General features: G+C 48.4%; 6 protein-coding genes across 9 annotated transcripts in view; 2 read left to right on the forward strand and 4 right to left on the reverse strand.

Annotated features, from left to right (window-relative positions):
- P2rx6 (purinergic receptor P2X 6) overlaps positions 1–4,585 on the reverse strand; it is a 9,878-nt gene extending 5,293 nt beyond the window's left edge. The window contains exons 1-3 of the mRNA XM_052158430.1: positions 4,416–4,585; positions 3,706–3,856; positions 1,486–1,557 (exon numbers count right to left, since the gene is read on the reverse strand). Of these exons, the coding sequence (XP_052014390.1) occupies positions 1,486–1,557; positions 3,706–3,856; positions 4,416–4,585 (393 nt within the window). The remainder of the gene's footprint in view (positions 1–1,485; positions 1,558–3,705; positions 3,857–4,415) is intronic.
- Positions 4,586–5,371: 786 nt separating this feature from the next.
- Lrrc74b (leucine rich repeat containing 74B) lies at positions 5,372–20,260 on the forward strand. The gene is made up of 9 exons (XM_052158910.1): positions 5,372–5,520; positions 6,255–6,397; positions 6,742–6,874; positions 7,627–7,833; positions 10,839–10,948; positions 11,685–11,800; positions 14,460–14,538; positions 15,489–15,584; positions 18,820–20,260. The coding sequence occupies exons 1-9, from the start codon at positions 5,385–5,387 to the stop codon at positions 18,994–18,996; spliced, it is 1,197 nt and encodes a 398-aa protein (XP_052014870.1). The 5' UTR covers positions 5,372–5,384; the 3' UTR covers positions 18,997–20,260.
- A 17,282-nt stretch (positions 20,261–37,542) lies between these two features.
- On the forward strand, positions 37,543–40,566 carry Thap7 (THAP domain containing 7). 4 transcript variants are annotated; one of them, XM_052158838.1, is made up of 5 exons: positions 37,543–37,639; positions 37,806–37,885; positions 38,280–38,495; positions 39,571–39,711; positions 39,909–40,566. In XM_052158838.1, exons 2-5 carry the CDS (start codon positions 37,806–37,808, stop codon positions 40,459–40,461), a joined length of 990 nt encoding a protein of 329 aa, XP_052014798.1. In that variant the 5' UTR covers positions 37,543–37,639; the 3' UTR covers positions 40,462–40,566. The 4 variants fall into 4 exon arrangements, with proteins under 4 accessions (XP_052014798.1, XP_052014799.1, XP_052014801.1 ...); XM_052158839.1 differs by having other exon boundaries at positions 38,280–38,435; XM_052158841.1 differs by lacking the exon at positions 39,571–39,711 and having other exon boundaries at positions 38,280–38,435.
- A 2,403-nt stretch (positions 40,567–42,969) lies between these two features.
- Lztr1 (leucine zipper like transcription regulator 1) lies at positions 42,970–60,105 on the reverse strand. The gene is made up of 21 exons (XM_052158317.1): positions 59,578–60,105; positions 59,131–59,193; positions 56,454–56,510; positions 53,257–53,336; positions 52,786–52,894; positions 51,226–51,309; positions 50,334–50,391; positions 49,420–49,559; positions 48,331–48,532; positions 47,945–48,097; positions 47,449–47,559; positions 46,757–46,849; positions 46,534–46,629; positions 46,288–46,453; positions 45,876–46,045; positions 45,596–45,752; positions 44,832–44,958; positions 44,581–44,730; positions 43,931–44,036; positions 43,772–43,852; positions 42,970–43,589 (listed from the first exon to the last, which is right to left on the reverse strand). The coding sequence occupies exons 1-21, from the start codon at positions 59,775–59,777 to the stop codon at positions 43,473–43,475; spliced, it is 2,520 nt and encodes an 839-aa protein (XP_052014277.1). The 5' UTR covers positions 59,778–60,105; the 3' UTR covers positions 42,970–43,472.
- A 1,028-nt stretch (positions 60,106–61,133) lies between these two features.
- Positions 61,134–80,513, reverse strand: Aifm3 (apoptosis inducing factor mitochondria associated 3). Its single transcript, XM_052158163.1, has 22 exons — positions 79,933–80,513; positions 77,812–77,985; positions 72,776–72,854; positions 70,727–70,829; positions 68,766–68,979; positions 68,400–68,509; positions 68,087–68,196; positions 67,952–67,996; positions 67,522–67,618; positions 67,331–67,443; positions 66,746–66,832; positions 66,298–66,389; positions 66,077–66,207; positions 65,866–65,981; positions 65,693–65,764; positions 65,526–65,589; positions 64,946–65,022; positions 64,727–64,844; positions 63,532–63,630; positions 62,760–62,835; positions 62,214–62,318; positions 61,134–61,464 (listed from the first exon to the last, which is right to left on the reverse strand). The coding sequence occupies exons 1-22, from the start codon at positions 80,511–80,513 to the stop codon at positions 61,425–61,427; spliced, it is 2,703 nt and encodes a 900-aa protein (XP_052014123.1). The 3' UTR covers positions 61,134–61,424.
- A 5,010-nt stretch (positions 80,514–85,523) lies between these two features.
- Positions 85,524–121,426, reverse strand: Crkl (CRK like proto-oncogene, adaptor protein). The gene is made up of 3 exons (XM_052158067.1): positions 120,617–121,426; positions 101,698–102,163; positions 85,524–89,482 (listed from the first exon to the last, which is right to left on the reverse strand). Exons 1-3 carry the CDS (start codon positions 120,925–120,927, stop codon positions 89,348–89,350), a joined length of 912 nt encoding a protein of 303 aa, XP_052014027.1. The 5' UTR covers positions 120,928–121,426; the 3' UTR covers positions 85,524–89,347.
- Positions 121,427–121,896: the final 470 nt, after the last annotated feature.

Below are 121,896 nucleotides of genomic sequence, written 5' to 3' on the forward strand. Positions count from 1 at the left end.
CTTTCTGTAACCTATGCTCCAGACACACTGAGCAGCAGGAGTGTATCCTGAGACACCTCATCCCCTTAAACATGGCTCTGCCCATGATGGTCCTGCCTTGGCATCCTGCTGCAGCCACACTGATCCATACACCAGCTCCTGCAAGACTTAGTCCATGTACTCCCCTGAGTCTCTGCACTGCGGCCTCTACCCTGTGTAAGCATGGAACCTCCTGCCTTGGCTGGACAGTCACTGCAACTTGAGGTACATGGGTTGGAGTTCTGCCTGTCCTAGATACCATGCCAGGGAAAGGGAGCGCCAAGAAAGGTTTGCAGAGGGTATGACACTTGGGGTTATTGAGCATGTGCTTGGAGAAGCCAGGTCACTAATCTCCCAAGAAGATATGGCAAGAATTCTGTTTATTCTCAGGAAACCTGGCCATCCAGTCTGGTGAGCAACTATCCAGTTACTGGAAGTTCACAAGAAGAATCAAAAATCTCAGACGGGGGAAAGAGGAAAGATCATGCGCTTTCTAAGAACCTGACAGGTAGGTTGGTGACATGTTAGAGCTGTCTACATGCTGAACCTGGAATCGATGTCTTTCAAACATCTAGAGGTGTGAATGTTGTCTAGGTTCTCTGAGGGAGAATCATCCTTTGTACACATAAGTCACCTCCCTTGTGGATAGGTGTCAACCATGGACATGTGACAGCCCCTGAAGCTGTAATGTGACCAAATACCAGACCTGGAGTCCTGCTGAGCAGAGGTTGGTCTTGAATATGGTACACATATATGGGATGGATCCTAAGTGTTCCCACAGAAGCCTTGCTTGGTGAGAGCTAGTGTGCTCTTTGAAAGATTGTCTGGAATATTCCCAGACTAGGGGAAAAGGTGAGATTGGGAGTGGGTGTGTGACTGCGTCAGAATCTAAGAATGGAGGAGAAGACTCAAACAGGAACAGTTGGCTGGAAAACACCCAGAGATCATATATTACTGGAAGGCAAAAGCAGAGTGTGCTGGCTTGTCTCCCAGATGACACTGGACTCTGGATACCCTAATAAAAGCTGGCAAAGAGGAGAGGTGATCACCCTGCCTCTTGCCATTAATGCTCAGGTGAATGTGTGTCTGGCTGTAACCCAGAGGCAGGACAAGCATGGAAAGGACACTGGACATCTCAATGAGACTCCCCCATCAGAGGTCTGGTGTTGTGAAGGTTGGAGACCCCAGGTGGTGTCCTCAGATACTGTGCCTATGACCCACACTTGGGGTACCCTTGGACAGGTGATCGTACACGTGGAGCCCTAATCACCTGTTTAATGGGAACTAGAGTATTCCTGCTGGAGAGTGGATGTGAAGACTCGGTGAAATGACTTCTAGAAAAATGTAGCCCTTTGTCTGGGATAGACATACCAAGCTGGGACTGAGCTTTGAACCATGTGTGAAGGAAAAGGGGGGCAGGGCTGATGAAAGAAATAGGAGTGTGTTAGAGGCTCTGGACAAGCTTACCTCGGGGCATCTGCCCTGGACTTGAGCCGGTGTCACGAGGAAGTTGGTCACCAGGAAGAACACGTTCTCTCCCTAAAAGGCAAGGCTGGAGGTTGGTCTCAGCTGAGGGCTGCTGCTGACAGCCTGATTTGTTTGCTTTTTGTTGCTCGGTGCTGGGAATGGAGTGCAGGCTCTCAGACATGCTAGGCAGCACCCTCTGAGGTGGGACTAGGTTTTGGCCCCATCTAGTTGCCAACTTTGTCCAGCGAGGCTGGTGAAGCTGAAGGTTTATGGCCTCTCCTGAGCTCAGAGCATGCCATGCGTCTATCCATAGCTTCCATACGAGTTTCATTTCAAATTCTCATGCACTCAACCCAAACTCGGGGCAGAGGGAGCCTGATAATCACAGGCAGAACAGCACTCGTGTGTGTGTGTGTGTGTGTGTGTGTGTGTGTAAGAGAGAGAGAGAGACAGACAGACAGACAGAGAGACAGAGACAGACAGAGACAGACAGAGAGAGAGCAGGAACACATGAGAGCAACTGCCACCTGGAGCCAACTGTTCTGTGACAGTGCCTGAGTCGCCGACACTTCTCTAAGCACCCCTCACTTATACCCACAGGGTAGGTACCACAATTAGTCACTGGTTCATAGATTTGGAATGGAATTGGTTCATTGTTGGTGCCCTCTCTGGGATAGATAGACATTTGTTTATGTCACAGGACAGCTGGTACCTGGGGCTAAATCATCTCGGTGGAGGGAGAAGACATTCCCTAAGGGGGACAAGGAGGGGCTCGTGGGTACCACGGGTGAAAGGGATCAGATTGCAGCGTGACAGGCAAAGACAGGGAAAGGGGCGGTGTGTAAACCATAGGTTGGCCAACTCCCAGACTCTTCTCCACCACCTCTTTCCAAGACAAAGGCTTGATGAATTTTTTTTTCCTGCCAGAAGGAATCCCTCTCTGGAGGACTGGTCCCTCTCTGGAGGACTGGTCTAGACCAGTTCAGCCATGTTCAAGGCTGGTCCTGAGCTTGTCTCAGCATGGACCTCTGGGCCTGTCAGCTTCTTCTGTTAAGCTGATAATCCAAAATTCAGGGACAGAGGCACCCATCCTGTCCTGCCACAGATATTTAAAGCCACCGGCCTTCCAAGGGAGAACGGATTTTGTTCCTAATGCCTGCTCTGCCAGTAAGCCTGTCTCTTTGTGCGTGGGACATGTGCACTCTCACTTTTAATGAGACGTGTATTTGCTGTGACTGTGACGTATTTCTCGCCTTTCAATCTATTTTTGAGCAGAATTTTTAAATTTATTTATTTATGTATTTATTTGGGCTTTGTTTTGTTTTGAGACAGGTTTTCTCTGTGTCGCCCAGGCTGTCCTGGAGCTTGCTGTGTAGACCAGGCTGGCCTTGAAACTCAGAGCTCTACCTGCATCTGCCTCTGGAGGTCTGGGATTACAGGCATGTGCTGCCACCATCGGGCTGAGCAGTCTTATTTAATGATTTAATGTGTGTGTGGGTGTATGTATGTGTGTGTGTGTGTGTGTGTGCTGTGTGTGTGTGCCTGGGACCCTCAGAGGCCAGAAAGCATAGAATCCCCCGGAACTGGAGTGACAGAAAGCTGTGAGATGCCATGTGGGTTCTAGGAACAGGACCTGTATTTCTGCAAGACTGTATTTCTGCAAGAGCAGCCCATGTTCTCAACAACTGAGCCATCTCTCCAGCCTTTTAACTCTTCCATCAATGGAAAAAATGAACTTGACCCAAGATCCCTAAATGATCACAAGGGGACTTCAGAAAGCCAAGCCCTGAGCTCCCAGCCCCTACCTTTCACTTCCAAGCATAAATCGTGAACCTAAGATACGTCATTTCTTCTCAGATATGTCTGTGTGGGTGGTGAGAGGGGTGGGGCGGGTGGTGTTTTTGTATTTGTTTGTTTGTTTTGTGGTACTAGCATTGAAGCTAGGAAGCTACGCATGCCGGGCAAGCTCTCTGCCACTGAGGTGCATCCTACCCTTCCTCTTAAAGGAAATCCCTCAGGCTCTGGCTTCTTGATCTGGGAAGCTTGGGAAGTGATACATCCCTGAAAGCGGTTTTCTCAGATGACTCAGGACCTTCTGAGGCCTTCCCAGGCTCTTCGCCCACCCTCTAGCATCCCATGTCTGTCATGCACAGCGGCTGTGCTGCTACTGTTGGTGGCTGAAGGACTGGCCTCCTGCAGCAGCGCCGGCCGGGGACCTACCTGTGATGGCTTCACAAAGTCAGCCACATCCCACAGCCGGTTATCCAGCTCCTTAAGCTGGGTTACAGAAACTCCCTTCAGTTTGGTGATGACAGAAATCTGAGGGTCCAAGTCACGTTCCTGGTAGCCTTTTTTGGCCAAGAGGGCCCACCTAGGGAGAGGATGATGGATAGTGTAATGTCCAGATGAGGAGGAGTAGCTGTGCCCACACACTAGGCTCCCAGACCAGCTCGGAGGCCTCCACCCTCTCTCTGTCCAGCTGCGCCTCTTGCTCTGACTTGTCCTTAAGCCCTGAGCAGGCGGAGCTCTCCGATGCACCTGTCCACCATGGCCGCTTGTCACAACCAATGCCTTCAGACACACTCAGCAAACCCAGCTCCCTTCTCAAAGACTTTTCAGACATCCGGCTGGTGCTCTCTCTGAGAGGCTTAGTGCTGTGTCGCTCAGAGAATTACTGCCTCCTGCCCCCCCAGGGTACCGCAGGGCAGGAGACCTGCAAGCGCTGGCTCACAGAGATCGGGATGAAGCTGGAGACAAAGCCCCTTACGTGAGCTAATTTCTGCTGCTGCTGCTCCTCTCTGGATAGACTAACACCCCCATTCCCACTTTCCCACCAGCTTGGGGTTCTAAAAGCCAACGTTTAGCCCTCAGCCAGCAAGCCCCCCCCCCCCCATGCCAGGCTCTGCAGCCTGGCCAGGAGCGCTTCTTACCCTATGACGTAGGCTACCACTCCCAGCTGCAGCAGCCTCTGAGAGACGCCCACCCGACAGTTCCTGGTCATCACATATTTCTCTGTCTTGTAATCCAGAAACCCCCAGCTCACGAGTGCTGCTGCGGCTGCAGAAGCCATGTTCCCAGTTCCTGCTAGTTGCAACTGCATGAGTCAGCAGGCAACTTCAGCCGCAGCTGAACTGGAGGCCAAGCAGCGATGCATGGGATCCAGGCCAGTGTTATTAAAGGGACATCTCGAATTCAGCAGGATCTGGCTCCTGCCTCAGTCCCAAGCCCCAGCTGATGTGCACTCCCCCCTGCCCCCATCTCCTGTCCAGAGTCCCTGGGTTGGACCCTACGCATACAGAGAGGAATAGACCTGTCCCTACACACCCACTCTGCTTTCTTAAACAGTGGGCTGTCAACACAGGGTGACAGAAGCCCAGAGAAGGGGCTTTGAACTCAAACTTGCAGATTCCAAAGAGTGAAAGTTGGGTTTGAGATACCCCTGCTGGCACAGCAGCATAGCAAGAGCTAGATCTTGAGAGAAAGCTGATACCCTCAGGCAGTGACCACATAGCTGTGGCCCCAGAGAAAAACTAGCGTTAGGCTACAGGTCTTCCATCGAGCGCCTCCTGCATAGTAACTAAAACACTAGTTCTGGGGTCGGACTGGAAAAGTCTGCGAAGGAATGTGAAGGAGGCGACTCCCCGTGCGCGGCCGCGGCCGTAGTCAGCACTGGGAAAGAGCGTGCCAAGGTTGTGTTTCTTCTGCAAACAAGACCCGGTTCCCAGGACGACCGCGGGGTGGGAGGGGGGCACCATGACTGGCCCCAGAGACCACCTGTTGTCCGTAGATCAGATTCGATTGGTCAGGGGGCCAGAGGGCCCGCCCACATCCCTGGGAAGCTTTCGAGTGGAGAGCTGTGTGCTCTGGCGGCTTTGTCCCGACTGGACAGTGAGGGAAGCATGAAGGCTCCCTGCGAGGAGGTTCAGAAGAAGGAAGATCGAGAGGGAGAAGCTGCGGCCCCTGGGCCTCGGGCAGAGACCCTGGAGGCCAAGAGGTCCTGGACTACAGATTCACACTCTGCCTCGGGAACAGAAGGTGCCTCATCCTCTGCATGGGGTCCTGTTGGACTCCTCACTTGAGGATATTCCTGCAAAAGTGGTGGGAGGGCCGCGGAACCAAACTGCACCCTTCTGTGGGGGCGCATTCCCCTCCAGCCTTTCCCCTCCTGGAGGAGGAAGGAGGCCCAACATTTAGAACTTCTGGGAAAACTGTAAATGAAACTCCCTGACAGGCAGTTGTGTCCAAAACTGGAAGAGTTCGGGGCTGGGTGTTCCAACATACAGAAAAAGCTAATGGATATATTGAATTTAGATTGTTTCCCGCCCTCTGCCCCCAAGGTGTTTATACAGACCTTCTGACCTGTGGGCTGAGAGTGCAGCTCAGCTGGTAGAGTGCTCACCTAGTGTGCTTAAAGCCCTGAGTACAAGGCTGTCCTTAACTAGAAAGCTGGAGTGGAAGCCAACTTTGGTGGTGGTGGTGGTGGTGGTGGTGGTGGTGGTAGTGGTGTGTGTGTGTGTGTTTCGGGAGGTGATCTGTGACACATGGACGCAGCGGGGCAAGGCCAGCAAACATTTCAGCATTAGGCAAATGTTCCCTTGGTTCTGACTAGCTTGGTGGCTTTGAGAAAAGACTTAGTTTATTTTTAGCCTGGAGGTCCCCATCTGGAATATGGGCACAGTAGCCACAGAGCAGGAAGAACTGGCGAGGGCAGCAAAGGGTCCAGGCTATGCCAGTGATTAGTTCCTTCTTTGTCTCACATCTACTGCTAGGCACCCACGGGTTTGGAGAACCGGTCATGGCTACCCTCTATCTGGAGTCTTGCCAGGCCAATAATGTTGTGCCGGTTTCTTGTCTTCTGCGCCAAGGGAGCGCCTCTGAATTGAACCTTCGGCACCGTGGCCTGGGGCCCCAGGTATCTGTTGAGGGACACTGGAACCACACTCGGCAGGAAGGATATAGGAGATAGTGGCCTCTTGTCCTTGATTCTCACTCATAGCCATCTGTGCCACACAAGTCCCATGGCCCATGCCTGTGAGACAGGGTGGAGGCTGTGACGGAGACGAGGGTGGAATTCTAGGAAGTGAGATTACATGGCACCTAGAGGGAGACATGTTCCCTGGAGGAGGCAGGAGCTCTGGGGAATAAAACTGAAATTATGGCCAGCTGATTCGCACGCAGTCCAGGGAAGGGCCAGGCCCCTCACGCCACTGTGCCACTGTGTTCCTCTGCCCCTCGTGCTGTGCTGCTCTGTTCCAGGGCGTCCGGGCTTTGGCTTCCGTGTTGACCTCTAATCTCTACATCAAGCATCTGGACCTTCGGGACAATGGGCTCTGTGATGCTGGGGCAGAGGCTCTGGCTGATGTCCTGTATAAGAACAACATTATCTCTGGTAGGTAGTGCTGAGCTCCCAGGCTGGGAAGCAGGCAGGGGCGGGGGTGAGGGGGCTCTTCCCCACGTTGGGGCTCCCTCCATAGGCCTTCTTTCTTGAGATGTTGCTAGCCGAGGATGGTTCTCATCACAGAAGGGGAAGTGTGGGCTGAGGCTGAGGTCAGCCAATGCTGAGCTGCTCTTCGCCTGACTGTCCCCACTGCTCTCACTGTCCCCTCCCCTGGGGAGCACCCTCCCCTCCAGGTGTGTTGTAGACTCCCAGGGCCTGAGTGCAGGGCAGGAGAGCACAGAGAAGCAGGAGCTGCAGGAGGGAGAACTGGAAGGGCAAGGTGGGGGCGGGGTGAGGCTGCTTCCAGCTCTGCCAGGGAAGCGCAAGCTCTGGCAGGCAGCCAGTCTCTGGGCTGTGGCGAACCCAGGAAAGGAAAAGAAAGGAAAGGAAAAGACAGAAGTGGGCCCCGGTGGACATCGGAGCTTACACCGCCAGTCCCCAGCAATAGGGCAGGGAGGTCATGCTGTTAGATCAACCATCACAGGGTAGCTGACCTGCTACCATAGCATTCTTCGCAGACAGTCATGGGGTGCGGAGACCATAGACCCAAGGTGAGCCAGCCGATGGGTGGCAAAGCTGTCACCATGCTGCCCCCAGATAAATCAGATTGCAAAGTCCTTCCTTTCCCTCAGGCCTGGAGGTTTGTGAGAGAGGGTGGCACCTGGCTGAGGGTCCCACTGACCAGGCAGTGCTGCTGTCCTCAGATGTGGACCTGTCGGAGAATCAGATTGGAGCTGCGGGGCTCCAGGCGATTTGCACTGCCCTCGCCTTAAACCCAACTGTGCAGAAGATGCAGCTGCAAGGGAACAGGCTGGAGGATCAGGCAGCCCAGCACCTGGCTGCTCTTCTGCCTCGTCACACGGGCCTGAAATCCCTAGACCTCAGCTATAATCAGCTCAGCGACCTGGCAGGTAACTTATCGCCCCCTGGTGGCAGGGGAGGGGAATGGGCGGGACCGCACCCAGCTTCTGCCTGAGAATATCTGAGTGCTCACCATACTTCTGGGTATTCCACTCCAGCCACGGAATTCAATTAATAGCTCACTGCCCTGTGCTGTGAGGAATCTATCTATGAACTAAACAAAGTTCCTGACTTCAAGAAACATACACTAACAAGACCATTCTCAGTAATTAGTGACCTTCATAAAGAAACAATGTATGATTCTAGAAAATAAAGGGTCCACCTTCTATTGAGGGCAGAAGTTTAAGCAGAAACTTGTGCCTTGGGTAGAAAGGAGTCAGCCATGGCAAGATCATGAAGCTAATGAACTCTTATGCAGGCCTCTTTCCTAGACTGGTTGGGCTTGTGGTGTAGGGGAGAATGACTAGGCAATGCGTTGCAAAGGAAGCAGAGACTGTATACCTACAGATCATGGCAGAAGGTATGGCGGTTTCATCCCAAGTGCTTTTGCGAAAGGGCTTGTAGTATATCTCAGCGGTAAGGTACTTGTCCTGTGTGCGTGAGATCCTGGGCTCAGTCACCAGGACTGGGTGGGGAGGAGCTAAGCGATAGGGAAGCCATGGGAAGGCTACCTTGATCTAGTCATCGTCTCCCCAGTGCCTCTGCAGGCGCTGGATGCTGTGCTAAAAATATGAATAGCCACCTATGTCATGCACGTCTAAATGTGTCAATCAGCTATACAAATCGGAGCTAGGCACACCTGTAAGCTCAACTACATGGATGATCAGTTGAGCCCAGAGACTTGGAGGCAGCCTGGTATCATAGCAGGGCTTGTGGAGGCTAGGACATCTCCTCTTATGCACTAGGTGCAGCAGGTGATCATGAGGCAGCAAAGGTGGGTGCCGGGAACTGAACTCAGGTCTTCCTGAGGAGCAGCTGGTGCTCCCAGCTGCACAGACACTTCTGCAGCACCTGAAAGGAATTCTTAGACCATTGCAGTGGATATGTCAGAACAACTGTCTAACAGGAGTTTGGGAATTTCTGCTCTGTCCCAAGCTGCTTAGACAGTCGAGGGGAGCGGCACTAACCTTGACTCTGGTGTTTACCTGCAAAAGCCAGTGGTCTTCTAAGAAAATCATTGTGGGGAGTCGTGGAAGTAGAGGAGGGGCTCGTGTCCATTCTTATGAACCATGGCTATGCCTCTGGGACGTGAGAACTAAGCAGCCATCTTGCTGCTACTTTAATGAATGCCGCAGGCAACCATCTTATAAAGGGAATAATGCATCTGTGGCTCATACTTTCAGAGTTCAGCTTTTGGTGGTTTGGCCTGTGCCTGAGCCGACATTAGAGAAGAACCACTCAGCTGGCAGAAGGGAAGAGAATGGGGGCCGCACAGTCTCCTGAGGGGACCCCAGAGCCCCAAGACTTTAGATCTTCTCACCGGCTCCATCCCAATATTGAGGACCAAGCTTTTAGAAAAGACTTTATTTTATCCCATGCATATGAGTGTTTGCTTGCATGTATGTCTGTGCGCTACATGTGTCAGTTCACGTGGAGGCCAGAAGAGGGCATCCCATCCCCTGAAACTGAAGTCTGTCAGCCGTGGGTGCTGGGAACGCAGCCTGGATCCTCTGCAAGGGTGGCCAGTGCTGGGTGACCTGCGCATGCGTCATCTCTGCAGCCACAAGGGAGCAAGCCTTTACAGCACTGGAGGACCTTTGGGGTGAGCAGGCAAGTGACACAGAGGCGGTGGGAATAGAGGGCTGGGGTCTGAAGTCCTGTGATGTGAGCAGGGGAGGAAGCACAGACTATTTTGTTTCTCAGACTGGGGATCTGAGGCTGTAACTGTGCAGAGAAGGGACTTGAGCCTCGATCACCCACAACCTGTGCCGTGGAGAACCTGCCTCACATGTGGGCGTCAGGACGGCTGACGGGTGGGTCACAGGGGTCAGTCACTCTTCTTCTTACAGACCAGTAGAAGAGTGAGCCTCAGTAGAAGATGGGCGAGAGCACCCCAGCTTTAGCAGTGTCCAGGAAATATGGGGCTCCTGTGTCTGAGAACCTAGAGGTGGCAGCTGAGGTGCTGACATGTCTGCTGCTGTGTATGCTAGCCAAGCAGGTGGCTGGACACACTCTCAACACACAGGGGCACATGTGTGTGTCCTTAGTTTGATCTAGTTCAATATAGTTTAGATTTTGAAGGCAGGTCTCACTATGCAGCCCAGGAAAGCTTGGAATTCACTATAGCATTCAGATTGGCCTTGAACTAAGGATCCTCCTGCCTTGGCCTTCTATATGCTCGGATAACAGGAGTGGACCACCACGTCCAGCCTCTCTGAGCACTTCAGAACAGCTTTTCTTCTCTAGCAGCCAAGATAATGAGAAGAGACTCCAGTCTGGCCACAGAGATCAGGCAGGCAGAGTGTGTTCAGAGTTGGGGGGCCTAAGGGGTCACAAGGCCAGATTAGTATGGGAAGGTGGAACAGCAGTAAAGACGGCTTCTGAAGAGGCCCACCCAGCTGGGCAAAGTCTGCACACCCAGGTTATGAGGCTGGGACATGGCTGGCCAGGTGGAGAACAGGGTACCAACATGGAGAATCAGATCTGGACATGGCTGGAACTGTGGCTGTGGACAACAGACACCCACCAGTGCTAACAGAATGGAAAGCTGCTGGCGGTACGTGCCTCTTGTGTGTGTTGTCAGCACAACAGAGGTAACAATCAGACAAGTTCAAGGCCAGTCTGGGTACAGAGTGAGTTCTAGACATGTCTGTGTTGTAGGACAAGACCCTAAACACACACACACATGCATGCATACACGTGAGTGCGCACGCACACACATACACACACACATTCCTTGAAGGTAATCCAGATACACGCTAGATTTTGTGATCTGCCTACACAACTGAAGTTCTGGCACATAGTGAGTGAGCATCAGGTCACTTTTTGAACTTGTGATGGTGGTCGGTGTTTTGTTTGTTTGTGCGTTGCTAGAAAATCTCTTGGTGCTCCTCAGGAGAGGCACTTGGACCTGCTGTGGCAGAAAACACAGGACTCACGGAGCTTAACCTGAGTTGGAATCACCTTCGAGGCCTGGGAGCCATTGCGTTTGCCAGAGGCCTGGAGGTAGGAGCCGCCCACCCGGTCAGCCCTGCCTGTCCTCTGGGAAGTTTTCCCTGAGCCGGGCCTTGATGAAGTTCAGCCCCTCTCAGCACGGCACACTGTGTGTCTTTGGTGCACTGTTTTCCTGCCGCCATTTAATGATCACTGCGCTGACTCTCATCTCATTCCCTAAGGGGTTCACAGATAATGTCAGCCGCCTCCTCCAGAAGTCACATTCAGCTGCACCGTCTGGTCACGTGACTGTTTGCACATGCGGATGCTTTCTCACACCCCTCTCATTGCTTCCCTCAAGTTTACAGACCCTGAAAATGTACTGACCAAGCCCTGCCGGGGTTCATAAGGCATCTTCACTCCCCAGTGACAAGGCCTTAGGAAATGACAGTCACCACCTTCCCCTGTTACAGGGCCTGACCGCTGGGCTTCCTGCCCCATAAGGTGACAGGTCAGAGCACTCACTCTTGACCCCATCACAGGCTTCATATAGCACCCTGCCACCAAGTCCAGGCCCAGGACGCCCACCCGGGCATGTTCCCATAGGTGAGGCTCTGGTCACTGCACCTCGTCTCTGAGAAGTATCCACAGCCGGCCTGTCATCCTCTGTTGATCTCTGTTGGCCTAACTAATAGAGTTCTTACTAACTCTGTTTCAGGACCTCTGCTCTCTGTCCTTAGTCACTGCTCAGACTCTCCTGGGCTCTGACGCTGTGGCCCTGGCCCTGACTTTGCTATTTGTGTTCTAGGCAAATATATTCTTGAAGGTCCTAGACATCTCTCATAACGGCTTTGGAGACTCTGGCGCCTGTGCGATAGGTGAGGCCCTCAGGATCAACAATGTCTTAGAAGAGCTAAATATGAGGTGAGAAACTGTGTTCTGCAGTGCACACTCAGTGCACAGGGGCCCTGAGGGCCACGTGCAGTGATCGGCTGCTGTGCACAGCCACCGCGTGGCTGGAGCCCCGAGTACAGCACTCAGCCCTCCCTCTCTTTCAAGGTTGTTGCTTGGGGGCGTGGGGTGCAGCTCAGCTGGCTGAGTCTCGTCTGGCATGAATGAAGGCTGTGGGTTCATGGCCCAGCATCATACGGATTAGGACTGGTCTCTCACTCCTGGTTTCATCTCTGTTGCTGTGGCGAAACAATCTGATCAAAAGCAGCCGGTTTATTCAGCTTGCAACGCAGGTTATGGTTGGTGTCTGAGAATCTCATCACATACTTAAACACTCGTATTCCAAGTGGGAAGAGCTGGGGAATTAAAAACAGTGCCAGCTAAGCAAAAGTAAGGCCAGTGGTTAAAGGCAGCCCTGTGGCCACAGCCAGCATCTGAGACACGTAACCTACCAGACTCCAGAAAGCCTAGGCAGCCCCGTTGTCGCTGCAGCACACACAGCTCTTCCCAGGCTGGCTCCACACAATACCCGCATCTCTCCTGGTAGACATGGCAGTCCAGACATTTCAAATATGCCTAGGTCTCCATTGCACCTGAGGCCCCGCCTTCATCAGTGGTCCCCGTGGGCCTCACCGCAGGGGCTCTGAACACCAGGCGTGAAAGCCTTGGCCGCTCTGCAGGAGCTTTTCAATAAAGCATCTACCATGCCTTCAAACCCCGTACTGCGTGGACTCCACTTGTGATACTGCCAGGTTCTGCCACTTGAGGTGTAGCCTAGCCTACTTAGATCAGCTTCTGGTACTGACCTGAGAGAGTATTTCCCTGTTGTCTCTGAAGCACAGAGATCTTACCTCAGCCATGCTAATCTTTTTGTTTGCTTGCTTATTTACTTATTTGTTTTTGTTTTGTTTGATGGCTGGTTGGGTTTTTGGGGGGAGAGGGGCAGGACATTTGTGTAGTCTTGGCTGTCCTGGAACTTGCTGTCTAAACCAGGCTAGCCTTGAACTCACAGAGATCCTCTTGCCTCTGCTTCCCAAGTGCTGGGATTAGAAACAAACACTACTATGCCCAGGTGATCTATGATTACAGCTGATTCTTCATCCCAGGGATCAGCACCCTATTGTCCCAATGAGCACAGATTTCACTGCAGTGCCCCATCCTCTTTGACAACCATGGCCGATTCTTCAGTCCCAACTGATACACAGATTCTTAGCCAAGATATTCCAAGTAGTGAGGAAGTCTTTGCTCCTTTCTGAAATGTGATCTGGGACGTCATTGCTGCTGGTGTTACAGCATTGCTGTTTTCTAAGCCCCTTAAGAGCTATCTGTTAATCTGTGCAAACAGCACTCAGTGGCGTTTCCAGTCTCAAATCCAGTGTCTTCCACACACGCAAACCCGGCACTTATGACGTAGAAGCAGGAAAAATCAAAAGTTCAAGGTCCTCAGTTATATAGGGAGTGAGAGATTAACCTGGAATTCATAAGACTGGAGAGACAGAGAGAGAGAGAGAGACAAAGAGAGACAGAGAGAGAGAGACAGAGACAGAGAGAGACACAAAGAGACAAAGAGACAGAGAGAGACAGAGACAAAGAGAGACAGACAGAGAGAGACACAGAGAGAGAGACAGACAGAGACAAAGAGATACAGAGAGGGAGACAGACAGAGACAGAGAGGAGAGAAGGCAGAGTCAGCACTGTAGGTATGTTAGGTACGTAGGCCTTTCTGTCTAAAGACAGAATTTTGGAGGGGAGCAGCAGGATCGAGAGCGTGCACTCTTGTGGTGATGCGTGTGTGGCCAGCTGGCACAGAAGGCACAGGAGCATCTTCTGAGCTCAAACAGCGGGAGCAACCCCTCCTCTCCACTCCACGTGGGGCAGCACACACGGCTTTCACATGTTGACTGGGGCCTGGGCAGGAGTGGAACATTGTGCTCAGAAGCCCAGGCTACCAGTGCAATAGCAACGCGGGCAGGGGCTCTGAGGCACTGAGCTTGTGGACTGTAATGTGGACGTGTTTTCCTTTCCAACACTGTTAATAGGGTTAGATGTGGTAGCTCCACAGATGCCTGCAGAGCACACTGACCCCGTCCAGCCTCCACTGATGGATTGATTGATTGATTTTTACTTTTCTCCTCTTTGTGTCCTTTCCAAGCTCTAAGAAGTGCTAGAGTGCATCCACCCCCCAGGCTGTTGTTGTGTTTGTGTTTGTGTTTGTGTATGAGAGAAAACTTGACTTGTTCTCCCCATTCTCTGTCTGGTTTATTTCACTTAACACAATGCCTCCCTGTTCCTTTTGTTTGCTTCAAATGTTCTCTCGTTCATGGCTGAATAGACTCTGTTGAGTGTATACAACATATTGATTCATCCATCCGTCTATCACTGGGCACCTAGGCTGGCCTCATGGATTTTCTTTTAAAAGATTTACTTATTATATATAAGTACATTATAGCTGTCTTCAGACACCAGAAGAGGGCATCAGATCTCATTACAGATGGTTGTGAGCCACCATGTGGTTGCTGGGATTTGAACTCAGGAACTCTGGAAGAGCAGTCATTGTTCTTAACTGCTGAGCCATCTCTCCAGCCTGTGGCCTTATGTTTTAGCTATAATACACCTGTCTCCCTTGTTGCAGAAACAACCGAATCTCCATGTCAGGAGCCCTGAAGTTGGGGCTGGGTCTGCAAGTCAACCAGACACTGCGGATTCTTATCGTAAGTTCAGGCTGGTAGGGGAGGCTGCAGGACAGAGTGGCCCTGTCTCGTTATCCAGTCCTCTTCCCACAGATGGGCTCCTGAGTCAAGATGAGGCTCTCAGGGGGCCTCCTGGCTTCTTGTGACCACTTCCCACCTCCAACTGCTCTCTTCCACTCTTTTCCAGCCGTTGTACCAGCTCCTTGTGCTCCTTACTCTGACCCACAGAAATTCCACTGTGGGGAAGGCAGCCAGCACAGTCCCTGGGTTAACTTTCATCTTCTTCCCTGTAACATTCCTGTCCTTGCTAGAACTCAACATCAGCTGGGCAAGTGGGAGTGGGCACTGACTGGCCACAGTTCAGACATGAACCGTGTATCCAGAGGTTCCTTTCTTCAGATTTTCTGGTGGTGAGAGGGGACCCAAGACACAGTAATAAAGAGACAGAAGGGAAGGAGCCAAGTGAGTCTGAGCAGGTCTCAGCATGTGTGGGGCAGGGGGCTGAGAAGTACCTCCAACATGGCGGATGGATGCACCTGGCTCTGCATGGCCCTTGGCTTCCCACCCCTAGCTTCACCCGTTAGCAATTTCACCTCCCATAGCGACACACTGGAACCAAGGTCTATTTTTAACTTGGGTCCACATTTTTCAGCCACCTGCTAGACAACCACCAAGTCACACTGAGTCCCAGAATCCTACATGGATTGCTTATAGGTATGCCTGGGGACCCTGGGGGCAAGAAGAAGGTATCAGATCCTCTAAGACTAGTGTTACAGACAGTTGAAAGCCATTATGTAGATGCTGGGAACTGAACTCAGGTCCTCTGGAAGAGAAGCCAGTATTCTTAGCCACTAAGCCATCTCTCCAGCCCCTAGACTGGCCTCTAATCTTCCTGTTCCTACCTCCTGAGTTCTAGGACTATGGATGCTGTCATAAAAGGTCTAATGTTATATTGTATGCATCTTCCTTAGATTTCCAAGAATCCTATTCGCAGTGATGGCTGTGCTGGCCTCCTTAAGTCTATCCGGAACAACAAATCATCTGCCCTAGAACTACTGGATGTGTCTGTAAGAGCTTCTTGTTAGCCTCACCCAGGAGCTGCCAGAGGCTCTATGGGCTACTGACATGTCCGCATTAGACGGATGAAGTGGGTGTTGGTTACAGTACCCTCCCAGATGCACCTCATTCCAACCCTGGCATGTGTGCCAGAAGGCCACTCCAACTCTGTGTCATTTTATGTTAGAAATTTATTTAACTTTTAAAATTTATTTAACTATTTAAAATTTATTTTACAGGGTGTTACAAGTAAGAGATTGCCTTGAGTCTCTGAAAGACCAGATTTTGATAGTGTGTTTTGTTTTATATTATTTTGAGATACAATCTCTCTATGAAGTCACTGTATACCAGGCTAGCCTTATATACTTTTTTGTATACTCATATAGATCTGCCTGCCTCTGTCTCCCAGTTCTGGGATTAAAGGCAGACTACCACACCTGGCTTTTAAACAGTCTTAAGACTGAAAGATTATGGGAACTTTTGAAGTTGGACCAGACACATTTTGTTATGATATGGCCAAAAGCCTATGGTTCCAGGGAGTGGAATGTGGTGCTTTGAAGGAGAATGGTCTCGTATGTTCAAATGCTTTGTCTCCAGCTGGTGGAACTGTTTGGGAAGGGTTAGGAAGTGTGGCTGAGATGTGTCACTGGGGCTGGGCTTTGGGATTTCAAAAACCCACACTATTCCCAGTTAGCATGTTCTCTCTCTCCCTCTCCCTTCTCCCCCTCCCTCTCCCTTCTCCCCCTCCCTCTCCCTCTCCCCCTCTCCCCTCTCCCTCTCCCCCCTTGCCCTTCTCCCTCTCCCCCTCCCCCTATCTCCTTCCCTCTCCCCCCTCCCTGTCCCTATCTCCCTCCCCCTCTCCCCTCCCCTTCTCCCTCTCCTCTTCCCCCTCTCCCTCTCCCCCTCCCTCTATCGCCCTCTTCCTCTCCCTCCCCCTCTACCCTCTCCCTCTCCCCCTATCTCCCTCTCCCCCTCCCTCTCCCCCTCCCCCCTCTCCCTCCCCCCCTCTTCCCTCTCCATCCCCACCCCTTCCTGCCGCCCCTTCCCTCCCACCCCATGCTTGTGGTGCTCAGCCCCACCCCTGCCTGTTTGCTGCTACGATCTCCACCTGATGGTCATGAACTCTAAGTCTCCAGAACTGTGAGTTCCAATTAAATGTTTTCTTTATAAGTTGCGGTGGTCATGGTGCTTATTCACAGCAATAGAGAAGTAACTAAGACACCTAGATCCTCTAGAAAAGCTCACAAAGGCTACATGCCAAGGTCACAGTGCAAGAGACATTATGACGACATGGACTCTTTAAGATAGGAACTCTTTGTTGGTGCACATATGGGGGAACAGTCCCTGACACCTGCAGTTCTGCTGTAGTAGAGACATCCTAACTGTATCTGTCAGGAGGTTAAAGCATAAAGAACATTTTGATTGGCAGGAGACATAGCTACCAAGTTGCAGCTGCATTCCCCCCCACCCCCCGGGTGTCCTCATACTTAACTCTTTGTCTGCTGTCAGTCTGACTAGCCTAGATTCTATCTTCAGCTTTGAGGAATATGCTTACAGATAAAGTCAAAGTTTGATCATTACATGAAGTGGGACAAATGCCATCTTCCCTTACCATGAACATGAGATAAAGCTGCCTGTGGTGAAGTGTGCCTTTAATCTTGCCTGCTGAATGAGGCAGGGGATTGCTCCAGAGAGGTCTTGGCAACATAGTGATGTCCTATAGTCATTAATAATTGCACAATTTTTAGGTTTATCTGTTTTTACTATGAGTGTTTTTTCCACTGGGCAGTGGTGGCGCATGCCTGTAATCCCAGCACTTGGGAGGCAGAGGCAGGTGGATTTCTGAGTTCAAGGCCAGTCTGGTCTACAGAGTGAGTTCCAAGACAGCCAGGCCTACACAGAGAAACCCTGTCTCAAAAAAACAAAAACAAACAAACAAACAAACAAAAAAGAATGAGTGTTTTTCCTGTGTATGGATGTAGGTTTGCTGGCTGCGTGCCTGGTGTCCAAAGGCCAGAAGAGGGCACCAGATCTAGAGCTGGAGTTACCAACTATTGTAAGTTGCCATGTGGTGCTGAGAATCAAATTTATGTCCTCTGCAAAAGCAGCGAGCACTCTCACCTGCTCAGCCATCCCTAGTCTTGCCTTATTTTATACTTTAAAAGATTTTAAACCTTGTCTCAAGAAACATATAAACAAAACCACTTAAAATTTGAAATATAGGATGAATGATAAGACTGTAGAAAGGGCTCACCTGAGAGCTGGAGAGATAGTTCAGCAGATAAGAGTACTTGCTGGTCTTACAGAGGACCCAAGTTCAATTCCTAGAACCCACACCCATAACTCTAATGCCAGGGTATCCAATGCCATCTTCCAGACATGGATGTGGTGAACAGACATGCCTGCAGTGAAAAAACTCACACACATAATAATAATAAATAAGAAAGAGGAACATGCGTACGTGAGAAGACTGTATCAGCACTGTCTCTTTGGTGCATTGGTTTAATATTGTGTGGTTCAATTCCAGCACCGGGAGGCAGGCGTAAAACTCACAGCTCAGCATAAATTCAAGGCTGAGACCTGACTACACTATTTGAAACCTTGTTTCCAAACACAAACAAACAAACACAAACAACAAAAATGAATCAAAAGCTACACATCAATTAAATATAGTTACCAAATAGCATACCCTCATGTAAGGAAGCCAGATCAAGAAATTGAACACACCTATCTTAATTACTTTTGTATTTCTTACAAAACACCATGACCAAGACAACTTGTAAAAAGCAAACATTTAATTTTGGACTCATGACTTCAGACAGTGATGAACAATGAGTCCATGACCACCATGGCAGGGAGTATGGCGGGCAGCAGGCCGGCAGGCATGAGGCTGGAGCAGTTGCCGAGAGCTCACATCGTTGTCCGTAAGTGTGAAGCACAGAGAGAGCTATCTGGTTATGGTGTGGGAATTTGAAAACCCAAGTCCCCATCCCCTAGTGACACAACTCCTCCAAAAAAAGCTAGACCTCCTAATCCTTTACCAAACAACTAGGGATCAAATCTGCAAGTTTATGAGCCTCCGAGGGTCACTCTTTCCTTTCCTATCTTAATAGTTGGGGAAGGGGGTCTTGAGATTGCCACCCACAGAGAGAAAATAGCTGAAAGAGGCTCGCTGAGACCTGGGAAAGCAAATGAGAACAATCAAACCCTCAAAAAGGCAATAACCATATCCCAATGGTCTCTTAGGATATCCAAGTAAGCAGAGAGTGTGACGACCTCGCTAGCTCCATGAACAAAATTCTTCCAGGACTCTGTATACAGCGTAACACTTACAGAAGAAAAGAGTGGCCACAAGCCTCTACGCCATCCCAGCCAGCATCTGCACCAAGTGACTCTGGTCTCGTCTCTAATATGCCACATTAACAGTCACATTGCTGGCCATTTAATACACAACATTTGTATCTTCCTTTCTGTTCTCTTGCATCTTCCATGATCTGACTTCATTTGCTCTGGTTCATTCATTCAACCAAAACTCTGCCCATGAACAACACTGAACACAAGGTCCATGACATTTGTGTCACCCAGATGTTCATGCTTTAGTGACCCTGTTCAACAAAACGTAAAGGAGATATGCAAGTGGAATTCTCAAGCTCCCTTGCAAGAAGACAAACGGTCACAACCCATTGGAAGGCAACTGATCATTCCATTACGAATTATAAAATCACCCATGTGTTTCCGGTTTCCATCTGCACCCCAGAGCTGACCCTGTGCCACAGCTCTCCATACCCAAATTCCACCTGGAGAAATTTCTTCCAGGAGTGCTGACACATAGGCTTACAGGAAGGACTAGCCACAGTCAGAGACAGCAAAACCAGCTAACACTACAGATAACCAGATGGTGAGAAACAAGGGCAAGACCTTAAGCAATAGAAACCATGGTTACTTGCCATCATCAGAACCCTGTTTTCCCACCACAGTGAGCTGTGAATACCCCAACACACCAGAAAAGAAAGACTCTAATTTAAAATCACATCTCATAATGATGATAGAGGACTTTAAGAAGGACATAAATAACTCCCTTAAAGAAATACAGGAGAACACAGGTAAACAGATGGAAGCCCTTAAAGAGGAAACACAAAATTCCCTTAAAGAATTACAGGAAAACACAATCAAACAGGCAAAGGGAATAAACAAAACCATGGCTACATGTGTGTCATTGGAGGGGGATTTTGGTATATGTTAAGGAAAGCCTTAATTAGAAAGAATGAAAATAGTTTAAATTTATTCGTTGAAGATTTATATAAAAAAATCAGGCATTAGATGTTAAATAATAATTAACCATATGGGGCTGGAAAGTTAGTTCAGCGGTTAAGAGCACTGACCATAAAGATTTATTAACCTATTCTAGCCTTGGACGACTGCCCTATTGAATACATTCTTTTAGAATTGTTATATTTTCATGATTTATATAGTTATTAATGATGTTACCTGTTCTGTTTGTGATTCACTGAACATGTAGTTTTAGAGTTGTGATGCTTGGATGATTTTTGTATTTTACTGTGCCAAGTGATTTTTGTCGGTATTCATGATTGTTTTGCTGGATACAATTTGTAAGAGTTGTTATGTTTGGTTTTGATGTATAAAATCCCCTGCTTGAGAACTGAAAAATACATTTAGATTCAAACTGCCTCTGTGTTTGTTTCTGTTTGTCACCACCGAATCCCTACCCACCTGGTCTCTAAGGATCCTTATCCCAGGGACCCCCCCTCCATACTTGGCTGTGGTGGTTTGTGGCATAAAATCACTTCTCATGATGATGATAGAGGACTTTAAGAAAGACATAAATAATTCCCCTAAAGAAATACAAGAGAACACAGGTAAACAGATGGAAGCCCTTAAAGAGGAAACACAAAATTCCCTTAAAGAATTACAGGAAAATATGAACAGGCAAAGGGAATAAACAAAAACATCCAGGATCTAAAAATGGAAATAGAAACAATAAAGAAATCACAAATGGAGACAACCGTGGTGATAGAGAACCTAGGAAAGAAACCAAGAGTCACAGATGCAAGCATCAGCAACAGAATACAAGAGATAGAAGAGAGGATCTCAGGTACAGAAGATACCATAGAAAACATTGACAACAGTCAAAGAAAATGCAAAAGGCAAAAAGCTCTTAACCCAAAACATCCAGGAAACCCAGGACACAATGAGAAGACCAAACCTAAGGATAATAGGTATAGAAGAGAACAAAGATTCCCAACTTAAAGGGCCAGTAAATATCTTCAACAAAATTATAGAAGAAAACTTCCCTAACCTAAAGAAAGAGATGCCCATGAACATACAAGAAGCCTACAGAAATCCAAATAGACTGGATCAGAAAAGAAATTCCTCCCATCACATAATAATCAAAACACCAAATGCACTAAACAAAGACAGAATATTAAAAGCAGTAAGGGGAAAAGGTCAAGTAACATATAAAGACAGGCTTATCAGAATTACACGAGACTTCTCAATAGAGACTCTGAAAGCTAGAAGATCCTGGGCAGATCTCATATAGACCCTAAGAGAACACAAGTGCCAGCCCAGGCTGCTATACCCAGCAAAACTCTGAATTACCATAGACGGAGAAAACAAGATATTCTAATGACAAAACCAAAGTTACGCAATATCTCTCCATAAATCCAGCCCTACAAAGGATAATAGATGGAAAACACCAACACAAAGAGGGAAACTACACCCTAGAAAAAGCAAGAAATTAATCTTTCAACAAACCCACACAAACATAATTCTACTTCTAACAGCAAAAATAACAGGAAGTAACAATCACTTTTACTTAATATCTCTTTTTTTATTAATTTTTTATTTTTGATTTTTTGAGACAGGGTTTCTCTGTATAGCCCTGGCTGTCCTGGAACTCACTCTGTAGACCAGGCTGTCCTTGAACTCAGAAATCTGCCTGCCTCTGCCTCACAAATGCTGGGATTAAAGGCATGCACCACCACTGGCCGGCTTAATATCTCTTAATATGAAAATTAATATTACCAACATATCCTAATTGATTGAAATTCAAAAATATGAGGGATTAGATTTTATTGTACAATCCACATACACTTTCTGCTTGTTTGTATGTGACAGTGTCTTGCTGTGTACCACATAATGATCTTGAAATCACACTTCTCCTATCTCAGCCTCTCTATTAGTAGGATTGTTTATTTGATGTTTTTACACTATACTATAGTTTTCAGAACAGCTTACATATTTCAAAAATATTTATACAGCCAAAAGAAATGTAAACAATTAATTTGGGAGGTGGCTTGTATGAGAACAATAAAGAATGAGACTAAATGTTTTGTTTGATATTTATAATTATTGTATCAATTTTGAAGAAGATTACCTTATAAGTTACTCTTTTTCTGAGATGAATGCTTTTCAAAATCATCACAGCCAATGACCCAGACTCTTACCTTACCTAATGCCTGTGCCACCCTCCAGTGCCATTGTTCACTGAAACAGCTGATGAATGACTTCATGGATAGACCATCTTAACACACACACCATTTCTTAAATGATGTAACCTGTTTCCTGTGCACTGAGAATGATGACAATCACTCAAGTCAAATAGCTTTGACCATAGCAGGGAAATCTGTATCCAAATAATTGTGCCTACATTCATCGTCAACTCTCAGCTTAGCTACTATGGAGGTAAATCCTTTGGTGATGTGAGGGATATTGAAGTACAGCCTTATTACAATGAACTCCAATGTCTAAAAATTGTTCTTATTTTGGGTTTGTACCACAGTAAGAGGCAAGATTTTTTGTTTTATTTTGTTTTTGTTTTTTGAGACAGGGTTTCTCTGTATAGCCCTAGCTGTCCTGGAACTCACTCTGTAGAGCAGGCTGGCCTCAAACTCAGAAATCCGCCTGCCTCTGCCTCCCAAGTGCTGGGATTAAAGGCGTGCACCACCACAACCCCACCATCAAGAGGCAAGATTTTAAGCTCTACTAAAAATAAAACAAACAAACAAACAAAAGACTTTATCTTTTGATGTTCATTTAATAACATGCCCATTATTTTTATGATTGATATAAAAATAAATACTGTGTTGACTATAATAAAAAATTTAAATTTAAATTTAAATTTAAAAAAAATTATTTTTTTAAAAAAGTCTCTAAACCAAAAAAAAAAAAAAAAAAAAAAAAGCCCAGGACCAGATGAGTTTAATGCAGAATTCGGTCAGACCTTCAAAGAAGACCTAACACTAATACTCTTCAAACTATTCCACAAAATAGAAGTAGAACGAACACTACCCAATTTGTTCTATGAAGCCATAGTTACACTGATACCAAAATCATACAAATATCCAACAAAGAAAGAGAACTTCACACCAATTTCCCTTATGAATATTTGTGCAAAGATACTCAATAAAAACTCTCACAAACTGAATCCAAGAACACATCAAAACAATTATTCACCATAATCAAGTAGGCTTCATCCCAGGGATGCAGGATGGTTCGATATACAGAAATCCATAAACTCAAAGAAAAAAAAAACACATGATCATTTCATTAGATGGAGAAAAATCATTTGACAAAATTCAACATCCCTTCATGTTAAAGATTAGGAATTCAAGGCCCATACCTAAACATAGTAAAAGCAATATATAGCAAACCAGTAGCCAACATCAAACTAAATGGAGAGAAACTTGAAGCAATACCACTAAAATCAGGGACTAGACAAGGCTGCTCACTCTCTATCTATTCAATATAGTACTTGAAGTTCAAGCTAGAGCAATTAGACAACAAAAGGTCAAAGCCATACAAATTAGAATGTAAGAAGTCAAAATATCACTTATTGCAGATGATATGATAGTACACTTAAGTGACCCCAAAAATTCTACCAGAGAACTCCTAAACCTGATAAACAACTTCAGCAAAGTAGCTGGATATAAAATCAACTCAAAGAAATCAGTAGCTTTCCTTTATACAAATCATAAACAGGCTGAGAAAGAAATGAGGGAAATGAAACCCTTCACAATAGTCATATATAATAAAAAATATCTTGGTGTGACTTTAACCAAACAAATGAAATATCTTTACAACAAGAACTTCAATTCTCTGAAGTATGAAATCAAAGAGTCCTCAGAAGATGGAAAGATCTCCCATGCTCATGGATTGGCAGGATTAATATTGTAAAAATGGCCATCTTGCTGAAAGCAATATACAAATTCAATGCAATCTCCATCAAAATTCCAACTTAACTCTTCATAGAGTTAGAAAGAGCAATTCTCAAATTCATTTGGAATAACAACAACAACAACAAAAAAAAACCCTCTTAAGAATAAAAGAACTTCTGGGGGAATCAGCAACCCTGACCTCAAGCTGTACTACAGAGCAATAGTGATATATTGATACAGAGATAGACAGGTAGATCAATGGAATAGAATTGAAGACCCAGAAATGAAACCACACACCTATGGTCACTTGATCTTTGACAAAGAAGCTAAAAACACCCAGTGGAAAAAAAGACAGCATTTTCAACAAATTGTGCTGGTTCAACTGGCAGTTAGCATGTAGAAGAATGCAAATTAATTCATTCTTATCTCCCTGTACATAGCTCAAGTCCAAGTGTATCAAGGACCTCCACATAAAACCAGATACACTGAATATAACAGAAGAGAAAGTGGGGAAAAGCCTTGAACACATGGGCATAGGAGGAAATTTTCCCGAAAAGAACACCAATGGTGTATGCTCTAAGATCAACAATAGACAAATGGGACTTTATAATATTGCAAAGATTCTGTAAGGCAAAGGACACTATCAATAGGACAAAATGGCAATGAACAGATTGGGAGAAGATCTTTACCAATCCTCTGATAGAGGTCTAATATCCAATGTATACAAAGAACTCAAGAAGTTAGACTCCAGAGAACCAAATAACCCTCTCAAAAAAATGGGAAACAGAGCTAAACAGAGAATTCTCAAGTGAGGAAACTCGAATGGCTGAGAAGCACCTAAAGAAATGTTCAGCATCCTTAGTCATAATCAGGGAAATGCAAATCAAAACGACCCTGAGATTCCACCTCACACCAGTCAGAATGGCTAAGATCAAAAACTCAGGTGACAGCAGATGCTGATGAGGATATGGAGAAAGAGGACCACTCCTCCATTGTTGGTGGGATTGCAAGCTCTGGAAATCATTCTGAAGGTTCTTCAGAAAATTAAAAGTACTACATCTCAAATAACCCAATCCAGAAAAAAAAAAAAAACCCTCACTGATCAGGATGTAGAGCAAATAAATTAGTTAATGGGGAAAAACCCAACAAGTAGATAGTGGGACAAAAACATACTGAATAAAATTGTGCACTACCTGTTTAAAAAGAAAGAAAAGTTCTCCACAGTTATGCCCAGCTGCCTAGGGTTTAGCTAATTCTGAGCCTATAGGGCTCATTCTCCTTCACACCGACACCTTTCATTTCCTGGCCTCCGTAGGCTCATGACCTCATCATAACACAAAATGCAGTTGATCCACCTTCAAAAGTCCCCATGGTCTTTCGCAATCTCGACATAGTTAAAAAACCCAAAAGTCCCTTCTGAGACTCAAGGCAATGAGTCTCTGTATCAAAGAAAGACAAATAAGTAAATTAATTAATTATTTATTGGGGTGTACCCTCTCAAGGCTAAAGGGAGGGGGACAGGGTGAAGAACTCTAAGAGGGAGGACCATGAAGGGAGACAGCATTTGGAATGTAAATGAATAAATTAATTAATTTTAAAAAAAAAGAAACTGCTAGGGCCAGTCATACAGGATCCAATGTCACTTTTGAGGTTGTTGCTGTTGTTGCAACTGAGCTGTCTCCAGATTTTCACAATTATTTGAGGTTTTATTTTGAATGTAGGAGTGCTTTCTTGCATGCATGTGTGTGCACTGTGTGTACCGGGTGCTCAGAGAGGCCAGAAGAGGGTGTTGGATTCCATGGAATTGGAGTTACAGACAGGTGGGAGTTGCTATGTGAGGCCAGTCCTCTGCAAGAGTGATTACACAGTGGTATGTATGTATGTATGTATGTATGTATGTATGTATGATGTATGAGTCCCTCTCTTATCTACCACGCTGCAGTGCCCTCAGTGAGTATGCCAGAGATGTTAACAGTAGACAAAGAAAATTACCTTAACCACTTTCACTACTTCGTATAAGTTTCTTGATTTCGTTGACTCTTTTTTGTTGTTGCCTTTTAAAGATTTATTTATTTTTATGTTTCTTGGTGTTCTGTGCCGGGCCCACCCATGGGGTCTTCCTTCTTGTCAGTTCTCCTTGAGGCAGTGGAGAGGAGGGAAGAGCATTAGCAGAGTTCTTTTGTCTTACAAGATACAGGGGAAGACTTTGTCTTATAAGATATTTGGGTTTGATGTATAATAATAAAAGGTTACTTATCTAAGTTGCTTTGCTACTGTAGCTGACCTGCCTTCTGTGTTCCTATTTAGCGCCTCATCCTAAAACAGCAGGAGATTAAGGATTGGTTGCTAGAGCCTCTTGCTTGTCGGGCTAGGGGGAAGTTTGGAGCAGTAACTTCTACTGAACCGGGAGAAGAGAATCACACTCACAGAAGAAAAACTTTTACATAAGCGAATATGCACAGATTCATATAAATTCATACACAGCTTCATGCATGCAGAGTTCTCATACATTTCCAATCAAACCAGTCGGGTCCAGCTTGCATGCATTCTCACAATTACATACTTACACACACATCCATATTTACATATGCATATGGAGCAAAAGACCAAATGCCAGAAAGGACTCACTCATTCTGGATGAAGAATGCTCTCCAATCTTTATTGCATAAAGAAAGAAAAGCTTCTGCCCTTTTAATGCTAAATGAATTAAGCCCAAGTCTGTAAGAAGAAAGCTTTGTTCCTTTAATAAGACCAAGCCTGCCTTGTCATTAAGAAAGGACCTGTTCTGCCTTCTGAGAAGCCGGCCTGCGCCTTCTGCTCTCTGCAGCTTCTGCTCTCTGCAGCTTCTCCTGTGTCCTATTTCCCTCTGCACGCTGCATATTGCTCTCTTAGTTTTGTATGCTACCTCATAGTTTCTAACTTGTTCCACTCTGCATTGTCCTTCAATCTAGCTCTCTCCACCTGCTCTGATGTCACAGCAGTGCTCTTACTCTCAATGCCTTCTGTCCCAATGCTACGCCCTTACATCTAAGTTCTTCTTGAGTTCTGTCTAAAAAGTTCTCTTGTGTCCTGACTAAAAAATTTATCCTCAGTTCTGCTCTAAAAAGTTCTGTTCAGATCTGACTAAAAAGTGTTCTGTCTAAAAAGTTCTCCACAGCCCAGTTCTGTCTCTTCTCTTTGTCCTCAGCACTTATTCATCTTTCAGAATACATGATCACATGGTAAAAAGTTCATCACAAGTTTACACAATTCAAATCATAAATATAGTAAGTTTACAATAGTGAATGTTTACATACTTATCATTTGAAGTAATTATCTGGCTAAACATTTACCACCAGTCCTGCTCCACAGGTTCATGGAGAGTTGAACCATGACTAAGTGATTAGTGAAGTGTTGTACAGATAACCCAGTCAGCATTTTATCTTCTAATAAATCATAGTTCCCTTTTTATGACCTTTGGTTAATGGTTTTATAACCCTTTGGGATGTGCTGAGTAGTAGAAGCAATTTATTGGTGACACATGGGCGACTGGCAGAGTTCTCACTGAAGTTTTGACTATCAGAAAAGGACTTAATAGCAGTCCCACTATAAAAGTGCTTAATAAATACTGATATAATTTTAGGAATTCTTATAGGATCATCATTAAGAATTAGGAAGTCATCTATTTGTCTATATAGCATCACCACAGGACAGTACATCTTTGTAGATCTACTCAAAAGGGTGGGCTAATGCCTAGTGATTGTTGTATATGTTTAATAATAATAGGAAAAGCATATTAATAGCAGTGATCTTTCCTAAAATGATTTTTCTCCTGGGCCTTGTCTATGAGAGTAAATCTGTTATGGATTATTTTAATCTGAGGCAGACCATCTCAGGAAGATCACCTGCTAGTTATTAGCCTGTACTATGTTGGCTCCAGACAGTTTTGCCTGCATGTATGACTGTGTGAGGGTGCTGAATCCCTTGTATCTGCAGTTACAGACAGTTGCAAGCTGCCGTATGGTGCTGGGAATTGAATCCAGGTCCTCTGGGAGAGCAGCCAGTGCTCTTAACTGCTGAGTCATCTCTCCAGCCCTCAGTGGTATCTTTTTTTTATTTGTTTGTGTTTGTTGTTGTTTTTCAAGACGGTTTCTCTGTGTAGCCCTGGCTGTCCTGGAACTCACTCTGTAGACCAAGCTGGCCTCAAACTCAGAATTCTGCCTGCCTCTGCCTCCCAGAGTGTTGGGATCAAAGGTGTGTGCCACCACTTCCGGCTCAGTTGTATCTTTTAATGACACAAAAGAGGCCCTATCTTCAATGACCTTCTATTCATCATCATTACCACTAATAAGAAGACAAGTTGAGCCAAATTTGCAACATCAGTGCTGGCATCTGTCACAAAGAGTAGCATTTTAAAGTAATGGATCAACCAGGTGTCATGGTGCCCACCTTTAACGCTAGCAGTCTGGGAGGCATAGGCAGGTAGTTCTCTGTGTATGCCTGGTCTACATATCCAAACTTCAAGCTACCCTTGGCTATGCAGTGAGACCCTAAGTCAAAAATAAGAAAAAGAAGAAAAGAAAAGAAAAAGTTCTCTGCCCCAGTCTTCTCTGGCTGTAGTCTAATGAACTGGCTTTAGAAACACCACATCCAGGGAACTGTCTGTTTTCCATGTTCCTTATACATTGCTTAACGTATTCACCATCAGTAAGTACTAACCATTTGCTATTAGACATGCTATAGTATAGCTTTTGCCAGAAACTTTATCTGAGCTTTAATCTTTAAAGACATTTTTATTGAGAAGTCATATTTTTCAGTTCTGTTATTCTATCTTTACAATACATAATTTATGCAATAAATTTGCTGCATATTTTCACATATGAGGGCTTTTCAAATTATAATATTTGAAAAGGTAAGAGAATTTTCCTAAGAATTAATCAGAATGCCTGACAACCAAAAAGCCATTGTTCGTCTTTTGCCCTAGAAATTTCCTTCATCTGTAAGTTTTAGGGGGAGGTGTTCCGTGTTGAGGCATTGTGGGAGCCATGCTGCAATTTAAAAAAAGAAAAGAAAAGAATGAGGCTGCGTTTGTTTTTATTTTTGAAAGTTAATTCACAGAAAAATGGAAAGCAAGCTTTGGGGCCCTCCATGTCTCAGCTGCCAATCACTGGTGATGTGTTGGGCACATGTAGGGCGCAGTGACCCTGGAACATCAAGTAGCACTCGCAGCGGTAGATTAACACAACACTGGTTCTCGCTGCACCACACTTGTCAAGTCACAGGTAACAAGCTCATGCGACATCTGATGGGGCCACGTGGTGGCACCAAGGAGAGCCACTCACAGACAGAAAAGGGCAAATGTGTGCAAACAGCACGTGCACTCCAGAGCTGTGTGAGTAGCAGGGCGCTCACAAACTGCCCTGCCTGAGAGCATTCACTCTTCTGTATTAGACTACAGTTGAGCTGCCCGGGGCTGCCTGGGCAGATGGCGCCTGGCTGGAGACCACAGTGTAGCATATGTAAAGTCCTACAGACTTCATGTTATCTCCTCTACCTGTTTGTGAGGATGACTTGTTTAAACATAAACAAGTGACTAGTGAGTGTGCAGCTAGGTTCCCAACAGACTAGGTGCCTTGAGGAGACTCTACAAAGGGCCTGTTTACAGAGTAGCCATGCTGCTGCAGATAGATAACTCCACACATCCCGGGGTGAGGCTGGGGTTCCACAGTTCAAGGCCATCCTGTTATAAATGTAAGTGTTGCAGCTCTGAAGGAAAAGGCTTCCCCTATAGAAGTTCTGCACACGTGGGGGAAAGTTTCTCCAGTAAAAGTATCACAGCTCTGCTCTGAAAGGTGTCCTGGCAGTCAGGAGCCAAGGGATATCACAAAGTCAGTCACACTGTACGTAAGGCTTTGAGAGGGAAAGACCCAAGGGCGGCTGTCTCTGCTCAGGTAAGAAACAGCAAAGAACTAGGCAGAAGGCAGCCTTTATGTGGGGGTGGGCGTTGTAGAGCTTCCAGTGGCCTGGGATTGGAAGACTTCTGTGGCCTAATGTTTGAGGCAAGCTCAGGGATTGGTGCAATTTTGTTTCTTGTAGGGTTTGGCTACTGGAGCTCCTCAGGCTGGGCCTGGCCACTCTGGTACACTGAGGGTTTACAAGGTTTATAAAGAGAGAGTCCATGGCAGGGAAAGCCTTCCCTAATGCTGGAATTGGCATGAATAGCAGACAATAAAACCTTTAAAGGTGAACTTAAAGAGACCATAACATAGCTGGGCATTGTATCACAGGCCTTTAATCCCAGATGCAGAGGCAGGCAGATCTGTGAGTCTGAGGCTAGCCTGGTCTACAGAGTGAGTTCCAGGACAGCCAGGGCTACACAGAGAAACAGTCTTTTGAAAAAAAAAAAAAAACCAGAGAGAGTGTGAGAGAGATAGAGAGAAAGAGAGTCTTCAGAGATGGAGCTGCAGAAGTATGCCATGTTCCTGTAATTAACTCCTCACTTATGCTCAACTGTGTGTTGGGAAGCCGTGTGAGAGTCACAGAGCCTCACCATACCCTTGACATCTGTCTGAGAGCACAGCAGGAAGGGTCGCTCCCTACCCAATTCCGGACTGGGCCTGTTCAAATCCATGAAGGTAAAGGCCACACACAATAAGGCCAGTTAGGCTTCTTTTTCCCTACAGGAGAACTGTGATCTCCAAACTCAGGTGACTGGTATTGCAGGCTTGTCTTAGACACACCAGGCACCAAATAAACACACACAAAGACGTGTTAATAGTTACAAACGCTTAGACACGATAGCAGGCTACCTCGCAGCTAGTCGATGAATTTATCGCCTATTATAGTCATGTATGCCACGCGTCCTGCTACCTGGTTCTCACTCGGTATGTCCGAGGTATTCCGTCTCGCTTGACTCTTCCTATAGAGCCTATTTCTGCCCAGAAGTCCCGCCTTTCCTCTCCTGCCTCAGCTACTGGCAGTCAGATCTTTGTTAAACCAATCAAAAGGTGAAGGAGGTGTATGCTTACAAAATACTGAAGCAGGTGATGATCCATTAAAATAACCAATACCCAAAGTCTGGCCAGTACTCAACTCTTCACTGGTACAGAAATCCACATTTGAATAATACAAAGACAACCTTTACACAGTGGGGGGGGGGGAGGGGTTTACCCCGGCAGACCTCGGTCTGCCAATCAACCGCTACATTGGAAGGCCCCGCCCCTGCTGCAACACTTCCTCCCTGGTCCTTTTCCTCCCCCACCCCCACTAGAGCTACTTAAGTTAGCCCCTCTGTTTCAACTAAGTACTCACACTGCCCGAGATCCTGCTCCCTGGCTGCTCTGCATCCTGAGACCACCAGTGCCAGTCGGGAGCAAAGGCCCCACATCTGGGGCCCAAGGTCATCAGCGTCTCAGCCCAAAGACCGACTTGTTCTTCCTTTCTCCTTTGCCTTCCTGATTTGAGGCATCGCAAGGGACCCACCATGGCCAAGGAGCACCGTCTTTTGGTTGGGGCTATTCCTTGGCATTGGCTGAAGGTCCTTAGTCCTGCGGTCCCACTCCGACGACCCTTGGGGCAAAAATCACCCCTCTAAATCTCTTTGAAAGAACCTGGTGACGAAATGACCAGTTAAAAGCTCTTAGGGCGGTCACCAGTTTTCTTAAAATTGCAGGCAGGCTTGCATCCTAGTCTCATGGAATCCCTCGGAACGCCTGGAGTCCAAGAACGTTCCCCTTTGATTTAGTGCTTCCATCCTTTTCTGTCATAGGAAATTCTGCCTCTCACCAGGAGTCCCAAATTTGAGTCCTTTGTGCCCTCCACAAGGTGTGGGAGAAACTCTTCCAGAAGGAAACTCTTCCAAAAGGGCAGCTTGGAAGCCACCCCTCCCGAACCATCTGACCATCTGTCCCCTGGGCTGTAAGGATTCCATTAGAAAAGGGGTTGTTGTTCTACATTTGATAAAGACGGCAAGTCTCAGCCCTGACCATCAGAGGGGAAACCCACAAAATCTCGTGGGTCACTAATGTATTAGAAAGTTCACACCCAGCCGGGCAGTGGTGGCGCACACCTGTAATCCCAGCACTCTGGGAGGCAGAGGCAGGCGGATTTCTGAGGTCGAGGCCAGCCTGGTCTACAGAGAGAGTTCCAGGACAGCCAGGGCTACACAGAGAAACCCTGCCTCGGAAAAAAAAAAAAAACCCAAATCCAAAAAAAAAAAAGAAAAGAAAAGAAAGTTCACACCCCAAACTCAATATAAAAGTTGGAAGAAAAACATTTAAATGTCTAATTGCCACTGGAACAGGACTATTTTTTAAAAATGATCTGACATCCCACAACATCAGGAACTCTTTTTAGGCCATAACTGATGAGCATAGGAGGCTCCTCCCAGTGTATACCACAAAAGAGGCCTTCAAAAGGGAGGATCCAGATGTTGCTGTAGGCCTTATCAGAACTCTTATCTCAGATGTGGCCACTAACCTGCTGTCTAGAAAGCCCTAGATTCATCTTCACCAGTATCATTGAAAGTGACCAATCCAGACAGAGGAGGATGACGGACCCCGCCCAGGGTCCTCCCAATTCTAAGCGCCACTGCCAGGTATGGTATATCCTACCTCAACTGGGTCTCAGGAAAAGCTGAGGGCTTTTCCAGGGAGAAATTAGAAGCTCTTACATAGCTTTTTAAAGAACAACTCCAATTTCAACATATCTGCCTCTCCCACAGCTCTTGAAATACTCCCATCTTTGCAATTAAAAATAATCCTGGGGACCTCAGCTATTATAAGACCTCTGGGCCATCAACAAGACCCTGTGGAAATGGGCATTCCCCCACCCTTCCCAGGGAGGACTTCCCCTTGTCTCCGAGAGCCTGGCCAGTACTCCACTATTGGCTATAGATATTAAAGATTGTCTTTTTTCTCTATACCCCCTACACCCCAAATATTGTTAACAGTTCACCTTTTCAGTCCTCACAACTCTGGACCAGCATCCTGATAAAAATGGAGAGTTCTCCCCCAAAATATAGCCAACGCTGCCATCCTAAAACCATATTTAAAAAAGAGAATACATATTTATTATAATATGGACACTATCTTGGCCTAGGGAGATCAAAAAACTTCACCCCATGACCTCAAAGATTTACTGGCCCCCACGCTAACAAAAATAGGATTCAAAATAACCCAGAATAAGGTACAACTCACCAACCTCCCCCACCCATCACCTTCTTGGGGACAGAATTTTTTCAACCTCAATCCTACCTCATGAGCTTCCTCTAACATTCTGCCACAAGCTTAATCTTAATACCTTCCAGAGTTATGGTTTTTATGGAAACCACAACTGGCTCTGGCCATGGCCACCTATACTTACAAAAACCCTACAGCTTCTTTTCCTAAAAGGACATTTAAATTCTTCCCTTTCTCCCTGCCCCCAACACTCACCTACCAGGCCAAACAAGCCCTTTGGAAGATTAGTGAGTCGCTCCAGGGCATGTCTCTGGTCTGATAAACATCAGACAAACCTGTCCAGCTCATCATCTTCAACCCTTCCCCTCCCCTAGTGAGGATGCTGTGTCAGCCTCTGGGAGTTTTGGAATGGCTCCACACTCCTAATGGCGGTGCTGCTAGACTTCTAAAAGAGTTTGATGCCCTGTCTTCTATGATAAAGCTAGGAACAGTCAGGGCCTTAACAAACACTGAGCAAAGTGTTTTGGTCCCCTTCTCTCTTTCAGATGTCCTGTAGATGTCCTAGCCACTAGGCAAGGATTACCTCTTTTCATCTACAGACAAAATACTGTCCAAAGAAAGGACACAATTGCAGATTTAGGACAGCCTGATTCTGCTGAAACACAGTAGGCTAGTCCTTAATATCCTGTTTCTCTAGGTCTGTCAGATGATCCTGGGCCGGAAGGCTGAAGACTGATGCTCCATCTTCCTTACTTACTGGGGCTGTATAGGTAGGCAGCTGTCTCTACAGTTTGTCTCAGTTCTGGAAGCTGTGTTAGGCTTCCTATATATTTTCAGTTAATGTTGGTCATTCTTGCATCTCTGACAGGGTTGAAAAACTACTTACAGTCTCATAGCCAGCCCAAGCTATTTACTTTGAGAGAACAGATTTGAGAGGATGACTTTTCAGATGGCATACTATCTAAAGCCAAGACACAAGTCAAGGTAGAATCATAAGTCTTTGAGTTAAGTCAGATGACAATGTTCTAGGGTGTTAGGTTTATCTTATACTTTATAGGTTACAAAATGGTAATCGTTGTGATCTATTTATATTTGAGAGAAAGGTTTGGTTTTTTATTAGAACAGAAAGGGGGAAGTATTGTGGATGGGCCTGGTGCTGTTCTTGTGAACCAATCCCCTAATGAATAAAGGAGCCAATCACTGGGTGAGTAGGCGGGACTTCCAGGTTGGATGGAAGAAGAGAGGAAGCGGGAGAGACTTAGGTCTCTTTGGAACCAGGACAGTAGAGAGTAAGATGTACAGGGGAAGCTACTAGAGTTTCCCCAGTATCATGGCAGATCCGCAACAGTTTGCCACCAGAGGGATCAGATTTTAATAAGGCTTACAAAATTAGGTTTTAGTTGTTGTGTCCAGAGATTGATTTACCATTGTTTCTGAACTAAGTCTGTGTTGTGTTTCCTTCACGCAGTGGCTTGCCTGGGTTTAAGAGAGAAAGGTGCTGTGGCCAAGTGTGGGTTTACCTGATGTGCTCCACAAAGGCTGTGGGGGATTTGAAACATGGACATGCCAGTGGGAACCTAGCACTCTGTGTGGTGAGACTGTGTCGTCAGAATCTCCACAAGATAAACACAGGTTGGTCATCGTTCACCAGTGCGTGACTGGCCAGACCTCAGGAATGTGCCGGCTCGGTTATTTTTAGTATTTCCCTCAACGATCCTTGAACAAGCAAAATTTTCACACTCACACACCCACCCATGTTAACCTTAAAGGATTACAACTCCAATTTCTGATTATTCCACTGGATTGTAAAAACTTGCAGTTTATGGGCCTCGCTAATTACCACCCCTGAAATACAGCAAATGGGAGTTAACTCCAGAAGCCTCAAGGCCACTGCCTTCTGGCAGATTGACGCTACCCATGGATTCCAATTTGGGCAATAAACATGTTTTTGTTGCAATAAACACACACTCCCACTTCATATGGGCCTCTGCCTAAAGGGGAGAAAGCTCTAAAAAATCATACCACACCAGCTCCTCCTTCACCGTATGGGCCTGCCAGAGCAAATCAAGACTAATAGCGGCCCCGCCTTCACCAGCATTCACTTTAAGACCTTCTACTCGTGCTCGATTCAGCAGCACATATACTAAAACCTTCTGCTCTACATGAGAAGTTACTCAGCATACAGGAATCCCTTATAATCTGAAAGGACAAGGTCTACTTGAAAGGGTATACCAGACCCTCAAAACCCAGCTCAAAAGTCAAGACTCAACCTCTTTCCCCTTTAATGTTGTTGGCAATGGCCCTAACAATATTAAACTCTCAATATATGTAAAAATACAAACTATCTCCCATAATCCTTCATTGGCATATACCACGATGCCCCGCCTCTGTGAGATGTTGGGATCACCTAGATAGGATCTAGAAGGTACCAGACCCCTCTTCATGATGGGAAGGGGTTTACCTACAGGATCAGTCTCAGCCTATCTGGATATCAGCATAAAATGTCTGACCTCCCCACCCACTAAGAAGATGGCTTGCCTATTGCTGACAGGAAAGAGGAGGAGGAGACCCAGAAAACACCCTTGACCAAGGAACCAGATCACCTGGAACGACATTCTTGACCTAGCAAGCACACAACGTATATTCTCCAGCCCCTCTCTCTGTTACCTTAGTATCAGTCTTTGCTGTGTTGCAGGCCTGTCATGCCACCACTTAACCTTCAAATTCTGTTCCCAACACCTAATCAGGCATGCTGACTGTACCAACCAAGGCTGCCAACTCTCTGTCTCTATTCCTGTCTATCCTAACTCCAAATAGGCATACCATAAGCTCTCAGAGGCCGAGATCACCATTTCCTGCTTTGAATGTGACCCTAACAACGGTGGGTTCATGTCCTGCTGCATGTTGTACAGAAGAGATGTGGTCGTAGCCATTGTCACCATCAGAACCATCCAGATTGCAAATCGGCACCCAGTTAGAATTAATGTAGGACTGGGTGCTTGACACATTGTACCTGTGACCAAACAGCTGCCCTAGGCCTTGAGGAAGAATGCCATCTTTATGTTAGGCCGCAGGATGCTCACCTAGATCACAAGTTCAACCTCATGTATGCCACAGTGCCCTTTATGCGCTGGTACATGAGAGACAGTATGGGGGGGGGGGGGTTCTCTTGGGTCCTGGGAGGGCCTAGCAGCACTGGAGAAGGTTTAGGAAGACTGGCTATGGATTTCACAGACTCAGAGGCTAAAGAAGGGGAGGAAGAATACCTAAGGAAGCCATGTGACTGACAGTCACGCCTTTGTCTCTCCCTCTGTTAACACTATATGATGCTTTTACTTAGTACTGCACCTTTACTGTGCAGTGTACTTTTTTAAAACAACAACAACGAGCCGGGTGTGGTGGCTCACGCCTATAATCCCAGCACTTGGAAGGCAGAGGCAAGCGGATTTCTGAGGTCGAGGCCAGCCTGGTCTACAGAGTGAGTTCCAGGACAGCCAGGACTACACAGAGAAACCCTGTCTTGAAAAAAACAAAAACAAAAACAAAACAAAAAAAAAACAAACAAAAAACCCCACAACAACAACAACAAAGTTTCCTGTCTTTCTTGGAAAGAGGGCTAGTTAACCAATTCGTGAATTCTTGTGGGAGAAATACATGTGTTTTCTCTAAGACATTACTAAGTATGTCTGTATGCTCAGTTAAAAGCTTCTAACTAGATAAGGGAATTAGGGCAACATGTTACTGTCCCTCTCACCTCACATAAAGTGCACGGAAGTGGCTTTTCACACTGTCCTGAGAGAGGGCTGAGGATAGTGTGCAGCTGATGCTCCATCCAAGGGCTGTAAAACCCAGTTCCTGATAGGCCATTTCTTCATTAGTTTTCCTCCACTGCTGGCAAACGTAAGCTCATACTCATTGTATGTCCCCAGACTGTACTTGGGGCACTCACTACCTCCTTCCTGTTAGGGGAGTAAATTTTGAGCGCTGGTCTTGATTTTAAGAACTTGATCTAAAATGAACCCTCCAAGATTGCCAGATACCACAATAAAGTAGATGCTAGAAAGAGATGCTGCTGCCTGGCCCAGCTGTAAATTCTAGGTTTCTTCTGAGACAGTGGCAAAAAAAATCTCTGCGGGATCACACCTGGCATCACACCTTTGTGGTGGGAAGGCCAAAGACCCTTGTTTGTAGCGCCTCTGCCAGTGCAGTTAATACCGTTACCCTAAGAGTTTTTATGTGTCGTTACATTTTATTTTGTGCATATATATGGGGATCACAGGACAATTACTGGACGTTGGTTCTCTCCTTCCACCAGGTGGGTCCCGGGGATCAAATTCAATCTTCAGGGATGGTGGCAAGTGCTGAGCCATCACACCAGCCAGTGACCGGGTTCTGTCAAACAAAGAGCCTAGGTTTTTCTTGGTGGTGGATCTTTTTCAACCGGAGTGTCCGCGTTCAGGGAGCACTAAAGACCGCACCGAGCCGCTTCTCCAAACAGCGGGCGCTCAGCAGCGTCCTTGGACACACAAACAAAACAAGGAGACCAGAAACCTCAACTCGGCAGTAACGATCGCCATCCCTCACTCCCAACATCCGGTGACCCGCCCCGCCAGGATCTCTTCCGGTCCCGCCCCTTGGGGGCCGGGCGCCACGGGCGACGGAGTGTCTGCTACCAACTTCCGCATTGACCCACCCATCGCGAGATTTTGGCGGCGCAGCAATGGCCAGACCGTGAGTACCGCTGACGGGAGTCTATAGAAGGAGTGAGGACAGGACTGGCTGGGGTCGGGCCGCGGGGAGCCGACAGGCTCGGGCCCTCTGGAGGGAGTGACAGCAGGGCGTGAAGACAGTCCTCCCCCGACTGCCACCCGCCACCCAGATCCCGCCCCCTCCCCAGATGCCGCGACACTGCTCCGCCGCCGGCTGCTGCACACGGGATACGCGCGAGACTCGCAACCGCGGCATCTCCTTCCACAGGTCAGCGCGCGTGCGTAGTGGCACGCGAGGGCTCACATGCGCAGGCGCCGGTGTGGCTGCACCTTAGGCCCGCGCAGGAGACGGCGCTGTCCTGAGGTCGAAGTGAGGCTTGAACTTGTGAGCGGGAGGGTGGAAGGGGAGGTCGCGTAGTCTCTAATCCAGCCGAAAAAGGACTGGACGCTTACCTGGCTTGGATTTACAGCTCTTGACTCCACCCTGCTAGACGATGCTGAGCAGGCCCCTTTCCTTCTCTCGTCCTCAGTTTCTCCTTTTCGCGTGCGGGTGGTAATCTGAAAGGGTCGCGGGGAGGTCTGCTGTTCTTGCTTGGGGAGCTTGGGCATCCCGAACGCAGGGCTGTAGACAGTCTGGTGCTCACGGTTTTGTGGCTCTGCAGACTTCCCAAGAAAGACAACCCCAGGCGCGGCTTGTGGCTGGCCAACTGTCAGCGGCTGGACGCCAGCGGCCAGGGCCTGTGGGATCCGACCTCTGAGTACATCTACTTCTGCTCCAAACACTTCGAGGAAAACTGCTTTGAGCTGGTGGGAATCAGGTGGGTCTTTCTGCCAGCCAACACCAGGACAGGTTGTGAGGCGTCAGAGCAGTGGATCAGGTGAGGCAGCTCTGTGCCCCGGTGAAGTTCATGAACATCCGCTGGCATGCTCGCAGACAGGAGAGCAGTTGTCAAGGGTGCAGTCGCCCCTTGCCAGTTCTGTACAGTTAAAGCATGGTCCCAGGATCACCTTGCCAGTGACATTAGAGAAAAGCAGCCTTTCCAGACTAGGGAAAAAGCCCACTTTGCTAAAGACTTGCTATGCGGACATGAGGACCCGCTCTCAGATTCTAGTACCCAAATAAAAAGCCACATGTGATTGCTTGTTCCTTTAACCTCAGACCTGGAGAAGACAAAACAAAAGGATCCCAGGGACTTTCGGCAAAGCTAGTCTAGATGAGTTGTTGAGCCCGGTGTTGAATGAGAGACTGTCTTTAAAACATAAGGTGGAAGGGCTGGAGAGATGGCGTAACCATTTTAGAGCACTATTACTCTTACAGAAGACTGGGGTTTAATCTACCTCTGGGCACCGGTACACACACGTACATGCAGGCAAAACATTCATACACATAGATAGGGCTAGCTCAGGGTTTACAAGCACTCTCTGACAGCTCTTCCAGAAGACCTTTGTTCATCTCCCACCACTCACATGCTGACTTACAGCAGTCTGGAACTGGCTTACTCCAGTTCCAAGTGATCCAGTATCCTTCTCTGACCTCTGTAGGTAATAGGCATGCATGTGGTGAACAGTCATAGGCAAAACACCCATACACAAAAATAAAAAATGTTTTTAAGGAAAAAAAATCTTTAAAAACTAAGGTGGAGAATGATTAGGGAAGGCACCTGAGGTCTGCTGCTCCACGCTAAAGAAAAGCAGCTTTACCACAGGTTGTGCAGCGCCTCGTCGGTCCAGCTGGTCCACCCATCCCTGCTGGTGGCTTTTCCCTTCGCCCTAACCCCGGAAGCTCATTCACAGGGAAGATGAGTTTGATTTTAGCACACGGGGCATTCTTGAGATTCGCTGCTGGCAGTGTGCCTTGGAGCCTCTCGTCCCTAGTGCTGCAGGACCTACGCTGGGAATCCAGGGAAGCGGCACCATTTTTCTCCAGCTCACCTGGGCTGCTTTTCCCCACAGTGGGTATCACAGGCTGAAGGAAGGGGCAGTCCCCACCATATTTGAGTCTTTCTCCAAGTTGCGTCGAACAGCCAAGACCAAGGGGCATGGTTATCCACCTGGCCTGCCTGATGTCAGCCGGCTCCGGCGATGCAGGAAGCGGTATGTGCTGCAGGACTGGGGGTGCCCCACCCTCACCCCAGGGCTGAGGGACTGGACCCTAGGGTGAATGCCAGCATCTTGGCTCAACAGGGTTCTTGCTATCTAGACCCAGTGAAGGGGGCTCAGCTGTTAGGGAGACTACACGGGCTAATGAGAGGAGCCTGGCGTGCCTTAGTTTCTTTCTGTCTCCCTTCCAGTTGCTCCGAAAGACAAGGACCCACAACTCCATTTTCTCCACCTCCTCGTGCTGATATCATCTGTTTTCCTGTGGAAGAAGCCTCAGCGCCTGCCACTCTGCCTGCATCCCCAGCTGTGAGGCTGGACCCAGGCCTTAACAGCACCTTCTCAGATCTCCTGGGCCCTCTAGGTGCTCAAGCCGATGAAGCAGGCTGTAGCGCACAGCCTCCACCTGAGCAGCACCCCTCCCCTCTAGAGCCACAGCCCGTCTCCCCGTCTTCGTACATGTTGCGGCTGCCGCCACCTGCTGGAGCCTACATCCAGAACGAACACAGCTACCAAGTGGGGAGCGCCCTGCTCTGGAAGAGGAGAGCTGAAGCAGCTCTTGACGCTCTGGACAAGACCCAGCGCCAACTGCAGGCCTGCAAGCGGCGGGAGCAGCGACTTAGGCTGCGACTGACTAAGCTGCAGCAGGAACGGGCACGGGAGAAGCGAGCACAGGCCGATGCCCGCCAGACTCTGAAGGACCATGTACAGGACTTTGCTATGCAGCTGAGCAGCAGCATGGCCTGAGGGGGCCAACACCCAGGCTCTGGCCTCTTTTCCTCAGAGACACTAGACTGGAACTGCATCCACCAATGTGGCCAGATGTCACAATAAAGTGGATGCTAGAAAGAGGCTGCTGTTTGGCTCTGCTGGAGGTGTGTGCCTGGCTCCCCCACCCCTACCCCACCCCTCAGACCATGACCAAAGCCCTAGAGAGTTCAGATCCTGGCATGCCACCTCTTGGTCCTGGAGAAATCTTTGTTTGCACTCCCTCTGCCTGTTTAGTTATTCATGTAAGAAAGTTAGCCCCTCTGAGATGAACTCTGCCCCCTTCCCCTCTTTGAAACAGGGTTTCATGAGTCCAGGCTGGTGTGTTTGTAGCCGTACAGGTATTGCCGTCATGCCCAGTATCAGACGTGGAATGTATGTAGAGGCACAAGCTTCCTTATGTTTGGCCAATCCCTCACACAGAGCACACTCCTAGCCCCTTTGCCCTCAACCAACATAAGGCACCCTCCACTCGTCAGGCCATAAGGCCATACGTAGAGAAATCGGTCTTGGATCTAGTGTTGAGGTCTGGCCTAGGTACTGTCGACCTTGGGGACCTGGGTTTCTCACTACAGTTTTGTCCATGGTAAACATCAAGTGCATGCCCTCTCCCCACTGTTCCTTAGCCACACAGCTCAAGCACAGTGAGTTGATGGCTGTAGTTGATACACAAGGTTCTCAGTTTGATTTTTCAAGCTCTGGGTGTGTATTTGTATCCCGTGTAGACGAGATGGTTGAAGGGCCAACTACGGCAGTTGGAAGCTTTCACACGGTGGTTTTACAGGAAATATTAAATAGGTCAACCCGCCAACTCTCTGCAGCGGTGTCGGACCACGCTCTCGCTCTCTTCACCACTGCCAACTCTCCTGACCCCACCATGCCTCAGCACCATGTGTCTGCAGGGTCCGCTCAGCTTTCCTCTCCCAGCCAGCTCCACAGCACCTCGTCTGTGTTTCCTCTCTGCCATCGGCAGACCCACACTCTAGTAACCAAGTAAATCAAAACTCTTAAAGCCTAATTAGCCAATCAGATTTATGCATAAATATCACAATTTATACGATGCCAATACAATAATTTAAGAGACAATTGATAATGATAAAAGCATTATCCCAATATTTCTAACCTTACAAGAACTTAGCTATTTGTGGCTAGTAAATACCACATAGGTCCATAACTGAAGCCATCTCAGTTCACCCTCTCTTCCCTCCTGCAACCTCTTGTCTGTCTCCCCAACTCCTAGCTCCACCTCCTCTTCCCTGTCCAATCACAGGCCTTCTACTGCCCCAGTGTGCTTGGACAGGAAATACCCTGCAACAACATGGTCCTTCAGAACAGGCTTGGATGAGGCCATCTTTGGGAATGGCTCTGATACAGCACAACTGACTGATGCCAAGCCTGCCTGCCTGCCTGCCTGCCTGCCTGCCTGCCTGCCTGCCTGCTGCCTGCCTGCCTGCCTGCCTGCTGCCTGCCTGCCTGCCTGCCTGCCGCCTGCCTGCCTGCCTGCTGCCTGCCTGCCTGGCTGCCTGCCTGCCTGCCTGGCACCGTCCGTAGCTTAGCTGCTGCTTGAGTCAGCCTCAGCCTCAGCTTGTGCCTCCCTCTCTTCCCAGCACATCTTGTAACCAGACCACTCCCTGTTTGTCAGTATGGGTGCCTTTCTACCCAGAGCCCCACCGCATGGGGTAAATGAAGCACAGAAGGGAAATGTGTTCTACGGCCAGGAAGAGACAGCAGAAAAAGAGTTCTGGTTTCCTAGGAAATAAGACAGTAGGTTCATGGACTCAGGTGCACTGTGCAGTTCTGGGATATAGGCTTTCATGGCCTGCTTCAGGTAACAAGGTTGGATGCCTTGGACAGTCTAGGGCTCTGAGGAAATACCTCAGGGATGCAGTTTTCTCTCCCTTGTGACTGACACAGTGTATTGACATGGGCAAAACAGGGAAAATATACTAAACCCACATCTCGGGAATCTAAGCGTAGAACTGTCATGTGCTACTGGAGGGCAGGCCAGTGGTGGCAGCATTGCCACGGCTGTAATAGCATGTCTATGACAGAATACAGACATAGGAACATCTCCACTTTTTCTCTAGCCCAAATATGCACACTGGGTGGGTCAGAACATGCAGCCTCTCTGGGAGGATGAGCTATGCTTACTGCCTTGTGTGCTGGGAGCAAAACCTTCCAAAGTTCATGTCTAAGGTCTGACCAGCGTTAATAATTCCCATTCATAACTTCTGGGTAAGGAGTGGGGTATTGCTATTATAAGCTGCCAAGCCCTCGTCCCCTGACAGTAGGATTCTATGCTGGATCCACAACACACCAGCTGGCACCACTAAGCCACACTCCCGCCATCTTTCTACTGCCAGGTGCTGTCCCTGAGCCCTGGTCTTGGGAGAGGTGCACCTGTCCCGCTGGTACAAAGTCCAGCAATCCTCTGAGGGGAGAGTGAGGATGATTATAGGAAAGACGGAAAAGACTCCGAGACAAAGGTTAGAAATTGAGAGGGCTGTCCAGTTAGTACTGCAGCAGCTCCAAGTTTAATAATAATTCTCATAGGCTTTATATACTTTACAGTATCTTGGGAAACAAAGTCACAAGCCAGCAGAGACAATGACTGACACACATTGGATATCTGTACCTATCTGGAGGCCTCTCTGTTCCTTCCTCCAAGATTAACAGAACATTAAGCCCTTTACCTAGAGCTTCAAGTATCCCCTTACTGTTTCGTGAGTCAGCAGGCCAGAGCATCTGCCCGCAGAGCCTGGCCTGACAGGCAGGCTTTCACAGAGGCAAGCAGAATGGCTCCTGACAGGTGCCAGCTGGGAAGGGAGTTCGCTTCGTTTGCCATTCCCTGTGGGGCCCGTGTCCCCGATGAAGTGCAGGCTTTGGGGGTTCCTGCACACCTCAGCCTCCTGTAGAAGCTGAGGACCCTTGACCCCACAGGTGTGATCACTCTGCAGGTGGCTGGGTGTCGTCACTCTCCAAACAGATCCTCAGATGTCAGCGCCCAGCTCTGCACACTGCTTGTCAGAGATGTGGGAGGCCAGGGAGTCTATGATGTCCAGCAGCAGCTGCTGGCTTAGCAACCGCAACGTGGGCAGCTTAGAGACCTGCACAGATGACCAAAACCACATGAAGCCAGACTCCCAAGAGGATCAGGGTGGGCAGAGGAGTCCTCTAGGGCCCCTGCCTGCTCAGGCCTAGGCTGTCTGAGGACAGTGGGCAATGGCCAAGAGGTGCCCAGGCCTGCTGAGGAGAGCTGGGACCTAGAACACTGGGGCCAGAGCCTGACCTTGGTGAATTGGTGAACAATGATGTGCAAGCAGTGCCGCTTCATGTCCAGTGCCTGTGTCTTGTCAGCAGCCTCCAGAATCTGTAATGGTAAGAAGCATGAGGCCCTGCCCCAGCTCACCCACGAAGGAAGGCGTGGGCTGAGGGTACTAAGCATTACCTGCAGCACGTTTTGCACTGTTACATTCATCTCTAGGTTCTGCTTGCAGTATGCCTGCAGCCGGTTGTTATAGAAGCCATAATAGTAGGGGGCTGCGAACAGGTAGCTGGGTAAAAGTCAAGGAGCTGCCAGGTCAAAGGACATGTATTCGCCCGCACCCACCTGACCTGCCACACCCCTTGTCCTCCTGGGAACGACACAAACCCCAGAATCCAGAGCTCCGGCTAGGGCCCCAGCTAGCTTCTCTCTAAACAGGTTCTGAACCATTTCAGGTTCAAAGTCCCCATCCACGATCCAAACAACTCCTGAGTCCTCTCACTGCATGTGCACGGTCCCAGAATCTTTCCGAGCCCTCCGGTCCCATCAGGTATCCTTGCACCTCAGAAAGCACCGGAATCACTTTGTCCACCTCCTGCCTGTTAAACAGCAGTAACTAGCCCACTTGTCCCCTGCACTTGTAAAGGTTAAGACTCAACTAAGTTAACCAGAAAGTGGTTTGTCCTGCTGCCTGCCTGCCCGGAGCCTTTGGAAACCAGTAGGCCCAGTACCAGCATTTGGCACTGTTCTAAAATTAGGTACCAAGCCAAGATCAGCCAGCCAACTACAATTCCCCAGAGGTGACCCAGGAGCGCCGACATGTAAACGGATGCAGTGAGTCCTCGGGGGGCATGTTGACCTCGCCATAGTAGATGTAGCGTAGCATGGACTCAAAGGCCTGTCTGCTGGGAACCATCTCCCCAATGGAGATGTTCACCTGCCCATCCTCCGGCATGAACGACCGAAACATGGCCTCAAAGTAGCTGCAAACAGGGAGGTAGATCCCAGCTCTCAGGAGAAGTCAACATCAAGGCCCCGCCCCGCCCCGCCCACCCCGCCCCACCCTCATAGGCCTGCAGCATACCTAGAGCGGGCAGCTAGGATGGCTTTGTGGGCTGGCCGTGGGTGGCCATCTAGCAGTAGTGTGATATCACAGAACTCAGAGCCTGCTCCCTCCAGGTAAGCCTTCATGTCTTGGATCAAAGATGTGCCTGGGGGGGAGGGGTAGAAGGGCCTTGAGAAGACTCCCACCCTGACCCTGAATCAAGAGGCGAACTTTGTTTTCTGGCCCAAGAGGAACCGCCTCTCCAGTGCTCAAAGTTTCCCCAAACCAGAAGTGCCAGTCATTCCTTCCCTCAGCTTTCCAGTTCACCCGGAAGCAGTCCTTGTTCTGGCCTCACGGATGCCGTACCAGCACCTCATCTCCTCCCGTGTCCCTGTGCAGCTCCAGGCTCGTGCTGCACAGCCCTCCAGGCCTGCCTTTTGGACTATCATGCCACTGACACGCCCCAAAGTGAGCCAGGCCAGTGGAGACGTTAGCACTCTCCAGTGGCTACAATGACAAGGACTGGGCCACACACAGCTGCGGCTGCCTCACTCACCTGACCACAAGACAGGAGGTCTGACCAGCCAACCAGAGAAGGTACAGGTCACCCTGAAGAGTGGGTTTCGTGGGTACCCAGGCTCACTGGCACATCGCTTACTATTAAGCCCCTGTGCCTCCCAGTCCCTGTGCCAGGGAGCACCCGAGTGGGTCAGAGTTGCCCTTACCCCAAGGTCCTGGCAGGTAAGTGGATCTAAGTCTCTCACCACTTCCCTACACTCAGGACATGAAGAGAGGCTCCCTACCAATGTCCACAGGCTGGTCGGAGGGCGCACGAGGGGGCGGCTGCTGCTTCCGACGGACAATCTCCACAATCAGTGGGGATGAGAGGCGCTCAAACTCCCTCATCATGATCACCTGATTGAAGTGGGACTCCTTGACTATGAAGTTCAGGCAATGCTCCTGGGACAGACAGACACAACAGGAAAACAGAGTCAGGCCCAGGCCCAGGCTGGTGACAGAGCCTGTAGAGAGGAACAAGGGCACCCAGGACGGCCTGCGCTGGCAGGCATTGCCAGCTTATACCTTGAGCTGGCCCAGCTGTAGCTTGGCGGCACTCTCACACACAACCAGCACATTCTGCAGATCCACAGACGCTTCGATGTACTGCCGACACAGCTGCTCAAGGCGACACAGCTGGAAGCTCAGGGCCAACTTGTATACGTCCATGATGAGCAGCACGTCTTCTACATGGCCTGCACCAAAACGTCCCTGAGCCTAGGGGCCCCGGGAGAGGAGGGCCTAGAAGAGTGCCCAGGGCTCCATCCATGACCAAGAGGGCCAGGGCTGCAAGATGGCAGCTAGACTGCAGGTCAACTGCTATCACCAGGTGGCCAGCTTGTGCCTCAGGCACACCTGGGACACACCTAGCAGCACCACCTCGGGCTCTGCTGCCCCGCCCCCACCGTGGTGCACATCACCCATATCCCAGGCAGACCTTTCCGTGGGTACTTGATCTTGTCTGTGTAGAGAAACTGCATGAGCACCTCAAATGGCCGGGCCTCAGCCTCACGGATGGCCACGCGTAACAGAGGTGGCCGTGCCCTGCCCACAGCTGAGCCAGGGGCCTCCTTGGCAGCTAGAGCCCCATCTTCATCTAGCTTCTGTGGGGAAAAGGGAACTCAGGGCACCCCTGTAGACAGCAGGCAAATCTTCCCAGGCATGGGGCCAAAGGAGACCTGACCTGGGCCAGCCACTCCCGAGCCTGTATGATCTTCCTACGAAGCCACCGGCTCCTTGCAGTGACAATGGCAACGTGGCCCTGCACACACTCTTCCTTCTGCATGAAAAACGAATGATACATGGGGAAAGCACAGGACCCGCTGCAGGGGACAGAGGCCAGCAGGCCGGAGCAAAGCCCCACTCACACACGCAGCAGGTGAAGCTGGTATAGGTCAGTCGCCTACCTCACCAAGCACAAACTCCACATCACAGAACTGGCGGCCCTCCCATAGGCGCCCATAATCTTCGTGCAGTGTGCACTTCGGGTAGCAAGAGAACTGCAGAGAGAGAACCAGCGATCAAGCAACAAAAAAAAAAGCTGGCTATGACCAGGCAGCCCCGGGGCCCTCAGGCCAGGGGCCAGTGAGCCCAGCTGAGGACTGTCCTGCTGTGGCCCTGACCGAGAGGGGCTCCCATGGCACAGTCTTGCACTGGCAGGGGCTCCCAGGCCTTAGGCAGGCTGTACTCTTTCTGATAAACACGGACCCAGGAATTCAAGCACCCCTCCCACCCCTCCCACCACTGAAATACATCTATTCATGCCTCTACTATGGCACAGGCCCCGTCCTAAGCACCAAATCCTCCGGGTTTGGGAACCGGCTGCTACGATCCTCTGGAGTCCCCAGCATGGAGCCCGACTGGCCACTGCTTTGCTGGCCCCGCGAGCTGACCCGCCATTTGTCTCTGCCTGCCTCACTGTAGTAAGGCTCCCTTCTTTCTCCCTGTGTTCCCTCTGCTACCCGGACCTACGGCATCTCTAACTCTCTCCACCCTGGCTGCTCAGGCCCAGGCATCACTGTGCACCTTTACACATCCCTGTCCCCACCCACTGGGCCCACCTGCCCCGGCAGGCCTTGCAGAACCACTAGCTACCCACCTGGAACCTGTACATTTCCCCACTACGAATGTTGTTGTCCACAGTGCCCCCAAAGATGTACATGGCATCAGAGATGACAGCAGCGGCGTGGAAGAGCCTCCCGCTGGGCAGCTGAGAAAGTCAAGAAAAGCAATGGGATGGACCGAGGCTCCGACACTGCATCCAGATGTGGCCAGCTGTGGACAGGGCTCCTTGTGGCCATGAAAGAAGAAAGGCCAAAGATCCCAGCCCCATGGACAGAGGTGTCCTGGGTGCTGCTGCAGGTCATGGGTGGGGGGCGGGGGGCAGAGGGCAGGGCAAGCTGGGCATCAACTCCAGGTTAGTGGAGTACTTAATCCAGAGCACCTCACTGAATGCAGAGGATAAAGCCTGCGACCCCAGAGCCATGTGTTGCTGTGTGACCTGAGTAAGCTCTTCCAGGAGTCTAAGCTACCCATCCATGAAAGTCCCTGCTTCCGAAAGTAATGGGATTTTAATAAGGGTCCTTGGTGCTCACCTCTGATGCCAGGTGGACAGGCTGCTTGGCTGAAGTGGTGCCAAAGTCTAAGCCAAACACATCTCTGGACTTCTTGAAGCTGCTCCGCTCTTCAGAGGTTAGAAGAGGCTCCTCAGAGGAGGAAGCTCGCTCAGGCACCTCAGCCCCACCAACCTTGCAGAAAACAGATGTAAGAAGGGAATAAGCCATCATCCCTCCCAGAGCTCGCTATGGCTTCCAGAGGAGGGACAACACATTGCACAAGGCTGTGAGGGCGGTCAGAATGCTTCCCGGGGCTCCTCAGGGTAGCAGCCCAGTGCCACAGATGGAAGGCAGGCAGGAAAACTGAAGGCTCTCGAGTTGTTCTTCTCGGCTGTGTGAAACCCCGGGACCCAGGCAGGACTCACCTCACTGTCAGAGCTGGGCTGGACCACCTCCCAGGTCTGGAAGTCCACATCATAGCAGTGCAGCTCATTGGGCAGTGTATTGTCTGCTGCACCCCCAAACACATAGAGGTGGCGGTCAAAGGCCACCATGGTGTGTCCGTAGCGCCGCTGTGGTGGTGGTGGGGAGCCCCGAAGCAGGTGCTCAGTAGGGATGCGTGTCCACCTGGGGCCATGGCCATGAACCAACAGTGGGGTGGGAGCTCTGCTCTCTCACACACTCCCCACTAAAGGTCCTCCTATGAAGTCCCCCTAAAGTGTTTGACATACCAGCCCATGGTCTAAAGGGAAGAAGATTCAGGCCTCTGTGTCCAGCATCTCTTGACCTGTTTTAGCCACGGCCTATCCAGCTCCGTGCAACCTACCCTGGGGCTCCACCCACCCCTCCTCCCACCACCATATCGAGGGCAGCAGTGACAGGGCAGAGTCTGCTGCCTCAGCTCTGTGCTGCTCACTACCCAAACAGCAGAGTCGCTGCCTGGGAGATGCCTGCCCAGGGCTTTGAACAGATCCCTTTTCTGCTAAGTTAGCAGAAGAACTGAAACAGATACAGGCTGTTCCACCTGGATCCACGCTGCCCCAAAACGTTATTCCTTCTACCCAGAATTCCTGGTACTTCTTTCTACCCTGACCTGTGGAGTAACTTTGGAGTTCCCTCCCAAGCCTTATTCCTTTTCCTCTGTTAGTTCCAGAGCCAAAGGTTAACCCTATCATAAGGTCCAAGAATAGACAGCAATCAAGGGAAGCAGAGAGCCTGTGTTACCCTGCCTGTCCTCTGCTATCACATGATATCGGCACTGGCCGCATTGTTCGCAGGGGCCATGAGTACGCCATCCACAGTATAGGGCTATTACCCTTCACACTCAGGATAGCCATGGGCGCTGATCTAGGCCATGTCTTACTGAGCTACAGCCACAACCCAAAGGCCTTTTAAGGTCAAATAACCATACTCCAGGCTGCATGTTTCTGCTATATGTGGAAACTAGGAGATGACAACAGTTACCAGACATAGGCATGAACACATTAGGGTCCCCCAAGACCCAGAGAACTCACATCTTCTCTTTGAATTCAAACTGGAAGAGGTTGTTAGTTATCTTGGCTCCACTCTGTCCTGAGAACACGAACATCTTATCCCGGCACACAGCCACAGGGAAGTTGCAACAGGATGGGGGAATCTCACCACTCTGGGCCACCTGGGGGATTGGCACAGCTCAGCCAGGGCTACATTATCCTAAACTTTGAATAAACATAAAGAGCGTACATCCTCCTCACAGCGACCCACACATCCTGTTCTCATCAGCCAAGGCTAAAAGCATGAGCTTCATTTGGAGTTTAAAATACAATGTCTACAAGAGAAACAAAACTCCGGGGGAAAATGTGGCTGTTGCCGTGTTCACAAATCACACCTGTGCCGTGCATGCCCTTCCAGGACTCAGAGCTTTGTTCTTCCTCTGACTCTACTGTCATTGCCAGGGGACTTCAGCCTGGACGACAGCCGTAGTTCCAAAGCCTTTGATATTTACTCACACATTTGTTTTGGAGGCAGGGTTGGTCTCACTGTACAGATGTGGCTAGTCTAAAACTATGTAGTCGAAGTTGACCTCAAACTCACTCTGTAGCTAAGGATTACCTCAAATTTCTGACGCACCTCCCAAGTGCTGGGATTACAGGCATGCCTCCACACACAGATTATGTAGGTCTGGGGGTGAGATGGGGGGGGGGGCTCAAAGCATGCTACATTACCAGCTAGCACCCCCCCATTGGAATTTCTAGTCAATAATGGAATTGGGCTGAGGGAAGGCCAAGGAGGAAAAGAGGCTAGGCCTTGGTAAGGGAAGAAGACAGCTTCCGTTTCACCTTCTCCAGCACCTCCCCACACACCAGCTTCAGCCACCCCGCACCTTTTACTACTGCAGCCCAGCCCCAGTGCCTGCCTCCCACCTGCAGTACGCCCCCAGTGCCCTCACCTCCTCCCAGCATGTGAGCTCTCGGTCCTGGAGGCCAACTGTCCACATGTCGTTCAACCTGCATCAGGACAGAGGAGTCAGGATCCTTTGGTCCTAAGCTCTGGGAAAGAACCACTTGCCATGTGTGTCGGGGGACAACTATGCCAGATTTCTTAAAAAAACAACAAAAACCACAAACAAAACAGGCATTCCTGGGAAGAAGGTGCAACCTCAGATCCCTGCACTTGGCCCCCAGCCGCTCTCACTTCCTGCTGACCAGCTGAGACAGAACAGCTTCACACATAACATCTGGGATCCTGAGACACCTGAGACAGGGAAGTGACGACACGCAGAGCCTACCGCCCCACTGTACCATTCTCAGTTTCTGCAATGTTCAAGTTTAGAATGAGCACATGCTGCTTTGGTTATTAAACATACACAGCAAAACTACTTTTCTAAAATAAGAAGGAAGTCTGGTGTGGAGGCTCACACCTTTAATCCCAGCACTCAGGAAGCAGAGGAAGGAGGATCTCTGAATTAGAAGCCAGTCTCTACATAGAGGGTTCCAGGACAGCCAGGGCTATATACACAGCAACCTTGTCTTAAGACAAAAGTAAAACATAAAACAACAAATAGAGAAAACTGCAACACCGGAGCTCAGAGCTGCGTTTGAGCTGAGTGCTTCCTGCTTCCAGCCTCCTCCTGTAAATCCCACATAACCTCGTCTGAGAAAATCAAGAGGTCACAGACGTGGCTGGGAGCACCATTCAGAAGTCTTACCTCCACACCCATCTCCTCAGAAACTCAAAACCTACCAGAGTAGCTTAGCCCAGCCAGAGAACTTAGGTGCCAAGAGAGCTTATTCTGCCCTTGAGGGCATGCAGAGTTAGGAGACGTGGCCAGTTATGCCTACCTGGCATTGCCATCATAACCAGCAAAGATCCAGAGCTTGTCACTGTACACTGTAGCCCCATGGGCTGACCTGGCAACAGGCAATCTAGAACAAAAAGAAAAAAATGAGAACTGCCCAGAAAGGCTCAGTTCTGAAGAGCCCTGGTTGTTCTTCAGAAGGCCATGTTCAATTCCAAGGCAGCTCACAAGCATCTCTGTAACTCCAATCCCAGAGAATCTGATGCTCTCTTCAGGTCTCCTCAGGTACCAGGCATACACATTATGCAGACATATATGCCGGCAAAATACCCAAACAATGAAAAAAAGTTTTACATGTATACATACATACACACTAGTATATATGTGTGAATATAATGTATATACATATAATTACATGTTTAAATGACATGTAATATTTATATATAATATATAATGGTATATATTTTATTTATCTATCTATTTATAACTGAGGAAAGCGGTCATCAGGGCAGGCTGCAATGCTGGGCTGCATGTGTCATGTGTTGAGCAGCTAGGCCCATGTCCGCCTACACTGGGACTAAAAGGCAGAGCTAGGGCTATAAGCAAACAACAGCACAAGATGCGTAAGAAATCCAGATGTTGAAACTGTGCATGGCAGCATGTCGGTAAATGCTGACCCTGGGGAATGAAAGGAGACTCAGGAGTTCAAGACCAGCTTCAGCTACACAGCAAGCCAGTGGTCAGGCAGCCTTTGTGAAACCCTGACAAAGACCAACCAGACCAAACCACACCCTGTAAGGGGCGGGGGCATGTCTCCCGTTTGTAGGCTGCTTTCAGGAAGCTCTGGGTTTGAGTCCCAGCACTACAAAAAACAGACATGGTGCAATACACCTGTAACCCAGAGGGTCAGATGTTCAAGGTCATCCTCAACTACACCCAGCAGGCCCAAAGCTAGCCTAGCATACATGAGATCCTACTGCAAAGATAGGGAGAAAAAAGTATCAGATATAGGGAGTATATCTTAACGACAGAGAGCTAGCCTCGTACCAACAAGGCCTTGGATTCCATCCCCAGTGATGGGAAACAAAACAAAGTACAACGAAAAGAAATCTGGGCCCAGCCGGGTGGCGGTGGTGGCGCACACCTGTAATCCCAGCACAGGGAGGCAGAGGCAGGCAGATTTCTGAGTTCGAGGCCAGCCTGGTCTACAGAGTGAGTTCCAGGACAGGCAGGACTATACAGAGAAACCTTGCCTCGAAAAAAACAAAGCCAAAAAGCCCCCCCCCCCCAAAAAAAAGAAAAGAAAAAAAAAAAGAAATCTGGGCCCATTGAGGCCCAGCACCCGCCCAGCTGCTAGGAGAGCACTGTTCTGACAAAGTAGGAGTCTCCACTCCTTAGGAAAGGAGACAGAGCACCAGTTCCTGGCTGCCTGCAATGCACACCCCCTGCCCAGCCAAGCCCTCAGCGGACTCAGCAGGAAAATTAAGCAATTAATCAACACCTGCCAGACACGGGCTCCATGTGTGGACTGTGGCAGGAGGCACATGGGCCCGAGTACAAGTAGGCCTCGATTACTATAAAAGTTCTCAGCAGAATCTCTTACCTCCCTTCAATCTTCCACTCTGTCCACTGGCCAGTTGCAAATTTGTATTCAAAGAGGTCATTTTTATTCTTCAAGTTAGAATTGGAATAAATATCTCCAGTGTAGCCCCCTGGGTGAGAAGAACAAACGTGAAGGGGTATCTAGGGTATCTATCTAGGGGGAGGGTAGAACTGTGGAGGCCCTGGTTAACGTGTACAAACCTTCAGGTACCAACTGCCCACCCAAGTGAACCCTGGGCTCTGGAGATGCAGAGATGGGCAGACTGGTGTTTCTTGCCCTAGCCATCAGAGAGGACACAGCTGGCCCCAAAAGCTCAGGACATTAGGGAAAATCAGTCCCCTCAAGCAGAGGTTCAGAGCGCTGCAGTGGACAAAGTTAGTGGGGAGAGAACCCAGGCGCTCAGAGAGGTTCGGAGGCTAGAGGTAGGGAGGCAAGAAGTCTGCGGGCTCAGGAGAGGAGGCCGCTGCTCACCGAAGACGAACATGCTGCTCCCGTAGACAACAGCGGAGTGGTGGTAACGGGGGGCTGGAGGGGTGCCGGTGGTGAAGGCTCTGGAGGGGCACACGGTGAGGTAGGTTACCAGGAAGCCAAGGCCCAGAGCCTTTGATTCCGAGGTGCTCTCTCTTTCTTCCCCGCTCTCGTTGACCTACCCTCCCTCTCCTCTGCTTTTCAAGTGTTGGTGTTGCTGCAGATAGCCTCGGCTGCTGTGTACTTCACAAGGCTATGTAGTCCAGGTTGGCCTCAAGCTTACCATCCTCCTATCCCAGTCTCCTCAGTACTGGGATTCAAGGGCACCGCCCCCATGGCTGCAGTAATTTGCTATTTCTTTCAGACAGGTTATCTATCACTATGGTCCAAGCTGGCCTCATTATGGTTCAAGCCATCTTTTACCTCAGCCAGCCAACAAGAGGGGAGGAGAGCTGTATGCCAGGGAGTCAGTTTTGGTTTGCTTCTGTATTTCAACGTTGTTATTTCTCTCACTGAGCCTTTAAAACATCACTAATCAGGAGAAAAACCAAAGTAACAGGCATGAAAATTCCTACTTACCTGCCTGGAGCAGGTGCCCACTCTGAACCCTTCTACTGAGCGACTCTGAGAGGCCTCTCAGGAATTTTTCTGAGACAGGGTCTCTGGCTGTTCTGAAACTAGGTAGACCAGGCTGGCCTTAAACTCAGAGAGCCACCTACTTTTTCCTCCCCAGTGCTAAGATTAAAAAGCCTCCATGCCTGACTTTCCCACGCCCCCTTTAAACAGGGTCTTACTATGTAGCCTTGGCTGGCCTAGAAGTCACTATGTAGACCAGACTGGCCTCAACTCACAGAGCTCTGCCTGACTGTTGGGATTAAATGTGTGAGCCACTGGTGATGCCTGGCTGGAACTTTTTTTTGTTTGTTTTTTTGTTTTTTTAATCATTTGAAAGGTATTTTATAATTTGTTTTTTCAAGTAGGCAACAGAAATTGGCTTGGCCCTGGTCTCAGGACGCTGGGATTATGGGATTCCAGGACCTCTGTGCTCAACGTAAGCAACTTAGTTTTGCTTGGTTTTTGAGGTCTTGCTATGTAACCAGGCTGCTCTCAGATTTGCAAAGCTCCTGCTTGCCTCTCAAAACTTAACACTAATTGTCTACCCCCACGTGTCTGACTGTATGTGAATTTTCTGCAGTACTGGGTAATGAACCCAGGACCTTAGGCATGCTAAGCAAGCACGACTACCATTACGGTACAGCCTTAGAACTGGGGGAGGGAGTGTCTTGAACTCAGGTTGGTCCTTGAACGTATGATCCTTTTGTCTTAGCTTCCTGAGTGCTAGTATTATAGGTGTATGCCACCTTGTCTGCCTTTCTTAAGGAACTTTTGACTAAGAGTCACAAAGTCTTCAAGGTGATTTTCATTTTTGTGTGGTACTGTGTGTGTACACGAATGAGAAGCACGTGTGCCTCGGTACACATGTGGAGGAGAGAGAGCAGCTGTGTGTGGAGAGATAGTTCTCTCTTTCCACCTTCTCTCCAGCTCTGCGGGTGGAACTCCGGTCACCAGACTAGCACAGCAAGCGCCTCTACCTGCCAAGCCATCTCGCTGGCCAGTCAAAGTAATCATTAAAATTAACTGAGGACTGGACCTGGGAATGGAGCTCGTATTAGCAAAGTGTTTGCTTAGCCTGCCTAGCCAAAGCCCTATGTTAGCTGCCCAGTACTCCATAACCGGCAAGGCCAGAAGCACCTGTCGTCCCAGCTCTCAGGTGCTAGATGCAGGGCAAGAGGTCATGGTCATCCTTACCTACACAGCAAGTCTGAAGCCAGTCTGGGGTACACATGAGATCCTGTCTCAAAAAACAAACAAACCAAAGGAAGGCTGGGGAGACGGCTCAGAGGCAGAGTGCTTGCCTGGCGTGCACCAATCCCTGGGTTTTGTATCCAGCAAAGGAAAAAGAGATAAAAGAATCCGTAGCAGGTATGTGAAGATGAACGTGCCAGAGAAACGCTTGCAGTGCTATGCAGGTGCTACAGGCAGACCAAGCAGAGGTCTGGTTGTTAGTTGAGGGGTTTTGTTGCTTTTACTTGTTTGTTTTTGTCAACTTGACACAAGCTACAGTTATCTGAAAACAGGAAACACACTAGAGAAGATGATTCCATAATATTGGGCTGTGGCAAGCCTGTAGGCGTTTCTTTGTTGGTGACTGGTGCGGGAGGCCTCAGCCCACTGTAGGTGGAGCCATCTCTGGCCAGGTGGTCCTGAGTGCTATAAGAAAGCAGGCTGAGCAGGCCGCCAGAAGCAAGCCAGTAAGTAGCTTGCCTCCACGTCCCCAGATTCCTGCCTTGGGTCCCTGCCCTGACTTCCTTCAGTGATAGATTATGACATAGAACAGCTGAGGTAAACTTTCCTGCCCACGTTACTTTTGTCATGGTGTTTCAGGACATCAACAGAAACCTAACATGAAGCCAAGCAGAGCTACCCAGCCCGGCTGAATGCGCAGCGCAGCCACACAATCTCAGAGCCCTGAACTCTCCTCTGTTAAGAGACCACTCCAGAAGGGGGCTGGGAACCAAGGGCCATGTACAGAGCACGGAGCAGAAGGGGCTGAGTGGCGCTGTGCTCCTGTGAGCAGATGATGGCGCTAGCAAGCCTAGCACATCCCGACCCTCAGGATGGTGTCTCCCATCAGCTCCTGTGAGCTGCTGCCAGATCGGGTCTGCTGCAGAGACCGTGACGATGCTGCACCCACACAGTCGAGGTTGTCATTCATGGGATTTGCTGCTCAACAACTGTGTGGGCTCTACTGGCACGGAACTAGCCCTATGCGACAAAGGTGGGACAAGGGGCTCTGCTGCCAGCCTTGAGGTGGAACTCTGGGAAAACTGCCCAAGCTGAGGCCTGCCCATGCCCTGAGGCCCCACCGCTGTTCCTGGCTCAGGACAAATTTTGGTGACTGCAGATCCCTCCCAAGTCAGAATCTACTTACCACCAACTAGACCAAATGCAGCCTGCAGCTCACAGGATTTGGGATAATTTAGGATAATCATTCTTACGGAAAGCCATGAGAAGAGAAGCCGCCCACGGCTCTCATCTATTATCCTCTCCCAGCCCTCCATGAGGAGCTGACTCTATCAGCCCAGTGCTGCTGCTCTCCAGGAAGACAGGCAGAGTCCTGGAGCCCAGGGGCCACGCACCTGCACCAGGAGCAGTCCTTCACATCGAAACGCAGGAGGTCGTTGAGCATCGTCTTTCTGAAAGGCATCCAGGATAGTGCAAGGGGTTACCTCACCAGGATCTTCAAGATGGGAGAGGGCATGCATCTACAGTTGGAGGCGGTAACAAGGGCCTGGTTCACTGACCTGTCAGACAACTCATCAATGTCCAAAGCTCAAAACTAGTGACTAGGTGATATGGGCAACTAGGAGTCCCACACAGGCAAGGCCAGCCTGATCGCACCACGCAAGGGCCCAGAGCTGGGGCCCTCATTCATACTTCACCCAGCCTCCAGAAGTCCTATCCTGCACTGAACCCTTCCAAGGCTGCACCACAATGACAATACTCTGGCTCAAACATCAGTGGAGACCTGCATGTTTTTCCATCTGTCACCATCTGACGTAACAACTGCACCAAAGGTAACTCTGCCGCTCACTGGGCCAGCTTGCATTTAATAAGCAAGTTGTTACTGTGGAGGAAAGGAGGGCCAACAGGAATCTGCAGCTCTCCCGGGCCAGGCTTTCCGAGGCATGGCTCCCTGCCTGCTCAGTCTATGCTGGTGGGTACCCTTCCTAACGTCATCGTACGGGAGAGGAAGCATGGAGCAATGGCCAAGAAGTCAGAGCTGAGATGCTGATGTCGCGTCTAGTTCCTGCCCTTCCTCCTTTAACCCCCTACTTAAACTTAGTGGCACTTGTTAAACAAAATTATGGGACACTACTGCTTTAAACTAATTTTCTATACTTGCCCCCCAAAGACCTGGGCAAACCAGAACAGTTACCAAGGTCAAATGCCTCATAAACTCAGGCATGAAAGCCACGGATCCCAAAACCTAACAGTTTCTCCTAAAACCAGGAGACTGTAGACAGCCTGAGCAAGTGTGCTGAGGAAGCCTCTACCGTACACTGAAGAGTCTGATTTGACTGACCAGGCCTCACCCCACTGCCAGGTTTCCTTGCTCCTATCTTCCAATCCCAAAGTTGCTACTGCCCAGAGGAGCTCTTCTTTCCCCTCTGTTAATTGGGGGCACCCTGACTTATGGTAGGTCACAGCCAAATAGACGTGTGGCTGGCCTTCTCTAACTTTTATTTTGAAACTGCATACTGGAACCATTTCTGCTTATTACCACAGAGGCGTCCACCTGCTCCAGAAGATGCTGAGGACAGCAGTCCTAGTGTCCTAGCCACCCTATGCTAGACAGCAGTCTTTTTGTGTGTGTGTGTGAAAATCTTTTTTTTTTGGGGGGGGGGGGGTTCGAGACGGGGTTTCTCTGTGTAGCCCTGGCTGTCCTGGAACTCACTCTGTAGACCGGGCTGGCCTCGAACTCAGAAATCTGCCTGCCTCTGCCTCCCAAGTGCTGGAATTAAAGGCGTGCGCCACCACCGCCCGGCTGGTATAGAAATTCTTACTACGGCTCGTCCTTTTCTTTTACTCAGTAAATGGGTTCATCTGGACACTACTGTAGGGAACTGAGTAAGGAAATAGATCATGGCTCTCATCTATTATCCTCTCCCAGCCCTCCAGGGGAGGTGGCACTAGAAAGAGGTAAGGAGCACAAGGCCTTGTCCATAAGAACATTAGAAAGGAACAGAAGTGTGCAAGGGAAGGAACAACACCGCGAATGGCTGAGCAGCAACGGATGGGGACAATCCAAATGCAAGGTCACCACAGAGACAGGACAGCACTAACAAGTAGGCCATACCCTCCTTAGGGCGGGTCTTTGCACAAAAAAGATGGAGACATTACAGGGCTGTGAACTCTGATGTGCAGTTGTACATGAATCCCCAACTACTCTTGGAGAAAGAGACTGTGGAGAAAGCTAAAATCCTTGATGATCATGGCCAAGTTTTCATAATCCTGAAAATCTCATTCACTCTATGTCAACCTCGTGTAGTCTACAGGGCCAAGGAGCCTGCCCTGGGCTTTAGGCCAGGCTCTATGCCTGAGAGGAGGGAGTCATATGTAAACACATGACCTCAGCTTGACTGGTGGACATCTGTGTGCACGGAGCCGTGCTTACTAGGTTATTTCCAGGAATATTATCTTCCAGGAGGTTAAAGCAACACAGGGAAATCTGCATCAAACGCAAGGCGTGTACAGCATCACTAAAACTGTTTTAGAGGTAGTGAGATCGCTCAGCAGTTGAAGGTCCTTGCCATCAAGTCTTGCAACCTGAGTTCAAGTCCTGGTACCCATACTAGGAGAAAGATGATTCCTGCTAATCTCCACATTAGCTACACTCACTCCCAACCCCCTACCCCCACCACACACACACACACACACACACACACACACACACACACACACACGAGATGTTACAAAACAAGTATGTGGGAAAAGCCTAAAGAGAAGTGTGTCGGGAAAGGAGAAAAGTGCCAACAAGGCTAGCAAGAGTACACACGTTTCTTCCAAAGCCGTGTCTCCTCATTCAAACAAGGATATGTCCATATACTTAGCATGTGCTGCCATTTGAGTGCTGGGTAAAAGGGCTTTAAGGGTAGGATCTTCCTCACCATCACATGGGAATCAAGTGCAAAGCACCACACAGATGGGTAAACAGAGCTCACAGGGCATGGCTAATGAATCCCACTCTCAGACAACAGTCTGTCTCTCTGTCATCATCCCCTGCCACCACTCCATCAAAACAGGCAAACTCACCCGTTGTCTCCGCCAAACACATAGATGGCATCCTTATATGCCACGACTGTGTGTTTGCTGCGCCTAGAAAGAAAGAAGGGGTGAAGGGTGGTGAGACTGGGACTCTCCTGGCTGGCACCCACGAAATGGGACTACACATGGTTGCTGCCACATAAGTTTGGATAAAGCCTCTCAACTGCTAAGATCTAGAGAGATCCTTCGGTTTCTTCAGACAGCAAGGTTACCTGACACACCAGGGGCGCTTCAGACTTCCCACTCAAACCTCACAGCTCAGGGACCCGAACAGGATCCTCAGAAACAGGTCTGGTACCCTGCCTAGAGTCACTGTGGTGCTACTCCTGGGTACTCCAGGACATCACACTGGACCTCGTCCCTAGAGCCCGTCCTGAGAATTCAGCTCTCGTCCCCACTACCAGTGCCATCAGGATCCCCTGCACACTGTCGTACCGGGCGCCCACGAATTCGTCGCAGGGCGGGAGGCGCCGCCAGCGATGCACTGTTTCGAAGGGTCCAAAGTTGAGCGTCAGGTACTCGACACTGTCTGAGCAGCTGTGGTCAAAGTCCACGCTCGGAGCCACCTTGGAGCGCACCCCTCCGGTCAAGGCCCCGGACCCCATGGGGCCTCCGGAGCCTCCGGAGCCAGCCATCCCTGGTTTAGACTGGATAGGCCGCCAGGTTGCAGGACTCACGGCCACCGCCCGGGCCGAGCCAAAGGACCACACTTCCCAGAGAGCCCTGCGCCCCTGGTGGAGCACTTCCGGCCAGCTGGTGGATCCTCCCGACAAACCTCGCGCTCCCCGCGACGCGTCTGGCTGTCGAGGGACCTGGCGGCTGAGCACCTCGCATTATCATATATCGAGCACGTCACGTTCTGGAAAAGTATTTCTGGCCAAGTCTCCGCTTGGGTTTCCCCTTTCAGGAAACGCAGTCCGACCATAGTAAGCCACTGACATTCTCAAGGCTGCGGCGAGCTACACGCTCCCGGCATGCCTTGTAGTGGGGCTTTGCCTTCTCCCGGAAGGCCCCCCTCCCGCCTCCAGGATGAGGTTTCCGACTTGCAAGTGAGCAGCTCAACTATCCGTCCACCTTCTGTTTGTGCCTCCCAAACCTGATCTTCACTGCTCCCCCTCTGCTCTATCTTGGCATTCTTATTGTCTGGGACTCTTGATGGCGGGGCACCTCTGGGTTCTCTGTTCAGAGTAGAATCTTTATTTTTCCTCTCTCCCTCCCCCTCCCTCCTCTCCCTCCCTCTCCCTCTGCCACTAGGCTACACCACAATCCGTGTTTTTTAAAATTGTAGTCTGTTGCCAGCTGAATCGTCTGTGAAATGAAGATTCAGGAAGTTCAAACAAAAGGGACACATGTAGTTATGAAATGGATATAAAGTTAATTGGTCTAGTTTCAATTTTTTTTTGTGAGATCTTATAAATGTAAAATTGTAAAAGTCAAGAGCAGCTTCACAATGGCTATCCTAACTCTACCAAAAAAAAAAAAAAAATTGAGATAGAGAGTGGGACTGGATAGGTTTTGAGTGACCACTGTAATCCAACAGAGTGTATTTGTGAGTTTTGTTTTATTCCAGAGTTTCTTTGTGTAGCTCAGGCTGTCCTAGAACTAGCTCTGTAGATTAGGCTGGCCTTGAATTCAGAGACCTGCTTGCCTCTGCCTCCTGGGCACTGGGATTAAAGGCGTGTGACACCCACCTCCTGGCTGTGATTAATCATCATCATCATCATTATTATACCAGCTCAGGTTACTGTAGGCAGCATGGAGTCTGCAGGACCCAGCTCCCATCTCTCTTAAGTGGACAAATACAAAGGCTGCCTCTGGCTTCTGAAGCATTTTAAAACCAAAAGATCTCATGTAGTCCAGGATGGACTGAAACCTCTAACCCTCCTGCCTCTGCCTTGAGTGCTGCTATTACAGATATGTTACATCAGGCCTGGCTCTAAGTGTTGGCCCAATTACACTGAGACACAGATCTACTGATACATGTGTTTTAATTTTAAGGTAATGTTGAAGGGGCTTGCTGGGAAAACAGTCCTAATAGAGGAAACAGAGGCAGAGCCTGTTCTGCCTCTACAACCAGCTGTCAGTGGCAGCTGAGGCCTTGGGAATGAACCATCTTCTGGAGGCAGCAGTAGCCTCTCTGGAGACGAGGCGACAGTTGAAGGCAAGCCTTGGAGGACTCAGGTTCCACCTTGAGGGATCCTGGGAAACTGGAGATTGGCACTTGCCCCAGGACGTGGTCTCTGACCTTGGTGCCTGAGGCCTGCCCAAGTCCACCAGGGAGCTCAGCACCCTTTCCCTGTGAGCCACGACATGTCTCCGGTTCTGCAGGAGTGAGGGGGGAGGGTCAGGGCAGAGAGGAGAGGTTCCCCACATTAGGCATGAGCAAATGACTTGAATACAGCAGCAGGGACTAATCTGTGTCAAAGCTTTGTGCCCCGTAGGTAATGGGCATGGGCAAGGCAGGGGTAAGTTACTGGGCTGGGGAAGAAAGGCTCAGAACAGTCAACAAGGAAGAGTGCACGTACTTGCTATGCAGCATAAACAACCTTTCCGAAGGCAAGAGGGAAAAACAGAAGGCCAAAGAAAGCATGTCATTTATCAGATCCACCCTTGAGTCTGCCACTCTAGGGTTTACCCTGACACAGAGCCATCAGCCCCTCAGTCCCTCTGGCCTGTCCCTAGGCCTGGGAAGTTCTCTGTACATGTTAAGCTACCCGGGATGAAGGTCACAGCTCAGTCCACTGCTTCCGATGTCATGTAACCACCCCACCTCTCTGCGTGGCGTATCTGAGAGCATCACCTGCTGTGTCTCTCCACCTAGCTTCTGCAAAGCTTAGCACAAACCACATTGCCTCCAACCCCAACACTGACTTCTCTGGGCCACACACCTGGTCCTTTGCAATCATATCCTGTCAACTTCTAAACCAAATTCCTCCCCATCTCACCCAGGCAGCATGGGAACTGAAAGCGAGAAGAGCTCTATAGGACTGGGCGGGCAACAGGCTGCGACGGTAGCTTTAATAGATCCAGGACACCCACACACACCCTAATCCTCCCACACCCGCACTCACTCCACCTCCCGCTTCCGGATGGCTCGGCCCGAGGCCAGCACCTCGGCCACCTTGGATACGATGGGATCGTAGTTCATGCTGGCCACAGCAATCACTTCGTCACCTCTATAGAGAGAAGGAGCCCCAGCCTCAGGATCACTAGTAGCAGTGGTCTTTCTTGAGACCTAACACCTTTTGGTCCATCTGGGATGCCGGGAAGGCTCTTGTCCAAGGAAACAAGACGTCCTGAGCACCCAGCCCTCCATTTGGTTCCAGCACTGTCAGCTGCCCAAGGAAACCCTTGACACAGCTCAGGGATAGGCCCAGCCTTAGCTTCAGCTTTTCTACACCAGTCTGTCTTTCCTTAGTGGCAATACTTACCTCAAATATCTGAAAGACACTATTGTCTGATGCCTGAGAGCACTGTTGCTACTCCTCCTCATCTCCTGCCCACCACCCACCCCGCCATTCACTTGCCTTTTAGCCGAGCCTGCCGCGCTGCTAACACTATCCATTCCCAACAGCACTCCCACTGCTCCATGCTCCCATCACCCCCATTGCTCTCACTTGGTATAAAAAGCCACAAACTTCAGCTCCTCCAGATCCCCCTGAATGATGACATCATCGAAGCCTTCTCCGTAGCCTGTGGGAGGGTGCCCGTGTGAATGGGGAAGGGGACAGTCTTCACAGGCTCCCTAGCCTGCTCTTCTAACTCCTGTCTCAACAGCCAACCTCCCTCCTCACCTTTCCCTTTCTCTCCCTCTTGTTTGTTTAAGGTTTCTCTGTATAGCCCTGGCTGTCCTAAAACTCACTCTGTTGACCAGGCTGGTCTTGAACTCAGAGATCCATTTTGCTCTCAAGTACTGGGACTAAATTCATGTGCCACCATGCCTGGATCCTACTCCAACTTTTTTTTTGGGGGGGGGGGTTTGAACTACTCCAACTTTTTTTAAAAATTACATTTATTTATTTCATGTGTATGCACACATGCATGTATGGAGGTCAGAGGACAACTTGCAGGGGGTGATTTTTCTCCTTCCACTATGTGGGTTCTAGGAATCAAACTCAGATCCTCAGCTTGTCAGCAAGAACATTTCCCCTCTGAGCTATCACATCAACCCTCTATTCCTAAGCAGTTCCTAGCTCCACCACCTAAGATGCACATTAGTCTCCAATCCCTGGTCTTCCCATTTTAGCCTCCGGACTGCTGGGATAACAGTACGCACCTGAGCCAAGCCCGGTCTTATGTGTCAGTTCTTAGTTCTTACTGGACCCAACCCCCACACTTAACCCTGAAGTGCCTTCAGACCCCATCCCCACGAGACAAGCTTTTAGTTACCAGCGTAGCGCAGGCTCCTGCCAAACATGGCAGTCCACAGATAGGGTACCGTGTTGATCTCGGCCTCCTGTGCCAGCATGTTCTGAGCTGCTACCCGCCCTGAAAGACCCAGGGTGGTAAGTGCTCAATCCTTCCTCTCAGCGCCCAGCACTGCCTGCCCTCAGCCCCCTCCAGGGACCGTTGACAGGTATGGTTGTTGCCTAGGCCTCCCAAAAAAGGGATCACACTCTGCCCACAGCCCACCTTTGGATGCAGTTAATGCAGAGGGGAAACGCTTGGCCCCCAGAGATCCACTTACACTCCTCCTCCTTGAATGATGTGTTGTACATCTGAAAGGTCTCCTGGGGTTGTGAGCTACTTCACAAGTGTGTACACAGACAACTGAGCAGATACAGCAGGTGTAAGGAGGGGAGACAATGGGGCAGACAGGAGAGATGGCAGGCACGTGTGGGGCCCGAAGAGTTAGCACAGGTGGCTTCTCACTGCTTCTGAAGCTACAGTTGAATACATCAAAGAATCTCCAGAGAGCCCTAAGTCCTAATTATATTTGGCCAAGGAGTGGATCTTATTCTCTAGTAGCAGCTTTAAAGCTTGAATTTGAATAGATTCTGGAATCGGGAGATATCACCACCATCAGCCCTTCAGATAATGGCGAAGGAAGAAGAAAGGGTAGGTAAGACGTGGGAGAAATCCCTGTCCAAGACTAGAGATACGGAGGTCCTTTATAAGGTCTTGAGGAGGTTAGCACACTGGCGCCTGCATCTTAGGGATTGAGAGCATAGTCCACAACCTCAGGAGACCTGGTGGCTTCCAAATGTTGGGGGAGGTAATGCCACAAAAGCCACAGTAACCCAACCGAGTCACAGAGGTAGTTAGCCGTTGAGAGTGACAGGCCCTGAGTAAGAAGCTAGCATACTAAATAAACCCTTCCTCCCTCTCAGAGGCGGCTGCTGGCCAATAACCTCTTACCAATCACATAGACTGCAGAACAAAACAGGAGAGGGGGTAGCAAAGAGCCGATCGGAGGGACTCAGGAGAGAGGCCGCTCTGTACACCGACTGAACCCTGGAGAAGGCTCGCTGAATCACCAACCCTTACACTTAAGAACCCAGATCAATAACTGGGGAATGGACCTAAAGGTGGCTAAGACCCTGGGATAGTCTTCAGCCCATAGCTCGCCTCGGGCTGGCCATACCCTGGGCGTGAGCCATCTGCCAGTGTGGGATGTTCACTTTCCGATTGTTCCTCCAGGCAAGAGGAAAGGTGACAGCATCCCCTGCGGCAAACACTCCTGGGACGTTGGTCTGCATCATCTGTGGAGAGAGGTGCAGGGCTCTGTGGATGGTCCAGAAGAGCTGATGTGGTCGGCTAGCCATGCCCTCCCATCCCCCCCCCCCACTTCTTCCAGCCCCACCTTGTTGACTGGGATGAAACCTCGGGAATCCAGACCAATGCCACTCTGCCTCAGGAAGCCTGTGGCAGGCACCGCACCTAACAGGACAGAAGCCATGCATCCACACCCTGGTCCCGCCATTCTCCTGCCTCATCTCTCTCCATTCCTGCTGCACCTGCCTGCTCCAGATTAATCACCCGTAGGATGCCCATCTGGAGACTTCCTGCATCCTGCCCCCGTAAGCCCATCCGTAGGCTCTGTGATCCCCATTTAGCCCCAGGAACTGTCTCCCCAATAAGTGCTATAGAACTCTCCTGATGGGCATCCACAGCCCCGCTTCTCCAACCCTGTGCTGCCACCTTCCAGCTTGGCTCCTCCCCAAACTAGTATGTCAGTTGGCCTAGGAGCCAATCAGAAACTTGTCTGTGTCCTATGTATCAGCTGGTATCATGGAGGGCATCAGCTGCTCCATGAGAGGCCTGGATTAAGCCCAGTATACAATGGTCCTGTGAAGTGGGTACCACTCGAGTCCCATTGTACAAATGTGGAAACTGAGGCTCACATACCAGTTCTGTTCCCTAATGCTTGCCCACCTACTCACCGATGCCCACCACGCAGACATCTGCCCGCAGAACTTTGCTGCTCTTCAGCACTACCTCCTGCAACTGGAGGGAGGGAGTGGGTGAGCGAGTGGGCACAGTTTCCAAGCACAGGGAAAGACAGACAGACAGACAGACAGACAGACAGCAGCAGCAGAGAAAAGCCTACCTTGCCCTCTTGAGCCCGCAGCTCTGACACCTCTGTCTGCATATAGAACTTCACCCGGTTGTTTTCAAACATCTGTACAAGCAAGGAGGAATGTGGAAAGGGGGTAAGACTCTGGCCTGGGGCCAGGCAAGTCAACCAGGGCATCTAGAGGCCAAGCATCGAAACAGACTCACCTTCATAAGTGCACGACCAACACGCTCCCCCAGGAACCTCCGGAAGGGTGTCTCCTCCAGCTCTACCACAGATACTGAGTGAGCCTTCTCAGTCAGATAAGCGGCGACCTCCATCCCTGGGTGGTTGGGGGAGTGGCAAGGCTGGCACTCTGACTCACGCCCTAGGACTGGCCATGGTAGCTAAGCACTACCCACCTCTGCAGCTACTCACCCAGAAAGCCTGCCCCCACAACAACGGCATTGCGGCCCCGGGCCAGCCGCAGCACGCGGTTGGCATCCTCAGGCGTGCGGATGGTGAACACGTTCTCTACGTCTTTCCCTTTGCAGGTCAGGGTCTTGGGGCTAAGATCCGGTGGGATGGGTGAGGCTCTCCCACCCTGGCTGAGGCCCAGCGGCCTGACGCCCGCCCGGCACAGGCAAACCTTTACCCACCTACTTCCTGGTGCCAGCAGCAGCCTGCTGTACTCTAGCTTGAAGCCGTCCTTGAACACAACCTTCTTATTTCTCACATCCACTGTGACCACCTGCAAGCCCCCGTGGGCAGCAGGAGACCTCAGCACAGGCTTGGGCCTGTGGCTTACTTTAGAGTTCCACAGACCCCCAGAACCCGATCTTAGGGCTCTTGGGTGCAGCTTCAGAGTAGTCCCAACCCTTCAAAGCTGTCTTTATATACTTTCAAGCCCCACAAGGCTCCCTTGTCTTAGCTGGATCAGACTGTCCCCCTTATCCCTCTGCCAGGAAGAAGGCTCAGTGCTGGGCCCCAGGCCTACACAGAGGGCCAAGCACCCATTCTGCCTCCAGGGCACCCATGGCTTGTCGTTTCCTTAGACTTTCTCACTGACTGTATCCCCTGTCTCCCCCCTCCTCCCTTTCCTCATACCTGAGCCTCAGTAAGCATCTCGATGCCATAGGCCCGGAAGAATTCCTTGGGTCTCAGGGCCAGCTGTTCAGGTTGTGCATCTAAGGACTGAGGAACATGGTCATGAATCAGGGCCAGATGGTGAGATGGTGGCTATTTCATTTTATTTATTTATGTATTTATTTATGTATTTATTTATGTATTTATTTATGTATTTATTTATTTATTTATTTATTTATTTATTTGAGACAGGGTCTCTGTTTATAGCTCTGGCTGGCCTGGAACTAGCTATTGTATACCAAACTCACAGAGATCTACCTGCCTCTACCCCAAGTGCTAAGATGAAAGGCATGTGTATTACACTCCTGACATTTCATTGTTCTATAGAGGATGCAGACCCCAAGGAAGGTGAGGACCCTGCATCACACTGAATCTGAAATCAACAAACCCACATCTCTTCAGAGCACCATAGACAGGCCTGCGAGACTGGAGAGCACGTCAGGTGGAGCCTCCAGCACTGCCAGGCAAGGCTCTACATGGATGTGACGGGGCCTGGGGACAGGGACCTGGGGGAATAAGGATGCAGGGAGTCTGTTCCATTCCTACCTTGCTGAGCTTGGCCCGGTCATAGGGCAGATGTCGATCCAGTGTGCAAAGGACGATCCGGTCCGAGAAGCCCTCCTGCCTCAGTGTCTCTGCGCACACTAGCCCAGCAGCACCTGAGGGACAGGACTGTCCAAGGCCAAGGCCTCTCCCACCCTCCCAGCCTCCCTTTCCTCCATGATCCCAACACCAACCTGCACCCACTATGAGCACATTGGTGCTGCTGCTGTGGCCAGCACTCGGGGAGATACACTTGGCCATCATCTTTGTCCTCCGCTGCAGCTGCAGGGCCTGAGAGTGCGGAAGGGCAGCTGGGGCGTGGATCCTGAGGCTCCGGCACAGCTTCATCGCCACCCTACAGTCCCCCACGCCCCTCCACAGTCCCTCACGCCCCTCCCACAGTCCCTCACACCCCTCCCACAGTCCCTCACGCTCCTCCCACAGTCCCTCACGCTCCTCCCACAGTCCCTCACGCCCCTCCCACAGTCCCTCACGCCCCTCCCACGCCAGGCTCCCTTTCACCACAGGGCTTCTCTACATGCTCTTCTCCAGCCCAGATACCCTCCCGGCCTGTTCAACACCCTTCCTCTTAAAGCTGGGACTTGGTGACCGAGTGCCCCGTACCTGCTTGCTTGCTCGAATGGTCACCTTCTCCTTCTCAATCTTCACCTGAGAGGGCAGCATCAGCATCAAACTTTGAGACGCTTCAGTCTCTGACTCCACAACACAGGCCCCACCATGCCACTTCCCCAGGCCTACCTGGAACTTGTGCAGACTGTCCAGGCCTGGGAAGTCCTCTAGGTCCCCAGTACTAATGTTGAAGCAGGCACCATGCCAGGGGCAGCGCACGCGTCCCCGGGACAGTACACCTAGGAGAGATGAATGAGTGCTAGGCTAGAGCCATGCCCAGAGACTGCACTCTAGGGCGCCTGGCACTGCACCCTGCTGGACCGCTCTCCAACCCAGGTGCCATCACAGAAGGCTGAAAGCCCCGGCCTTCCGGAAGGAATCCCTATAAAGGCACGGCTGGCATACCCCACCTCCCGTGCATACCTCCCGCTGCCTTCCTTACCTTTCACCAGGGGCGCGCCATAGTGAGGACACTTGTGGCCCAGGGCGTGGAGCTCCCCGTTGTCCTTCACCAGCAGCGCCTTACCCCAGCCCAGCTCCACCTCCCGCATCCTGGGGAGGGGCAGGGCTCAGAGACCAAGCAGAAGCTGGCCCGGTCCTCTGGCAAGCACCGCCTCCCAGGGCCCAATATTTGGGAAGGCCAGAGCAGCTGAAACACGAAGCTTAGCACTCAGGGAAGCTTAGCACTCAGGGAGCCGAGAGCTGCCGGCCATTCCACACCACTGCCTCAGCCCAGCCCCTCACCCTCACGTGGCCTCTCCCGTGCCCCCCACCTCAGGTCCTGCCACCACTGCAGCCCAGCACCCACTGGCCATTCTCGAGGTCCTTGACATGACAGACGGTAGCCTCCACACAGTCCTGAGGGCTGGGATAGGGTTGTGGGGTGGGCAGCCGCTCCTCAGCGTGGAAGTGGCGCGCTGTACCGTTGCCCTGGTAACCCCGGGGGCTGCCCTTTCCGCTGGCTGACAGCTCCTCCTTGCCCCGCTCTTTCTCAGGCAGCACCACTTCGATCTTGAGCTCCACTGTGGACAGAGCAGCCGTGAGCCCCTAGCTAAACCGGCCCTGTTCCCACCCCACAGGCCAAGCAGAGACCAGTAACAGGTGCTTGATTTCAATTCATTCTCGCGTGTTTTCTTCTTGTTGAAGAACCCAGGGCCTCCCTCAGGCCAGGCTAGTACTCCACCACCAAACTACAGCCAGACCAGAAACTTGTATTTTTTTCCAATGATAAAGTTAGTAAGGGAGTCACAGAGCACAGCTCTTCCAGTCTGGAGGAAAGAACGCCAGCCCAGCTCATCTGGCTAATGACAGAAGGTGACGTCCTTGCTTGGAAACGCATTTACACCCCGGTTGACAGCCAGTGAATCTGGGCAACGGAAGGGTGTTCACGGTTCTATTGGGCCAGTGGCTCACACCTATAATCTCAGTACTCCAGAGGCTGAACAGGACTCCCAGGAGTCCTAGACTGACGTAAAATATAAAGTGACACCCACATCAAAAACCAAACAGGGTCGGGTGGGATGTCCTTGCAACTTTCCCATTTGCTTTAAATGTTTTTGTTGTTGTTTGAGGGTTTTGTGTGTTTTTAAACAGTCTCTTGTAGTCGAACTATTATAGCCTCAAAGTCAATATAGAACTGATGACATCTTTGCCCTCCTGACCCTCCTGCCCTGCTTTCCAGGCGGTGTGATCTCAGGTAGGCACCGCTTGCATCACTGGTATTCATTCCAGTGTGAACAGGTTGTTGTTGTTTTTCAAAATTAAAAATTAAAAACAAAACAAAAAACGACTGTTTGTTGCTCAGTGGTCCAGTGCTGAGGTGAGTACAGGCTAGCCCATCCTCAGAACTGCAGCAAGAGCAATAGCAGCAAACAAATCAAATTTTTAAAAAACCACAAAAGGCACAGTAGTAGTGTGCACCCGTGATCCTGACTCGGGAGGCGAGGCAGTAGGATCAGGAATGTAAGGTCCTCCTCAGGGACGGAAGAGTGTGCAGCCAACCTGAGGGGGAAATGTACTCAGGCCGGGGCATGTCATAGTGGCAGAACGGCCTAGCATGGGCGACCCTGGGACCAGTGTCCCAGTACCACAAGAAGGAAGGCAAAGCACAGGACAAAGTTTCAACGTTTTCTTTATCTACACAATTTTTAAATAATAATTTGGCTTTTTGGTTTTGGTTTTGGTTTTTCGAGACAGGGTTTCTCTGTGTAGCCCTGGCTGTCCTAGAACTCACTCTGTAGACCAGGCTGGTCTTGAACTCAGAAATCCGCCTGCCTCTGCCTCCCAAGTGCTGGGATTAAAGGTGTGCGCCACCACTGCCCAGCTCTAAATAGTAATTACTTAGCAGCCATCTTCCAGTAACTCGCCAAAATGACGAACACAAGGGAAAGAGGATAGGCACCCGGTACATGTTCTCTAGGCCTTTTAGGAAACGTGGAGTTGTTCCTGTGACCACATACATGCAAATTTGCAAGAAGGGTGATATCATAGACATCAAGGGAAGGGGCACTGTTCAAAAGGGAATGCCCCGTAAGTGTTACCACGGCAAACCGGAAGTCTACGATGTCACCCAGCATGACGTGGGCATCACTGTAAACAAGCGAGTTTAGGGCAGATTCTGGCCAAGAGGATCCGTGTGCAGACCGAGCACATCAAGCACTCAGCAGAGACAGCTTCCTGGAGCGGGAGGGGGGCGAGAGGGAAGGGGGGCGAGAGGGAAGGGGGGCTGGGGGGGAGAGGGGAGCGGAAGGAGGCCAAAGCGGAGGGCACCTGGGCTCAGCAGGAGCGCCAGCCTGCGTCGCCCACAGAGCACACGGTGCGAACTACAGAAAGGAGCCTGAGCTGCTGGAGCCATGCCGGGCCAATTCACGGCCTAATGGACAAACCAGAAATAGAGGACCCGGACTGCAAAGTGTTTTCCTAAAAAAAAATTACTTATTTATGCACGTGCATATTTTGTCTATATGTAAATCAGTGTACCAGAAGAGGGTATCAGATCCCATGGAACTATAGTTATAGACAGTTGTGATCTGCTATGTGGGTACAGGGAATTAAACTCAGGACCTCTGGAAGAGCAACCAGTGCTCTTAACTGCTGGGTCATCTCTCCAGCCCTTTATATATAAATTTTTAAGAATTACTTTAGGAGCCGGGCGTGGTGGCGCACGCCTGTAATTCCAGCACTTGGGAGGCAGAGGCCGGTGGATTTCTGAGTTCGAGGCCAGCCTGGTCTACAGAGTGAGTTCCAGGACAGCCAGGGCTACACAGAGAAACCCTGTTTCGAAAAACCAAAACAAAACAAACAAAAAAATTACAAAAAAAGAATTACTTTATGTATGTAAATGTTTTGCCTGATGCATATCTGGGTACTGTGTGTGCCTGGTGTCCACAGAAACCAGAAGAGAACAATAGATTTCCTAGACATGGAGTTATAAACAGTTACCAGCTGCCATGTGGGTCCTGGGAATCGAACCTGGTTCCTCTAGAAGAGCAGCCATCATTCCAACCCCTAATTTCAACAACTTCTTTTTATCTATCTATCTATCTATCTATCTATCTATCTATCTATCTATTGGTTTATTGAAACAGGGTTTCTCTGTGTAGCCCCTGGCTGCCCTCCAACTTGTGTGTACACCAGGCCGGCCTTGAACTTAGAGATCAACCTGCATCTCCCTTCCAAGTGCTAGGATTAAAAGCATGCACTACCACCTCTCAGCTTTCAAGTTCTTAACATAGCTACATCCATCAGCTTGGGATTCCTTCAGCATTTACCAAGCCCGGTGTGCACCTCTCTGTGCACGGGGTCTGCACCCTGACAGTGAGAACGCGAAGGATTTGTGCTTATGCGCAGCACAGAGGAGCAGAGCCATGGCTGCACACAGAGGCTGGGCACTGAGCCTGGGGCTGCTCCAGGACAGCAGGAGTAGGTAGCTAGAGACCCGCGTTTCCTTCCTTGAACTTTTCTGCATTTCCCCAAATCCCCAAAACATTCCTGGTTTCTTTTTTCTTTTCTTTTTTAATTAGAAGGGAACAATAAACAGAATTCTGAGCAGCTGTAATCCAGTCTCCTGGGCTGCTACAGTAGGGAGGAGACCAGGAGGAGGAAACTAGGCTCTGGCACAGCATGGGCTACCCTGGGAGCAGGTGGCTCTCTCCATGACCCCAGGCATCAAAGCCTCTCTCCTGCTTTTACCTCTGAACCCCTTCACCTCAGACCTGACACCCCAGAAACAAAGAATAAAAGGGTTAACCTGGCTGCTGGGTTGCTGCCCTGACTCCCATCCCCCCCACAGTGGGAGCCCACCAGCTCAGGTCCAGTTCCCATGGTGGTGCCCTCTGACTTTGTGGGACCAGCATGGGTTCTTGATCCTTGCATGCTGGGCCAAGTTCCCCTCCTTATGCCGGCATCCCAGCCTTCTCCTCAGGCCTAGGCACTGCGGGGGAGAAAGGCAAAGGGCAGCCCCTTGACTGGGCCTGGTGACCAGGACATAAGAGCATGCAGCCGCAAGTGGAGGCCGCACTGTGGGGGCCGCCATGTGGGGGTAGGGACTCCAACTAACACACCTTATGTAATGGTGTTAGAATGTGTTTGGAAGAATTAAGAAGAAAAATATGTCCGGCTCAGCTGCTCTCGCGGTGAGAGCTGTGCGGTGAGAGCTGTGGGAGTCCGAGGAACAGCCTGGCAGGGAGCCAGGGAGCCTCCAGTCAGGCTGCTGTTCTCTGCACACTTGCAGAAGGCTCCAGGCGAGCTCACTGGTGTTCTCCTGCACAGCCATTAAGTCAGGAGCAGAAGGATGGCTTGGAGGAGGACCCTGCTTACCCACAGAGCCAGGTCAACCCAGTTCCATGGTCCCGTCAGCCGCACAGTCACTGTCGCTGCCTCTTGGGCCTCAAGATGCCTTAGTCACAAAATAAGAACAGGCTATGGTAGAGACAACTGACGGGTCACACTTAGTACCGCAGGGTCCTGGGTTCCATCCTCAGCTTCAAAGGCAAGGACCACACTGTCCGGAGTAGTGACTGACCCCTGTAACTGTAGCACTAGGGGGACTGAGGTAGAGAACTGCCATGGACTCAGGGTTAGCCTGGGCTTCATTGTGAATCCCATGCCAGCCTGGGTTATCATGTGAGACCCTGCCTCAAAAAGGGGACAGGCATCTGCCTATTTGCTGATCATGCATGTAACTGGAGCAAAAGCTCTATTGTGGAAACTACAATAGAGGTTTGGGATTGTGTGTGTGTGTGTGTGTGTGTGTGTGTGTGTGGTTTGGTTTTGGTGCTAGGGATTAAACAGAGTAACTCTGCCATCTTCAGTGGTCATTCTAACTGCTGAGCATATCTTAGCCCTGGTAAGGCATTTATCAGCTAGCTCTGAACTTACTGGCAGACATGGTAAAGAGCAAACGCCTAATACAAGGCAGACAAATGGCCAGATCAAGAGAATTATACTTTCTATTAGGTTGTTTGTTGTTTTTTAATAGTATGTGGCTGGGCATTTAAGATGGGGGTAGGAATGTCTGTGTGTGTGTATGTGTGTATGTGTGTGTGTGTGTGTGTCTGTGCGTGTGTGAACGCACATGTTTTGGAGGGGTATACACACATATCTGTAAGTGCACGTGAATACCCAGTAGTTGGTGTCAGAAGCCTTCATCACTTTCCACCTCTCCCCCCCAACTCTGTTTTATAGACAGGAACTCTCCCAGGGGATCTAGACCTCAGTGATTGGCTACTTGGCTACACTACGTCTCTCTTCCCACCCCAGTACTGGGTTACAGGTGCACACCAGCACACCTGACTTTTCATGTGGGTTCTGGGTATCCTGAGGTTTTTGTGGTGGGTGCCATATTTACTGAGCCATTTTCTCAGTTACTTCTACCAGTTCTGACACAAGTAAGCAACTGGCTGAAAGTCTTAGGGAAAAAAAGAACTGTCAGGAATGATGGTGCATGCCTTTAATCCCAGCAATCAGTGACAGAGGCTGGCAGGTCTGCGACTTCAAAGCCAGCCTGGTCTACAAAACAAGTTCCAGGCCAGCCAGAACTAGACAGCAAACCCTGTCTCAAGAACAAGACAGCAGGGACTTGGGAGGCAAATGCTGATATCACTAAGACACAACCACGAAGAGCAGCAGAGATAGGGGAGGGTTTCCGCACAGGTCTCTGTTTGCTCTGCTCTCTTCATGGGCCCTGCTGACCTCTGCTCAGGGCTCATGCCTCACTCTTCTACCTACATCCTGGACTTCCGGAGCGTCGCTCCCCACTGGAGCCTGAGCCTGGGCTGCAACACAGAACACACCTCAGAAAGGAAGAAAGAAACCACAGCTGCAAGTGCTCCTGCATGCCAGGGTCAGAGGCAGGCTAGCCACCCCACACTCCGCGAGGACACGGAGGACCAGAGCGAGGACATCCGCCCCGGCCACACCACTAAGAGGTTAAAGAGCCGCCCAATGCTGAACGTCTCTGAACAGTAAAATAGCCAGCCACACTGAGGCCAACCAGAGCAGAACCGTAAGTTCCTGGAGTGTGAGGAAGGGAGAAGCAAGCAGCTGTTGAATGTTCTCACCACCAGAAAGCTGTCGCGGCCAGGCCGTCACCATGACAGAATGTGTCCCCTCAAATTGTAAGCCAAAACAAACCTCTCATCCCTTAAACCACAAACTTTTAAAAACATAAACTGGCCACAATGGCTCAGGCCTGTAATCCCAGCACATGGGAGGCTCACGGCACATTCAAGACCAGCCTTGTCTATGGAGTGAGTTCTAGGTCATTTAGGGCTATGCAGTAAACTCTCTTTTGATGAAAGGGGTGGGGTGAGGACAGCACAGAGGTCACAGGTATTTGTTGCTTTTTCAGGGATCCCAGTTTGGTTCCCAGCACCCACTCCGTGGCTTACATTACATTAGCCATCTGTAACTGCAGGCTCAGGAGCTCAGATGAGTTCTTCTGGCCTCTCCAGTCACTGCACAGATGCTATGCATTTACATACATGAAGGCGAAATGCTCATTTTTATAAAATAAAAATAAAAAACAAGCAAACAAACAAAAAACAAAACCAAGCCAGTGCTGGAGCACATGCTGCTTTTCCAGGGGACCCAAGTTTGAGTTCCAGCACCCAGGTGGCTCACAAGAGCCCGCAACCTTAGTCCAAAGGCGTCTGTCCCTACTGACCTCCATGTGCACCTGCATTCACACACACACACACACACACACACACACACACCACACACACACACGCACACGTGCACACACACACACCAGCCTGTAACCTTAGTCCAAAGGTGTCTGTTTCTACTGACCTCTATGTGTACCTGCATTCACACACACACACACACACACACACACACACACACACCAGCCTGCAACCTTAGTCCAAAGGCATCTGTCTCTACTGACCTCTATGTGTACCTGCATTCACACACACACACACACACACACACCAGCCTGTAACCTTAGTCCAAAGGCGTCTGTCCCTACTGACCTCCATGTGTACCTGCATTCACACACACACACACACACACACACACACACACACACACACCAGCCTGTAACCTTAGTCCAAAGGCGTCTGTCCCTACTGACCTCCATGTGTACCTGCATTCACACACACACACACACACACACACACACACACCAGCCTGTAACCTTAGTCCAAAGGCATCTGTCTTTACTGACCTCCACGTGCACCTGCATTCACACACACACACACACACACACACACACACACCAGCCCGCAACCTTAGTCCAAAGGCATCTGTCTCTACTGACCTCTATGTGTACCTGCATTCACACACACACACACGCACACGCACACGCGCGTGCGCGCGCGCGCACGCGCACACACACACACACACACACGCACACACACACACAACTTAAATAATAAAAATAAAATGTAAAAACCAGGGCTTGAGAGATGGCTCAGCAGTTAAGAGCACTGACTACTCTTCCAAAAGTTCTGAGTTCAATTCCCAGCAACCACATGGCGTCTCACACCCATCTGTAATGGGGTCTGATGCCCTCTTCTGGTGTGTCCAAGGAGAGCAACGATGTACTCACATACATTAAAAAAATCCTTAAACAAATTTTTAAAAATAAACATCAGCCAGGCGGTGGTGGCGCATGCCTGTAATCCCAGCACTCTGGGAGGCAGAGGCAGGCGGATTTCTGAGTTCGAGGCCAGCCTGGTCTACAGAGTGAGTTCCAGGACAGCCAGGGCTACACAGAGAAACCCTGTCTCGGAAAAGCCAAATAAAATAAAATAAAATAAAATAAAATAAAATAAAATAAAATAAAATAAACATCATAACTGGAAGAATGTTTGCCTGGCATTCCCAAAGCTTTGGGTTCTATTCCCAACACTAAGTAAAGTAATCATAATCATACACTTCTGTAGTTCCAGAATTAATGAAGTGGGGTAGGAGGATGGTATGTTCAAGATCATCCTCAACTCCATAACGAGTTTGAGGCTAGCCTGGGCTAGAAGAGATCTTATCTTTAAAAAAATTACAAATGCAAACAAACAGACAAGGCTGGGTCGGGGGTAATGGCTAGCTCCACATTTGAAGTGCTGGAGTCAGGGGTTCCTGGTTAGGGCAGCTCGCTGAGGTTATTTAAAAGAAACTGTAAATGGCATCTTGTTCTCATGGCGTCCTGCCAGCCAAGTAGTCCCACAGGTGCCCAGTACGGGACTCCCGTTCAGTCTTGCAGGCACATCCCTGTCCACTCCATGGACAGACTGAGACAAAGACAGTAGGCTCCTTTGGCAGAGGCTGTAGGACCGGGCACAGACTCAGGCGAGGAAGGGCAATCCCCACCAGTACTGCCCATGGGTCATCGCTCTGCTTCCTCCCCGGAGTCCGACCTCAGACCCAAGGAAGAAAGAAAAGTCTTCTGAGTCCCGGGGTAACTGAGCTGAAGGTATCAGGTAAGGAGAGCTGAGCTAGCTGGCCGGGCGAGCCAGCCAGGGCAGGCGGGGTTGGGCGAGCACTCACTGAGCTCTGAGGTCCTAGTTTCTGCATCCCTGGCATGGCTACAGCTTCCTGGGTGTTGACTACTACGGTAGAAGGAATGTGTAGACTTGGGGAGAAACCCAACGGCATGAGTCCCACAGCAGGGCAGACCCCAAGTACTGCAGCGCCTGGGAGTGACCCTACCCCGTGGGGTTTCTAGGATAGGAAGGCCCAGGATTTCCTATATAAGTGGAGAAGACAGAAGGGCAGTGCATGCCTTTAATCCTAGCACTCGCAAGGCACGGGCAGGAAGATCTTTGTGAGCATGAGCCCAGTCCGGTCTATATAGTGAAACCCGGTCTCAAAAAACAAAAACCCAAACAAACACAAACCAGGAGATGAGGTCTAGAGAAGCCAAGATGACTCCTGTTATAACACAGGATGAGAAGAGTAGGAACCTGCCCACCAAACCCTGCAGCTACCCTAAGAGAGCAGCTCCATTCTATAGAGAGGGAAACTGAGACTCAAGGAGGTTACACTGTGACTAAGAAGGTGCCCGAAGCCTCTCTTCTCCAGAATGGAGGAAGTAGCCCCTAGCCCAACGCAACATAGGAGGAACCTTCCAGACTCAACTTTCTAAGCAGAATCGGCTGCTATCCCCACCACTAACACCCAAAGTCCCAAATAGAGAGGGGCTGCTACAGGAAGGGCTGCTACAAGGGGGGCTGCTACAGGGGGGCTGCTACGGGGCGGGGGCTGCCACAGGAAGGGAGGCCAGGAGAGCCATCCTAGGTTCTCACCCCTCCTGCCTGCAGTGCATTAACATTCTGGGCTCTGCCTAGCCTGACCTACTTTGGAGGTTGGTGAAGTGCAGAGGGAGGGGGAGGCTGTCAGAGGAGGGGAGGTACCTGGCTTGGGCTTGGAGAAGCAGCCTCCCATGGTGAGTGGCGGCCTGGGATCTGGCTTGGCTGGTGGGAGCGGATGGCAGGCTGTCCAGCTGTCCGAGGTCTAGGATGTGCCCTTCAGGACTGGAGCCCTCGTGGCCCTCAGAGATGCCGGAGCTGCCATGCCGGCTGTAGGACCTGCAGGGCGGACAGGATGTTGGGTCCTAGCACTGATGCAGGGGACCCTGGAAGAGTCTTACATGGCGCTCAGAACTTGTCGGGTACTCTCGATAGCATCTGTCGCTCTCTGAGGCTTCCAGGTACAGGAACCTCACGCTCCCCTTACTGCATGCATTGCTGGAGACCCTCTGTGCTCTAGTGTCTGCCACTGCCCATGAGCCTGCGACTGCAGAGACCTGGCCCCAGATCTCCCCTTTCTAAAACCCACAAGTCTGGGGACCCTGGGACTCTCCATTTCCCTAGGTAAGACCACTAAGTCTACAGCAAACCCTGACAACCAGAGTCCCCAGAATCCACTGAGAGTGACAGGGGTCCCAGCCCAGCCTTGGCCACCACCCTGACTAGCAAGCTCTAGTCACCTACCTCCCTCCGTGGGAGTCACTGCTCCTTGCTCCCAGCCCAGCAATGAAGAGAGACTACTGGGCCTTGGTCAGCAGGGCAGGGAGGGCCAGGGCCCAGGAGGGTCCAGCCCTCCTTCTAGCATGAGTTGTGGCCAGGAGGGGGCTGTGGGTGTGGGGCTAGGCCAAGCCACTGGTCCCCAGGGAAACCTAGCTCTGTGGGGAAAAGATCGGGCAGCCAGCCCAGGACTGATGGGGTTGGGGGAAGAGGGAAACCAACCACACAGCTCTGCCTCTGCCCCATGCCCAGCAGCCATAAGTTCTCCCATCGCTTCGGCTGGCTGTGCAGAGCCAAGGTCATGCCCCACAGAAGATAGAAAGGCTGGGGCCCAAGGTCTCCTCAAGGTCAAGCAGCAGTGAGGGACATCTGTGTGGTCTCCCCTGCTCCTCACCCTAATAAATCCAAAGATGAGCAAGGCCTTGGGAGGTCCCCAGATCACTCTAAGGCTCCAAACTGGAGAGCAAGACTGCCTGATAAACAGATCACTGCAGCCCTGTGTCCTCGGGGCCATCGGTGGGCCTTCTAGAAGGTGTGGACTTTGGAAGGCTCAGGACAAAGGTGTAACTACCCTGTTTACAGCTGATCTGTCTGAATTCTACCCAACAGTCGGCTCTGGTTCACCTGGAAGTTCTTCCCAAAGCCCACTGCTGGCGCTGGGAATCACTAGGTTAGTCCAGACCCCAGGAAAGGGCCAGATGCCAAGAAGGAAGGACAGAGTGGGAAAGGGCCAGCCACTGCTAGCTCCTGACCTTCGCTGAAAATTCCAGGTGAGGAGGAACCGAGCTGTGGGTGTGCGTTTCTCCCCTTGTCTCCAGGGCACGTCTACAAAACTCGGTTGCTAACTGCCCGTCTAGCCCCTAGCCCGTTCCAGGGAATAGAGAACCCTTTCGGGGTTCCCGGTTTCGCCCACCTCTCGGCCTTGCCCACCTCCTTCCGGCCTGGTTTCAGCCCTTACCTGTTAGGGCCGAGATCCTACAGACAGACTGGCTTTTGGATCTGGGGTCCATCCCTTCCCGGGAGTTTATTCTTGGGGCCTGGGACTTAGTGGGAGTTTTGGTGGAGACCATGCCTTCCACCTATGATGTGCTAGGCCAGCTTAGAGCCAGTGATTCCAACTCAAAGAACAAAGTTTCTTGGGCCTGTGTGCAGAGACCTCTCTGTCTTTTGTTGCCCAGAAAAGTTCTAACACTGCCCCGCTGCACACTCCACTTTAGGAGTTTGTATCCGTGTCCCAGGAACTCCAGCAAGCTGAAGCAGGTTCTGAGTTACCCCCACCTCACAGAGGTTCCGCGGGGTCCCGCATGGCTCCGGGACCCCCCTGGGTGCAGGCCAGCAAGAAGCTTGTTTCTTTTTCCATGCTTCTGGTGAGTGTTGAGTGAGAGGTCTTCCCCACAACCCCCAACCCCCAACTTATCCTAGGCCTCAGTGGCGTGGGGGGGGGGGTATAGCCTGCTGCCTCGGGGCGCCTCAGCCTGTGATTCACCTGTCGATGGCCCTACTGCCAACCTCCGGTCCACTCTCCCTGCTTTGGCACGTGCAATTTCCTCGGGCTGGGAAACCTTCTCCAGCATCCTTACCGGCTTCTTTGCGGCTCTCTCGTAGCAGCCAACCGAATGACCAGCCCAGGGTAGGGAGGGCTCCAGGGAGCTGAAAGGGGTGCTGGGGAGCAGTAGCAAGGACTGGGATCGCTGCAGCCTCCTGAGTGCCTCACTCGGCCACCAGGGTAGAGATCCGCGAGCACGCTGGCCTGGGGCGCAGGGCGCGTGCGGGACAGGGCCTGGCGCTCTCACCTGGCTCCGCGGCCGCGGGCGGGCGAGCGGGCGAGCGAGCGGGCCGGCGGGATCGGCGCTGGGCTGCGGCCGGCCTGCAGGGCGGAGAGGGCGGGGGCGGGGCCGGCGCTGCGGCTGCACTGCGGGCCTCCAGCCCGAGCCCGAGGAGTTCGCCCCGCCCCGCCCCGCAGCAAAAGTCAGGTCAACCGAGGCTTCAGCCCCCTGCCTGTGGTGAAGCAAGGGAGGCAGGGGAGCTGCAGCTGTCACCTCGAGACCCCCACCCCCCAGGCATTCGTTCCGGGTGAGTCGCCAAACCATCGGTACTGGAGGAGGCCTGGAGGTTGAATCTATGGATGAGGTGTCTCGGAAGAAGAAAACCCAAATCATGCCCCTCCTAGGTCTCCATCTCACCCCACTTCCACACGTCACGGTTTATCACACTTTCTTTTCCTACCCTGTTAGTATTTGAGAATTTCCCAGGACTCATTATGGTGCTCTCCTTCCCTGAAGTCCTCTGTGGCTAGCCTGCCCAAGCGGGATTATCACTTTTACTGGATGTTTCCACCATATTGCTTTAGCCATCTCATTCCATCTCTGAGCCACTGTGGTCAACTGGAGGTTGTCCCTCAAGTGCTAGAACCAGAGACAGTATTACAAGGGAGTGTTTCGTTATTGCTAACCACGCGGAGCCCACAGGTCTGTTGGGAGTGAACAAGCAGTGCTTACCTGCTCTGTCCCAACCCATTTTACAGATGGAAAGATGGCCCTGGGAGCTGAATCTTGCCTAGGACACCGAAGCAGAAGCCTTATTGGTGGCCTCTCCCAGGATGCAGGACAGTCTTCCCTGTGTGCCAGGGAGTGTGGTTTCTACCATGGCTTCTGCCCCTCCATTGAAGAGGCCATCACTGGAGGTACGCTTGTGCTGGGGGCATGGTGCCCTTGATCTCAAACCTGCTACACACACACACAAACACACATACACACACACACACACAGAGAGAGAGAGAGAAAGACAGAGAGAGAGAGAGAGAGACTGATGATTTGTACCCCTAGCCTCATCCTAGCAAGAAAAACAACCAAGGCTGTGACTTCACTTAAAAAGTGACAAGCTGACAAGCTAGCCGGGCGTGGTGGCGCACGCCTGTAATCCTAGCACTTGGGAGGCAGAGGCAGGGGAATTTCTGAATTCGAGGCCAGCCTGGTCTACAGAGTGAGTTCCAGGACAGCCAGGGCTATAGAGAGAAACCCTGTCTCGAAAAAAACCAAATCCAAAAAAAAAAAAAAACCAACAACAACAAAAAAAAAAACCCCAAAAAACAAAACAAAAACAAAAACAAAAAACAAACAAACAAAACCCTCCATTGCTGAGGAAACCACACACCGCCATTGCAGAACACAGAGAAATCAGGCTGGAGCTGAGCCGAAAGCTTCCTTCCCCAGGCTGCAGGGGAAGAACAGCCACCAGTGGTCTTGCCCAGTGCTGGACACACACCATGTGTCACAGTACCATGGCCGACTGGTGAAGCAGCAGCACAAAAAGCCATGGGGTAAGCAAAAGAAAACAGTCCTGTTGATTAAGGCCTACTCCGCAGGAGGGAATGGATGCCCTGTACTATAAACTGGTTAAAAGCGCAAGGCGCGGAGGTCATTGCTAAAAGATGTCAAACTGCCTCCTAGTTATTTCTCTTTATACACATTAGTGGCCCGGGAAGCTGCTCGCCAGAATGGCCACTAGGATGGCGGGGACTCATAACTGGTCAAAACGCTGAGAGGAAGCAACTCTTGGTGCTCGGCCTGTATGAGATGTCTGTGTCGATCCCTTCCCTCAAGGCTCAGGAAGAAATACAAAGGAGGTCCAGAAAGCACGTAGGACCTGGAGGACAGGAAGGAGGACTGTCAAGTAACACCTTCTGGACACGATGCAGTCACTGTACTCCTGAACTAACAGCCTCTGTGGTTCACTGCACAGATCCTGCATACAACCAGCCAGAAAGATCAGTCAACATTCCAAAACAAGCAAAAACAAAAGCAGAAACCAAGAACGGGCATAAAGAGAGGAGGTGGGTCTGCTGGCCATTGGGGGAGGGGAGAGGGGAACAGAATTGGAGATGTATATGATCAAGGTACATGGAATAAGGAATAAATAAAAGATCCTTTGCAGGGTGTGGGGGGGGATTATGTATTTATTTTGAGGCAGGGCCACATGTATCCTATGCTGGCCTCAAACTTGCTCTGTAACTAAGGTTGACCTTGAACTTTTGACCCTCTTGACCTCCCTAAAGCTGGGATTCCAAGCATGCATCACTGTACTAGATGCTGGGGATTGAATCCAGGGCCTGTGCTTTTGAGGGCTACAGCCTCAAAACTGAGTTGTTTGAACCAGTCTAGCAGTGTTGCTCCGGCTGGGCTGGGAATACTGTTTGCAGAGCAGGCTGGCCTTGAACTCACTCAGATCTACCTGCTTCTGTCTCCAGAGTGCTGGCATTAAAGGTGTGTGTCACTGAGCCTGGCGGGCGACCTTTAATCCCAGCACTCTGGGAGGCAGAGGCAGGCGGTTTTCTGAGTTGGAGGCCAGCCTGGTCTACAGAGTGAGTTCCAGGACAGCCAGAGCTATACAGACAAACCCTGTCTCAAAAAAAAAAAAAAAAAACCAAATCCCACCCCCCCCCCCAAAAAAAAGTGTGTGCCACCATGCCATGCCTGAAGTGTTTTTAAAAAAAATATTATTTCATGGGGCTGGAGAGCTGGCTCAACAGTTAAGAGCAGCAACTGCTCTTCCAGAGGTCCTGAGTTCAATTCCCAGCAACCACATGGTGGCTCACAATCATCTGTAATAGGATCTGATGCCCTCTTCTGGTGCATGTGAAGACAGCTACAGTGTACTGAAGTATAATAATAAATAAATCTTTTAAAAAAATATTATTTCATGTGTGTGTGTTGCCCATTTGTATGTTTGTACAGCATGTACGGGCAGTGTCTGTGAAGCCAGAAGGCGTTGGATCCTCTGGAACTGGGGTTAATGTGCAACGCAGATGCTGGGAACCACTCAACAAGTGCCCTGATCACTGGAGAAGGTGAACACTTTCAGCCTCAGTTTCCTGAGTAGCAGATCACAAGAGAATTCAGGAAGATCCCAGAAGATGCTGCGACCGGCAAGGTGGCCCATCCTAGCACCTGTTTTGGTTGCTTAAGTAGTGATCGTAGGAGTCAGCTTGTGGCTGCCCAGCCATAGGGCACCACAGCACAGGGCTTCCTGCTCTTCATTCTCAAGTCTCCAAGCAGAGCGGCACAGGAGAGCGGCACAGCAGAGCTGCAGGAGCAGAGCGGCACAGGAGAGCGGTACAGCAGAGCGGTACAGGACGGCTTTCAGGCAGGAAAAGGCTAGAAGCCAGGCAGGACCCACTTCGTGTGCCGAACATGAACAAAGTCCTGGGTTCTACCCCAGAATGAATGAACCAAGCTTGGTGGCACAAACCTCTAAGTAATCCCAGAATTTGAAAAGTAAAGGCATAGATACCAAAAGTCTGAGGCCAGCCTGAGCTGTGTCACAAGAGAGACAGCAAGTGCCACTCCTTAGGACAGTGAGTAGCCAGAGCTAGGTAGAGACCCTGCCTCATAAGAAGGTGGTAGAAAAACAGACAGAAAGGAAAAGATGAGTTAGTCCCAACAGCTAGCTTTGGGACTGGTGACATAGGTGCCCCTTGGAGGCTAGTTTGATGTGGACATTCTGGTAAGTTTACCTGTCTCTGGCAAGACATAGATATAAGGAACCATTTGGGCAGACAATGGGGGAGGGGAATGTCAGAACACAGCCACCATGGCCCCCTAGTCTCTGTCCATCAGACTTTGCCGGCTCCTCACCCCCACTCCCACCCCCCAGAAGGCAACAGGGAAGGTCCAGAAGGGTTGAACCCTTTCTGGAGTCCTCTCACCCTCTCTCCAGCCCAGGGCCAGGTTGTTCCCTACAGGATAAGACATCCCACAGCTGGGAGGCAGGGGGCAGTCCCGTCATGGACAACTGTGGCTCTTCCTTGGGGCTGGGTTATGGGGTGAAGAGTTAGAGCACAATGTGTCCTATCAAGGTTATCTCTCAAGAACTGGCCAGTGAGGCCTGTGGTTCAAGTCCATGTGATCCGAGGGTGCTCAACAGTGTGGTTGGGAACAAACCTTTCCAGTACTAAGTTGGGAAGGGCAGCTCTGTGCACTGTCTGGACTCTACCTTACTTGAATGTTGCTGGGCTGAAGCCACCTAGGCCCAAAGACTCATTGTCCCTGAAGTAAATGGTGGTGGTGGTAGTTGGGAGCACAGGGGCAGGACCAAGCCACCTTGGCCTGGCCCTGGTATTCCCAAGGGAAGGGCCAGTCTGAACTCTATGCCGATGGACTATAGCTGCTGGCTAGATTTCTGGAGCTGGCAGAGTGGGTCTAAAACCTGTTTGCCATCCTCCAGCACTCAGATCCATCAGTTAGAACCAGAATGGCTCTACATCTGAGCTGCTGGCACTGAGGCCTGGGGCAAGGATGTGTGTGTGTGTGTGTGTGTGTATACACACGCAGTGTGTCAGAGCCTCCTAGTGGCTGGAGCAAGGGTCAAGCCTGCATGCAACAGGGCAGTGCTTCTCCTGACCTCCTAAGACACTGCAGGTGCACAGAAACTCCAAGACTGTAAGCGGGCCTGCATATGTCTCCAATCCCGGTGCTGGGAGGTGGGGATTCAAGGTCTAAGGGGTTGGACAATCTGATACTCATATAAATAGGCATGTGAATACAATGCACATACAAAAGGGAACTTGCTTATTGGGCTTACAGAAGGGAAAGTAGGTTGTTTTGAGGCAGGGCTTTTCTATGTAGCCTTGGCAGGCCTGGAACTCTGTAAACCAGGGATCCACCTGCCTCTGCCTCCCAAATGTTCTGACTGAAGGCACTCACCAGCATCACCAAGCAGTTTGTGACACTTGCGTTAAGGAATGCTTAAGGAATGTAAGTTCCCTTCCCAAAGTTCACCAGGAGATTCATATACAGATTGGAATCAGACAGAACAGCTTGCTCTCCCGACGGCCAGCTCTGCACTGGAGCAGGCGCTGGAGGGACAGCCCTACCGTTCACGGAGCACCTCCACAGAGCTGAGCCCGTGCTCAGCTTCCCCAGCACCGACACCCAGAGAGCAGTTACTTCCTGCTGGAGTGGCTCCCATGTTGGGAAGCTGTAGTTTTTTGAGTGAGGGAGGCAGGAGCAGCGTGAGTGGGTCTCTGGGGAGTACCAGGGGCTTCAGCACAGTTTAACGGTTGAAGAGTCGGGCTGACTGAGGAGACACTGAAACACCGAGGCTGCTGCCACTGCCGGCTGGTGCACGTTTTATTGAGACAATGTACAAACAGGCCATGGAAACAAGGGTTTTGATGCTGGGACCAGTAACGTAAAATGGAATACAAAAATAAAAAGGCACTAATCTGTTAAGAAAAGACACTCAATGTATTCTAAGAATATAAGTCATTTAATACTGTTAATTTTATAGCACAAAATAAAACAAGCTATGATCCCCAAAAATAATTTTAAAAGCTTACACAGAAAATATTATTGCCTGATGCTTATGATTTTTAAGTTATACATGTCGAGAGTTTTATGTCATTTGAAAACACACAGTGAAGACCGTCTAGAAGCAAGGCCACTGTTCCTCCTGTCTCAGAGAACTGTCCTCCTGCTCCTTTAGAATATACAAGCAGCTTAGTGTCTGCGCTCACAGCAGTTACCAGGGGTGTGGTTCTCTGGTTCCCTAGTGAGGAGTCCACAGAAAGCATTAGTCTTAGGTACTGTGTTAAACAATCAAGAATTCACTCATTTTAAGAGGTTAATGAACATAATATTAAAAGATTAAATTATGAACACCTGGAACAAAAACACATCATCCCTTTTTTTCTTAAAAAAAAAAAAAAGCTCATTATTCTTTTGAGCAAAGGTTACAAGAGCAGTGGCCATCAGTCTTGGCCCATCTTGTCTGTAAACAGCTGTAGAGGAAGGCAGGCACAGTGCCGGGAACACGCAACTCCAAGAGAGGGCAGAGTCTCTTCCGGTGAGCAGAGGGTTGAGTCTGGGTGACCAGAGACAGCGCACCCTGTCAGCCTCAAAGCAGGTGGCATCAAAGCAGTGCAGAAGTGACAAGCATGCCTTCTGCATAGGGGTTGGGGGTGGAGGTGGGCGGCCGTCACCCAGGACTAGCCCGTAATGCCCTCGGCTACCTAACTGTTTCCTTCTCAGACAGAACAGCCACAGCGAGTAGGTTTATCACCCAGTACTTTCCACAACACAGCAGAGCAGACGCATAGCACTGATGATGGAAAACGAAAGGCCCCATCAGACTCCCCCCGGGAAGAGGCCATGTATCTTTTCAGAAGTGGGACTTAGGGAAGACGCCACTTTCTATCAGTGTGAAAAGATTTTCACCATTAAAAACCGATAAGCTTTTAAGTCAGGAAATTACTACTGTTGGCACGCATCCTGAGAGTTCAGAAAGTTGAGTCTTTATTTTGAGATCTGGATCTCTGAGGAAGCTGTAGAGACATTTACATGAGCCCGGCAGTGGTGACACACGCCTTTAATCCCAGCGCTTAGGAGGCAGAGGCAGGAGTATTTTTTGAGTTCGAGGCTAGCCTGGTCTACATAATGAGCTCCAGGACAGCCAGGGCTACACAGAGAAACTCTTGTCTTGAATCTCCCTCCCCCCCAAAAGAGAGAGAGACAGTTACATGTGCCAAATTAATTGATTACATAAACCAAACTCCAGGGTTACATCACATTCTGATCATGAAGTATTCCTTATGGAGTCTTGCTGGTAAACAGTCTTGGGAGAAGGGAAACCCTGTTTTCAAAAATGCCTGTTTGTGCTGAGCAAGCTGCTATAATCAAAAGGCACCAAGCCCTTCAGTTAAATGTAGTTTTAAAAGACCTTAAGAGCTGGGTGTGGTGACTCAACCCTTTGTAATTTTAGCTGAGCCTGGGATGGAAAACTTGAAGCCAGCATGGGCAATTTATAGCAATTCCATCTCAAAGGTAAAGAGAGCGCATCTATCTAGCATGAGTTATCTAGCATGAGTAAGGCGCAAGGTTCAAGCCCCAGTGACAGTGCGATTCCTTGGAGTTGTGCCCTCCATGAACAGGGCATGTATTCCAGAGGAGGCATCAAAGGCCTAGGGATGGACTGTGTAAGGGGCCAGACGGCAAGTCTTAAGTCTTGTTTTAGGCAGAGTTTGGAGCCTGAACACTTAAGTCCATTCAATCGGTCTGGCTAAAAACAGCAGCTTTCAGAGACCAAAAAGTAATTTCCGCCACAGACGTGACACTCCCCCTACTCCAAAAGACCATCCTTTACTATGGCTCTTATCAGCCCGATGGTCTACTGATGTAAAGAGACACTGATGGGGCTCAAGAGATGGCTCAGTGGTTAAGAGCACTTGCTGCTCTTGCAGAGGTCCCAGGTTTGATTCCTAGAACCCATAGTAACTCCATAGTTCCAGAGGATCCAACCAACACCCTTTTCTGGCCTCCTTACTTGGACTGTTTAGGGGTGGGGTAGTCTTCTGACACAAGGTCTCTGTGTGTAGGCCTGCCTGTGACACACACACACACACACACACACACACAGTGGAAACACCTACATACAGTTTTCTAGGAGGTGGGGTAGTCTTCTGACACAAGGTCTTTCTGTATCTGTGTGTAGGCCTGCCTGCCTGTGACACACACACAGACCAGCAGAGCCTACAACTCTCAGGAGATGTACTTGCCTTTGCCTTTCTGGGATTAAAGGTGTGGCCACCATGCCCACATAAACTGGGATTAAAGGTGTGGCCACCACACCCAACATAAACAAAAATTTAGAAAGTCTTTAAGAGAAATAAATATAGTGGACACATGGTTTTGTCACCTGAATATGTTCCATTAGTTCTCAAAGCCGAAGGCCTCCAGAGCCTGGGCCGCCGTTACAGAAGATGCTCTGTAACGCAGGAGCTGCTCTCTACTCACTGCTACATTTCTAGACCTACTGCGTTCTGTGGAGGACGGGCCTCAGCAGAGGGCACTATAGAAAGGTCCTAGAACTCTGGTTTGCCATGAGTGGTCGAGGACTCAGACATTTGCACTAGCTGACGTGCAGGAGAAATGACTCATGGTCAACGGACAACTTCTTCAGCTCAGAAGCACTGTATTCTGTTCTACTCAGGCGGCGAATCACAGCAGGCTCCACTCTCAAGCTGTCTGGACAAGCCAGGTCTGCACAGGAAGGGCTGAGCGCTTTGTGGTGGAACACAGCAATGATTTTAGCTCATGAATCTTGTAGGCCCTCAGACTTCACTACGTTCTCAAAGGCGCGTGCTCACTGCAGAGGCCCACCATGTCTGCAATAGGCCCCCGCTCCACCTTTGTGCTTCACAGTGCCCAGCACACCGTGACTGCTGGTTGTGTGCACTGTCTGCCACATGGGAAACAAGGTACTGTGGCAACCAAAAGCTAAAGGCCTCTACTTCAGGGGGTCTTTTCATATTTTTAGTTACGTACAATGGCTTCAGTTTGGAAGCTCAGGGACATGGATTGTTCCTTAGACCATCACAAAAATCCAACCTGCTATTTAAAAATCTGTTCAGAACACACAACTATAATTAGTTAGTCTTCCAAAAACAAAACTAAACCAAAGAAAATGAAAACAATCCAGACTTCAAGAGTTCGGGATAGAATTGTCTGGAGTATTACTTCCTCTGTTGTCCAAAGAAAATCAAGTTGGTGGCGAAGCCACTGTTCTGCGGACCAGCAACAGCGAGATTGTGCCAAGGCTCGCCATCTCCATGCAGACCATCAGCAGGCTCTCTCTCTACGGTGAGCACGACAGTCAGCCCCCAGCACAAACAAGGCAGTGATGAGAAGGAAGAGCCATTCTGGGCTAAACTCTCTCTATCGTGTGCTTCCACCAGGGTTTCCAGTTCATAATCCACAAGCTCTAAGATCAGCTACTCTTTGACAGCATGACTATGATACAAATGCCAAGGGAGGCGGCTGCTGAGGCATTCCGAATGCGCAGCTCGGTGTAACTTGCATGTGACAGAGTACTTCCCACTTCAAAGGAGACTGACAGGCAGGAGGAGGCAGCAGCAGAGACAGCATAGCAATCACTCGTTGTCATCAGGGTTCTGAGGATCAAAGATTTTAACATGTGTGAAGGGGAAAAGCCCCTTGCGCCCATTCACCTCGCCTTCCCATTGGCCATTGATATTCATCCTTGTGACTTTCACAATGTCACCAACCTATAGGGGTAGAGAAATAAAAACAAAATTAGCATCACTACAAATAAGAAAAAGACAGTTTATATTAAATCACAAACACTGTCTATACAAAATCAAGACTAACCTTTTTCTCTTCAGAGTCTGGATGTGAAAATCAAGCAGCACAAAGACACGCAATGCCACCCACCACCCAGGATGCCTGCTGCCTGGCAACAACTCAGAAGCAGCCTCTGAGCAGAGTAACCAAGCATCCAGTGTTACTAATAAATGGACAAGCATGGGCATCTGACTCTGAGAATGTGCATGTTAAGCTCACTAAAGGGTGAGAAGTGTAGGCCTACTAGCACACGCCTTTAATCCTAGCACTTGGGAGGCAGAGGCAGGCGGATTTCTGAGTTCGAGGCCAGCCTGGTCTACAGAGCTAGTTCCAGGACAGCCAGGGCTACACAGAGAAACCCTGTCTGTGTGTGTGTGTGTGTGTGTGTAGGTGTGGGAGTGGGTGTGGGGGGTGGGCTGTGGCAAGTAGCCAGGTGGTGTGTGTGTATGTGTGTGTGTAGGTGTGGGAGTGGGTGTGGGGGGTGGGGGTGGCTGTGGCAAGTAGCCAGGTGGTGCTTGTAATCCCAACAGACAACACACAGGACCTCAAGTTTGAGACCAGCCTGGACTTATGGAAAATGCTTGCTGTCTCAAAAATAAAACCATCTTGCTTTGACAGCATATTTATCATCTATCTATCTATCTATCCATTTATTTATTTATTTAAAGATTTGTTTACTTATTATATGTAACTACACTGTAGCTGTCTTCAGACACTCCAGAAGAGGGTATCAGATCTTGTTAGAGATGGTTGTGAGCCACCATGTGGTTGCTAGGATTTGAACTCAGGACCTTTGGAAGAGCAGTCCGTGCTCTTAACCCCTGAGCTATCTCTTCAGCCCTGACAGCATAGTTATTTAAAACTGGAATGATACAGATAATTAGCATGGCCGCTGTTCAAATTTGTTAAGCATTTCATACTAAAAGACCACCACCACAGCAAACAAACCAATCCAGAGCTAGTGAGGCGTTCAGTGGGAAAAGGCACTGAAGCGCTTGCCATGAGAATGCAAGGATTTGAATTTCATCTCCAGAATGCACACCCATACCCATAAAACTTATTTACATTTGCTTATTTGTGTGTACTGTGTGCGGATATGTGTGTGTGTGGGCGGAGGGTGGGTGGAAGGACAACTGTCAGGAGTCAGTTTTTCCTACCAAGGTGGTTCCAGGCGCTGCACTCACGTTCTTAGACCGGGGAGCGAGCACCTTTACCCACTGAGCCACACGGCTGGCCTCGCACTTGCCTGTTCTGCTTGGTCAATAACAGGGGTCCTATCAAAATGGATAAGGGGAGCGAGGGGTAGGAATGAAAACGGGCGGATACAACACTTGTCTAGTATACTGAAGTCCCAGGGGTTCAGTCTCAATACCACCAAGGGCAGGGAAGGAGACAAGACATAAGAAAAGTGGCATTTCAGAATGATAGATGAAAAGAGAAATGAAGAGAAATGAAAGTGACTACAAAGTCACACGTAGTATGTGTGTTATAATCTGGTTCTTGGAAGGCAGAAGAGAGGAGGATCAGGGAATCAGGGTCAGCCTCAGCTACACAGTGAGTTCAGGACCAGCAGCCTCGGTTCTTGTCTCAAAGACCCAAAATCAGTTAACCAATTAACCAACCCCTCCCCCCAAAACCCTTAAAAGCAAATAAGATAATGGATGAGGAAGACCTGAAAACAGTGTCTAACAAATCATTCCAATGGGTTCAGTAGGTCAAAGACAACAGGAAGACTGAAGAGTATGTCAAGATACTAAAAATCACACGCTTTCTTTTTTTTTTTTAAATTTTTTTTTTTTGTTTTTTGTTTTTGTTTTTGCCCGGCCCACACCCTTTCCTTAGACCAGGATTCTACCTAACAGTCTACGGCAGCAGGCAGCTCCTCTTCCGTAAGCCACTTCCCTGTCTTTGCTGCGGTTAAACGGTAAACATTTAGCAGTCTCGACATGGCCAATACTTGTTGAGAACCATGTGAGAACAAAAGTTATGCATTTTCTATATAAATAATTGAATCAACACTACAGAACACATGAAAACCGAGCTATGGCTCTGCTGGAGGAGCCTGGGTGTACAGAGATGGGCCAGAAAGGCTAGGAAGCAGGTCTGGTTCTTCCTGGTAATAGAGACAGTGTCTTCTACCATTTTAATAAACACATGCTCTAGCACAGAGCTATAGGCTCATTCCTTTTTACTGTTACTATATTTATTTTATTATTTTAATTGTGTCTGTGTGTAGGTATGTGCACAAGAATATGGGAGCCCAAAGGTGTCAGAAAACCTGCAGCTGGAGTTCACAGGCACCTGATATGGGGCCCTCTACAAAAGCAACAGGCACTCTGAACCACAAGCCAACAGAAAACACAAATAGTCCATATGTAAACTAACATGTGTGTATTAAGTAAAATAGGGAAGGAAGGGAGGAGGGAAGGAAGGAAGGGAGAGAGGAAGGAGGGAAGGAAGGGAGGGAGGGAGGGAGGAGGGAAAGAAGGGAAGAAAGGGAGGGAGGAGGGAAAGAAGAAGGGAAGAAAGCAAGGGAGGAAGGAAGGAGGGAAGGGAAGCAGGAGGGAAGGAAGGGAAGAAGGGAAGGAAGGGAGGGAGGGAGGGAGGGAGGGAGGGAGGGAGGGAGAGAGGGAGGAGGGGAGGAAGGAAGGAAGGCAGGCCACCAGGGGCTGGCAAAATGGCTTGGTGCTGGATGCACAAACCTGGGGACTTGAATTCAATCATAAGAACCACAGAAAGATAAAGAGGAACTCTACAAAGCTGTCCTCTGACTACCACATGTACACAGTAGCATATATGTACCTACCTCTCATAATGTACACACACAGACACACAGACACACACACAGTAAAAGAAGGCAAACTCTTTCCCCACTGAACTATTCCCTGGCTTTAGCGTCTGAGGGATTTTCTTTTTCTTTTTGGATTTAGTTTTTTTGAGACAGGGTTTCTCTGTATAGCCCTGGCTGTCCTGGCTGGGATTACAGGTGAGCGCCACCACTGCCCGGCCTGAGGATTTTCTAAAGACATCCTTTTAGAGGAATAATGGATATGATGGCCCATCCCTATAGTCTAGTGCCTGAGAAGCTAACACAGGAGGACTGCTTATCTTGAAATCACCCTGGGTTCCTGAGAGCCTGTATTGACAGACACACCTTTTCTTTTGGCAGTCAGGTCTCACAGTGTTTATGTAGCCCAAAATGGCCTGGAATTCACCATGCAACCCAGGGTAGCTTTGAACTTTTAATCCTCCTACTTCAGCCTCTAAGGCTGTGATTACAAATGTATATCAACATTCAGGGAACATTCTTACTTTTGACATGGTAGTATGTGTTCATGGGGATAAAAGCATCTTTGGCACTAAAGAAATAGGAAAAATAAAATTTCTAAAAATGAGCTGCTACAAATGAGAACTAACATAAGATTCAAGACAGAAGTCTAAGACAGGGGCACCTGTATTGCCAGCTATGCGGACTAGGATTCAAAACACAGCAAGGCCTATTTAAAAAATAAGCCTGGTCAGTCCTTGTGAAAAACTAAAGGGATTGTCCCATGGGCCCTGGACATTGACCCACCAACACAGCAGAGGTTATAAGAACGTGAGGACTAGCTGGTGAGTACTAATAAACCAGGAAAAAGCTGCACATTACTGGAGCAGGACAGAGATGAGGGAAGCAGTCTTATTGTACTAAGAAGCTCTGACCTTGTATGGACCTCCAGGTGAGTGAGGTGCTTCTTGATGAACATGTGGAGAGGACCCATACAATGTGGACATAAACTGCTGCTTAGTCAGTCACTGGAATCATCACTATCTCTGAAACTGAAAACTGTAACTAGTGCTACTGTGAGGAATGGTTTCCTGTCATCAAAGATGGTTTGCACCGAGGGCCAATATTCAGTAAGTTTTCTCCCATCTAACAAAGTTTGTATGCACACCTTTTAATCTCAATCCTTTCCCATGTGGTAACCCCCTCCTCCCAGAACTTGGCTGACTCTTTCCCCCTTTCCTTTGTGGTGGTTCTTTTTTAAAAAGCCAATTGCAAAGGCTTGTGAAAGGCCCCAGCCAACAGAGGAAAAAGAATCACCACCTGCATTAACATAAAAACCAAGAGAACTTGCTGTTCCAGCTGCTTGCCAGCCAGGCCTGGGGTCTGGCCCATCCTTTACACAGAGTTGCCTGGTTGAGCTGCTTCTGCCTTGTTTGTGTGCTCCTTTGTGACAGTGAGATTATTCCTACACACTAAACCTCACTATGCCCAGCATACTGCTTCACCTCAGCAAGCAAAAGTAGTTAAGACGAAATTGTTATTGTAAGCTACACATGGTAGCACGCTGCTGTGAAGCAGGAGGATCCTCAGAAGTGCAAGGCAAACCTGGGAGGGAGGGAGAGAGGGAGGGAGGGAGAGGGGGAGGGTCACACACAAACATGTGCATGGTGAGTTTGGAGTATCCTAGCTATATAGCACTACCCTGTCTAAAACAGTCAGAACAATGTTAATGTGAATTTAATTCTAACCAATGAAAGAAAACCAACTGACCAACATAGAAGTCAGAATTTGAGCTAGTCAGTGAAGGGAACTTGCACAATAGGCTTTGAGAAATCTAATTCAAAGGACTCAAAGATGAGATATAATCCAAATAGTTGGGAGTTCAAAATAAACCAAAGAGAGGGGTTGGAGAGGTGGCATTTGCTGGTCTTCCAGTCAGCTAAGCTCAGTTTCCGTCATCACTGGTCAGCTCTCAACTGTCTCCAACTCCACCTCTAGGGGATCTAACACTTCTGCACATACATGGTTCACACACACCTATTCAAGCATACTAATACACATAAAATAAATGACAATCTTGAAGGGGGTGGCACGGGATCATGTGTGGCCTCCATTGGGAGTAAAGAGCAAGAACACTAGTAAGCTCCAAGATCACTGAACATCATAAAAAGCCGTGACACACCTGGAATGGTGGTACAATGGTGTGTGCAATCCCATCACTTGATAGGTAGAGGCAGAGGATCAAGAACTCTGGGTCTACACAAGAGTTATACAATGAATTCAAGGCCAACTAGGTTACATAAAATCCTGTCTCAAAAATAAATAAATAAATACATAAATAAACAAACAAACAAATAACATATTTGTGAGCTGGAGACATCAGTGGCTAAGAGCACTGGCTGCAGTTCCCAAGGATCCAGGTTCAAGTCTCAGCACTTACATGTCAGTTCACAACTATCTATTAACTCCAGTTCTATATCTGACACCTTCTGGCCTCTTCCAGTAACAGGTTCAGATGTGGTACACAGACAGACATACAGGCAAAATAAAAATATGCATAAGCAAAAATAAAAATTTCAAACTGAGACACCAAAGATAAAAAGGATGGACTGAAGACTTAAGCACTGGGCAAATATACTTGCAAGCAGAGTAGAGGTCCAAGACTGCTCTGTAACAAAGTACACCAGAAGACAGTGGCATACTTTTAAGCAAGGTCAAGTTTCTTGGTTTGTGTCAAACAGGGAAGATGGTAAATTCTATAGATGAGCTTGAAATCAACCTGGACAAAATGCCAGAAGAGATTAGCAAACAAAAGACATCAGAGAAGAAGCTGCAAAGACTTTAGTATAAATATCTGACTGTTTCTTGACAGAAGCTGAGTCATCTGACAGGAGGGAACCTCAACTAAGAGAATGCCTCCCTAATATAGGGCTGTAGTCAAACTTGTAGGCATTTTCTTTTTTTCTTTTTTTTTTTTAAATAATTTATTTATTATTATATGTAAGTACACTGTAGCTGTCTTCAGACACACCAGAAGAGGGGGTCAGATCTTTACGGATGGTTGTGAGCCACCATGTGGTTGCTGGGATTTGAACTCAGGACCTTCAGAAGAACAGTCAGTGCTCTTAACCTCTGAGCCATCTCTCCAGCCCGGCATTTTCTTAATTAGTGATTGATGGGGAGGGCTCAGCCCACTGTGGGTGGGGCCAGCTACAGGCAGGTGGCTCTGGGTCTACAAGAGAGCAGGCTGAGCAAGCCTTAAGGAGCAAGCCAGCGAGCAGTGCTCGGCTATAGGCCCATGGCATCAGTTCCTGCCTCCAGGTTGAGTTCCTGCCCTGACTGCTTTGGATAATTAACAGTGATGTGCAAGTGTAAGTGAAATACCTACCCACCCAAGTTGCTTTTGATCATGGTGTTTTATCTCACCAACAGAAACCTCACTATTCCATGCCTATAATCCCAGCATTTAAGAGGTGGGATTGAGGTCATCCTTAAGCAAGTTCAAGGTCATAGAGGTCCTGCATTAACAAAACACAATACACTTATCTTTCTGTGAAATGGTTAGCCAAAAGCAAAAGTGCTGGATGACCTAATTTAAGTTACCAAAGATTCAGAAAATAACTTTAACAAGACAAGGCCAGAAGTTCAGGAGGCACACAACAGGGCCTTACACATAAGCAGATCTAGTCACCAGGGAAGGCTGGAAGGCAGGGAAGGTTCTAGGGTTTAACTCTTGGGAGGTTAAGACAGAGGATGAATTGGGCCCAGAATTTTCTTTTTCCCTGTTTTATGTGCACTCACCAGTGCTTGCATGTATGTCTGTGTGAAGGTGTTAGGTTTCCTGAAAATGGAGTTACAGACGATTGTGAACTGCCGTGTGGTTATTGGTAAACTGAATCCTGGTCTTCTGAAAGAGCAGCCAGTGCTCTTAATTGCTGAGCCATTTCTTCAGCCCAAGCCCAGGATGAAGACCAAACTAGGCAACAGAAGAAGGACCTACCTACCGCCAAACAAAACTAAACAAAAACAAAACACAAGGCTACATAGGCTTATCAAATAGTTTCGGATAGAAAATCAGAATGCCAGAACTCTCTAACAGAACTAGCAGCCCAGTACTGAATCCCCTAGAACTGTTTCCTAAGTTCTACACCAACAGAAGACTTTTGTTCACCACAGTATCCCTGGACCTTGTCTGTTAGTTAATTCTGTGGAAGGGCTCTGAGTTAGACATGGCAAAGGGTCAAAATAACTGTGAGATGTTGGACTAAGCTCTAAGGAATCATTACAACTTAATTTCTCCTCAATTTTTGCCCAGTCTATTCTGAGCCACTTTATATTACTTAAGCTTTCAACATAGGATACTCTGCATGCACAGACTGTAGTCTCCTAATTCCTGTAGAGCACCAGGAATAACCAGCTGCTGTGTGTGTAGGTCAGAAGACAATCCTGGGTGCCATTCTTTAGGCATTTTCCTCCTGTGGTTTGAGCCAGAGTCTCTCATGGGCTAGACTAGCTGGCAGTGAGTTTGCAGGGATCACCTCACCGTCACTGGAACCAACTAGAGGCACAGATGCCACTCCAGCTTCCTGTGTGGGTTCTAAGGGTCAGACTCAGGCCTTCACCACTGCAAAGCACACATATTTTTCCCCGAGACGGGGTTTCTCTGTGTAGCCCTGGCTGTCCTGAACTCACTTTGTAGACCAGCCTGGCCTTGAACTCAAAAATCCACCTGCCTCTGCCTCACAAGTGCTGGGATTAAAGGCGTGCGCCACCACTGCCTGGCTCCTTTTCTTTTTAGTAATAAACCAATACTAGAATGAGTGATAGTATCTTTAGAAGGAAATGAAGCATTTTCTGTAAAATTTAAAATTAACAAGGAGGCACAATCCCTAAAACTAGTTCTGAGAAACTGGGTCTTACATGCTTCAAACTGAAGCAATGCCTAGGAGAATGTCCGTCTCACTGGCTCTTTTATAGTATGTACAAGCTGCTCCCCTGCTGCCTTTCACCACACGGGCCCTCTGGCCAATCTGCTCTGTGTGCTCACCTCAGGGGCTGCTCAGGAGTGTGCCAGGGCCTCCATGCTCACTCTGCTCTGTGTGCTCACCTCGGGGGCTGCTCAGGAGTGTGCCAGGGCCTCCATGCTCACGCTGCTCTGTGTGCTCACCTCGGGGGCTGCTCAGGAGTGTGCCAGGGCCTCCATGCCCACTCTGCTCTGTGTGCTCACCTCGGGGGCTGCTCAGGAGTGTGCCAGGGCCTCCATGCTCACGCTGCTCTGTGTGCTCACCTCGGGGGCTGCTCAGGAGTGTGCCAGGGCCTCCATGCCCACTCTCCTCTCTCTTTCCTGCTTTACCAGCTTGCTCAGTTCATTCTTCAAAACTCAGTTCAAGGGCTGCCTTCTCCAGGAAACCTTTCCAGAGCAGCATCTCCCCGCACTCCTCTCTGTTGTCTCTCTGCCCACACTGTGAGCTCACTGTGAGGTGTATAGATCACCACCAGCTGGCTACATGAATGGATAACTGGGCAAATGCCATTTTTTTTGAGCCAGGTTGCTTAGAAAGTGTAAGTAATTTGCCCAAAACTATAGCAATAATAGTCAACTTTAAGCAGGGCAGTAGTGGTGCACACCTCTGACCCCAGCACTAGGAAGGCACAGGCAAGCGGAGCTTTGTGAATATGAAGCCAGGTCAACACAGAGAAACCCTCTCTCAAAAACCAGCCAAACCCAAAAAGTGCCAGGATTTAAAATAGGTCCATACTACTTCCCAATCTCACTTCTCAGACAAGGAACCCTGACTACAAATACTCTCTAACAACAGCATAGTTCTTCAGCTCCAGCTAATATCTTCTGATTAAAGATTTTTTAGGTTGCAACTGCTAGTTACTCCAGGGCCAGGGGATCTGACACCCTCTTCTGGCCTCTGGGAGGTACTACAACCCTACTTACACATGTACACAAACCCACTTACAAGCTCTTATGCAAAGGGCAGGCAGGCTAGATTACTTTCATCAGTCTGGGAAATTTCCTGGGCATATATGATGGGCATAAACTGTAGTCCCTTGTAGTTCCGCTGAGGACAAGGGAGAGCTCTGCTTTCTTCCTTCCCTCCCACTTTCCATCCATCCACCCACCCACCCATCCACCCTGAACAATGAAACCTCTCAATGACATCCCAACCTTTCCCCCCCCTTCACTTTCTAGGACAAGATCTCACTGAGTTGCCTAGGCTGGCCTTAGCCTATCTTCCTGCTTTAGCCTCTCAAGTTACTAGGATTACAGGTCCACACCAACAGACCTGGCTAGATCTACTGTCTTAAAGGAGTGAAGACACACGTCTCCACTTCTTACACAGGTCACACAACAATTCATTTCTCAAGAAGCAGCCAGAAGAAAACAGCTAACCCTTTTTAAATTGTCTCTATTTGCAGGGAATCTTTCAGAAATCAACTTGTGGTTTTAAGCTTTGTAGGACTGAGCCACACTATCGCTCAAAGACTGTTTTTCAGGGAAGAACAAAACAAACATCTTTAACTACTCAGACCACTGCTCAGCGCCGCCGCCACTCTTCTCCCTGGTACTAGCTAAGGGAATAAGGAAGTTCCAATTACTGGCACATGTTGACCTACTTTTCCCACTGTTCCTCAACTTAATTTTAATACTTTCCCCAATAACCTAGTTGCAACAGTCCCAGGAGAATTGCTTTCAACAAGATCCGACAGGCTGAGGAACACTTATTTCTTATGTTACAGCTTGATAGGAAATCTCCTTGGAGGTGCAGCAAAGGTCTTCTAGGTTCCACTAACACATTCTTGCAGAGAAGCATCACATAAAGCATGCGATGATGAAGGTTTGATGACAGCTGGGTCAGCAGCATGAGAAATGGGGGTGGAGAGCCTAGGGAGACGTGTCACCTTAAAAACTACACCATTCATCTGGCTTTCTTCCCCCACCCCCAGGCAGGGTTTCTCTGTGTAGCCCTGGCTGTCCTGGAACTCACTCTGTAAACCAGGCCTTGCCTAATCCTCACTCTGTTTCTTACTGTTTCTTTCCTGCTCTAAACACAATTGGATCCTTCCTCAATCGTGGTCCCTGCTGTAAGAAGAGATCTATAGTCACTGACCCTGAAACAAATTTTCAAGTGTAACCCATTTAGATATTATTTCTGATCCAAAAGTAACTCGATAATTAGTAGAAAGTTACATATAAATGAATGACAGCTAATTAAAAACACATCTATTTACTTATTTGGGGAGGCGGTACGCTCAGGTGCCCACAGAAGCCAGAAAAACTGGATCCCACTGAAGCTGGAATTACAAACTTTTATGAGCTGCCCAACATGGATGCTGAGAACTTAATTCCAGTCCTCTATAAGACCAATATGTGCTTCTAAGTGCTGAGCCATCTCTCCAACCATATAGCTAATTTCTGTCTGTGTTCAGACTATATGTAATAGCTATATGCAAATTTAGAAAGAAAATAAATGCCTTTAATCCCAGCACTCAGGAAGCAGAGACAGACAGGTCAGCTTGATCTACCGAGCTAGTTCCAGGATAGCCAGAGCTACACTTAGCACCTGTCTCAAAAAAACAAACAAAGGAACTGAAGGCCAGTCTCAACTATGGGCACTGTGGGTTACTTTGTTTTCAAAGCAGTCAGGTCTGTTCCATTCCTTCAGTCTCCTGTGGGATACCTGGGCTCTCCCTCAACTTTCTCCTATTCCTGCCACTGGGTGATACACAAAATAGCTAACTTTATCTTAGCTTCTCCAAGACAAGCAATGTGGTAACACTAAGCAAGCATATCCAACTGTCATTATAGTGATACATAGCATTCTGAGTTTGCAAAGCATCTTCACAAATAGCATATTATTTGGTTTTATAACAATATATTGAATAACTGAGCTATTTACATTTTACAGACGACAGAGCTGAAAGAGTGAAGGCCTGGGCTGAAAGAGTGAAGGTTGTGACATACAATTCCACATTTTCAAATACTCAGAAATCACCTCACTGTTATACTTTTACATCTTAGGGGGGAAAAACCCTCAAAATATATTCTTCAATCTACTTTTTTTCTCAGATCTGCCTGTTATTCATTCTTTTTCTCCTGGGCCAAATGGGATCCATGCTCAGAGGCAGGAAGACTGTCCAACATTTGAGAATAGTTTGAGCTACATAATTCCAAATTATCCAGAGCTAGAACAATAGCTCAGCTGGTAAAGTGCGTACTTGCCTCGCAAACAGGAGGATCTGAGTTTGATTTCCAGAACTTACATAAAAAGTTGGGCATGATAATCCTCTTAACTCCAGCACAGGGGAGGCAGAAATAGGCAGGTTCCTGGGGCTCACTGGCCAGCCAGTCCAGACTGATTGGTGGGTTCGAACCAGTGAGAGACTTTTTCTCAAAAACAAAAACTTGCAAAAATCAAGACAACTGACCAAGCAACAGCACTAAGCCATCTTCACACCCATGCACACACATACATGAATACCTGCCTCATACTTACCTGCCAGGACAAGCCTCCCCTAAGCCTGTCTCCTCCTGTAAGAGTGGTGGCATGCTTGTAACCCAGCACTGGGAAAGGAGAGATGGAGGAGGATCTAGACTGCTGGTTAGCGTCAGTTACAGTGTGGTGGAGGCCAACCTCAGCTCCACAGAAGCCTGGTCTTGAGGCTTTTGAGACAACAGCTTCTCCCACAGCCTCGTTAGCACTGATCTGTGTCTTATCTCAGGAGGCCACAGAAGCAATGCTAATGCTGGCAAACGTCTATAATTAAAAGACAATGATTGCCAGGCAGTGGCGTACACATTTTTCTAGCACTCAGGAGGCAGAAGTAGGAGGAAATCTGAATTCGAGGCCAGCCTGGTCTACATAGAAAGTTCCAGGACAGCTGGAACCAGAGGAAAACCCTGTCTCAAAAAAAACAAAACAAAATCAAAAGAACCCCACAAAACAACAACAACAACAACAACAACAAAAAGACAGTGACTTGGTAATAAAAATGTTCAAATTCTTTCTACTTTATGCTATCATGATTTACACAATCTGTAACCGGCAAGGGCTAGTAAACTCATTTCTCTGTCTAGACACTTTATTTGTATTACTCCTTAATTACAATGTAATGATATGGATCTATACAAGTATCTCTGAATGCTAATTTTACTCATAGGTAATGGGTCTAATTATCATCTCCCATCAGTCATGGGAGCAGGCCAAGAAACTGGACTGAACTGAGGATTGGAAAAGACAAGGCATATCAAGTACATCCTGTGAAACCCCCAGTCTAGTTCCCAAGAACATAAGCGCCTTTAAGGGGTGACTAACTTAAATGAAAACCCACATTCAAAAGCCAGTCTTGATAAACTTTTACCTCCAATGCCAAGGCAGTCTTGTCATAAGCACAAGGTACTCTCTTCTGGATTGCTTTTGCAAAGACAGGTCCATTCTGTGTGGATGGCAAAGGGTTGATCGCTGCCCCAGGAGCACTGGCGACTGCAGGTAGAGGAGCTGTGGTCTGAGGTTGAGCATAGGCATGAGCAGGTTCTGGGATGCCATAACTGTTTGAATTCCTATTTCCATGCTTCCCATGTGGCGAGGACCTTACAAGCTTTTCAACGTAAGGGACAGGAATCATCCCAACCCGGCCGTCCTTGTTGCGGGCACTCCACCACTGCTCTTCAGGCTTTTCTATTATCACCAGAAGCTCACCCTTTTTAAATGGTAGGTCTTCAGCATCATTCCCAGGAAAATCATACAGAGTCCTTACATATTCCAGATTCTCTTCTGCTGTAGATAAGTTGGAAGCTGAGACAGAACCCATTGGTGGGCTTGGGTACCTTAAGAGAGAAACACAATTATTCTGAAGAGAAATCTTATTCTATGCTGCTATGTGCCAAAAACATATAGAGCTCCTTCCCCTATAGGGAACTGTTCCTTCACTGTATTCTCAGTAAGTAAGGTTGTTCTGTCATTGTACGTTCTGTAGTCTACAACAATATCCTAAATATACTGTGTCATGTGTGTACACGGACATATGCACCAACACCCACAATCTGTTGCAGAGAATGTTTTGTTTTGATAACCTGAACCTATTTTTGGATTTTTGGATTTTGTTTTTCGAGACAGGGTTTCTCTGTATAGCCCTGGCTGTCCTGGAACTCACTCTGTAGACCAGGCTGGCCTCGAACTCAGAAATCCGCCTCCCTCTGCCTCCCAGAGTGCTGGGATTACAGGCATGCGCCACCACCGCTCGGCCTGAACCTAATTTTTAACTCTTAAGTTTGATTGCTGTCTTCTTTTGTTAGACTGTCACAGAAACATTTCTTCAAATTCCTCACTAACGGCTAACGTCCTGCAGAAGTTACAAAAGATGCAAAATATGAAAACCAGGCTAGTTAACTGGCTCAGTGGTACAATGTCTACTGTGCAAACCTTATGACCTAAGTTTTATTACTAAAATCAATATAAATGGTGGTGGAAACCAACTCCATAAAGTTATCATCTTGACTATCTTCCTCCCCTGACAAACAATAATAAAGACCAGAAAAAGAAGCCATGTGTGCCAGGGCGTTGGTGGTGCATGCCTTTAATCCCAGCACTTGGGAGGCAGAGGCAGGCGGATTTCTGAGTTCGAGGCCAGCCTGGTCTACAGAGTGAGTTCCAGGACAGCCAGGGCTACACAGAGAAACCCTGTCTTGAAAAAACAAAAACAAACAAACAAAAAAAGCCAAGTGTATAGTGATTGGGGAGGGGGGTGCAGTGCTAAATATGGTAGCACATACTTTTGTTTACTGAGACAGGACTTTTCTATGTAGCTCTGGCTGCCCTGGAACTCACTCTGTAAACTAGGCTATGAACTCAGATCTATTTGCCTGCTTCTACCTCCCCAGGGCTGGGGATTAAAGGTTTGTGCCACCTAGCCAGGAGGTGGTAGAGCCCTAGAAAGGCAGAAACCAGGCAGATCTCTAAATTCAAGGCCAATATTCTTTATATAGCAAGTTCCAGGCCAGCCTGCTAGAGCTGCACATAAGCCTGTCTCAGAAAGAAAGAGTGAATGAGGGAGACAGGGAGGGAGGGAAAAAGGAGGGGAGGGAAAGAGGGAAGGAGGGAGCGAGCTTGCCTAGTAAGCACAAGGCCCCCCGGGATCTGATTCCCAGTACAAAGAAAGATGCTGTTTCTAGTAAATGAAACCAAAACCAAAAGCAGATAAATTCCATTTTAATTCAAGTTTTGAAAATCCAAGTTGAACTAGTCTCCAAACAGTCTCCCAATGTTCTTTTGTTTCACTGTTCTAAGGAAGTTTCACTGTAAGAACAAAACAAAGACCAATAAAAAGAGAGAAAACTGGGACAAAGATCTGGCCGGAGAGCTTGGGCTAGCTAGCCTGGAGTACTCTCTGCAGAGAGCAGAACAATCCTGCTGCGTTTTGGTGGAAAGCAAGAACCCACTTCCGAAAGCCGTTCCTTGACTTCCACACGCGCACTGTGGCAGAGTGTGCCCCTAGCCCCTGAAAAGTAGGTAAGTTAAACAAAAGGTGGAGAGGTGTTTTTCTGTAATGTTATTTGATTTGTATGGGTGTTTTGCCTGTTTGTATGTCTTTGCACCACGCATGTGCTGTACCAGCAAAGGCAGGAAGATATCAGAACTCTCAGGATTAGTTACACATAGACTGCTGCTGTAAGACACTATGTGGGCTCTGGGAATCAAATCAGGATCCTCTGGGAAGAGCAGCCAGAGCTTACCTGCAGAGCCACTGTAGTAATCTGAGTGAGAATGGTCTCTGTAGGCACAGAGATTTGAATACACAGTCTCTAGTTGGTAGAGCCCTTTGGGAAGAGATGAGGGGGGTGTGTCCTTGTCCTGAAAGTTGAACTAGTTCTTTCTAGGCCATACGGCAGCACAGGCCGGGCTAGCATGCACAAAGCTCTGGCTTCCGCCTCCAGCACCAGCCAAGGAAAACAAAAGAATTTTAAAGTCTGCTCTTCAATAATGGCCTATGTGAACGAGTACAGAAGTCTCTCTTAACCAAGAAATATTCTGAAAACGTGCAAATATGCCCAATTTTGGGGGAAAACTATTTACCACTACCTTTCTCAATGTTTTCTGAAGCAGAATCTATACCAGATCGAAAAGAATCTCAGTGTCAATCAGTATCCTTGGGGATGGCTTCAGCAGCAGGACCATCACACTCCCATCCTAGCACTGCCCTATGGGATACGGGGTGTACAGGGCTAATCATTCATAGCCACAGACCACTCTAATTTGTTTGATCCACATGTAGCTAATGGTAATTTTCTTTCTTCTGATTAGTAACCTAAGTAATAGCCCCTATAGCTACCTTGAAGTTTTATTTTTATTTAGTGTGTATTTTTGTGTATGCACACATGTGTTAGTATACATGGAGGTCAAAGGATAACTAGAAGGAGTCCGTTCTCTCCTTCTACCGTGTGGATTCCAGAGACTTAGCTTAGGCCATCAGGTTTGATGGTGAGTCCCTTTACCTGCTGAGCAATCTCGCTGGCCTCTGAAGCATTTTCTTTTTTTTTTTTTAAAGACAGTCTCAAAACAGCCCTGGTTGGCCTAAACTCACTATGAAAACCAGGCTGGCTTCAAACTCAAGAGATACACCTGCCTCTGCCTCCCCAAATTCTGGGATTAAAGGTGTGTCAACACACTCAGCCAGTTTATGGTTGTCTTAAAGTCTTATATCTACCTACCTATGGCAATTTCTTCTTCTTCTTCTTCTTCTTCTTCTTTTTTTTTTTTTTTTTTAAGATTTATTTGTTTTATGTATGTGAAAACATTGTGGTTCTCCTCAGACACACCAGAGGAAGGCATCTGATCCTACTGTGGTACAGATGGTTGTGAGCCACCATGTGGTTGCAGTGGTGGCGCATGCCTGTAATCCCAGCACTCTGGGAGGCAGAGGCAGGTGGATTTCTGAATTCGAGGCCAGCCTGGTCTACAGAGTGAGTTCCAGGACAGCCAGGGCTACACAGAGAAACCCTGTCTTGAAAAAAACCAAATCAAAAAAAAAAAAAAAAAGCCCATGCTCTTAAGCACTGAGCCATCTCTCCAGCCCAGCGATTTCTTTACTCAGTGCTAGTACAGATGTTCTTGTCTGCTTCATGGTGACCTTCATGGCAGGATATTGTATTCTGTAAGGCTACTTAATGAAACATCCCTGGATGGTAGTTTTTCTTCTAATTTCCCTCAGATTCTCTGCAAGAGCAACAAGTACTCTACACTGTAGAGCCACCCCTCCAGCTCCAAGCTTCCTCAATGTCATAAACCCTTTGGAGCATCTTTTTGGTTTCTTTTCTCTTTTTCTTGGTACTGGGAACTGAACCTGTAATCTTGAGCATATTTCATACTCTCCCATTATGTATATTCTTCCCAACATTAGTCATTCTGCAAATGTCTTAAAGGACTGAAATTTTTTATGGCCCTTTGTACAGGGCACTACTACACTGTAAAGGGCACAATTATTTCTCAAAAGGCATCTTCATAATTGGCAAATTTACATCTTTTTAATACAAATAACTACTTAAATTTAAAAAACAAAACCCTGTTTCATATTACTCAAGAGCAAGTGGCTTAATACCAGTCCACCTGAGACAGAGTGGCAGCAGTAAAAGAGTTAATATTTGTTTATAGAAAGCACTTTAACAAGCTTTGTGTTTATTTTAAAGGGTTGTTTGTATGTTTAGTTATATACATACACGTGCATGGGTGCGTGCATATGAATGCATGTGTCTGGAGAGAATTTTTGATGTCCTGGGGCTTAAGTTACTTGTGAACTGCGTGCTGGAAACCAAACTCTAGTCATCTGAAAGAACAGGGGGTGCTTCTAACTGAAGAACCATCTCGGAAGTCCCAACCAGTCTATTTTTATTTTTTTAAAGACTTATTTTTATATGTACGGATATTTTTCCTGCATGTATGTAAGTGCCCTTAAATGCCTGGTACCTTCAGAGGACCAGAGTCAAATCCCTTGGAATTTGAGTTATGGATGACTGTGAGCCACTGTGTGGGTGTTGAAAATTGAACAGATCCTCTGCAAGAGCAACTGTTGGAGTGATATTTCTGCACACTGTGTGAAGATGTGTCTCTGTCCTTCCTTGCCTGCCTAAAGCACCTTCTGATTGGTTTATTAAAGAGCTAATGGCTTATAGCAAAGCCAGGAAGTGGAAGGCGGGACTTCTGGGAAGAGATAGAAATTCTGGGAGTCAGGTTTTGGAGCTTTGTCACACAGAGGAAGTCAGTCAGGTGTACAAAACTGAGGAGAGGCAACAGCCATGTGACAGACACAGAAGAATATAAATGGGCTAACTTAAGTTATGAGCTAGCTGAGGAACAAGCTTAGCTTAAGACCTAGGCATTTATTAATAAATATAAAAACCTTTGCATAGAAAAGCACAAAAGGTGACAAGCAACAAGTACTCTACAAAGCTGAATCATCTCTCCAGCCCCAAAAATTATCTTTTTGAAGATGATCTCACTATGTTAAAGGTTACTTACAATTCTCCTGCTTCCATTTCCTAAATGATGGAACTACAGGGATAGACCACCAAGCTTGTGGTTTGGAGTCTTGGTGATGATATTTAATCACTAAACAATCCAGAGGCACAGATTCTGATATTTCCATTTTATAGACAAGAAAAGCAAATACATAGGGTAGGTAGATGTACAACCAGAACATCTGTTAAATTCTCCCTTGCTACCTCAAGCTAATTAGCCTCAAGGACAAACTATCTTTTACATAAAGAATTTAAGTCAATGCATTTGAGACATTCACATACACTTTATAAGCATATCCTGAGCGGGGCAGTGGTGGTGCATGCCTTTAATCACTTGGGAGGCAGAGGCAGGCAGATTTCTGAGTTTGAGGCCAGTCTGGTCTACAGAGTGAGTTCCAGGATAGCTAGGGCTACACAGAGAAACCCTGTCTCAGAACCCCCCTCCCTCACCACACCCCCAAAAGCATATCCCTGTTCCTATTCCAAGAACCACAGAGAATCTATTCCAAGTTTGGTGTGTATCACACAGACAGAGCTCACTAGACAGCACAGTAAGCTCTATTTCAACTCGTACCCAAGGATGTTTATTTTACCATCTGTATGGTTTTAGACAGTTAAACAGCTGGACGTGGGAGGTTGAGGCAGGTGGGTCTCAGTGAGCTCAAGGCCAGTCTGATCTACATACTGAATTCTAGGATAACCAAGGTTACATAGATAGATCCTGTTTCAAAAACAAACACAAAAGAACGAACAACGTGGCTCCAAACAAACAACACAGATCAAGAGGGCACCATTACAACCTCACCATGGTTTCAAATTAATGAAGTTCATGAATCAGACAGCCACTAACCCCAGAATGTATTAAGTATTTATGAGGCCAAAAATATGAATAAAACCAACTATTTGTTTTTGAAAGACCACAGTTTAGAGACAGAGCTGGAATAAAACTAAGCACAAAGCTACCCTGTGTCAGGGCAGTTAATAAAACCCAGGACAATCTATGGAAAAAGTGAATTTTTGAAGACAGAATAAGTGTAAAATGCCCCCCTCCCCCCCATACTCGTGTGGTCTCTAGGTGATGACACTGTTTTGGAACTGTCAGAAGAAGCCCCACAGAAGGAAGAGAGTCACCAACTTGAAGGTTGGTGGCCTGGCCCTACCTGTCTACTCTGTTCTCTGATTGGTAAGGTTATGTGATGGTCTATCTGCTTATAGATGCCTTCTCAACCATGACTGGATTTCTTCTTGTCTTAAACTGTAAGCTGAAATAAACTTTTCCTCCCTTAAGTTGCCTCTTGTCAAGTATCTAGTCACAGAAATTGAAAAGGCAAAGAATTCAGATGTGATTGAAAAAAAAAAAGAGGCTATTGAACACTAGCCCTTCTAAGATTTTGTTTAAGATGGGCTTAGCAGACCACAGTCCCAGAGAGTCATATGTTCTGTGACCCCCCCCCCCCAAAGAAACAGAAACTCTGCTGAAAGGTTTCCAGAAGAAAGCAAACTTCTGTGAAGTACCAGATTGTACAGACTTTAGGATCTGTAAGCTGCAAATTGTTTTTACTTTTTAATAGTAGGCATAGTGTCACACATTATTTTTAAAATTACTACTTTTCATTTTCCTTGTCCCTGTGTGCCATATTGCGTGCGTGCGTGCATGGGTACATTCACCCAGGTGTGCACATGTACATGACAGAGCAAGCAAGAATTAGGTGTCTCCCTCTTGAAACAGATCTCTCAGTGAACTAGCAGCTCACCAGATTTGGCTAAACTAGCAGGACAGCAACTTTCAAGGATCCACTATCCCCAAATGCTGGGATTACAAGGACATGCAGCCATGTCTAAAAAAATTCTTTTTCTCCCTAAGACAAGGCCTTACTATTTTGTTGTGAAGTCTTAGCCACCCTAAATCTTGCTATGTGGACTAGGCTGGAAGTCGTCAGAGATCTTCCTGCCTCTACCTCCCAAGTACTGGGACTAACAGCGTGTGTTACCATGCCCTGAGGTTTATATGAGTGCTAAAGATTTGAACAAAAGTCCTTAGCCGGGCAGTGGTGGCACACGCCTGTAATCCCAGCACTTGAGAGGCAGAGGCAGGCGGATTTCTGAGTTCGAGACCAGCCTGAGTGAGTTCCAGGACAGCCAGGGCTACACAGAGAAACCCTGTCTTGAAAAAACCAAATCCAAAAAAAACAAAAACAAAAACAAGTCCTTATGTTTTCAGAGAAAATGCTTTTAACTACCGAACCATCTCTCCAGCCTTTATTTTGCCCCTTTTATTAGAACTCAATAATTGAAGAAAAATTCGCGTCATCAATTCTAAAGCAGGCAGAGAGGCCCAGGCCTATAATTTCAGCACTTGGTACTTGGGACAGTTTAGGATACAGAATAAGGCCCCCGTCTCAAAAACAAGAACAAGAAAAAGAAAGAAAGGAGAGGGAAAAGAAGAAAAAGAATTCCAAGAAAACTGGCAAATAACTTCTCTGGTGAACTCCTAGTAATTGTATTAATTACTTTCTGTGGTGTGATAAAACTCCATGACCAAGAACAATTTACAGGCAGATGATGTCTCAGAGGTTAAGAGCACTAGCTGCTCTTTCAGAGGACTTGAGTCCAGTTCTCAGCACTCAGATGGCGCTCACAACCATATGTAAGTCCAGTTCCAAGACATCTCACCCCCTCTTCAGGCCTCCCAGAGGCACAAGTAAAATGCATATACATATATGCAGGCAAAACTTTCATATACATAAGTCTTAAAAAATAAAAGAGCAACTTCAAGTTTATTTGAGCTGTTTCAGAGGGTTAGAGTCCACAATAGCCAGAGTGACAGTTTCAGAGCGACCACAACAGGAAAGCGAGAAACTCTACCGCAGCTGCACACAGGAAGCAGAGATAGGGAGCAAGACTAAAAACCACCTAAACCCAACCCTACTGACCTACTTCTTTTATTAAGGCTATACCTTCGTAAAAATAACTTATTCTTTTCTGTTATATAATACTACACCAGGACCAGCAGCTACTTACTGGGCAACCTCCCTAGACAGCACAACTGGGGATCGAGACTAAATACATGAGCCCAGAGGGCACATGTCTCACTCAAATCACCACAGTAACCATCTTCTTTCACTTTTCTTCAGATAGGATCTTTATTCTGTAGTCCAGGAGGGCTTCACATTAGTGGGAGAGTCTCCTGACACGGCCTGCAAAGAACTGGGATTACAAGCATGTGACACCTGGAGAAATATTTATCTTCTAACTCCAAGCTGAGGACTGAACCCAGAGCCTCACTAATGCTAGGCAGTAAGTGTTTTACCACTGAACATGTTTGTCTATTTATTTTTTTTTTTTAAATTAACTTCTGCTGGGCCAAAAGTTGAACCCAGGGCCTCTCTTATCTAAGTACAGTTATATGCTATCTAAGTATCTAGTTATCTAAGTAGTTACACGCCCAGTGTCCACTGAGTGGCGTTTAGAGTTCCCTCGCTTCTCAGTATTGGTACTGCATTCAGGCCAACAGCACAGCACAGCACACTGCCTCTGTACGCAGCTTCCCTTGCTATGCAGACCCTGCTCCGCCTGACTGTCTGAGCAATCCTATCTTAGTTTAAATCTATTATTCAGCCCCTCCCTTTTTTCTCAATAATGCCACCAGACTAACAACACTTCACTCTGTAAATTCAACAAACAAAAACTGAAGTTCCTCTTGGTCAGGTAAGATGGCCCAGCAGATGAAAGTGTTTGCTGCCCAAACCTGACCATGCGGATATGATCCCATGGTGAAAAGTACCAAGTCCCTAAAATTGTCCTCTGACCTCTGCACATACAATGACACACCTACACTCACATAGACACACAACAATAGATTCTTGGGGGCTGCAGAGGTGACTCAGCTTAAAAGCACTTGCTGCTCTTGTAAGGATCCCAGGTTTGGTTGTCAGCACCTACATAGAAACTAAAAGCCATCTGTAACTCTAGTTCCCATATATCTTAGGGTTTCTGTTACTGTGATAAAACACCATGACTTGGGGAAAGGGTTTATTTCAGTTTGCAATCTCACAGCACATAAATATGGACATAATTAAAACTAATAAAAATTCATTTATTTTTATATTATGTGCATGTGTGTTTTATTGCCTATATATATGTCCACGTACCATGTGCATGCAGAGTCTGCAGAGGCCAGAGGAGGGCATCAGATCTTCTAGAACTGGGGTTACAAATGGTTCTGAGCTGAAGGGATGGTTTTGTAGTTAAGAGCACCGACGGCTGCACTTCGGAGATTTCCAGCACCCACATGGTGGCTCATGATTATCTGCAATTCCAATTCCAGAATTCTAACACCCTTTTCTGGCTGCTACAGGCACTGCATGCACATACTACACCAGCATACATACAGAGAAAATACTCATAACATATAAAGTAATTTTTAAATTAATATATAATTTTTAAGGGGAGTTTTGGCTGGGCATACTGGCACAATGCCATTACTCCCTGTAAAGGCAGATCTGTCCTAGTGAGTTTAAGTCCAGGCAGGGCCACATAGTGAGACCCTGCCTCAAAACAAAACAATAATAAGCTTTTGATTGTTCCTGGAGGCCTATGAGGCAACCAAAACAACATAGGCTATTACCATTATTCACCATTACCAACCGCAGCTAGATGGTTAATACCTTACTGCCAAAGATTCATACAATACATTTTGTTCAATAGAAGAAAAATCAAGCTGAAACTGATCTGAAAGCTTCTTCCCTGGTTGCTCCAGCCCACAAGCTACAACACTGACATTCCATGCAGAATGTATCCCACTGATGAAACAGTGGTGGTAATAAACTTTTCTGTTGCATTTGAGGCTTGCCTCCAGGAGGGAATTAATGCCTGGTACTGTTAGCATGATCAGACCTTATGGAGGTCATAGGCTCTAGGAAGACACTACTTATGTTGACTTGCTAAAAGGATGTGTTGACAAACTTTCTTAATAGTTTATATTTACCATATAAATTAGTGTTGCCCTCAACGTTGGTCAAAGAAGCTGTGTCTGCTGTGTCTAACAATAAATGCAGAGACTCAGAACTGGTCAAAGTACAGAGATTCTCTAAGTGACTACTAAGTGCTCAGCCCTAGGTGGGCTTCCCTTCCCAAATAAGGCTCAGGGAAAACCACAGAAGAGGGGTTACAGAAAGAATGCAAGAGAGAGGGAGGCAGGGCATGACCACTGCACTCGAACTCAGCAGCTGCAGTCACCTCTACAAGAAACAGTCAGGATTGCAATGTAACATTACCTGGGCTCCTGTGTTACAAAATAAACAGACAAGGGAGCAAGGGAGGGAGGGGGGAAGAGAGAGAGAGACAGAGAGAGAGACAGAGAGAGAGACAGAGAGAGAGAACATTAGGAGGGAAAGAGGAAGTAAGTATTGGGAGTAACCCAGGGGAATGAATGGGGGAGGAGAGCTGGACTGGGTATGATTAAGATACACGCACATACTGTAGAAAATAAGATTCTACTTTTAAATTTTGGGGGGGGGGGTTGTTTTTGTTTTTTGGATTTGTTTTATTTTGAGACAGGGTTTCTCTGTATAACCCTGGTTGTCCTGGAACTCACTCTGTAGACCAGGCTGGCCTTGAACCCAGAAATCCATCTACCTCTGCTTCCCAGAGTGCTGGGATTACAGGTGTGCGCCACCTCCAAACGGCTCTTTTTAAAAATCTAAAGTAAGGTGGGGCTATTCTTGATTGTCACGTTGACTACAACTGGAAATTTGAACCCAAACAGCTGGATATACCTATAAGAATTTTTTTTTTCAAATGATTTGTAAATCATTTGAAGTGGAAAGACTCACTTTTAATCTGGACTTTTTTTTCCCTTTCTTTCTTCAAGACAAGGTTTCTCTTTGCAGCCCTGGCCGGCCTGTAACTCACAGATATCCACCTGCCTCTGCCCCCCAAGTGCTGGGATTAAAGATATGTGCTGCTACACCTGGTTTAATCTGGATCATCTGAGGTAGAAAGATAGAATATACCTTTAATCCAGATTTTCTATGGTGGGAAGATGCCACACCTTCTGGCGGCAGCCTAGATAAAGGATGTGGATTAAGAAACTTGCTCTTTTTGCCTGGTTGTTCTTATGCCTGCTGGGAAATCCATTCCTTCACTGGCATTAGAACCTAAACCTTGGGGATTCTGGCAAATACCGAAGATCCAGCCTCATGAACTGAACAACTACTGGATTCTAGGACCTTCCATTCACAAGCAGTCATTGTTGGACTAGTTGGTCCATAGCCTGTAAGCCATTCTAATAAATCCCCCCCCTCTCTCTTCTCCTCTCTCTCCCTCTCTCTCAATTCTATTCCTTTAGAGAATCCTGACTAATGCATATTTTGATACCAGAAGTGGTTCTAGAGCAACAGAAGTGTCAGGGTGATTTTTTTTTAAGTATCTGGAATAGGCTTTCCAATTTGCCAACACCTAGTTACTAAAGCCTCCCCTAGTCACTCGGAGAGTATGCAAAGCCAACAGTGTAAATTATATTACAAACTTAAGAAGACAAATTCATCTCATTATCCTGATTCACCAATTATGAGAGCCAATGAATTTGGTGACTGTATATAAAACTTTTGACAGTTTGTGAAAAAACAAAGGACAATGATGCTGCTGGTTGGTTTCTCCTAGCATCTCTGGATAAACTGGCAGGGGAAAGAATGAGTTCTGTTAAAATTAAGTAACTAACTTGTAGCATCTCAGAATACAGTGAAGGACAACAATGATAAAACTGACCACCTGCAGATGTGCAGAAACAGGCTAAGGCAGTTTCTCAACCTGTTCTTGGCCCAATTCTTTTGGAGGTTGATGACCCTTCCATAGGGATTGAATATCAGATATCCTGCACATCAAGTACATTATGACTCATAACAGTATCAAAACTAGTTATGATGTAGCATCAAAAACAATTTTATGGTTGGGGGGGTCACCACAACATATGGAACTATTCTAAAGGTCTGCAGCATTAAGAATCACTGGTCAAAAGGTTTCTAAGTATGTCCTGGAAGAAAATCTCTCCAGCAGCCACAGAGCTTCAAGTTGCTCAGTGGAAAAAATCAACTAAAGCCCTCATTATAAGATTGGTGTAATTATAACTATATTAAAGTCCTAGCCTTAGAAGGTGTCAGCGGTTAAAATAAGAGCATTAAATAGTAAAGAAAGGGACCCTGTATCTTGGAATGGAGCCGTATGGAAGGACCCTGTTGAAACTGAGAACTTTGAACCCTGAGCTTCTCACCCGAGGAAGCAGTCTCTCTACTCCATCCCCTGAACTAGTCATTACCTTTTGCACCTTTGAAATTAATCCTGCATTTTCTGCTCTATCAACAATGACTTTCTCTGAAGGAGAGGCCCCAGGCAAGACAACACTGATAACCCTCTCAGGGCCCACCTCTAGACCTACAAGATTGAAGGCTAAGCAGGTTCCTAAAGGGAAGACAGAAAGTACTGTCTGTAAGGAGGTATTCTATACTACTAAACAACTTAAAGAGTTTGCTAATTCATCTACACAGAAGTCTGGACCAGGCTGAGCTTATTGATACAGATCACTGAGGGAGATCTACATTTAATAGGAAAGTGAGCACAGTTTTAAAATGGGGTTAAAAGTTATTTGAATGGTTGGCTGAAGCATCTGTCAAAAGGAGCATGAGATGCCAAATACCCCTTGGCTTAGTGCTGATGAAGAGAACTGAAGGCTTAGGGCAAGTGCAATGCCACAGTGGGTTCACTGTGTAAATCCTGATCCTCTGGATGGGAAACCCCAGAGGAAAAAAGTGAGAGTGCAGCAGGGCACCAGCACATCTCAAAAGCTTTGTTGTCACTCTTTGTGTCAGACCTCAGGGTAAAAGACTCTGGTGCTTAGTTGGATGGATTAAATGCTATGGGTTTAATGGGGCTTTCAAAGTAGCAGGGACAGGCGTCAGCACTGAATCCCTAAAGGCAAGGTGAGAACAGTCACGGTAATGGTCAGCAGAAACAAAGCCAGGTCCATACTGGCCTAACTCACAAAGAGCAGCAAACGGCTTGACTCCAGTGAAATCTTCAGTACTTGCTAATCAATCATGGTGTTCCAAGCATAAAATAGAGGAAGTCTACTCCATCTTTGTTTGATTTGTATAAGCAGAAAAATTCTCAAACAAATTAAAGCAATGTTAGATTGGATGGTGGCAAAAGAGAGTCTCAGCTGAGAACCAATTTCTAGACTTGAGCCGGTTTGGAGACCCAGAACCCCTGAATGAAGGGACCGCAAAGTTCCCGAAGAAGGACATGATAAAATAAGAGTTTTACTGTTCCCCTTTCTGCAGTCATTCCAAGAAGGACCTACACTGGAGGAAAGGAAACAATCAGACTATCCAGAGTCTACTATAAACTGGTTCTGAATTGGCACTGATTCTGGGAGACCCTAAGAAACATTGTGGCCCTCCAGTTAAAGTTGGGGTTTATGAAGGTCAGGTGATTAACAGTGTTTTGGCTGAAGTCTGGCTCACAATAGGTCTAAGTGGGTCCCTGAATTCATCCTGTTATTAACCCAAACCCAAAATGTATGTTTGGGATAGATATATGTAGAGGTTGGAAGAATTCTCACATTGGCTCCCGGACCTGTGTGGAGTGAGGGCTATGATGACTGGAAAAAAAGCTAAATGGAACCCCCTAGAGTTACCTCTGCCAGGAAAAAGTGAATCAAAACCAGTATCATATGCCTGTCGGAAATGCGGAAATCAGTGCCACTGTCAAGGACTTAAAAAATGTAGGTGTGGTGGTTCCCACCACATCTCTAACTCTATCTGCCCAGTCCAGCAGACGGATGGTGATTGGACGGATTAACAGGTGACTCAACACAGAAGTGATTCCAATTGCAGCTGCTGTACCAGATATGGTATCCTTACTTGAGCAGATTAACACATCTCTTGATACATGGTATGTAAGTACTGATCTAGCAAATGCCCTTGGTATTTCTCCATAAAGACCACCAAAAGCAATTTGCTGTCACTTGGCAGTGACAGCAGTATACATTTACAGCTTTACTTTATTAGGATATATTAATTGCAGTTCTGTGTCTTAAGTTAGTTAGAAGGGATCCTGAGTGTCTCTAGTTCTAGAGCATCACATTGGTTCACTATACTCAAGACACTATACTGACTAGACCAAGTGAGCAAGAGGTTTAGACTTGTTAACACATGCACATCAGAGGATGGGAAAAAAAATCCAACCAAAATTCAAGGGCCAAGCTCACTGAAATCCTTAGGAGTCCAGTGATGTGGGGCAGGCAGAGACATTCTTCTAAAATGAAGGATATGCTATTGTACTTGGCCTCCCCCCACCAAGAAAGAAGAAGCACAATGTTTAGTGGGCCCATTAGGATTCTGGAGACAGCACCTTCCTCACATGGGTGTGTTCCTCTGGCTCCTGTTCTAAGTGACTCAGAGCTCCTAACTTTGAATAGGTCCTGGAACAGAAGGCTTCTCGATGGGTCCAGCCTGGAGTGCATGCTGCTCTACTACTTGGACTATATGATCCAGGAGACCAGATGGCACCTGAGGTGTTAATCGCAGACAGGGATGCTGTTTAGAGTCTTTGGCAGACCCCTATAGATGAATCACAGAGGAGACCTTTAGGATTTTGGAGCAAGGCTCTACCATTGCGCCTAAGTGGAAACTGAACATTTTACAATGGGCTACCAAGTTCCCATGGGACTTATGCTGCCCATCACGATCTGGGTGTTATCTGGCCCATCAAACCATTTAGTAGGACATGCACAGCAGCAATTATCAAGTGAAAGTGGTATATACACGACAGGGTCTAAGCAGGTCCTAAAGACATAAGCAAGTTAGATGAAGGGGCTGTCCAAATGTCTATGCTATGGTTTCTACTCCCATTACAACGCTGTCTACTGCCAAGCATGCACCTCATGGGGTGCGTCCTATGACTGGTTGGCTAAGAAGAGAAAAATAAGGCCTGGTTTATTAATGGTTCTACACAATGTGCAAGGACCACCCAGGAAGTAGACTTCTGCAGCATTACAACCTCTTTCTGGGACAATCTTGAAAGTTAACAAATCTTTGTGCAAAACTCAAGGAAGTATACATTGTCATACATTTTGTTTGGAAGGAAAAATGGCCTGATGTGTGATTTTCACTGATTTATGAGATGTATAGTGAAGTGGCTATGTAGACAGGGCCTTGAAGAGTGTGATTAGAAAATTGATGAGAAAGACATATGAGAAAGATATACACATCTCTACAAATGGGCAAAGAATATGAAGACACAGTGTCCCATGTAAATGCTTAACAATAGGTGACTTATACAAAGGAGGAATTCACTAACCAAGGAGACAGAATGGCCCATTCTGTGGACAAGGCTTTCCCCCCAGTCGTCCCTATTATTACCCAACGGACCCACAAACAAAGTGGCCATGTTGAAGTTATGCATGGGCTCAACAACATGGACTTCCACTCACCAAGGCTGACCCAGCTATAGCTGCTGAGTGCCAGATATGCCAAAAGCAGAGACCAGCACTAAGTTCCAGATATGGCACCACTCCCTGGGGTAACCAGCTAGTGACCCGGTGGCAGGTTGACTACACTGGATCACTTCCTCCATGGAAAGGACAAATCTTTGTCCTTACTGGAGTAGATACTTAAATTCTGGTTATAGATTTCCCTTTCCTGACAAAACCACTATCCATGAGTCTATAGAAAGCCTAATACAGTTTTGGTATTCCACACAGTATTGCTTCTAACCAAAGAACTTACTTCACAGCCAGAGAATTGCAACAGTAGGCCTATAAACATGAAATCCACTGGTCTTACCATGTGCCCCACCATCCTGAAGCTGCTGGCCTGACAGCAAGACGGAATAGCCTTTTGAAGACACAGTTACAGCACAAATTAGGTAGCAGCAGCCTAGAGAACTGGGGCAGGTTCTCCAGAAGGCAGTATATGTTATGAATCAGCATCCACTATATGATACTGCTTCTCTTATAGCTAAGACCCGTGGGTGGAAGGGGAGATGACCCCACTCACTATCATCTCTAGTGACCCACTAGGAAATTTTTTTTGCTTCCTGCTCCTGCAACCTTAAACTCTGCTCTTAGAAATTCTGGTTCCCAGGGAAGGGCTCCTGCCAGGAGACACAGCAAACATTCCCCTGACATGGAAGCTCAGGCTTCCCTCTGGCCACGTGGGATTCTGATGCCCTTAAGTCAACAGGCCAAGAAAGGAAAACAGTGTTAAGAGGGGTGACTGGTCCAGATTACCAAGGGGAAATTGGATTGCTTCTCCACAACGGAGGAAGAAAGATTATGTCTGGAATACATGAGATCCTTTAGGGTGTCTCTTAGTGCTACTGTGTTCCATGTTTTTTAGTCAGTGGGTAACTCTAACAGCCTAATCCAAGCAAGACGACAAAAGGCACAGAACCATGAAGAACGAAGATATGGGTCACTGCTCCAGAAAAGGTGCTTGCTGAGGGTGAAGAAATAAATACAATGTGCAGTAGAGAAGGGTAGTTATGAGTATCAGCTAAGGCTACATGACCAGTTAGGATTATAATCAACATGAGCGTTTCTACCATATTTTGTTAATTATGTGTTTGTACAGATATTCAGTTTTCCCCTCAATTTCTTTATTATACAATATAACATCAACTAAGAGAATATCAGTAGTCATTATATTTAAATTGAGATACTAAAAGAATATCCCTTATGCTGGGCATGCCTTTAATCCCAGTACTTGGGAGGCAGAGGCAGGTAGATTTCAAGTTCGAGGCCAGCCTGGTCTATAGAGTGAGTTCCAGGACAAGCCAAGGTTATACAGAGAAACCCTGTTTCAGAAAGAGAGGAGAGGAGGGGAGGGGAGGGGAGCAGAGGAGATGGGGAAGAGAAGAATACCCCTCACGGTATACTGCCATTTATTCTAACATTTATAGATGTATAACGTGCAGCTGTACATGGGATAGTTATATCAAGTTAGGAATAATTATGATTTGGTTATTACTTTCATTTGGAAATTAAGCAAGACAGAAAAGATAGGAATGTGTGTTAAGTAGAGCTAACTAAAACTGAGAAAATTACATTTGGTACTTGAGAAGACACAAGCAGAATTAGATCTTGTAAATAGCAGGAAGCCACTGCAGTATATATTTCTCTCTTTGAGGTGACTCTAATAATTAACTTAGACTTTCTCCAACACCTGTCACATTGTTGCAAGCATGTTTTAATAAAGGCCTGAAGACAATAATATAATCCACTTTCATAAACTAGAGAAGTAAATTTACTTAAATATTATCCAAACATTATCCTTCCTCAGTTTCTCCAAGTTCTTACACTGAATATGATTCAAGTTGACAGTACCTAGGAACCTCATGCTTCACACAATTTTGTATTCTCATCTTGATAACACATTACTTTTTATAGTCACTTTTCTGTGTTTTACATTTTTAAAATTATTTGTGTGTGGATACTCACATGCCAAACTGGGGCTAAAGGACAACTCTGCGGGGTCAGCTGTCCTCCCACACTGACGTGGGTCACCCGGCTTTTACAGCAGACACTGTCCCTCAGTCACCATCAGGCTTAGCCTCCTCCACTAAAACCCACTGAGTGTGGCGGGTAACTGTGCATTTACTGTACCATCCCAGCTTAATTCTTCTATCCTAAAGAAGAAACTCTTTGGATTTAAGTAGGTGCCCTTAATTAATTATAATATCTTTTCATTTTCAAAGTTCAGAGCAAATTTCACCTCTATAAAGTCACCTCACCCTGAAAAATCTAAATCAGCGTTCGATTCTTTTTTAGAAATAGCTTAGAAATATACTGAGCAGTAAAATATCTTTTAAAGTCTCTAGATACTTTTTCAATTCACACTTGTATCATTTGATGATAATTCATCAGGGAAATTAAAGAAAATTTTAAAACAATGCATTTTACTTGAAAAAGAGAACATTTGGGGATCAATGTCTTTTTCTTTAAGACAGGGTCTTTCCACAGCTCCGTTTAACTTGGAATCAAGGTCCTCTTTCTTTGGGGAATTAGGGGTGTGTATCTCCCTCATCCAGCTCTACTAATGTGTCTTTAAGGTATGTTAAGCCACTAGACTTAATTACCAAAGGGGGAAAAATACCTAAAACTGAGTTAATGTAGAATTAAGGTAAATACACTCCCCACCCTGAGGAAGAAACAGTGATGATACAAATATTCTCCAAATATAACCTCACTCTCTTCCCTTGGTAATCCCAGTTTTTAAAAAAAGTGCTACACAATCAGATTCTGAGATTTCTACACTTTCAGTTCATTTTAAGGATTATTCCAAAGGCTGAATGAAGGCCACTTTGTAACCTGCAGTTGAAAGATGCAGGAGTTACAAAAATCTTAAATAGTGTACATGAATTTCAAGAAAGGAGTAGTCATGGCTATCTTCAAAATCTCAAGGCCGTCTATATACTTTTAACGTCGTTAATAAGAATTCTGCATTAGTATTACAGTCAACTAAAGTGACAAAAACTGTATGTATGGGTTGGGTGTGCATTTAAACAATGCAAGCACTGCTAAATGTCTAAATAAAATGCATCCTTTCATACAATGACCCAGATCCTGACACTGGCCTTCCAATCCGAATGTCTTCTGATTTAGAATGAGGAAAAGAGTGCTTATCCCCTACCCCAAACCCCAAAATTCAATCTTTGACCGACCCTCCGCATCCGGTCAGGTTCCGAGCCCGAGAAGGGCAGGAGCTCGCGTACCTGGGTGCCGGTTCGATTAAGGTGGTAGTGTCCAGGTAATGGATCTTGTAGAACTCCAGCAAGGCCGGCAAATGGTCAAACTCCTGGTCCCCGATCTTAAAGCGGCGGTTGGGCAGGGAGTTGATGATGTAGTGCGAGACACGCGAGTTCTCAGACACCGACAGTACATAGTCCCCGGGGCAGGTAGATGAGTCCCGGACTAGGAACACGCCATGGCGTTGGCCCTGGAGACGGGTCTGCGCCTCCTGGCGAGTCAGTGCCCCCACGTACCAGGCAGAGCGATCTGAAGAATCAAACCTGGCGGAGGACATGGTGTTGGGCCCGGGGATGGGCGGCGTCTGCTGCTCTTGCTTACTCGGGAAGCCTTTACCCGCTGTCGGCTTTGGGGTCGAGGAAGGGCCTCTCGAACACTTCGAGGAACAATCAGAGGGTTTGGTCAGGACGATCCTCTAGGCTCCGGGCCCCGCAGCATCCTCCGCACCGCCCTCCTGCACCGGGCCGCCTCACGGAGAGTCGGTCCGGGAACACTGGGCAAAGCCTCGGGGTCGAAGTGGGCGAAGCGGAGCTGTAGCAGAGGCCGCCTCCGGGCTTCTCAGCTGTCCGGAGTACAGGGGACGCTCCAGTGACTTCTGTCCTGGAACCCGCCGGCTCCGCAGCCTCAAGAGCCCGCACCGATCCTCGCCGTCACACGAAGTACCGCACTCCAACTAGAGTCGCGCCTCCCGGGCCGTCTTACCCAGCCCGCTCCCAATAGCCACAGCAACAAAATGGCGGACGCGGGAGAAGCGGCCGGGCACCTCCCCCTTGGTCCAGCGCATTCTATCTGCGCACGCGCGGAGCTGGACGCTACCCCCACCGTGGAGGCCCTTCCTTTGACGTCACTGGGCTCAGCCAATCAGGAGTGCATTCGCGAGGGTCCCGGCGTGAGCTACTCGTGCGGGCTCCCGCGTTCCGGGAGGCGGCATTGGGTCAGGCCCTTTCTGGACCGCAAATCAGCCGCTGAGTGGCTGCTTCTGTTAGGCTTCCCGAGCTTGGCAGGAAAACAGCTGGAGCCGGGAGGGAACAGCGTTTTGAAAATCTGTTTCTGGAAACAAAGCGTAGAGTGGTGGCCGAATGTCTGGCCAGGGAGGCGTGGTCCTCAAATGATTGCTAACAGAGGCCCTGATAAATCAGGTGGCTCAGGAAGGGCATGACCTAGGGAGTGAGGTGACCATCAAATAGGTTACTGAGTAACGCCTGCCCTTAGTGATCTTCCTTGCTTCACGTGAAACGGCGGTGAG

Source organism: Apodemus sylvaticus, chromosome 15 (genome assembly GCF_947179515.1).
Source record: "Apodemus sylvaticus chromosome 15, mApoSyl1.1, whole genome shotgun sequence".
NCBI lineage: Eukaryota > Metazoa > Chordata > Mammalia > Rodentia > Muridae > Apodemus > Apodemus sylvaticus.

Bases quoted from the DNA above. Each gene is read 5' to 3' on its own strand.
- Lztr1 (XM_052158317.1), bottom strand. From the start codon at position 59,777: ATGGCTGGCTCCGGAGGCTCCGGAGGCCCCATGGGGTCCGGGGCCTTG. The intron at 53,337-56,453 runs GTGCGTGGCCCC...GTGCCCCTCCAG, and splicing joins AAGGACTGCTCCTGGTGCAG to AGCCTTCACCACCGGCACCC. The intron at 46,630-46,756 runs GTAGGCGACTGA...TTTTTCATGCAG, and splicing joins TGGAGTTTGTGCTTGGTGAG to AAGGAAGAGTGTGTGCAGGG.
- Crkl (XM_052158067.1), bottom strand. From the start codon at position 120,927: ATGTCCTCCGCCAGGTTTGATTCTTCAGATCGCTCTGCCTGGTACGTG. The intron at 102,164-120,616 runs GTACGCGAGCTC...TTCTCTCTTAAG, and splicing joins TTAATCGAACCGGCACCCAG to GTACCCAAGCCCACCAATGG. The intron at 89,483-101,697 runs GTAAAAGTTTAT...CTACCCCTATAG, and splicing joins AGACTGCCTTGGCATTGGAG to GTTGGTGACATTGTGAAAGT.
- Thap7 (XM_052158838.1), top strand. From the start codon at position 37,806: ATGCCGCGACACTGCTCCGCCGCCGGCTGCTGCACACGGGATACGCGC. The intron at 38,496-39,570 runs GTGAGGCAGCTC...TTTTCCCCACAG, and splicing joins GCGTCAGAGCAGTGGATCAG to TGGGTATCACAGGCTGAAGG. The intron at 39,712-39,908 runs GTATGTGCTGCA...TCTCCCTTCCAG, and splicing joins CTCCGGCGATGCAGGAAGCG to TTGCTCCGAAAGACAAGGAC.
- Aifm3 (XM_052158163.1), bottom strand. From the start codon at position 80,513: ATGGTTTGGCGACTCACCCGGAACGAATGCCTGGGGGGTGGGGGTCTC. The intron at 68,197-68,399 runs GTAAGGAAGGCA...CATCTCTCCTAG, and splicing joins TGGCGCGCCCCTGGTGAAAG to GTGTACTGTCCCGGGGACGC. The intron at 66,208-66,297 runs GTGGGTAAAGGT...ACCGGATCTTAG, and splicing joins CTGCTGGCACCAGGAAGTAG to CCCCAAGACCCTGACCTGCA.
- Lrrc74b (XM_052158910.1), top strand. From the start codon at position 5,385: ATGAAGGCTCCCTGCGAGGAGGTTCAGAAGAAGGAAGATCGAGAGGGA. The intron at 7,834-10,838 runs GTAACTTATCGC...GGTGCTCCTCAG, and splicing joins TCAGCTCAGCGACCTGGCAG to GAGAGGCACTTGGACCTGCT. The intron at 10,949-11,684 runs GTAGGAGCCGCC...TTTGTGTTCTAG, and splicing joins CGTTTGCCAGAGGCCTGGAG to GCAAATATATTCTTGAAGGT.